The 144,179-nt window shown below is 39.7% G+C and overlaps 3 protein-coding genes across 3 annotated transcripts; 2 read left to right on the top strand and 1 right to left on the bottom strand.

Annotated features, from left to right (window-relative positions):
- Positions 1-22,647: 22,647 nt before the first annotated feature.
- Positions 22,648-55,952, top strand: LOC110957095 (uncharacterized). The gene is made up of 24 exons (XM_022202938.2): positions 22,648-22,984; positions 34,940-35,137; positions 35,847-37,392; positions 38,372-38,575; positions 38,941-39,064; positions 39,916-40,009; positions 40,329-40,415; positions 40,517-40,633; positions 42,477-42,575; positions 42,660-42,808; positions 45,018-45,156; positions 45,359-45,481; positions 45,686-45,883; positions 46,009-46,982; positions 47,211-47,460; positions 48,348-48,437; positions 49,379-49,603; positions 50,327-50,497; positions 51,283-51,460; positions 51,874-51,990; positions 52,080-52,331; positions 53,820-54,091; positions 54,330-54,388; positions 54,506-55,952. Exons 1-23 carry the CDS (start codon positions 22,982-22,984, stop codon positions 54,366-54,368), a joined length of 5,649 nt encoding a protein of 1,882 aa, XP_022058630.2. The 5' UTR covers positions 22,648-22,981; the 3' UTR covers positions 54,369-54,388; positions 54,506-55,952.
- A 4,257-nt stretch (positions 55,953-60,209) lies between these two features.
- tgm2b (transglutaminase 2b) lies at positions 60,210-71,535 on the top strand. Its single transcript, XM_022202939.2, has 13 exons — positions 60,210-60,329; positions 63,199-63,378; positions 64,332-64,550; positions 65,229-65,347; positions 65,686-65,814; positions 66,303-66,480; positions 66,640-66,772; positions 67,511-67,614; positions 67,706-67,945; positions 68,774-69,049; positions 69,133-69,293; positions 70,250-70,386; positions 71,010-71,535. Exons 1-13 carry the CDS (start codon positions 60,320-60,322, stop codon positions 71,158-71,160), a joined length of 2,037 nt encoding a protein of 678 aa, XP_022058631.1. The 5' UTR covers positions 60,210-60,319; the 3' UTR covers positions 71,161-71,535.
- Positions 71,536-73,885: 2,350 nt separating this feature from the next.
- On the bottom strand, positions 73,886-100,629 carry vstm2l (V-set and transmembrane domain containing 2 like). The gene is made up of 4 exons (XM_022202941.2): positions 100,331-100,629; positions 78,481-78,650; positions 75,745-75,789; positions 73,886-75,060 (listed from the first exon to the last, which is right to left on the bottom strand). Exons 1-4 carry the CDS (start codon positions 100,443-100,445, stop codon positions 74,758-74,760), a joined length of 633 nt encoding a protein of 210 aa, XP_022058633.1. The 5' UTR covers positions 100,446-100,629; the 3' UTR covers positions 73,886-74,757.
- Positions 100,630-144,179: the final 43,550 nt, after the last annotated feature.

Below are 144,179 nucleotides of genomic sequence, written 5' to 3'. Positions count from 1 at the left end.
ATAAGCTGAAAACAAGAACGTTCAATGATATCATACGATGCACATTTTACCATAATATTTTCAATGGTAATTCCTGTGCATATGTACATTTTCTCCAGGCTCTGATGGACTGATAACCTGTCCAAGGGGGAACTTGCCTTTTCTCTTGTACTAAATTGTGTAATTACTATTTCAATTTTTTAAAGATTTGATCACTTGTCAAGACATTTTTCATGGCAGACACTCTCAGCTGTTGATATTGCCGGTACTAAAGGTGGAGTCGGATTCTGGAGAAAGGTTGTGGATATTCAGCTAACAAATACAGAAAAATAAACACATGTTCCTCTTGCTATGTGCACAGGCTCGAACCTGCACACGAGAACAGTGTGGATTGGTCAAAATCATTTTGTTTCTCATTTTCAGAACCCAGACTGTTTACACAAACCATTTTTTTCACATTTATTTATTTTATTTTTGAGTTACAGCAGCTACTCATAATGGGAAAATATTAATGACATATTATATTATTTTTTAATTATACACAGTAGTACTGAGTTTTTACAAATAATTTAGAAGAATTAGCACAAATCAAACATTGCTTTAGACTCTTAATGAACACACGCCTTTCACGGTTTTCTGATCACATTAAAACAACTCAACGTCAAGACATTGTCAGGATTAGCGGGGCAGGAACCAAGTGCAGACACAATAAGCAGGTAGATGAAAGTAACAAATAAAGTTTGTTCAAAGAAACACTTACTAGGGTGAACAGAAAGTGGCTGGAAAAGCTTGGAGACAGACTAAACTGAAAGTCCACAAGCATATTTAAAAAAAACAATTGATCCAAAGGCAAAAAACACAAAAGTGAAAGAGCCCAACATCCAAACTGCAAGACACAAACCTGGTTAACACGAGGATTATACATGGAATATATCGCAGATTCAGATATTACACAGGGGTCAAACAGGAGGGCAAAAAGGTCGATATCCTGCAGAGTCACAGAAGGGAGGCAAACAGAACAAAAGAAAATGCAATATATAGTCAATTATACAAACAGGGAACCAATTACGAGACAAGACACAGGTGAAACCACTCACAGTGATCAAAAGGGAGAAAAAAGAGGAACACAGACGAGAGGTAAAAACACAAGAAGAAAGGTATTTTCAAAATAAAACTAGAAGTAACTGAAAAGGTTACATTTTAACCTACACATGGACAAACAGAATCACAGGAAGCACAGAAACGGACAAGGAAAAGAAAAAAAACAGAAAACAACCCCAGGAACAATGACAGACATAGCTACAGCAATGTATGTCTTTTCTATGTTCTCTACTGTGATGTTCAACCCGGAGACATTCATGGACCGGCTCAGTTCAAAGCATAGATTGTGTATAAAGATTTTATAGTCTATGGTACAGAGCGATAACTCATGACTCTGACGGGTGCAGTCAGGGTTTTACTCTGTCACCGAGCGTCAGCCGAAGGACAGGAAATTAATAAGCTCCTAAGCATATCTCTGTGTGACTGTGTGTGGGGGGCCTTCAGTGTGAATCTAAAAACATACCATGTTTGGGGAAGCTTACATAACAAAAAGGTGATATGACCTGTTTGCATAATAGGAAAAAATACATCACACAGCACCTTGAGAAGCAGGTAGGTGGTGCTCTCTGCTCTGTCTGTGAAGACCAGTCCTGACTATTAGCTTCTGATCATGTCTGGTTTTGTTTAATTAACAAGCTCAGATATTGATGACTCGGTGCCTGTATTTAGCCCCCTGCCACCGTGGGATTCAATTATTCATGTCATTCTATCTGTTTTTTCTTCTCATTAGGCCGTCCACAGTTCTTCATTTTAAAATGACACATGATGATTATATCCAAATGAAGGAGAAATTACATACTCTGTCATCAATCAGAGTGATCTGTGATTTGATCATGGGTTATTTATCTAGCTTGATAGCAGGTGTGGTTTTACAAAATTATTTGTCGTTTTTTGTCTTGTTTTAATATAATCAGAGGTCAGGAACTAAGAATTATGTCTCTTTGCTGAAAACCCATCCACTGTATGTTTCTGTGCTTGGGTTTTAAATGACTTTGCTACAGCAGCGGTGCCATCTTGACCTCGTTCAACAATGTCACAACTGTGTGATTAAGCATTAAGCCAAAACTTGCGTTTTCCAATTTTGTACTAGGCACGGTAACAACATTCATCTGTGCAGCATTAGTTTCATCATTGTTTTGTTTGATCCTCAACCCAGTACTGGTGTCAGCATATGGTGAGCTGATAACCTCAATCATATTTTAGACTTTTGCCCATTAAATGATATATACTAGCAACATCGAGAAGGATTTTTCTTAGTTCATTTTGTTGCAGTCCTCAGGAGGTAAATGTGTTAAGGATTTCATCAGCAAGTAAGTCAGTTGGTCCCACAATGAGAAATTATGATTAGTCACCAACTGAATGAATACGTCTGTATGTATTTGTGCATGTCTGCAGGGTCAGGGTGCAGTGATGCATTGTAGAAGGAGAATATTTGTTCTTTTCTTTGCTTAAAGCTGCATTTTCTTGTTAATACTGTCTTCTTCGTGTGTTAATTGTTGCTGCATGAATTCAAATGTTCAGACCAATGGATTTTCCTATATTGAAACATGCCACATATATAAAACTGCCTTGCCGTGCCACACCTCACACCTGCCCATCCTTTTCATCTTCCTCCCTGCCTTCAGGAGAAAGATTAAATAAAAGATGAAAAAGGAAAGCAGACATGTGATGGAGGTAGAATCTCGAGGCATCATTCATCCCTCCACATAGCATCACAGCTGGCTGTCTCTGTAGATGAGATCATTCAGTGCTGAGCGGTCTCTGCTGCAGAGGTGTAGCGATCAAACAGACACGTGATGCAAAGTACATTTACACGTTGGTGGGTATTAACATGTTGAAAAGTACCTCCTACTGAAAGTCCTGACATCTGCACATGTGTAAACTCCACCAGGCCAGCGTCTCTGTGTGACTGCATCGTGCCGCTGCATGCTGCATCATGCAAGAACATCATCCTCTTTTTTGATGACAGCAACTAGAAATCAAACACATTTAAATTTTATTCAGTCACACAGCACGCCAAGCTGAACATCCCCACTTTGAGCCCACACACTCACACTCACACACACACACACACACACACACACACACACACACACACACACACACACACACACACACACACACACACACACACGCACATACAGTGTTTTTTGCTTGCAGCTACATTCTGTGTTTAACAGCTTTCTGAGCTCTGCAGGCACACACCCACACTTTAACAGTCTGTGCAGACTTCACAATATTGATGTCTGCACACCCCCATATTCACTTTTTCTCTCTTTCCCCTCTCTCACTTACACACACACACACACACACACACACACACACACACACACACACACACACACACACACACACACACACACACACACACACACACGCACAGAGTTTTCAACCATCTACCCATCACTGTGTTTCCACCGAGCAGCTACACACCCACCCACACCATGTGATCCACTAGAGGCTGCTGTTGCTCATGTATTATACAGCTTTGCAGTATCCTAAATTTCAGTTGCTTTCACACAGCACCTGCATTTCCTTTTAGCCGACGCAGTTTTAAAAGCCCACCTCCCTCTTTTGCACTGTGTATGAGATGACATCACTGGGAAAATGGTCGACTTTTTTAATCACAGTAGCCTTTTTAAGACCACAACTGACAGCTAGTTTGGGTCATAGTCCTGCAGTGATGCACAGACGGGCAGACAAACAGGCAGACAGACAGGGTCATCAAGGTTTGCATCAGAGTGTGTGTGTGGGAAGAATAATATGCATGTTATGTAAGTGTGTAGATGAGATCGGGCTGGTAGATGTGTGTTTGTTGTTCATGTTTCTGAAGCTGGGAATCAACCGTTTCAATCTGCAGTAAGAGCTCTAATGTGCTACTGAGAATTAAAGTTTGCTCAATTCACACAGCAACGTCCATATCGGCTTTTCGATTCGCAAAGTTGCAAGTTCGGAAAATTGTGCCTGCTGTAATATAATTAGTAGCTCAATAATTACAACAACATGGTCTTCAAAGTTGGCTGCCTTTCAGGCCAGTGGCACTAGAACATGATTGCCATTTCAATTTAACCTTTTCGTTTCTCAAAATCCTCTGCTTCACTACACTCATATTAACTTCTCTTCTTTCATGCATATTTAATTTAGAACATTGTTTGATTCTGAGTGTTGATAGCGGCCTCACCTGAGTCTTACTCATAGCTGGGGGTCTTAAATTAGGTATTAAATTGTAACATTTTAATTTAAGATGATGCCCATATCACGGTGAGCGTGCTGCTCCTGAAAAGCTTGTTTTCACTTGGATAATTTGTATTTGTATGTGTTTGGCATCAAGAGATCAGCTCTGATGGATAACTCAGCTCTCCATATGCAGCACAGCAGGACTGTCTCTATTGATTGGGCCTGTGGGGAGGTTTTTAATAACATCCAAGTCTGAGGTGAAGTCAGCCTCTATGAAAACACTAATATGTCTCATGAGACGCTGTTCGAAGGTCAAACTAAGGCTTTAGAGGCTACTTCTAACACCCTATTGATTTTTATTTTTACTGTCATCAGCTGTTTTATTTTTTTATATTTATAATGCAGTAGATTGTTAGGGTATGTAAAACAATATGCCCCCGATATGGATTTGCTATATCCAGATCAATGACTAATAATTGGTTTTCCTTTGCGAGGTAAAGCCCAGGACTCATTTTTCATTCACACAGCAGATAAAAGTATTCCTGCTTCAAACAACATGCCCGTTTGAACGTATGCCTCAGTGTGACAGGAGGAAATGAGTCATATTTGCCAAAAATACACATCTTTGAAGTCAGAGTGAGCCTAAGGACTTGTAGTATTCCTACAGAGGAGTGCAGTCATGTGTGGGTAAGTAACCATCACATATCCCATTGATAAGATCTGAAAGGCAACACACAAATGCTGCATTCCCAATGTTTCGCTTTGGTCTCAGACCTGCAACTCCTACTGCAGATCAAAACCCGGCTCATTAGTGTTTCTGTTTTTGCTACATGCACTTTTGAAGCAGCATGCTCACTTTCAGCATTGCATATCAAGTGCTTTCATTAGTAGTTTTGCTGCAAATGTGTGGATTGCCTGGAGCAAGTTCTTCCATATCTGGGAGCAAAACTTAACAGGAGTAAATTTAGCTGTGAATCTTGAAATGTCAGCTTAACTGTGATAACAACCAGCTGCTTGCTGCTACATTTTAAACTGTGAAACCTGCTATCGTTAAACTGCAACACAGAAAAACCACCTCAATATTTAGAATTCATTAAAATGTGTGAGCTATTACAAATATCTAAGATCAGCAAGCACATCATTTACAAGTGAAAAAAAAAACATACATATTGTTAGACTGGGTTCATTACTGTTGCATGTCAGTGTGCAAGAGGCATCACTAATCTGTTGCTTTTCCTCATTCACTGTGAAAGATTGAGGGTGTTAAAACCCTTTGGGAAAAATTTGTGATTTAGTGCTACATACAACTTGACTTTCTAATCAGGAAACCTTCTGTCATAACAGTTTTTAGAATATTGGCACAGTATATTACAGTATTTTGATTACTCTGCAACACAACTGCAGGGGTAAGAGTCTCTCACCAGAACACAGAGCTGCTATAAAATGGAAAAAAAATGATACTTAAGATGTATTTGATTTTTCAATCTGTGTGAGTCGCTGTCCTTAGAATCCCATTCTCTTCATGAATGCAAAAAAATCCCAAACAAAGCAGTTTTAATAACTGGGTTTTTTAATCACAGCTCAACAAGCAAACTCTCACTTTGGTAACATAAAAGATGTTTTTACGGAGTGTGCTGGCTCAGTGTGTCTGTATTTGTCCAGTGGCATCATCAAAGCGAAGGTGTGGCCTGCATTGTAAAAAAGACGTCAGGTCTGTGGCCTGTCTCTGAACTACTGTCAATAATTAAAGACTTAAAGAGGGAAGGATTAGCGCTCAGTTAAACTGGCCTACATCTCTGCATGAAGAACGCAGCAGGGAGCAGCAGATAACATCATTTCTATAGGAGGAGGCATCGTCATGCTGAGACAGTCTTGGAAGTGGAGGGCTTCATGTGCAGTGTACAGCATGCTGCAGAGCGTCTGCAGTGTACTGTAGAGTCGAGCACATGAAGCAGCAGCAATAAATCCACATTTCATTGTCTAAAAGCGTGCCATCTGTCTCTGAGGTCGCAGCATTTTCTCTGGATAAAGATTATAAATGTATGGAGGCCTGTTTCTGCCAAAAATAGAAAAACCCACGATAGGGCAAAATTATGACAGGCTTAAACTTGTGAGATACTGAGTCAGAATTCTGGCTTACAAAAGGCAAAATTATGAGATTTTCAACATAGTGGTGTATTAAAGTATTTGGATTATTGAAGTATGAAGCTACTACTTCAAAATTGTGTGTGTGAAGTTTTTACTTTCATGTGAAAATACTGACATTTTACCAAAATGTTCTTACTTTAGACCTAAAAAGCCAAATGTATTGGCTTATTTGTCTCTGTTTGAATCACTTGTGAAATTATGTGGCTGGTGATTTAGAGATCTGAAATCAGCTAAGACTGTTTTGACCTGATCAGACAATAGAAGAACAGAAAATATGGCAAACTAAGAAGATCAGTGGGAAAAAGTCTTTTTCATAACGTTAAGATGTTATTTTTGGAATTAAATAAATGCTTTGTGACTTTTCAAGAAACCACAAAACACCACAATGGATAAGCAAAACATTTAGGATCGTTGTACTTTGTACAAAAATGAGATTGGTGTTTCTTTTCCAGGCATTTTAGGTGCATCTAGAGTGTTCATCACGGCTGAAATGCACTCTGTATATTCATTTTTATGAGTCCATGACTGGTGCGTGTCACGTTTGAATCTTTCAACAGTTCCAGCTCATAAATCCACTGTCATCCACTCTCACTGCACTCTGAATGAATTTCAGTAATTTAATATCAAAGCACAATTGTAAAGGCAAAAACAAAGCTTGTGACTATGATGAATGTTGCAGACACACATACTATAATCCATGCAATGATGCTGAAGTCTGAAGAAGACAGCTTCGTAACTCCTGGGGCTGCTTGACCCAAATTCTGAGCTCCATTTTCTGTGACGGGTGGAAGGCAGGCACACTGGGCGCAGCGAGAACAGGGTCGGCCTGTGCATGAGATAGTACACAGCTATATTTATTCAAAAGAGGTTACCTCCAGCAACCTCTACCACAACTGATCACTTATGAAGGCCAGTGTGTTCTCAGTGGAGTCTGTAACGAGGTCAGAAACACATTGTTTCTGGTGTTACACAGACCCAAGTTTGTGTTTGTATTTTTCACCCAATTAGTCTTTTTATTGTACAGATGCAATCCTAGCTCACAGCAATTCATGAAATTAGTACAAATGTAATTAGCTAAAAGTTCTTCGCACCAATGTGAATTTAAAATCTTTGCATTGTTGGCCACCAATTTGTTGACCAACACAAAACGTGGCTTTCAAATCATATCATGTCACTTTAAAGAGCATTTTGTGTGTCATTATAACACATTTTAAGGGTTTCTTGTGTTACTCTATGCTATTTATAAGAGACAGCCCTGAAGTACCAACACTGATATGATTAACATCTTGGCCGCGTGCCTCATTGGTGATTCCTTACCTGGCCTTGGCATACAGCAGCCACTTTTCAACAACATATGGTCCTGGAAAAGCTATGGTATTTAACTTTTAATCTACATTTAGCTAACAAGTAAGTGAAGTATAATGGCTGGGATTAATAGAACAGTAATTTGGCAGTTTAAGCAGCCAAACAATGCTCTGACAGGAACTGCTCTACCATTTTCTATTTTCTATTTGTGGGGGAAAATTAAACACATGCCATTTCATCACCAGCTAATGATACACTGATTGAAAATTTGTGTTGTTGCAAACAACTTTCTGCTTCATTACATTTACAACAATGCAAAAAATAGATTCCTATTACCAAACTGCTTCACACAATCTGTGACAATCTGCATGACAATGTTGGCTTCCGATTGCAAATCTATGCTTCAAGATGGATTTTTCTTAGACAAACATTAAATGCAGACAACTGTGTTTTCTATTTAGACAGAATGAAAGAGAGGAAACAAAAGGATCAGGAAAAGCGGGCTTGTTGTATCATGACCGCAGTTCCTTTTCTTTTTCATGCACCTCAAATAAACTCCCCCCTCTCAACGGTTTAAGCCCTCCTTCTTACTCTTCCTCCACCCTTCCTCCGAGGATACACCTGTTGCTGGGTCATGGCTCTTGTTCCAGCTTGCTCGTCAAGATTTTAAACCTGCAGTGATTCGCAGCAACACAACGTGAGGATGATTCTCTTTGGGTAGTTTGAGAAGCAACATTTCAAGGTATGTTCAAACAACTTTTGTCTTTCTTCATTTTCGTCTTCTTGTTCTGCGCCTCTTTTAATTTTTGGATCAAATATTATAATCGAGCCTTAATGATGCTCGAATTAGGGAAGAACTGAGAATGAGTGTAATTTGTGTTTCCGCGCACCGGTTTAGATCAACTTGGAGAAGTTTATTTTGGCCTCCAGGTGTGTAAAGCAGCAATGTGTGAGTGTACAAAACATTCTGCCTCAGGGCCTGTCTGCACTGATGAAGCTCACCCTCCCTGTGTTTTAATTCCAGAGGGGAGAGTTAATATTTGATACGTATCTCAGCAGGGAGGTGTTGTTGGGGTCACATTAAATATGCAGTTTTGGAAAATATGAGCAATTTCCACTAGCGCAAACCTTTCAGGGTGGAATTTAAATGCAATAAATAGTAGCATCTTGATGTAAAACAAGTCAGACTTGAAGCTATTTTACCTCGAGGGAACAAGGGAAAAAGACATAAATAAAATCTGGTGCTGCTACATTGCTAACCTTCTGAAAACAAACACGAAAAAAATTAAATTTGCATTATTTTGAGTAAATAAAGTGTCATTGAAAGCATGTGTTGTCCTCACAGAATTCAGTGAATGTGTTTAAGTGCAACAGCAAATTTTCTGATTTTGTTGAAATATCTAAATTTACAAATTATCATCAACTACAGCAATGTAGCGTTCCAGGTTAAAGTCCATGTAACTCCAATGACCAGATCTTAATGTCAGACTTTGATTTTCTATATTAGCTACAGTTAAAACATGTTGTGTGTGAGAAGTTCTCTTGCTTGGGCTTTGCTCTGAAATCTGTTTTCGGCTCAGCTGTCTGTGCAGGTTTCCGATTTTGTCAAAGTTACAGCCGGCAGGTTTTTCTTACTTTTATTTTTGCTCACTCTTGTTTCATCTGTCTGGATCTTTGAAGGTTTCACATGCTCTTCGAAAAATAGAAGTGTTATTTAAAGCTTCAAAATATTGTGTCAGAAATAATGTGGTAGAAAGGTGATACAGGCCCAGCAGTGAGAGTTGACACAGAGCTGTTTCCGTTGCATTTTGTTGTTAGACAAAGGCCAGTTGGACTAAGTAGGTCAATGTATTTTCTATGTCAGAAAAATCCATTCACATGATCCAGGAGGTCACATTTCTCACCTGTAGGCCTGTCAGCCCACACAAAAACACAATAGTTTCACTGACTATAATGTTCAAGAATCTGTCTCCCATCAACAATTCCCACCTGTTGGTCAAAATGTGTGAGTGTTAGTGTGAGTGTGTGTATCTGTTGTTTTCTTTCTCAACTTGTGGGATATGTTGAGTCATGGAGACTAAAGGTCGTGACCTTGCAGCTTCCGGCAGCCTGTTTTAGGGTCAGCTGCCTCTGTTCTTTGTAAAGACGCCGGGATTTTCATTTGAGTGCTTTTGTAACGAACTGAGTTCTCATTAAGCTTTAACAACGTGAGCAGTACAACTTTTAACAGAGGTAGACAGATCCTTGTAATCTCCCTAAAAACATATTTTTAAATTTATTTCTGTACACATACATGAAATATTTTTGTTTTTAAAATGTTTCAAAGCACTTTAAGAAGCGGTAAAATATACTGATCTAAATCCCCTATTTCAACAACTGTAACAAAAGCCAGCAAGTATGAAATCAGACGTTTGCCTGTACTTGGATGAATACTAACAACTGCAGTGTGCAGCTTATTTTTGAGGCAGCAACTACATTAATCCAGTCTTTTCTATTATTATTTGTCTTTTTTAAATTTGCGGCAGATGCACAAGACCTCCTCCTGCTCTGAAAGAAAAGCTTTTAACATTTCCTAGAATGGAAAGCCTTCAAATCCTCTGCAAACACAGACACAGACAGACAGGTGTGTCAGTAAACCCACTGAAAAACACGAACACACAGAAGCAGCTGCTGGAAGGGAGTTGTGTGTGTTCTTTAAAAAAAAAACAGATTCCAGACTTTATTGCAAAGCCATTGTGTATGAACTTTAATTTGAGTCTAACTTCAGCAGTTACACACATTGTTTGCATAAGATTTGTTTAATTTTGCCCATTTTCTTCTCTTTATTTGACCTTCACCGCCCGTCAGCCAGTAGGTTTGTTGTTCTTGGCATTTTGTGAATAGAGTTTAATTCTGTTTTAATAGGTTTACATAAACTATCCTGCATGTCTTGACTGCAGTCTTCAATCTGCTCTGCAAGCACAACATAGATCTTATGCGCCCTGTTAAGCACACAGCCTTTGTGTGTCAGTGTGTGTTTGTGCACTTAGGTGGACATGTGCTCAAAGCTCATTGCTACTAATGTGAATGTCAGGTCGACTGCTTGCACAGCTGCAGATTTGTTTATTCACACGCACAAACACACTCAAAACCTGAGACACACAGAGACAAATGCGCACACTTTTTCTGAACAGTGCTTTTAACACACCTTAAGTTGGACAGCATGTGTGATGTTGGGCTAAAACTCCACGGGGTATTGTATCATTTCACTGGCCTATATTTTTAACTTAACTTCACAATGAGTTTCTTTAGACGTAGGTGATTGAACTTAAAAGTTTCATTTTTGTCCACTCCCACCACTGAAGTTTAGCTAAACCTATACTTAAAGAGAAACTGCTTCTGATCACATCTTTCTGTAGAGACAGATGTGCAAGCTTTGAACTAGTCAGATGTTTTCTGTTTTGCTGGTAATAATACCTTACAAAGAGGTAGGTGAGGAGAAGGTCAGAATGCAGTCAAAGTGGAGTCCATTTGCCATCTGGATCAATTTATCCTGTCAGTGGAAATGACTAGCTTCACCTGAGCACCAAAGGGGAAATGCTTATCATTAGTCCATGTTTGGTTGGTTTCAGTGGATCATCTTGTCCTTTTTAGGAGAAGGTGCTGCTGTGCTCTGAGAGCACAGTCGAGTCTGGCTCATTTCACATGCTTTGAAGTCAACAGGTGATATGTGGAAGCCAAACAGAGTGCCGGGAGCTTACACAGCTTTCTTTATTGTGGTCTTCTCAAGAGGCATGAGACTTTTCATCTGTGCTTCTCAAATTACGATCACAACAGAAATGTGACAGTTGATGAAACATGACACCTAGTGGTGAAACATTTACACTGCAGGACCCAGGTACTCAGGAAAACCCATACAAGGCAGGGACACAGCAAAAACGTAGACAATACATATGCATATTATATGCTCCAAGAAAAGTACTTTTTATTTGGATATGGTATCAAAAATATTTTTGTCTGTCTCAGTAAAGAAACTGTGAAAAAATTTGAAGTGAACATTTGAAATTTTGCAAGAAATTTGATATCTGCATTAGACTTGTTTTCATGAACTGCTTTAGAGCAAATAAACTAGGCTGGTAGTGTTGTCAGAAGGTGGCGCTATACGCAGAGTAGAAGAAATAAAACCAGGGCTGCATTAGAAATGGCACATTTTCAGCTGCCCTTACTGCACTACATGCAGTATGCATACAACTGGGACATACTATTGCCTCAGAATACCTTAAACTTCTCATTAACAAAAACTAATAGTTTTAAATTTGGACAGTTATAATTACTCTTTTATGTCAGCTGGTGTTGGAGACCTTTCATGTTGTCCAGCGGGGCAGACTACAGCTGATCAGTCATGTGAGTTAAATGTTCGCTACATCAGAAATTATTTGAAAAAAAAAAGTGTTTCCAATTCCTAATACGTGCATTGGATTTGAAACGGTGATTCTCAGTCATCCAGGTCATGGTATATCTAAGTGCTACAACAAAAGCAGCTGGACTTGTTTGAACCGCTTCAGTTTTAAGTGACTCCCAGTGATTTAAGCCCCTGTGGGTCATTACCACCTCGAGAGTCGATGAGGTCGCATGAATCACTGACCCACTAAAGCACTGCAGAACCCCAAGCAAGTTGCCTTCCTATTTATACTTCGATATAATGTGTTTATTGAGGAACACCCATATTTAGCCACAGTATTTTAGCGGAAGTTGTACTGTAAGTGAAGAAGTTACACATTGACCCAAACACTGGAAAAATATTGATTTTCGTGCAGTCCCTTGGCTTTTGCCCATTGATTTCTATCGCAGGACAAGTAAATCTTCCTCCTGTTGTGCTTTGGGCTGCTCCTTTAGACTGTCAAACCACCACTGTGTGGCGTGGCTTTATGGTTAGCCAAAACATCTGCTGCACCCACAACCACAACCCAAAGAAAACAGGCCCAACTGAACCGAAACTGAACCCAACTGCTGTAAACACAGTTTTACGTAAGCAGACATGCCTCAATAAAATACAAATGGAATCAAAGAGGACAAAAGAAGGAAACACTTTAAGAATATAATTGTTAATCGAAATTATCTGAGGCATGGACTAAAGTAGAAGTAAGTGTTTTGGGAGTACAGATTGAGCAGGGATGGTAAAAAAGAGAATGGAAAACAGAGAAATGGGTGAGGTAATGATGCACATATTGAAATTCTTCATGCACAGTGGAGGATTATCAACCTTGTCCAGTTCAAGTTCCAATTATTAAGTGATAAATCAAACAGATTAGCTCCACTCAGAGGCAGCTACCACCCAACAGCTGCTTCTAGTAGGGAAAAATGCAAGAGGGGGAAGAACAGGAACAACAGAGCTAAAACAGTGAGTTCAGCTGGGATGAGAAAAAAGCAGAGGGTGAGGGGAGGAGAGTGGCAGGAGGAATTAATGAAAGAGGACACAAGATGTTTAGACAAAAAAAACGACGGAAATAGCTGACAGAGGAGTGCTGAGAGATCAGAGAAGGTAAAGCAGTTAGAGGCGGTCAGTAAGAAATGATCCCAGGAGACAATGAGGAGACAGTTGATGAGACAGATACTGGGAAAGACCGAGGGGAAAAAAGGGGGCGGGGGGAGCTGACAGATCAGATTTACACAGACTTGTGGTGACTCAGTGGTATTTTAATAAAGCTCCCATATTGTGTTATTGTCTCTGTCTTTCCCAACAAAATTAACACTCCTGTTTACATGCATGTCAAGCTCCCACTGTAAATCCTCTGTTGAAGTAGGTCACTGTGCCCTCCACTTCAAATAAAGCTTTTAACTGTCTCACACTACTCCGTTTTCTGTCTTTTTGGATCTAATATATCATATATTCATTCTTGGCTGGTCATGTGTGAGGAGGAAGGTAGGAGAAGCATGAATATATCTCCTCCAAGCTCCTCTTTTCTCTCTCACACACACACCTGTTGTCCTCGGCCTCTTCACCTGAAACAACATTGTCTGTGTGTGTCTGACTCAGCTGCATGTTTGGGTCCTTGAGTTTCCCATGGCCTGGCAGCAGGCACTGTTTTCATATACTGCTTTCCCAAAACACCATTGTGTCAACAGCTTTGCTTACACAAGCAAGTAGAGTTGAAAAATCAGCCATTAAATACTGCCTTGGTATAATCCTCCTGGGCCACCTAATGACTACTTCAGTCCAGTGGCTTCCTCAAGAAACTTTACTGTGTATTAGTATGAAAGACTTGAAAGCTTATAGGACTATAATGGTGGAATGAGCCACGGCTTAGCAGAGGCTGGACTGCAGGTGTTGTGTTCACATGAAATTCATATTGACCACTAATGATCCCAACCTTCACGTTCTTGAAAAATTTGAGGTCATCACAGTTTTACAAGTAACTTGTCTTAAATGTAGTCTCGCTTAGTTGACCACACCTAATTATCAAAAAACACTGAGGCTTCTTTGTATTTCCATACACCACTCAGAATCCTATTGGATGGAGCTAATTGGAGGATGCAACTTTGGTGTTCCCTCAAACTCGTGATGGCTGGAATTGTTTTAGTGGCACAATTGCAAAAGAAAAGAGTGTAGAACCGTGACTATAGCGGCTAATTAACTGGAAAAAAAATAGCAGGGATGCCTTACTGCATCATCCCAAACCACAGTAAAATCTAGCTAGCTTAGAGGTTGTTGTTTCCTGTAGTGGAACACATTTCGAAAACCGTAACATGCAGCAGAGAGTGAGGAGAAAACAGCTTAAAATGTGCGGCCGCTGGCTGGCTTATCCCTGCAGCCTACATCTGGTGAGTCAGACTACCTTGAAAGTGGTACGTTAGTTTGTAAAGAATTAATTTGGTGGTTCCAATGAATGGTTTTAATTTCCAACTGTCCATGAGTGATTAAAAGCAAACTGAAATAGTAAGAAGTCAAGACTCCTGGTATTTATTTATATTGGCTCAATGTTTCCTGGTTTGGCTGTTACAAAGCAAATAATTGGCTTTTTGGGGAAAGAGTAGTCGGACTCAGGGCCGGCTTTGGACATCAGGGGGCCCTAAGCAGGATCACTTTGGGCTTATATATATATATGGGCGTATATATATTTGGGAGTATATATATATATATATGTGTGTGTGTGTGTGTGTGTGTGTGTGTGTGTGTGTGTGTGTGTGTGTGTATATATATTAGGAAGATAAAATAGAAGACTAAAAAGACTAAAAAGACAACATCACATAAAAGCAGTTCTGTAAAAGTATGTTTTTAAAAGTGACTTAAAAGAAGCAGCAGACTCCTTACGCCTTATCTCCCCTGGCAGGTCGCTCCAAAGTCGAGGAGCTCGGATGGCATGTATAGCGCCACTTCTAAAACTGCATTAATCGTCCAAAAACTCATTAGTTTCACCAATATTTCATCATGGTCTCCTGAAGCACTGTTTGGATCAGGAAAGCCTTCTGGGTGAGTATATTGTTCTACTTCATCCTATAAACAATGTGAAAGCTGCAGGAACCGAGCTTAATCTTAATCTATAATACAAGAAAACACATCAATATAGAAGCTGTCTGTACTTAGAAATTGACCGCGCCGCTAGCTAAACAGTGCTAGCATTAGCAACAACGATTTGGTTACCGTCAGCTGAGCTGAATATATCAAGGACAACAAGTGCATTTAAAAATGAGACACACAATCATAGTATCCACAAAACAATCAACTGATGTTTTCAAAAATTACCTTGCTATCTCTCTTTTGTTCGTCCTCCTTCTTCTTTTTCCTTTTTTCCACACCTGAAGGATAAACGTGCGTCATCTTGTTTTTTTTTTCTGTTCTTCTTCTAAACATCCTCCTTGATGCCAGTTTTTGATCAACCAACCAAATATTTTGACACATGTCTGGGGCTGCAGCTGCCGCCCAATCAGCGACACTGAACTTACAACGCGTGTTGGGTGGTTGCCAGGTTAGTCCGAAGCAAGTAAAGTTAGATGGCAGTCTGTGGGTCAGACCTTCAGACACAGTCAATTCGGGGGCCCCCTAGTGGCGGCGGGGCCCTAAGCAGCCGCTTAATTCGCGTATAGGGAGAGCCGGCCCTGGTCGGACTCTCCAGATTCAGATTTCTGGTATAAGTCTTCCACTTCTACTGATTTGCAGGGAGTTTGACTCCCCTTCTGCTATCTGCATATAACCATTTTTAAAATACCCTTCATTAGCAACCCACATGGTGAAAATTTATAGCTTTGCTGAAGATTTGAATGTAGCTTTGCTTAGTTTTTTGGGGGGAATTATCAATATTAACGACCCCACCTGAATGCAGATGTTCTATCAAAATAATTGCCTTGTCGCTATTTTGCAGGGACACCATCCCTACATCCTGAGCTTAATACAAAATCATAGCGATTGGTCAAAAGTACAATACAATACAAACACATCAGGGCATCGTTTTCCTCTTGGTGCAGCCAGAACATTCTCCACTGCAGACACAGCACTGTGGAGATAGTTCTGGCTGTGTGAGACTATGAGGGAAGATGGGATAAATGACATACAGACATCATCTCTGGTGTTTGAGAATTCTCTAATAGATTCCTTTCCTGGCGAGTGACAAGTCTCCTCTCCTTTATAACAGCTCTGATGTTACCAGAGGTTCAAGTCAAAAGCACTCAGGTAAAAATGCTACTCTAGAGTAACAAGTACTTACTCAAAGGTAAGCAGGGGTTCAAACAATTACTTAAATGCAATCACATGAGTGAAAAACAAAGTTGGCATGGTAACATAACACAAACTTTTCACGCTAATTGTAGCATGTTAATATGCAGTTTGCATACATTTTCCATGGTAACAACAGCCACATGAAAATACTTAGAGTATCTTGGTTTTCAACACCTGTTATCATGTTAACTAAATGTGGGTTAGCGCGGTTCGGTATATCAGCTCAAAGAAAAGATAAAAACACCTGAGGCTCACAAAATACAGTATTCTGTCTTTTATCCTATTATTCAAACTGTAATTATGAGCAGCTGAGTCTGAAAGGGCTGACTCAGCAGCTTCTTAATTACAGTCCAAGTCTGAGATATTGGAACTTTGAATTTGGTTCACTTTTCTATGCACACACAAAACAACATCGCAAATGTGCTGTTTGTCAGCAAGGAAATACAATCTGAGAACAGGCTTTCTGTTCTCCCCTTGTGCCAACATTGTGTAGGCTAAAGCACAATGGCGTACAATAATTTTCTGTCTCTAAAGTTTGTTTTCTGCTGTGCAATGAGCATTATATCCTCATGGGGTCACTAGCATGACTGCTGGCATGATTTTATTCTGAATAGGAGAAGAGGAAAAAAAGCGTTTTGAGCCAAACTCTCAAGCTTCCCACATTCTTGTCCCTCAGCTTGCCGTCATTTTTTTTTTTTTTCCCTCTGGGTGCTGTTGTGAATTTAACACCTGCTTCCTACACTGGAATAGCACCCAGCAGTGGCCAGCTGAGGTTAAAGCCTCTCAGCACTGTGGCTCTCAGAAAAATACACCAGGACAGAAAGGGACCAACCAAAACATGTGGAACTGCTCAGTGGGTCCACCATAAGACTCCCACATATGACAATAATCAATATTGCCTCTAAAGCTTTACTTCTGTCTGTGAACAAAACGCTCGCACATATTCCACAGACATGGAAAGTTATTAATTTGAATTTGCAAAGGCATCTCTGGAGAAACAATTACTGTAAAGACGCTCACTGTACGATCATCAATTACTGTGCTAGAAATTGATGTGATATCACAAAACCACAAACATTTCACATAAAATTACCCACTTGATTGTCTGGTTAAAGCCTACAGAAAGAGTATGGAGCAAATGTTCCTTCATTTTCAAGATGTTTCTAGTTTGAGAGGCCTTTAATGCATTACTCATCTCCTGCTGAGCATGCCTGCTCCATTATTCTCAGTATTTGTTCTCCTAAGCTCTCACACAGATAGATTCAGGCTATATCCTCGATTGCAGCTGTGTGGTATTCATTGGCAAAGCGCATTGTTTTCCCAAAGGGTTTGAAGTTCATATTGTGGATTTGGTATGAACAGGATTTTGTGATATAACAACATGACGACAATCTGGGTTGCAGAGAGCATGACCAAGAGGATATCGGAAATGCTGCACTATAAAGGGCATCTATAGACGATTATAATGAGTCTTACTGAAGTAGTGTCAATTTGCTGTATTGTTTGAGTAATGTTTAAAATTTCACCAGGCAGTACTTCTGTATAATAAATGATAAGCTGTTTTTAAAAGGTTTTTTTTTTCATTACACACTATTAAGTCTTTTGTCTTAACGGTACTGCCATTACATAGTGTTTCTGTAAGAAGCACAGCATCATTATAGAATTACAATTAGCTTCAAGAAGGATGTATTTGTATCCCAGTGAGGCCTCCTCACAGTATTAAAATGTGATGTCTCATTGTAAAATCTCTGTGGGAACAAATCTATTAAAGTGGGACAGATGGAAAGCAATTTAGAGTGTTGGAGGCGCCTCTGTCCTGTCTTTTATTAGCCATAAAAAATGGAGCGTTTTATGTAGAACTCGATAGACTGATGGATTTACAATTAGACGGGAAAATGAACATTTGGGAATGTCAAGGTGTATCATTCAACAGCACCTGAATGAACAATGAAAGACAAACACAAGCATGCATAAAGTCCCATCCACTGACACCTGGAATGTCCTTGAATGAACATCTTTTCTTCACAAGACGCTTATTTCGTCTTTAGTGCCACACAGACTGACACACTACTCAAAACATGCCCTAAATCCACTCTTAGAAGACCCCGAAATACCTCACACAAAAACACATCTGTGGTGAAGACAGATACTGATGAACAAGAAGCAACGACTTCTATTTCTTCTGCTCCTTGAATGAGCACAAATGTCTAAATCGCAAGCCGTTGGGCCCCCACTAATCTTGACAGGCTGGGGTCGGGCAGGAAATTGTGTCACAGTCACAGCAGCAGATCTCCAGACGCTGATAAGGTTGCTCACTCTGGGAAAGTGAAACAAGGGAGAGACAGATCACCCCTTTGTCTTCTCCTTCCTGCTTTCATCTCGTCCCATCAGGATGGGAGTGATTACAACAGAGAGCTATTCAGACATTCGTCACTGAGACGGAACACTTCATATTTTTGTCGGTGAGATGCTGTAAAAATTTGGGCCTGTTCCAAAAGCAAAACACATTCTGTGAATTATCAGTGCTGAGATAGCTTTTTCCACTGTGTTAAAATGAAAACAACCTGCGACACTTAAAGTTAATGAATATGGGCTTGGAGAGTAAATGGAGTCAGGTAATTGATCCAAGCAGTGATGCGTGGGGTAGATGGCTCAGAGGAGAGTTGGTGCTTTCCCATTCTTTAACAGCGATATTTGTGTGCACACTCACTGTGAGTCATGCTTTATAGACTATCAAGGCTGTATGCTGCTGTGTCTGCAATGGAGGTTATGCGGGCATTTGCTGGTCTGAAGTAAATCACTGAAGGGGTCCTGCTTGGTTGCTTCAGGGGTCTCCAGCTTACTGGGAAGCAATTAGACACAGAGGGAGGAAGGGAACATGGAGCACCCAGGGGCTCATCCTGTTGTGTTTGTGTTTGTAAGTGTGTGCAAATGTGTTTATGTCTGTATTTAAGAAATCGCAATACATGTGCATGTTTATGTAGTTGCCTAATGACATGGGTGTGTGCTCCAGACTTCCCGGCCGAGGCATTATCTCCGGAACTCTCCATCTCTGTGTATCTCTGTGTACATTTCTCTGTCTAGTTTTGTCTGGTACGCTGTGTGTATACCTACGTGTGTTATGTATATCAAATGTCAGCCTTTACTGACTCACGAAACGGCACAGAACAGCCCCTCCTCACCTCAAACCCCACCACCACCACCACCGGTTTAGATGGACAGCCCATCTGGTTTTCATGAAGCAGGGCTTGTGTTAGTGTGGCCTGCTTTCATCCTGCCCGCTCCCAGCTCCAGTCACGTTTCTGCTGGGAAGACAGCCAGGATTGGTCTGGACCTTGACAATGAGGCCAGTTTTTGCTCATCACAGATGTATTGTATTGTCTACTATATTTAGTTAAAAATAAATCAAACAAATGTGTCTGAGGTCATTTGGAAACAGTGATGCCAACAATATTTATATATATTTTTTAATTTAAACTGCAATAACCAGTATTTTTTTGTCAATAATAGATCCTATTGACTAAAATGTGAAATGTGTTGCTCATAGGGACAATATACAGCAATACATTCACTGCTAGATTAACTTTCAATGATGCTCATTTCCGTCATTTTAGAGTAAGATAGAAGGCAGAAAGAGAAAAACCTCTAATAAACCACTTCTACTCCACCGGCCTTGCACTAAACAATTTACAAAGTTGTAAAGTTAGCAGATAAACAAATGAGTGTTAATGTTGATACACATCTCCTCAGTGTATCAATACACAACTTTTGGTAATCTCACAATAAAATAACACTGATTCTTAGCAAGCACACAAACACACAACGAAGCAAACCAAAAAACAAAAAGATAGCAAAATAATGTAATGTATATGTCATCTTTCAAGTCATAGCATTTATTTGAAAGAGATACATACTGCCTCTTCCCATGATGATGAAGATGTTCATGGATTTTTGTGTAATTTCTAGTATTTGATTGAACAAACATGGTAAGGGGCACTTGTCTAAACCACCACTATCACACCTGCTTAGCGCCAAACAATATACAAAGTTAGAAAGATACAAGATGAACAAATTAACGTTCATGTCATCTCCTGCGCGTGTGAACATACAACTTTTGCTAATGTCACAATAAAATACTGCTCATTCTTAACACCAAATTGGAAAAAGCTAGCAAATTAATTTATTTCAACATTATTTAACATAGCTTTTTTATAGCTCGAGCACACAAGTGCAAAGTTTATACATCCAGCTCACATTGTGTTCACCTAAAAAAAGTAGTTCTGGTCTTAGTGAATGTTGTGTATGCAACATTCTATACTGTTGTGCTGCAGATGTGGCTTTTACTATTCACAAACCAACAATTTTAGATTCAGAATCTGACCTCTGGGCTGCACAGTGAAGTAGTGGTTAGCACTTTCGCCTTGCAGCAAGAAGATCCCCGGTTCAACTCCCGGCCTGGGCCTGGGATCTTTCTGCACTCTGAATTATTTCTGTGTGTCCTTAAAGTGTTCCGATAAATATAAGGGTAATTCACCAATTCAAAAATATATCTGGTCACAACTCTTGGAGTGTTTTTTTCCACAACTTCAATTTCGTACTAAAGTATCAGATTTTGTGACATCCCCGTCGTAAACACATTTGCAATATCAGCTTTATAAAATGGAACATGTCAGTGTTGTGTTCACACCTGTCCACTCAAAATCTGTCAGATTTAGGATTCAAAATCAGTCTTGGCATTAAAAATATGGTTTCATGCTCCTCTAATTACAAATATCAACACTAGGTATACTGAACCTACTTGAATTAGTATTAACCAGCATATTTGGATATCCTTCCTCATGTTCAGTCTCTTGTTTGAGTCTTGTATTTTTACATACCCAAAAAGGGAAAGAGATATGCAGATTTGTAGAAAGTGTTTCGGATGCACATCACAATAAACAGGCAAGAAAAATTCAGGAACTCTAAGCTGCAGCTATTTCTTTGTTTTTCATAAAACAAATGTCCACATGAAAAACACAAGTTGTGGTGCATAAAGCAAGTCATAAAGAGGAGAGAATGAAGCAGCAAGGAAAGCCGGAGTGTGGAATTATGTACCACATTTGAAGAACGTCACCTACATAGTTTTGTGGTTAGGGTGAAAGACAAATTAGCATTGCTTTCTTTCTGTGAAAGAAAAACATGCAAGGAATGTTCAAGAGACTGCAGTTTCTGCAGTGGGAGACCGCAGATATTGAGAAAGTTGGAGCGAGGGTTTCTTTTTATATTTCTACACCGCAGCTTCACCTGAACGTTTAATTAAAAGAAATATATACTGCCTCTTCTCATTATGATGAGATATTCATGTCCTTTCATGCAATTTCTGGAATTCGAATGAACAAACAGACAGAGGTTGAGGCCAGCTGTGAGGTGCTTGTCTAAACCACCCCTCTCACATTCACTCTCTGGCCTTCAGCCCATAGAAATAAACGGTGGCCTGTCAATCTTTTTCCTCAAAGAATGTCTCGGTGATGAATCACTTCTAGAAGTAGCAGGTCCAGGGGCTTCGTACTCGATACATCTTCCATTTCCAGACATAAAATGTAGTCCAAAGGGCGTAGCCTTACATTCCTCAGACTGAAAGTGGAGGTACAGCAGACCTCCTCACATGCCTGCTGCTGCTGCTTGGCTGGGACTCTGCAGGGAAGCCCCTCTGCTGTCTCTCTCTTTGATATGAGTTAAACACTGGGCAGTCTGCCGGAAGACAATTGCCGAAGAGAGGAAATGAGAAAGCCTGGAACAGACAGTGGAAGCCTATGAGGTGCAGGAGAGAGAAGAAAGGCCGACTTAGCCCTCTAAAAGCTCCCAGTGATTAAAATAGAAAGAAAGGGGCCACAAACGAGGGTCTGGAGTGCTGCAACTCTCTGATTCTGGGCCAAGGGAGTATGCTTACATCTGCGTGTACTCATGCATGTGTATGTTTACATGCATGACAGAGTGGGATGGACTGAGAAGTTTAAATTCTTACACTGCAGACAGTAACAGACACTGTACACTCAGTTGAGTGTTTCTGTGAAGCCTTTGTGTTTCCATTTGTGACATATTGTGTCTGTGGGTGTGCTTGGGTGTGTGATAAAGCCTGTGTGTTTGAGAGAGTGCAAAGAAACTCTGAAAAGCCTCGAGGGGGATTTCCTCTGAAAGGGAACGCTTTTCTCCTCCCCCTCTCAGACACTCTCCTCTTCCCTCCTTCCTTCCCTCCCTCCCTCTCTCTCTCTCCCTCTCTCTCTCCCTCAAACACTCTGGAGTAGCCGGAGAAGCGAAAGAGAAGTGAAAGAAGAGCTAAAGGATCAACAGGCAGCTTGACAGTCTTTCTGTGCAACACATTCAGACTTGTGGAAAGTCTGTGAAGAATGGAATTGACTTTAATTACTTTTCAATCAAGACAACTGACTGTCATGTGGATGCACTTTAGCCAACTCCTGTTGTGGATGTACTGAACATGACAAGTCTCTTAGCTCATAGACAAGAGAGGCTGTCTGGAGAGGATTCAGGAGCAAAAAATGAAAAAACTTTCTAACTGACAGAGGAGAAACTCCTGCAAACATGGTAAAGTAACATCTGAGTTTCCTTTCTGAGTTTCCTTCTTGTCCGTTGTTACTTTCTGGTTTCAGAGTTAAAGTGGTCCACTGACCCACTAACTCAGAACGTGAGTTGCAGGTCTGCACAAGTGACTTTGTTTCCCCCTCTAAGTTTGCTGATCATGTGTGAGTGAAGTTCTGGAGCCAGATGATGTTGTAAGCCCAGTTTACACATTTACTTTTTTTCAGTTGCGCAATACTGTGCACAGTCCTGATCCCTACTCACTGTTCTCTTTTTTTTAATGAAACCTTATCTTTATGACACACAAAGGCAGCACAAAGCTAATGTAACTGCACTCTCCAAAGCTTTTTTGTGATCCCGAGCACAGTTGGTGGGACTGTTTCACATCGACAGCCCACAGCATCTCAAGCTTTCTGAGTGAATGCACACTGACAAAGACAGAGTGACAAAGACAAGCACATTGTCTTTTGCTTTGCATTTTTAAGTCCTTTGATTGGGACTTAATTGATGCCGATGGCCCATACTTCAGCGAGCGGAGAGTGTTTTGGCATATAAATTATCCGACTGCTTTGCATGTGCACATAATGGAATTCTGCAGCTCAGTGTTGGGCTCTTTAAAAAGTTCAAACCACTGAGCTTTTTACGACTGGAGAGGACCAGTCTAATCCCAGTCACAACAGAATCTAATTAATGAGGATGAGTGAGCCACAAGATGGGAACATGTTCGACTCTCGATGGGTTTGTAGGAGGATGTGGTTTCTTTGAACTTTTATTTACTTGTTGCCTGGACTGCGAAATTTGTTAAATGAGTGCAAGATCATAATAATGTATACTGATAGTTCGAGAGTGACAGTTTTTTGGGAAAATTAAGTGTATTGATTCAGTCTCCATTGGTTTCAGCTCTCTATATCCTGAATTTATCTTTCTTCTTTATATGGGGATCAGCCAGACCCTCAACATCTGTTCGAGCATGCCAGATAAGTGATAGTTTTACAGAGAGCAGGAATGAAGGATGTTTAAAGAAGTCCAGACTTGGCTGCTCATCGTGGCCACTGCTGTACTTTGCTCCCTCCATCACATCCACTGCAGAACTTGTTTGAGCAGTTTTTACAGCCCAAGCTGTTTGTTTTACTTATTGCATGAGTGATGATTTCCTCAGTGACCACCCCAACTTACAGCCATGAGTCTGCAGAGTCTAAATTATTAGATTACTGCAGTGTGCATGACCAGGAGTTTCTATCTTAAATAAACATTCAACAATAATACAAAACCCAGATCCTTGGCTTGCTGGTGTGTATTGTATTTGCATTTAGTTACTGTTTTACAAGGACAACCAGGAGTCACTCATTCACTAGCAAGGTCAAGTATTTTCTTCTAAAGACCTTCCAGCGGCGTGTGCTTTTTGTCCTTTCCGTCTACAGTAAACATGATGATCTAGTGCAGCACAGATAGTATTTCTTAGTGTCTGTTGCAGTATGCAAAGTTTATTCAAAGTCAATGCAAATCATTAAAGCATGCAGGAGAGCTGCTCTTGGGTTTTGGATTTGCTCTTGTTTTGCCACAACATGCAGTTCATCTGAAATGCTAGCAACACCAACTGTTATTGTTTAATTGACAAGTGAATGATTGCAGATTTAGTGTTTACAGGACCCTCTTGTCTTTCTCTGTAAAGCGCAATATCCAACACCAGCTCTTTGTTAGACTGTTTACCAGCTCAAGGAGGGGGAAAAAAAACAAAAAGCTGCTAAATAATCACAAGCAAGTAGCTTTAGCCGTTTGGTGCTGTGCAGGGATTGTACAGTTGGTTTAGTGGAGATTGTGGATCAAAAACTACCTAATGCTCACGACAGTAGTGAGACTGAACAAGTTGAAAGCCACAAAAATGTTCCATAGAGCAGAGGGAAACTGCAGAATCAGGTGATCATTTCTGTGGGTTTGTTATGGGTTAATTTGATCAAGTGTTAATTAAAAAAAAGTATTGATTAAAGCAGCTTTAAGTCACAGCAACAGCCACATACTTTCACACACTAACTCTATATGACCATTCAGCTTTTCCAAGTCACTTAGATATGCTGGTCAGTCACAGTGTGCAGTTTATATGAATGCATCTTAATGTGTTAAATGTTTGAAACACTGTGTGAGACAGTATCCACATTTTGATTGGCTTACAGTATACACACTGACCAGGCTTCACTGGGTCAAAGCTGTGTCTCTCCTCCTGACAGCCATGAGACAGTCATCAGCAGCCGCCTCCTCAGCCTCTAACAACACATCACATATGCCCACTGCACCACTGAGGCAGGCAGGGAAAATTTAAATCAGAAACTCTTTTTGATTCATCTCGAAAATGTGAGTAATTATAGACATCTGCTTTTTGGAGCTGCGTGATCCAAATGAGCTTCATTTTTGCTTCAGTCAGCAAGTCAAGACTCTGAGAGCCGTCATGGAGCTGTGAGCTGTATTCTCGACGTGTTTATTATCTCTGTATCGCAAAAGTGGGTCAAACTCAACAGAGACTTTGCAGTGTATTTTCAAAACAGAGCTATAGCCAAGTGTTTGGGTGGAAAATGTCTGTGCATAGGCTGTCTGCAAGTCACTTTTCAGCATGCATTGTCTTGAAAAGCTTAGGAGTTACGACAACGTTGCCATTTCCTTCCCAGACTGTGTGTCTGTCCAGTTTCATGTTTTTAAGCTCAGTTTATTAATGCTCAAGGGGAAAACCCCACCAGTATAGATCTTTCAGAATAATCCTTTTAATACATATATAGCCCACTGTCGCTCTGTTTGGAGTTGTGCGTTTATTTGGACTTCCAGAAAACTTGGCATTAATGAAGAGATGCAGATGTCTGTATTTAGAATACTCTCTATAAATGTGTACATGCTGACAAATGAAGTTAACAAATCCTTTGTGTCACGGCTTAATGGATTTCATTAAGCTTAAGGCTTACATTGTTCTGTTTGTAGTTTGTTGGTTATTTAAACAGTATGAGCTGAACAGTGAGAGATATAGTGTGCTGCAGCTTCTAGCAACAAAGCATTTTGAATTTTACTCCTGATATTTTGCCAAAATGCAAAGTTTGGAAAACAAGTTTAGATCCAGGAGGTTTTGTTTAGTCATGTTAAGATGGGAGTGGTGCATGAATGAATCAGCTGTGGTGACATTCCAGTTACCGTGCGAACTTTTTAAAACTTACATGGATGCTTTGGTTTCAATGTGCGTCAGAACATTTCTTTATCGGAGTGTGTCGCAGCATGACTGAGAAACACTGCTCTAAGTCTTTTCCAATCACCTCATCAGGTGTTGGGCAACATCTTCTATTCACCTGTGTGATTCTGTGGTTTCATGAGAGAGAAGAAGGAAAGGAGTGTTTGAAAGCATCCAAACAGACAGATCCTCAGATAAGATAAAGATGTAGACACTATTTCAGAGCCCTGTTATTTAAATATTACTATTTCTATGAAGAGCAGCCGTGAGTCAGAGTTTGTGATTTCACCCAGATGACAGAAGAGATCTACGTTAGATTGAGAAACACTTGGCTCATTGTCCTACGAGATTATATGAGATATATTCAGCATGACTGTCGACAAAAGTGTTGTTTTGAGACTTCCAAGTTATAAGCTACAGGTTCATTAAATGACTCATTTGTGAAATTCAACCTAAGCTCATCCGCATACTGCAGAAACTGGCCTCTTTTAAATTCTTGGATGTCATAAAATACAAAGAAAAAGACGTAATCCTGAAATCTGACACACTATTTATGTGCCCTCTTCCCTTTACAAACACATCCGGAGTTCCTCTCAACGAAATGAATGAAAGAATGAATAAAACCATGTTTACTCCTGGCAGAAGGGTCTTGAACAAATTCTGTAGTAGTTTTGTTCTGTATGAGCCTTTTTATTGGTTAAAAGCATTAAAGATGGGTTTTCTGAATGAGCACTTCTGGAGACTTTAACAGGACAGAAGCACTCACAAAGACAGTATTGTCTCATTACCAGACAAGAGATAGTGAATGTTTGAGGAGAAAATAGAGAAGGAGAGGGACTTGACACCTCTTTTGGGTCTGGACAGGTCTTAGTCGCTAACCACAGCAGGCATGCTATTCATATGATCAGTTCTCAGTAGCCTGCTGCTATAATCTCTCAGGTCCACAAAGGACTCTGTTTTTAGCCCCGTCCTTGTTTAGCTTGATGACCCAACCAAGAGCAGGCCGGTCCAGGGTAAACACAAGTGCAACAGCTTCAAAGACCTCACACTGGTTAACACTGGGACCATTTGGCAGATGTGGATGCTTTAGAGCACCTTAGCCATGAAGCTTTGGGAACAAGTGTCATAAAATCTCAGCTGTTGTTCTTATTTTTTCTGTAAATCTTTCCACTAGGCTTAGCCTTTGCATTGTATTGCATTTAGATAAATGGAGATTTTGGCCAAGATGTCTGAAAATATCTAGGAAATGAGTCAAAACTGGTCAACAGCAGACAGTGCAGGATGTTGGATGTAAATCAATATCAAAATCTGACCACTAACAGTCTTTGTACCCCTTGTAGCCGCTGCATGTCCTCAGTAGAAAAGAATGCTTCCTTTTTCTGATTGAGCACATCTGTCACAATAGATCATAAAATGGAGAACAGAATACCTTTGAGGCAGGCTCTTGAATGATAATGCATCACAGCTGTTATAGACTGACTGCAGCCATTCAGCTCAATCTTCTACTGTAATTCTCAAAATTAACAGCAAATCTGAGGTCATATCTAATAAAATACAGCTCAGTGAAGTTTATATACAGAGCTGAGTAAGTTGGTTTTATTTGAATCAGTGTAGTTTGGCAGTTATTAGAGTGTGACCACCATCCTGTACTGTGACTTTAAATCAGTTCCTCACTGCAATTCCAAGCCAGATTGAAATTTTTAGAAATGGTTGCCACAACATTAATCCAAACTCATTTACAGAGTCAAGTTGAGATACAAACATATTGTTTTTATTAACACTTGCTACAATGGTGATGTTTCTCCCTGGTTGGGAGTCATCCTTGTGGGTGGTTTATACCAGCGAGACTCTCTTGAGTTTTACTAACCAAAGCTGGACCTAGTTCAGACAGGCTGGCCAGCCTAATGAACTGAGGGAGCGAGAATGCTGGTGTTGCGAGTCCTTGCGTATCTCAATATGTCAGACACTGCCAGACAACATGACACACAGGCCTGAACTGTGCAAATTTCAGCATTAATTCTTCTGAAAGAAAGCAGAATGTGTGCTGAATAGATGCAGTTAGTCTGGTACCTGAAAACATTATCTTAAGTCAGAGTCAAAATCATAGTAGTAGTCAAAATAAGAGTCATAAATGCAATCAGTGTTGATCATTAGAGCAGTTGCTTTGGCCTATGACCATAAGCACTTAAGTACAATTCAGTAAGCAATCTGGTTTGGATCTGTATGGGCAATTGAACACAACCTCAGACAGATCATGCATGTAACACCCTGGCAACAGTATATAATAACTACCATCATACTAAAATTACAGCTGCTACAAAAAAAACAAAAAACAAACAAACAAACAAAAAAAAACGACAGAGAATCCAAAGCAAATGTCTGGTAACTTCTGAAAAGAACATCATCACTTACGGGTCTTTGCAAGACCATTAATTTGTTGCCATCTCAACTCAAAAGTGCTTCTAAATGGCATACTTTTGCATGTGATTGTAGAAATGTCACTTAACGTTATAAGAAACTAGGTTTTCTACTGTTTTTAATTTGCATTCTACAGTATTTTCTGCTGTTTTGTCTGCCATGCACTGTGCCAGTTTCCTCCCTCTACAATAAATTCCAAGCTATTTATTCAGTCCCATATAAACGCCCAGACACAATCACTTCCTCACTTAATCATGATAATGCTATTTTTTAACTGTACTGCATATCAGTGCCCAGTAACAAGCTTATATTAAAGGAAAGAGTTACAGCTATTTTTCCAAGGTATTTTACTCCCTTAATCAGCCAGTGAGGAGCATTCAGTCAAGCTTAAATCCTGAACCTTTATCTTGGTCTGTAGAGAGTGTTGCTTTTGATCCATGTCCAGCTGACCACATTCCACCACTGCCTCCTCTACGCATTCAAGACAAGGGGATTCCCTCTCTTCCCTCTATTGTCCAGTGCAGCCTGCGATTTAACTCTCGAAAGAGCCTCAGTCTCCAACAAAGATCATTGTTTGACCTGAATTCGCATGCAAGCATGGACAAGAGGCATTTGTTATCAAGGTTCACCCTCTTTCTTTGTCTCGTCCACCATTTAGGCCCCCTGGGAGTTTTTGCAAGGTTTGCTATTGAGCAGATAATTACAGGTTGCACTATGTTGCCTCAGGCTGTGGCTAAAGAAAGTCTTGCTCCAGATGTGAGCCACAGTATAAACAAACTGTCAGTGTGTGCATTGCACAATGTGTGTCTGTGTCATCAACCACTGCGGGTCAAAAGATTAGTGAAGGTAAGCTGGTCACTATGTCATTTTAAAGGGGATTAACCTTAACTAAATGGACAACTATTGATGTGACACACTGAGAGGATTTGCTGATGCTCCTTTCCTGACTGGTCATCACATTTTCTTGAAATCCTCGCAAGAAATGGACTGTCACTCTGCCTCCAGGCTAAAACCAAAGTATAAACGGAAGTGACAGTTAAGTGAGGGCCTGTCAGTAAATCCTCAAGACTGCCTGGGTTTTGCATGCATGAACTTGTAGATATATCCAAGCGCCTCAGATGACACAGCACCAACTCAGCCATAGCGGAATTCAGTTCACTTCAGCTTTATTTATACAGCACCAAATTCACAACATATGTTATTTCAAAGCGCTTCACGTAGTAAGGTGAAGGCCTAACAAAATTACAGACAAAAACCCAACAAATCCAAAGATTGCTATAAAGCAAATTCTTTGTCAACAGCGGGAAGTAAAAATTCCCCTTTAACAAGAAGAATCCTTCTCCAGAACCGGACTCAGGAAGGACATACATTTGCCTTGACCAACTCAGGTGAAGTTAAGGGGAAAGAGAAGAGAATAGCAGATTGAAAACAGACAACCAGCACACAAGAAAGCAATAAACAATGGGAAGATTAAGTAGTAGTTCTGCTTACAGAAATATCTGCAGAGAACAAAATAAAAAACTACAGGAGAGAGAAAACACACATTTGGTGACATGCAATGGTTTCAAAAAAATCTATAGATAGAGAAAGAGAGGATCATTGTGGAGAGGTGCTCAGTGTATTATGGGAGGTCCCTCAGCAGTCCAGGCATAAAGCAGCATAACTACAGGTGGTTAAGGGTCACCTGAGCAAAGACTAACAATAAAGCTTTCTCATAAAGGAAAATTTTAAGTCAAATCTTAAATGCAGTGAGGATGTCTGTTTCTTACTTTCCACCGGGAACTAATTTGCCAGGAGAGGAGCCTCATCACCAAAGGCTCTTTCTCCCATTCTGCTTTTCGAAACCCTAGCAACCACAAGTAAGTCTGCAGTCTGAGAGTGACGTTTTCTATTGGGATAATATGGTGCAATAAGGTCTTTGACATACGATGGAGCTTGGTCATTAAGGGCTTTATATGTTGGGAGAAGGATTTAAAACTATATTCTGGATTTTACAGGGAGTTGATGAAGAGAAGCTAATAAGGGAGAAACCTGATCTCTCTTGCTGGTTACTGTCAGAAGTCTGACTGCAGCATTTTAGATCAAGTGAAGTTTCTCAGGAAGTTATCAGGACATCCTGAAAATAATAAGTTTCAGTAGTACAGCATAGAAGTAAGAATAGCATGGACTACTTTCTCAGCATCACTCTGAGACAGACCATTCTTAATTTTGACAATAGTGGGCAGATGAAAGAAGGCCTTCCTCAAGACTTCTTTTATGTGTAAGGTAGCTGACATATATTGGTTAGAAATAACTGCTAAGTTTCTCAGTCATGCTTGAGGCCAAGACAAGGCCATGCAGAGCAACTATCAGGTTAGGCAGTGTGTTTCTAAAGTGTTTCACTCCAAATGCAATACCTTCAGTTTTGTCTCAATATAGAAAAAGAAAATAACAGGGCTTTCTTTACTTAAGACATGCTTGAGGTTTGAAAAATCATTTGTTTCATCTGGCTACAAAGATAAATATAGCTGGGTGTAATAATGTTGCGAGAGGAGAGCATGTGCAAGGTGAAAAGCACCATTCCTAGTAAAGAATCCAGTGGGACTCCACAACCAAAGTGCATGAAAAATCAGTGCTGAATGATCTGGAATCCATCCGATAAATATTACTTAAACCTAATAACATGTTCCAGCTTCTGTGACAAAATGCTGTGTGTGTTTTAATCTTACTGGCTTCACACAAAATCCAAAATTGGAAAGATGTTGTGTCTTGAAGCAATCATAATCTTAATCAAAATGAGAGTATTAGTCATCGTCTTAGTCATATTATGATCAAAAACATATGACTAGTGTGCTTTCTTTTTATTTAAATGACACCTTTTTTTGATTATAATCTATGTGAATAAAAGAGTAACTGTACAATTCTAATACTCTCTATTGGTGGCCACTTAAAAAAATTACAGTAAAGCATAAGATAGGTCGCAGCCTGATTCAGCAGATGGCAATGACAGTGAGTTTGACAGATACCTTGAGGCTGATGGGGGTTTTTTTGTAAACTGTTTATGTGTTATTGAATTTATCTATGGTGATCAGTACAAGGTTCTTTGAGATTTCAGTGACCTAATGAAATTTCTTTTTACTCTACACTGAGGTTCACAGTTTTGGTTTACAGTAAAATGCCGAAATAACTGGCATGAATGTGTCCAACTCAGACTAAGCTGAAACAACTTTAAGAATCCCTTAACTTTTCATCTAGTGCCACTAAAATTTCAGTTTTTTCAGTAATCTTGTTTATGACCAAATAGATGTAATAATTATGTAAGTTGCTGCATATTTGATACTAATTAATAAAAATGTTAGCTTGTTGAGATGGCAAAACCGAGTAACATTATACTTGCTAAACATTATCACTGTGTTTATATAAGCATGCTAACCATATTAACATTTAACACACAAAGCCAAGTTGATGCGGCATTTTTCATGTTTGTATTTCACAAACTACATAGACACTTAGCACAGACCATCTGCTCAGCAGTAACGCATGCTCTGCTACATGTGCTGCAGACATCGCCCAGAGTACTGGAAACAGCAGAATCGGTGCATATTGCGCTGGACAAACTACATGAAAACACCATTTCTAAATTATCCCAAGCACCTCTTTCTGCATTATGCATTGCAAAAAAGTTTTCATATTGATGCATATCATTTATATGCCAATATCAATATAATGTATCTGTGACAAGGAAATATCTGAAGCATGACTTCTGCTTGCTACCTAACAGCATGCTTTTCTACATATAAATTTAAGCTTTGTGATTTCCATGACATCTTAAAACCATCTGACAGGCAAATCCCCAGATTCACTTAGACTTTAGCTCCTATATTTCCACAATCAAATCACAAGTACAGTATCTGCAGTTCTCAGCATTGTGGTAAAATGCTGGGCTGTTCTACTAATGTAAGCTGACAATCCTCACATCTCAAGACATCACTACCTCAAAACCATGCATAGAGTTGGGCTGGTTCACACACACACAAAAAAATGCTTTAAAGATGCTCTTGTTTCATCTGAATAGTTTCCATGTGTTTAGCTGGACTTCACCCATTGCACAGCTGGTGCTAGTAGCTTATTCATGCAGGCATTCAGAAGATTACCGAAAGCAGACCCGTGCATACAGTAAACACCAGCACCAACTGTGACTCTCGACAGAAAGTGGTGTCATACAGAGTTGTGTCTTTATGGGCAAATGTAGTGAAACCATATGCTTCTTTGTCATTGTAAATTAGATAAGATGCTGACCGTGGTCTGCTGCATGCGTACTGGCTCAAATGAAGTGTATCCTGGCAAGACATGAAAGGAATTGCACATACTTATGCTGGACAGACAAAATTATCTCCATAATGAAGTTGACAGAAAGGCTTGTTAATTTTTTTTTTTTTTAATTTTACCAACAGTGCCCTTTAGTGACACAGGTAGGTACAGTAAGAGTTCACAAATCCAACATGAAGAAAGATATATATATATATATATATATATATATATATATATATACCGGGCTTTGCAAAAGTTCTGTTACACTTGTTGAGACATTCACGAAAATGAACACAAAGATTTTTTGGTGCAATAAGATAAAATTTTTGGGTGGTCACATTTCTGATTAATGTTATCATTAACACATATATTGAAATATTTGGAAAATATAAAATTATCTTATTGCACCAGAAAAGCTTTGTGTTCATTTTGCAAGTGTAACAGGACTTTTGCAAAGCCCGGTATATACAGTATATGTATGTATGTATGTATGTATGTGATAAACTTTTTTTTTTATGTTGCTTACTCCAAAATAAAAAAAAATGGGGGATTGTAAACAAGCAACGCAAAAAGTAGAAGGTTGCAAAAAAATCTGACTTGCATTTGCAGAATGTTTATTTCTTACATTTTCTATTTTCAGTCATTGTCAGACATAGTCATAACAAATCATCTGCAAATAGGCCTTTACGCTTGTAATTTATGGTTCCCTTTAAACAGTAACCGAGTATCCATTTTCACACATATGCAACTGGAAATAGCAGCACAATCCATGTAAAGCCATAGATGAAGATAATTGAAACCCAAGCTCAGACCCATTTGTATGTTTATCTAAAACATACAAAACAAAAGGTGACAAGAAGTGGGCTGAGAGAGAACCTCTTTAAGGGTACAAACCTCTTCTTTAAACTACTTCTTTCAACATTAGGTTGATCTAGTGTTACATGTGCAATACGCATTTCTAGTCAAAGCAAGACAAATTTGCCAGGTATGTGCCCTTTCTTTGTTCATATGGTTGTGTTTTTGCAAATATTTGTTGTAACATGTTTTTAAAACTGCAGCAGATATATGAAAAAAGCCACAGGCAAACAAACACCAGAAGCACGCACTTGCCATTTGCAGAGACAGTCAAGCTAAAAGTTCTCCTTGGTGAAAGTCCTCCATCTAAACTATGACACCACCACATCTTACATCCACCATTGACTTAAAAAACAGCTTCTTTCCGAGCGCCATCAGCACCCTGAACTCTCACGTTACAACCCAGCCAACAATATAATATAAAATGTGCAATATACATCACTGTCTCTGCTGCTGCTCTATACCACCTCAACATTCACTCTTCGTTTGCGACATCTATATTGTATATTTGCAAACAGAGACTGTCTGCACTACGTTTAAGATTTTTAGGACATTTATCTTGCACTTTCTGCTATGTTCGCACTGAAAAGAAGCAGCTCTCCAATCTCGTTGTACACTGTATAATGACAATAAAGCACATTCTATTGTATTCTATTCTACTCTGTTGCTGTTTATATGATGTCACCTGCTCTGGGGGAAAAGACTTGTGATTGGCTGAACTCTCCCATCATGTGATAGATTTACAACAGCCCGAAAATTAAACCCTGAGCAGAAGCAAAAGTCTAGTTTCCTCTCAGACCTTATAAATTATAATATGCTCAATGACTAGCATGGAATTTTGACCCAGTTATACCATATTAAATTATACCATATAAATCCTACTGTGTACCACCACTTTGAATTCAATCTCTGCACTTTTAGGAAAATCACAAAAACAATTCTGCAAAAAAAACAAAAAAAACAAAACAAAACAAAACATTTTCATTCCAAGACAGTAACACCTTGTAATTAGGTGTAGCATTAACATCTACATGTGTACTTTCTTTAGTACACACGTGGATGTTTGGTTGCTGCTGGTGTTCTTCAGATGGGTTCTGCACAGTAACCTTACCCAGAGTCTGAGAGGATGAGTAATGTCCACTAAGCTAGCATAATCTTCATCTCACTGACCTTCTTCTCTTGTTGTCCTCCAGAACCCAGAATCTCTGGACTTGTCCATCCAGAGTGCTCTGTCGGCTCTCTTCCCACCTTTTGAGGCCACGGCACCCATCGTCCTCAGCCAGCTGTTTCGCACGATTGATGAACGTTACCATGGCGATGCTCTGCAGTGCCTGTTGGACTTCCTGATTCCCTCCAAACACCTGCTAGAGAGCGTCCAACAAGCAGCATGTGTGAGTATGAAGTCATTTAAAAACATACTTCTGCACTTATGCATTTGCTATTCCTCTGCTTTACTGTGAACTGCACATGTAGACATCATCTAACATTCTGTAAGAAGTACTGCCATAAATAGAAGCTCATCCACAGGCACTTAAAGCATGTCACAAAATTTATTGCAGTTACTCAGATTTGGCTCCGTTCATCGAGAGAGCTCTCAAAGATTATGAGCAGCAACACGAATTAGCTTTGGCAAGCTGTCTTCACACTTTAAACACATCCATTATAGAGTACAGAATCTAAAGACAGATTTAATTGAATATACATGAACATTAGGTTTTTGCACGTTAAGAATGATAAAAGTTTCCATATGTGTGAAGAAGAAGCTGACCGACGTAAAAATCCTCAGCTTAATTAAGGCAACTCTGCACATTTGTAAGAATGTGATTTCAACACAGCAAATAAATCTATCCTTTGCTTTGTATGGTAATTTATTTTAAAATTAAACCAGAAATAATTAAATTCTGCAGTACATTCTGACAGAAAGTATTTTCTGTAATTGTCTAAAATTAAACAGAAAAAACAGAGACATAGAACCACAGAAACTGGCAAAAAAAAACACAACTGCGAAATCAAATGAAACTGTGAAGAAACTGACTTAAGTAGAGGGTCAATTTAGACAAAATTACACAGTGACAGTGTTCATTGTATTTTTTCCCACAGGCTGAATACTCTGATGTGGTTTTCCGCTGTGAGGGCTGGCCTCTGTGTCTCCATGACAAAACTGTCATCCAGTTAGCGCCTGTGAATCCTCTGCTGCTGCGTCCTGGAGACTTCTATCTGCAGGTGGAACCTTTTGGGGACCAAGCGTCACGCATTGTCCTCAAAAGTCTTCTGGAGGAAGGATGTCGAGAAGTAGAGGAGACCCCCATCCCTGAAACTTCTTATCCTTGCATGTTCACTGAAGAGTGGCTGCAGGACATCAATGAAGGACGTCACGGGACTCCTCTGTCACGTTGTTTGCTTTGCACAGACCAAGGAATAATCAAGCTACCTTGGGCTAAAATCGCCATCCCAGAGTTTTTAGACAAGCCCAAGGTCATGGCTACCTGTCGGGAGGCTCCTCCTGAGCCCAAGCAGATCTCACTTCCCTTCCATTTCAACTCCTCCACACTTCCAGTAGAAGCTATGATTTTTCCAGCAAAGGACAGGATGTCTGCTTCTTTAAGACCCGCAGACTGTTCATCCAAACTTATCAAAATGGAACATGGAAGACGAACGCCCAAATCTTGCTCCAAGCCATTGATCAAACCTGTTGGTTGGGTTTCACCTAATACATGTGACAGTCATAACTATCAAGAGATTGAAGGGGATTATGTAGACTTGGTGGATATCACCAAAGGGAAGGAGATTGTGGGCAAAGAGAGGAACAGCCATCCAAGTCCACCTAATTCACTTTTATTCAAACCTGTCAGACCGCCTCCACCAGTTCCACTTGGGAATAGCGTTCCCTGTGGGCGCACCCTTCAGTACAGAGACGAGCCATGTACACCGTGCAGCCAGAGAAAGCTGGGCCAGGAGCTCAGTGATCAAGACTTGAAATGTAGATACAGAGATTCCTACCTGGCAGCACTGAGGAACCCAGTGGCATTTGAGAGGGGGAGCGTCGAACTCCTGGCTGCCTTGGAGGAGGTTGGCCTGAGTGAGGAGGGAGAATTAAAATCTAAGGGTAAATCTGAAGCACAAAGAGACCAACTTGGCAACTTTTGTCACCACTGTAAAGAACCTATGATAAGCAATGAACCATCCCAATACAAACATTGCTGTGAACTGACACCAGAAAACCTTGTGTCTCACCTTCCTACAAGTTCTGAAGAAAACCTCATGAAGGAATCGCCCGTGATTTTGAAATCAACCCCTGGTTTGAGCCATAGTCACAGAGTTCAGACGAAACTTTTCTCCCAAAAATTAGGACATACTGCTTGCGTGCATCCGGTGACAGATGTGTCCTTGGCAACTTGTGGTGGTGACAAAAAATCACAACAGAAGGGGGAGGATTTGAAGCCATCAGGCAAACACAAAGTTAAAGTGAGGTCACTGTCCACTGTGTCTGAGACTCCTACAGGGAGTCCACTCCTCTATAAACTTAACAACAGGAGCCACAGCGATATTTGTCCTGAAACAGTTGCAAGTTTAATCCAGTGTAAGAAAGGTGAACTATTCAATCAGGAGACTCTCAAGCTGGAAACAGAGAAGTGTCCTAAAAAAGGTAAGCAGAGTCTGCAAGTTCAGGCTAAACTTTCAAGCTCAACACTCAAGTTTTTCATTCTGTTTCCCTGCCCACACACACAAATCTCTACATTGTTATTATTGTGTGCACAAAACCATTTATAATAATGTGTTACTCAGTGCCTAGAAGGGGCTCTGAACATTTAAACTAAACAGAGTGAGTGAAACTCGACCATGACCTCGCGTGTTTGAGGGAATGTATTCCATCAAGGGTCGCAGTCAATAAAGGCTCTTTAGAAGGAGGGTTCAGAGGTCAAAGATGAGGCTGGAGTATGATCTTCCTCCAGGGATTCTCCCACTGCTGTCTGAGTTCTCCAGCAGAGCGGCCACATTCACGTCATTCCCATTATCAAGGGAGTGAACGGAAATAGCATGCTGCACCCCAGAGAAAAACAGGGCCTGAACCCACTGGGTAAAAAGAAAAAGCAGTGCATTCCTCTAATGTAGAGAGACAGCATGAGATGCAAGAGGAGGCTCCTCCGTCCTCTGCACCCACTGCTTTTCTCCCACATGCCCTCAGAGGGGCAAGTTGAGATCTTGACTGGAGACATGCTTGTCATGGACTATTAAAGTGGCAAAGGGAGAGAGGACAGAAGAGGCCTTGTTGGCTTTGAGGGAGGCCAATTAGGATGGTTGAAATCAAAGCCAGGCTTAGTAGCCATGCCGCTGTGTTTAGCTACACAGACCATGTCCAGTGTTTGGAGGCTGTCTGTACACAGCTGTGCAGGGTAGGCCCATGTTAATGGAGAGCTGTTCAAAGTTGTGCCTAAAGAAATGAATAACTGCTGTTAGAGCAGAGGTCACTGGAGATAATATAAAGCTGGTGGTTTACCAAAATGAACACAGTGTGATGGATTAAAAAATGTAATAAACATCCTGATCTTGCTTCCTGCGTAAAGCTACATTTTAATTTATTGACGTTTTGTTTTTGGTGATAAAACCTTTGTACTTATTGACAGATTTCCTGTCAAGCAGAGGTGAAACTTCGTCCACCACAGACTGCTCAGGCTCCAAACTCCACCACTTAAAGACAGAAAAGCCATCTGCTCTACAAGTTCAACTTCCTTCAGCATGTTGTGACACTCAGCTGCCTCGGCAAACTGAAGAATCTAGTTTCAGAAGGATCAGTGGTCTTCTTGAGCTGGGTATTATTTGTTTACCAGGTAATTTGCTTCAAATGGGCCTGGTGGTTATCATGAGACTATTGCCAATATAATTCTGTACTGTAAAAAAAAACCCTGTGTATTCATTAAAGTCGTTTATCTGTATTTCAAAATTCTACACTGAACAAAAGACATTCTAATGATAAAGCATTTTGCATGAAAAATTACTTTGATGCAAATGAGTCACAATATGTGAATAACCAGATGTTACTGATGACTTGAAGCCCCAAAAAGTCTGGAAGTAATGAAATCTGTCTTGTCAGCATCAGAGACTAAATTAGAAATATTCTGCTTTCAGCAAAAACTTTCACTGTGCCATTCTGAAAACAAATACATGTTAGTAATTTTTTCTGTGCTAACTCCAGGCAGCAGGGACAGGACTGGCAGGGCAGTGGTGGAAGTCCATGGTGACAGGAAGGAGTGGATGTCCCCTCTTGTGTCAGCTCAGAATCTTTGTGAATTACTCCTCTACCTACACTCCATACCAAGGTAGAGCAAACAATTATTTAAATACTTGTGGTAAAGAAAAAAAGAGATCTGGAACAGAGTGTCATTTTAATATTGGAGGAGAGTTTGATCTTTGCAGAAAATGAGATTGTGATGCCCTCTGTGGTCCAGCAGAGGAAATCAGTTGTTGGCTTATGTAGCAGGTCCCATGTGCACTAGTGTGCAATGAGAGATCAAACCACAAGGGGGCAGCAGAACATCATTTTAAAATGTCCACTGACCAGACCATGCTTTGAATAATATGATGCATGGTATTAAATCTATATTAAGTGTTCCTTTAGGGGTTGTTATTTGTACTGATACTGTTTGACACCTAATAAAACAATAATTCTTTCGCCCCGCAAAGTGCCTTAGCGTTGATCTTTACTGACCCTCTACCAAAGAACTTACCCTTAAAGGTCTACTAATAAGCACTTTAACTGTGTTGTTTGTTTACAGTGAGTTTAATGGAGACTTTGAAGTTTAAAAGATATGCAACCAGATAGCTTTAAGTTCCTCCTGTCATCAGTAAAGAGCCATACCACAACAGTGTGCAGCCAGGCTGGCTGCCAACTGTCTGGTATGCAGCCCCTTGCCAGAATTAGCAGCCACGTCTGATGGAGGCTCACACAAAGTTAACTCAGAAAGAGACTATTAGGAGAGGCATGTGAAGGCACCAAAGACGTACAATAAGATGTGTGAAAAAGAGAGTGTGTGGATGACAGATAGAGATAAAAAGAGAGATACTGGTTTGAGAGGTGGAATAGGTGATGTGTAAAAGCTCTTGAATCTGGAGAATTGTGATAAAGTCATCATGTTCAAATGTGCCCTGACATGTTGCTATGTTTTGGTAGGAAAGATGTACAAGAGCTTGGAATGACTTTGGTTATCAACGCCAGGAAAAAGCCTCCTCCAATTCACCTCTACAAAGCTCTGCTGATGGTTCAGGTTAAAACAACAAACCTGCATGCTCACGCCAGAAAAATTCTTTGATTTATAGATAAGGGAAACAAGTAGATGCCATGATGAGTGAAATGTCTGATGTGCTACTAAGTAAAGGCAATAGGGCTGTAATTCTTGTTTTGTCAGGAGTAAACAATGGCTTCAACCACTGTAAGTCTATTATGGATAGGGTTTCTTCATATCTGAGAGAGAAGGCCGGATTACATAAAAGTGTATATAATGACATAATACATCATTTAAGTTCAGAAGATTCTCTGAATAATTAATTCCAATATTAATAATATACTATGACTGCCTGGTACAGGAGCAAGCTCTCCATGCTGTCCACAGTATCGTCATGCTGACGGATAAGGACACTTGTCCTCGGCCTGAAAAGCAGCCTGGTCTGCAGGTCAGAAAACAAATTTCCTGTCCTTGTTGAGTCTATTTTCACAAGATTTAGCACTGGAGATGAGTGTACTTTTCCTTCCTTACTGAGTCTTTGCCCTGCAGATGGACATGGTGACTTCCACAAAGGCCCTAAACAAGACAATGGAAGCTTCTCAGCTGACATCTGACCTGGGAGGGACCTTCACATACAGCCACACCGACTGGCTGCAGTTCCATCAGGTACTGAATATTCACTCTTAATCTGCACAACTACTTGTGGTTGTATTATTATATCCCACAGTTCCTCAAATAAACTGGAGTTTCCCCTGTGAAGTTCAACTACTGTATGTTGAACCATAGTTCACCACAGTGGAGATGGCCCGTTACCCACACACCCACACAAACATGCATGGTCTCAGTTTTTCTTCGGCTCTGCAGCTTTGATCTTTGAGTGGAGGGTGGATGTGATCAAAAGAGGAAAGGCTTATCTGGGGAAAAGTGCAAAGTCTTATCTGACTGATGAATTAGCTTATTTATTTAAATTACTGATTGTTAGGTGGGAGCAAATATTTCACGCTGGTCATGCAACACCTATCAGTACTGACTCACTGGCCAAGTTCCTCCACCAGGGGCTCCACCTCATTTATATACTGTACACTATGAAGAGTGACAAGCTGTTAATGTTTTATGTACAGTATACAGCAGACAATACTAAATGTTTAATACATTTAAAGTACTGTATGTATGGGAATGAGTGTGGTGAGTAGTTACCAAGACTGAGAGAAGAAAATAAAACAGCAAAGTGTTTGAAAGCCAAATTCCTGTTCATGTTTTTCTAAAATTATCTGGCTATTATAGACAGACTGTAGACAGATTTTCAGCTGAGGTGTAAAACAAATATTTAAACTGTTCATGTTGTCCATCCATCCATATCTAAACACCACTTAATCCTCATTAGGGTTGCGGGGGTGCTGGAGCCTATCCCAGCTGACTTGGGGTGACAGGGACACCCTGGACAGGTCGCCAGTCTGTCGCAGGGCTACATATACAGACAAACAATCACACTCACATTCACACCTACGGGCAATTTAGAATAATCAAATAGCCTAAGCATACTTTTGGACTGCGGGAGGAAGCCAGAGCACCCGGAGAAACTCACGCATGTACAGGGAGAACATGCAACCTCCATGCAGAAAGAACTGGGGATCTTCTAGCTGCAAGGTGAAAGTGTTAGCCATTATGTTTCTGTCCATCCATCCATTCTCTATACACTCCTTTATCCTCACTAGGGTCATGGGGGGTGCTGGAGCCTATCCCAGCTGACTCGGGCGAAAGCAGGGGACACCCTGGACAGGTCGCCAGTCTGTCGTAGGGCTACATATACAGACAAACAATCACACTCACATTCACATCTATGGGCAATTTACAATAATCAATTAACCTCAGCATATTTTTGGACTGTGGGAGGAAGCCGGAGAGCCCGGAAAAAACCCATGCATGCACAGGGAGAACATGCAAACTCCATACAGAAAGATCCCACGCCCAGGCTGGGATTTAAACTGGGGATCTTCTAGCTGCAAGGTGAAAGTGTTAGCCACTACTCCACTGTGCAGCCCCTACTTTATGCTACTACTCGAATATTACTAAACCAAATTCTATTAGCAAATGGGTCTTACGTTAGTATTTTAGGTGACTCCAGCATCAAACCATAACTAAGCCACATCTGAAAATCAAGTTTGAACATACAATGCTAGGTATGTCTTTAGAGCAATAAAAGACAGAAAGCAGTTGTAAATTTGTATGACTGTAAGTTACATTTGGGATACTATTTCTTTGTTTTAATAGGCTACCACTGACATATTCGCAACTTGAGAAAAGAGTAAGTTTAGTAATATGTAAAAGATGGAAGTCTAAAGGAGCATTGGGAAAGTATGCATCCTATAGAAATGTTGTTTGTTTCTGCGTTTGTTAGCTACGAAACACAATTCAGTATGTCATGTTTTACCTCAGGACTCTGCACTCCACACAGCTTCTGGTTTATTACAGAGTTTCATGTTTCTGTCTTGAATTTACTTCTTTTCAGAAACTGGTTTCTTTCATGACTGACCTGCAAGAGGCAGACAGTTTGCTGCAAAAGGCCATCAAGAAAGTCGATAGCAGGAAACATCTGGACACTGCTGAGGTAACACATCCTCACATTGTGACGTTATGTTTTTGCACCATTTTTGGTGAAGGTCTCACATGTTGCCTTTGCTTGCCATTACAGGACGTGCAGCAATGTATTCAGGAACAGAGGGTTTCAATGAAAGAGTTGCTGGAAGATACCAGACTGGTAACTCTGCAAAGGGAAGGAGGAGCTCTACTGGCCAGAATGAAGAGAGAGGAGTTCAGATTTCCACAGTCTGAGGACTACAGGTATCAGATATGATAAACTGAGCATGAGTTTTGGCGTCAGAGTCTGGTATTATGTCAGGAATGTGAATTCAGTGATTAAGATAAGTAAAACCAGTTTAAATTCAAATCCACACAGTCTCGGGGATTGAGTTTCCTTGCCAAAAGCAAATGAGGCTTCATCAGAGAGACTCCAACTTGTATCACCTGGACCTACTGCCAGACTTCAATAATAAATGTTCAGAAAGTTCAAATCATGTTTCATGTACATTGTTTGGCATCCAAACTTGACTTGACTCTGGTGTCTAGAGTAAAATCTTTAACCTAAATGTCCAGTGTGTAAGATTTAGGGCGATCTATTAACAGAAATTATATTTAATATTCATATTTAGGGACCTGGAAAGATGTGTTTTTGTTACCGTAAAATGAGTCCTTTAAATCTACAGAGGGAACATTCAATCGATTGAAAACTGCAACTTTACCACTAGGTGCCACTAAATCCAACACACTGCACATTCAAGAAAAAATTACATTACTTCCACTCCCCTAAATCTGATAGGTAATCCTGTAAATTCATTGAAAGCTGTGGTTAGTAGTTACCTTGCAGATGAAAACATCTGAGCACCCTCACGCTGTTCTCACCCTGGATAACAGACCTCAAGCCAGGTGTAAGCTGGGTGTAACTGGAAATCACCAAATGTTACTAAACCTTATGTGCGGTACGACAAACAATGAATGCAAGAATTCACATAGCAAACAGACAGCTGAGGGTGATGTAAATTGAACCCATTTTGCACACACCTACACAGCCCTGAGAAGATTTACTGTAATCATTCCGCCTAAATGAAAACATCTGTGTGGGTGCACTATGGGAACACAAAGTACGATATAGTATTTCTTTGGTATGTGTAGTTTTCATGATTTAAATACCAAACCTTGCAACAGATTGATGCAATTTAATCTGCCTCAATCCAAACTATTAAAATGCTCCTTCGGTAGTAACAGATCACTATTTTAGAAACATATAACACTCTCAGGTCACAGGTGCTGTTACATTCTGGATAGTGTGTACTTTTATTTTTTCTATTAATTGTTGAACGGACTTTAGCTTTAATCATATTCACAATGTAGAATTTCTACTATGTATGCACACATATTTTTGCTCTAGGGTATTGCAACACATCGTCCACACCAGCAATAGCCCAAATAAAGATCATTCTCTATTTAATCAAAATTGGGCAGCGAATAAATGATTTAATCTTGACTTAATGATTAAAAAATACATCCAACTGATACTCTAACTACATTGTTGGGTGGGTGGGGGGCAAAAAAAGAGTGAATTATTTATATCTTAAAAATATTTTCTAATTTCATTATTCATGTATACAACAATATACATAGGTCATTGATACTACACCTTTTTGTAATCATAACAATATGATATCAACTTTTATCAAGGCATTAGGCAGTTAAAGATGATGTGTAGAGAAATTTGATAATCTATACTTCCTGAATCTATTAACTATATCGGCTCCAATGAAACTAAGGCCACGTATCATACAGCTGTCTTATTTTCCCCTTCAGCCAGCACCGTTAAAACACTGCAAAATAGAGAATATACAATAAACAGCTCAAATTAACCTGAAGTTTCCCCCAGAAGTGTCTCTAATTAGACTGACTCAAACAATACGTCTTTCAAGATAGTTTCAGGCGATAGACGGGTCCAAATCACGATAGCTTGCAACTGCAATGCATTCAACCGTCCACACAGCGGCACTTTGACTAATATTGCAAACAAATGTGAAAGAAATTAAAGTTAAAGGTCACAATTTACTGTATGAGATTCTCAGGCCGGGCAGAATAGTAATCTTGAGCTGTTTAGTTTTCCTCTGAGGCCACCTGATCCACAATCCCACAGGTGTGCCCATCTGTGTGCACATCTCAAAATAACCATCAGATAGATAGATAGATAGATAGACTGCTCTATGCTGCGTAAAAGCATGTGGTAGCAGGCTCCCTCAGTAAACTAGGTTTGTAGTAGGGCTGAAAAAGGCCCCCTTAATGTCTGCATACAGCAGATCAAGGTCTCACAAAACATGAAATCATAATGTCATGTCATGGTTATAATTTTCCAATGAGATCGTACATTTACTCAAATTATACTACATTCTAAGCACTTCTAGGTGAGAGGTAATGGCTTCATTGTTTCTTAATGTCTCTCTTTTCTTTCCAGAGATTCACTGGAGTCAGTTACAAGTCTGTATAACCAAGTTGAGGAGAAGCTTCACACGTTGGTGATGAGATCAAACGAGTCTCTGCAGCATCTGGAGTTCCTCTTCAGGCTCAGAGAGATGGAGGCCAAAATCACCTCGGTACTTCCAGTTCTTTTAGTCTGATAGTGTGCTGTCACAGCTTAAAATATGTGCTGAAACATCTACAGTCCGTTCAAGTGGGTTTGTAGGTATAAAGCATCGATCGGCTTTTGACCATATGTCTACCATTATGTAATACTATGCTCACAGTTTGCCAAGTTATACGGCCACAATTGCATGATTACTACATTGCATCTTGCAGGCTGGAATGTGGTTCAGTTCAGAGGGTGAGCAGAAACTGAAGGACTCTTACACAACAGATGATACCCTGGTGTGCACTGAGAAGACCCTGCAGCACTTTCATCTGTTTCTCACTCAGTCTAAGGTATTACCTCAATATAACAAAAATAATCATTTAAAAATGAGAACTCATATCCTTATTTAGCTGTTTCTGTTTTTCCTAGCATACTAACCTTTTTCTCTTATTTTCTAATTATTGAAAATATTTAAATTACTGCAGTGATAACATTTAATTGCAGGGGAAAGGGAAGTAAATATGTTCTGCTTGACACCTTATCATTTTTCGCAGGAGAAACAACAGTCCGCCATGATGCTAGTGGTGGAGGCAGAGGGGATTATCAGCTCCAGTGACTCCAGTCCAGCAACAAATGTTTTTCAGACTCTTGTCAGCACTTTCAAGTCCAATGTAGAAGACTTCAGGCTGCGGGTAGAACAGAGATACAAAGAATTGAACACACTGGTGCATGTGTACAGCTTCTGTGAGCAGGTTTGTGTTTTGCTATGTGTGGCTCCATGTCGGTTTTCACCCCTCTGACTTAATTTATGACTGATTTGGGCTATCTTTTCAACCACTAAAGTGAAATTCATTTTTCTTTCACCCACTCCGTCTAGGTGTCTGCCCTGGCCAAAGAATGGAGTCATTTTTTGGAGCAGGTAGAGCTGGGGTGTTACTCGGCTCAGACCCTAAGCACACTTCAACTGTATGAGGAGAGATTAGGTGGAGAATTCTCCACCCCGCACTTCCAGGCCATGAAAGCCAGAGCCTGCGCCGTGGGATCAGGGGCCTCGGGAGTGATGAGAGTGTGGAATGCAGCCTGGGTCCAATGCCAAGAAATCAGGCAGCATCTTGAGGATATGCAGAAGGGGAATAAAGGCGTCGATAAGAACCAGATCCAGCAGTCCACATCTGCAAAACCTCAAGGGGAGCATGGGCGAGTGGAGATGGAAGAGAACAAGAGTGAGGTGGGGGAGGCCGAGAGCTCCGTGACCCCTCAGCCAACTTCTGATAATGAGGTAGACAAAATAGCAGAAAGTGCTGGAGAAAGCCCCACTGATGCATGCCTTAACCACAATTTGAAATCTGAGTTCAAAGGAAGCAAAAGCAAAGAAGTGCTGCAGTTAGCTGGAAATGGGAAAATGACTAATTTTTTCCCACAAAACGGTAACTGCCAGTCAGACAGCAAATGGAGCCCGAGGGAGCACCACAGCGAAGCAGACCTGAGAAGTGTAATTTCTGCAAAACAAGGCCGGGATTTGCCATTACACCAACCTCTGGGTCGGTCCCTAAGCGAGGGCTCATATGCAAGCTCCCATCTGACAATCATCTCTGGCTTTTTACCTTTAAACTTAAGTCATAAACACTGTCACAGCAGAACACAGTCACTGGAACAGAATCTGTTGCCCATCCAAAGTCTGCCCATTTCCCATAACGAGAGACTATGGCGGGGAAACCTGAGCTGCAAGTCAACAAGAAACTGTAATGAAGGGGAGGCTGATGGATGCACAGTCTCCACCCAGAACCCTACAGATGTAAGGACTCCAGAGACATTACTCACAGCAACAGAAAACAATGGCAGCAATGTGTTGTAAGTACTTTCGCCTTCTCCTACTGTAATCTAGCTCAGTGAAATGTTGTCCTGTGCACTGTAAGCAAATATGTCAATAAAAGTCCACCAGATACATAATAATCCCAAATCAAGATATGCTACCCACAGATAATTAACTGATCTTGACTTTGAGCTCCCCTGGGTTTAGTTATTAGTGTTAAAGGAATCAATGATTTGACTTTTTCTCATTTCAAACATGTGGAACAGGAAACTAAAAAAGATAATGGAAGAGCTTCTGTCCACGGAGAGGGAGTACGTGAAGGCTCTGGGTTACGTTCGACAGCACTACTTCCCTGAGCTAGAGAGGAACGACGTCCCCCAGGACCTCAGGGGCCAGAGGGGGAGCATCTTCGGAAACTTAGAAAAGCTCCACGACTTCCACCGACATCATTTCCTGAACGAGTTGGAGAGCTGCATGAACGAGCCCTTCAGAGTGGGACGCTGCTTTCTACGTCATGTGGGTGCCAAGTGTGTTTTTGGATTGAAAGTATTGGTGATGATTAGTTTGTCCCTAGTGTGTGGGATTGGAAAATGAATATTTTAATTATTTTTCTAAATCTTCAGGAACATTTTAGAAATGCCAACACTGTTCCTCCCACTGAGACACATTACACAGCCAAGTTCTGATGGATTGTTAAGTAACAATAATATAGCTTCACATAGCAAGCAAAGATCACACAAACCATAAAATTAAAAACACAGAAAAAAGAAATAAATGCACTAAATGGTGATATTTTAAATGATCAATGACAAGAGCCATGGACAGATTAATCACCAGAATCAGACAAAATCAGCAGGTCATGCAAAAAAGTATGTGTTAAGCTTAGATTTTAAACAAATCACTGACTCAGCCTTGTATATATCTAAAGCTTTGTCCCCCTTCGTCTTCAGCTCAGGGTCTGGAACTAACAGAATGCCCCTGCATGAGGATCTCTAAGTGCAAACATGGTTGTGGGGAGAAAAGATCTGTGATATACTGTATAGTCTGACCATGCCGTGCCTTGTAAAGCACTCAAACCTATTTTCTCTGGTTGAGGTCCTTTTAGCTGAGCTGTAGCTTGGGGGCTTTCTGTTTGGAGCCAAAACTGAGACAATTCCGCGTTATCAGTTTCTAATGAAAGACCTTCCAGATGTGTTCAGATTAGCACTGATGCTATGTCCTCATTTCCCAGGCAATCTTTTCTTTCTACAGTGCTGATATCATTAAACAGATATGCTGGAAATAAACATGTTCATACGGTTAAACTCTGATGTCTGCATAGTCAGCATTTTACAGTGTGACATTTGTATCTTTCTTGGCAGTTATAATGAAGTTAACAAATGGTCTTTATTTCTTAATTTTAGAGGGAGAGCTTTGCTTTGTATGCCCTTTACAGCAAGAACAAACCACAGTCTGACAGTCTCCTCATCAATCATGGACAGGCTTTTTTCAAGGTGGGAATCACTGCTGGCCTCCCTTTTCTCTTCTTTCACTTCTGTACATGCTCTTTAAAAAAGGAGAAAAATTTTTTTAATTTCAAAACAACGTAGAGTCTACAACCCTGTTAGAACTTTTAGGGGTGTCAGGTAGGGTGATGCTTTGAACCAAATTGAATTCAATTCATTAATTTAGTGCAGATTCACAACCTGTGTCATCTCACAGTGCTTAGTGTAGTAAGGTACAGACCTTACAAATTATAAACAGAGAACAGAAAACCCAACAATCTAAAGTTGCCTTTGCATTCCCTATGAGCAATGGTGGGAAGGAATGGAAAAAAAACAGAATAGGGAGGGGGGCAGGGGGTGGGGTACTCTAACAGAACCAGGCACAGAGAAGGTGGCCATCTGCCTCACTGTTTGGGTGATACTGGGGCTGAGGTGGGTGGGCATAGCAGGAGGTGTGGGGGTGGAAATAGCAGGATAGCAATGCAAACAACAACATGGCAACATGCTCACAGCGATGATGCCAACATGCTGATGCCGAACAGATCTAATGTTTGCCATCTTAATTTAGTGTATTGCCAACATTCGCCAATCAGCAGTTGACACAAAGTCCCCTGGAGCTAAATGGGAATGTCAGTCATTTAGGAGTTGTTTAGTCATGAAAAAACATTTTTGGACAGATGAAAATGGCAATGTATGAAAGGTTTGGAGATCATTGGTGTTATTAAATTTCATTGTAATATATCCGACACTTATCACCTGTTATCACACCAACAGATATTGCCTTTATTTAAAAAAAAAACAATATAGATTTAGTTAAGTCGCTTTCTCAAAACCTCACCCCTTCAAAACATTTGCAGCACATTCCACTGCTTCATTCACCATCTGACTGCTGACGGATACGTGTCCGTCTTCTTATCTTTACTGTTTGGTCTCTTCTTTTTTCAAACCAGCAAAAGCAGCTGAAGCTGGGGGATAAAATGGACTTGTGGTCGTACCTGCTGAAGCCGGTGCAGCGAATCAGTAAGTACAGCTTGCTGCTACAGGACATGATGAGGGAGTGTGGTCCGGGACAAATCAGAGAGATCGCTGAGGTCAAGGCAGCCCTGGAGGTCGTCCACTTCCAGCTCCGCCATGGCAACAACCTGCTGGCCATGGACGCCATCCACCACTGTGATGTAAGGAAGGCCTTAATATATGTTTAAGTTTTGTGCCATTTTGTAAAACCAGCATTTTAGGGAAGACTAGCAGAAAGGAAGATTTCATGCTCTTTACACAGGATATTCTTTACATACACTGTTTATCTATTACACGTGCAGATACACACTGTATATAAGTAACAGATAAACAGTAACTCTCATCTAGTGCTGAGTAACTTTGGAATCTCACCAGAAGCAGGTACAGGCAGGATTACAACAGCCTTCAACACGGAATAACATGTATTGAGTAATGCTTCTAGAAAGATCTGTCATTTCTGCCTTTGTGTGATACTATTGGTTAATCATGATTAATACAGGGTGGGATGGGATTAGAAGGAATAATATATTAACATCTTTTCCCTGGAATGTACGGGAGGCGCTGTAAGGGAGTTGGATTTATTTGAATTTTGTTGGTTAGTTTGTAAACTCTGTTATACTGTCAAAAATAATAAGAAAGCTCAGATTTTTGTTGTGATCTTCTTAACGTCTGCTTGATGTTTAGTACCTTTTTAGGAGAATTTTGGAACTAATTATTTCATGAGAAAATGCTGCTATTGCTAAAGAAATGTACAATTTCAGTTGGTAAATTCTTTCTTTCTTTCTTTCTTTCTTTCTTTCTTTCTTTCTTTCTTTCTTTCTTTCTTTCTTTCTTTGCTGCATCATTTCATTAGCATTAATAAAAGTTTCTTTTGTGTTCCACAGGTTAACCTGAAGGAACAGGGGCAGCTGATTCGCCAGGACGAGTTCCTGGTGACGTTGAGGAAGAAAAAGTGTTTCCGTCACATTTTCCTCTTTCAAGAACTCATCCTGTTTAGCAAGACTAAAAAGACTGATGTAGGAAATGACACGTATATCTACAAGCAGTCATTCAAGGTACAGATGCTGTACGGTATTTACACATATGCACACAAAATGCTTCAAATGAGCCAAATGTGCCTGTAAATGCAGCAATCACAGCAGTGAAAGGCCTCACTTCCTCTGTCTGAGCTACTACAAGATTACATAATACAAACTTGCAACTGACATTTCCAGAGAAAAATCTGCATCACAATTCTGGTGAATTTCCACATCATTCACACGCAAGAGAGGACAGGATATAACAGTGTGGCCTTGGAATTTTCATCCCATTGGACAGATAATATAAAAATATTTAAATAATATATTAATTTGTAAGAAAAAAACTGCTTTTGATTATAACACAAGTAATACAATTCCATACCGGTAAGTTTTTCTACATAATTTAATACATTTCAAGTACTTCTACTGAATTTTGTATTAAAAACAATGTATGGTTATAATAAACTACCACCTACCTGAGCTTAAAATGTATTAATGACATTATTTTTTATTTTAAATGTAACTCACTCAAAACAGGGAAGGTAATGCATCAGAAAGCCAGTAGCACTGTTTCATCAGTCTGATCTGTGAAAATGCACAATTCACTTCCTCCAGATGCTCCCTACTTGTAAAATTTAGTATTTTAACACAACTAAGACATTTCTTATTCTGCCCCCCACTAGATTAGTTCATACTTACACACTTCAAAACCCCATTTACAGCAATTTTGGATTGTTATTTGTGTTCTCACTTCACTTCATCTGTTTGCTGTTTTTGAAACTACCATCGTATGTGATCACATTATCCTTCATTGTGTTTAGACATCTGATGTAGGTCTGACCCAAAACACTGGCGACAGTGGCTTATGTTTTGAGATCTGGTTCAGAAAGAGGAAAAGCCAAGACACATACACACTGCAAGCAGTGAGCCGGGAGGTGAAGGAGGCCTGGACCAAAGACCTCGAGCGAATCCTGTGGGAGCAGGCGATACACAACAGAGGTGCAGCACCAAACACAAAGCAGTTACTCTCTGAATAAAGACACACTGGTTACAAGTTGCACACATTTGATCATTTTGAGGAAATCACATGGCAATAAAGACTACATGTCTGGTTCATTTAATAGAGGCTCTTTGGTGGATGCAGATGTGGCCTCATTAATTCCCCTGCACTTCTTTGTGTGCAGATGTGAATATATTTGGCTGAATCTTGGTGTTGGTTAATAGGTCACAGACACAGACAGAAATCCAAAAGTTCAGATCTAATTTCAGAATAAAGACAACAATGTGTTCAACAGTATTTTTTAATGGAATTTCAGAGTCAATGACTGGACCATTTCAGTTGCCAATACATATTGAACCTATATGTGCGTTAATGTCAGGGTCAATATTTTAAAACTACATGTGTTTTTCAGAGGTCCGTATGCAGGAGAGAGTGTTCCTAGGAATTGGAAATAAGCCATTCATGGACATCCAGCCCAGTGAGGCAGCTATCAATGACAGAGCCATCAACTATGTACTGATAGGGAGAGGTAAGGTTTTTACTCGTTAACAATATTATAATTACTTTGAATCCCTCTTTCCTTACACCTCCTCTTATAAAACTTATTCTCACCTGCAGAAAACAAGGTGCTATCCTCTGGATCATGTGGGTCACATGCTGAGCTTCTAGGTGGGCGACCGAAATCTGTTGGCTCAGGGAGCACCTCATCTTCCTCCTCCTCCTCTGGAAGGGGTTCCCTGTCCCCAGTGGGATACCTGTGTGGGCCAAAAAGAAGGGGGTCTGCAGGGGTTCTTGGAGGATACGTATCACCCTCTGGAGCTCTGGAGGAGGACGACCTGGACCACGAGAGTGGAAGTCAGAACTTACTCTGTAAGTGAAAATTTGGACAACATATAACTGTGCAGTAAAGTTTTATAGTCATGGATGAGATGATAAGAGAGAAGAGAAAGTATAATTTTCTACACACTGACAATCTAGTTTTTTCACAGTAATGCAAAATGTGAGGGAGTTAAAAGCAAATGGGTGCGACTGAACTAAAATAAATGACATAACCAAAAGAGAATTTCACTCTGAAGTTGATGTTACAAAACCAGAAAGAAAATAAAAGATAATCAAGACAAAGAACAACCCTTACCACTCATCCCTCAAAACCAAAATACAATCACAGCAGCACCCCTAAACTGACAAATTTTCAGTTTAACAGTTCAAAGGCCCCTTGTTAATCTTTGAACCCCTCACATACAACATTAGCTTAATGCTATACACTCTATATGTAATACATCAGATGTGGTCTGTGTTAATTGCATGTTTTCTGATCAAATAAATGAATAAAACGATAATAAAAATAAATAAGTAAATAAAAGAGTGCAGCGGCCCAGGGCTGTAACATTCACACATTACATTCAAGCTAGATAAGGAAAAACAACATAGAAAAGAACGTGCAGTGGAAGTGCAAATTGTACTGGTCGAAGAAATAGAAATAAGGTGCCGAAATTAGTGCAAAAATTGTTCTTACTAACAATAAGGTGCAAAATTGCACAATAAAATAGATATTTGAAAAGCACACTGCCATTCAAAAGTTGGGGGTCACCCAGACAATTTCATGTTTTCCATGAAAATTCCCTTTTGTTCATTTGCAAAAATAATTGTGCAATGCTTTTCGAATCATCAATTAGCCTTTCAACACCATTAGCTAACACAATGTAGCATCAGAACACAGGAGTGATGGTTGCTGGAAATGTTCCTCTGTACCCCTGTGTAGATATTCCATTAAAAATCAGACGTTTCCTGCTTGAATAGTCATTTACCACATTAACAATGTCTAGACCGCATTTCAAATTAGTTTAATGTTATCTTCATTAAAAAAAAACGCTTTTCTTTTAAAATGAGGAGATTTCTAAGTGACCCCAAACCTTTGAACAGTAGTTTACATACATACTCATATCTACGTGCAGTGAAATGCAAAGCGATTGTTAATCAAGGTTGTACAATAACATTAAGACATTATATAAAAAAACATTTTTTAGCAAAAACTGAAAAATAGAAAAAAGTTACATGATAAATATTAGTTTGGTACTTCTTTTTCAACCCCTGAGAAGCTTCACTGGTGTTTGGGTGTCGTGTGTCCAGCAACTTCTTCTACAAGGTCAGGGCCAAAGGTCAGAGGTCAGAGGAGTGAATTCTGTGAAGGGAGTCAAAGGAATTTTAATAGCAAGGCTGCCTGATGACATAGTATTTGGGCTTCAGCTGTCACGTTAAAAGAAGATTTCTCTCACCACTAAGTGATCTGGGCTGGTTGGTTGATAGATTCAGATCAGTTTTCCATTCATTTATAGTATTTTCATTTCTTTGATCTAGTGGACAGCTCGGAGTCGTCAGGCGAGAGTGTAAGCGGATTCAGCACTTCCAGCCACAGCTGCCAGTCTGCTGTTGGAGGAGAGGTGGAGGACTCCTCCTCTGTCTGCGCCTCCGTTATCACCGTTAAGGAGGCAGCAGTTGCTCATCCAACTGAAGCTTCTGCAGTCTTACAGAAACCAAAAGTACTAACAGGACCCACAGAAAAAACGCAGCCACCTGTTGCACCGAAGCCCAAACCACAATACCAGGCCAAGGATCAGCCCTGCAGCAAGGTGCAGTGCAGAACTTTTTCAATAACTGGTCATATGGCTGGAAACTGAAGAAATCCACAGTTCAACATGCAATATTATAAATGAATTAAGTACTCACTAAGCAAGCTGGATCTGTCCTCTGCATACTAAATGTCCCTCCATTCTTTGCTTGTAATGTGTCTTTTCTCATGTAAGTGATTGATCTTGTGATGTTGTGTTGATTAATATTAACTTATTAATTTTTTCCTGAATCTCTCAGGTTCAGAGCACTAATGTTGGAAAGTCCACTGAGGTTTGACCTGTATGATATCTTATAAGGTAAACATATTGCAAAAATTTAGATATAATGCAACAAGACTTGAACAATTGCATGAATAAAACTGTTCCGTTGCAAAAAAGGGAAAATTAATTTAAATACTTCTTATTTTTCTGCAGATCTGGAGGCAAGAGAAGCAGCAAGAAGTCCGTTTGTGTCAGCGCTGAAAATGAAACTATTTAAACAGATCAGCCTTTATTCCAGCTGTTACTGTAATCTGTTACCATTCTGTAAATAAAGCTTCTTTTTTATATCACCACTAAAGCAATAGGTCAGAAAATTGTGAACGATGTTGTGTTAGTGTTAAGTCAGTTAATTGACAATGCATCCCATGATGTTGCCGAGTTGCTCAAAAGTAAAGTAACCGTGGTTGCAGCTTGTGATATTTTTCTGTTGTTGATTGTTTGTTGGTTTAGAAAGTTGTTTGGAGGATAAAATGTCAGAAAACGGTGAGAGATGCTGATCAGCATTTCTCAAAGCCTAAAATGGCATCCTCAAATGTACTGTTTTGTCCAAGGAGGAAAAAAAAGAAAGTATCTTGTATAAATAGCAAAAGTGAATGGCCCCAACATTGTCTATGACACAGAAAAGTATAAATGCACAAGTAACATTTGCTAGTACATTTTTAAACACTTTTTTCTTTGTTTTTTTAGACCCATGTCTGTACAACTTTTTGAACCCAACAGTAAGACCTGCATGCCAGTCACTTGTTTTTGTTGTGCAACGAGACTAGAGCTGCAATGTTTTACTGCTTAAACGATTGATTGTCAACGTTTGAATTAATGACAAACTATAACGATAATCAAGTAATAGGTTTGAGTAATTTTTTAACTCAGAAAAAGTCCTCTGATTCCAACTCCTTATGAAATCTGGCTTGTTTCCTCAGAATATTTTTGGGTTTTAGGCAAAACACAACATTCAATTACATAATTTATCTTTGTGAGATGCAGAATTTTTTTCATCATTTTTTTTTGTCATTTTATTGACCAAACAACAAGTTGATTAGTTGAGAAAATAATCAAGAATTAAAATAATCACTTGTTTCAGCCCTTATTAAATCTATACTACCATACTCACAAATGTTCCTTATTAAAACCAAACAGCTTCTGTATGCAGAAATGACGGCACTACATGCTTTCGCCACACTCTTTAGGTTCAGCTGCACAGCAGATGCTTCTTATTCCTCGGTAATGTACACAGGCATATCTGAGTGACGGTGTGTAATGAATCACTGGGGGATGTACAGAAGCTGCAGCACTGTGTGTGTCCACGGTAATGAGAGTATTCCAGCTCGACCACCAATAAGAACATTATCTATAATTGTTGTGTATTCTGAAGAAAAGCAGTGATAAATTTGATTCTGAAATGCAAACCTGACATGGCTTCACTTACTGCACTGTAAATCAGCATAGTTCTAGAGCTCAACAAAGTGGTGATGGAGTTGCTACAATCTTTGTGTTGGTGCTTATTTGTTTTTCATAGCACAACACTAAGTTATATTGTAGTTTGAAAACGTGGCTAAATCACTGTGGTGAAATAATTATTAAAGTGTAATTCCATCTATTATGCCCTGACTTTGTTGCCTGTTTGTACAAATCTGCCAGATGTATGCGTTTTACTTCTTTTCTCTGTCTTTTCTTTAATGAACAGTTTTGTGTAGACTGTGTTACTGGTATACATTTTTGACTTATATGACAGTTGAATGGCTTTCTATTTGAAATACAAAATATAATGGTGATGATGTATGTTTAGTTTGATGCATTTGGATTTGCACCTCAACACTTTTTTTTTTTTTTTGGAAAGAAACCTACAGTTTCCAGTTTGGCTCACATGAAACTATCATATAATCAAATGTATTTCTGTGATTGAATGAAAGTAAATAATGAGAACATCATGAGTATTTCATTTAAGAAATTGCAACGCAGTGACCATCAAGTTACAATGTTCCTTTTCATGTGAATAACAGGTTTTTAAAAGGAAGTCTTATTCTGACACACAAAATCACACTTCCCTAAAAAGGCTTTCTTTTTTACCTTACTCTGGAATGACTTGGCCATGCTCTGCTTGTCATTCAGTGACTAGTTGCTCACCAAAGTGAACTGGAAACTGGAATTTAGAGCCATTAATTCAGGTTGTAATTGCCTCAGAAGTTACCTGTTGTTCCATATAGAATATACTCTTATATTACTCAGAGATAACAGTGCTGTCCTTTGTTTCCTGATTCAACATAAATACTCTTACATTTCCATGTTTCATTCCTCACCACTTCTGTTTACACGCATGCATCTATTATTCAGTCTGCTGGTAGATGCTGCAGTCTCTCTGAAGTACTCACATCTGGTTTGGCAAAAGGCATTCAGTCACCAGCGCTGAGTGGATTTCAACTGAACTCTGGCTTTGGTTTTAATCACCGCGTCCACATTCCTGGCTTAATTCCTAACTCTGGAGCCAAGACTCATGCCCAGAGAGCACAAAAGAAGCAGGCATTTTAACCTCATATGCCAAAGAAGAAACCGCAAATGTTTAGCAGTGACGCTTTGTACAAAGAGTCCTTTCGTGCACTTCATTACCTCATCATAATGGAAATTTTTTCTTTGTGATGGCAAGACGTTTCGTCGACATTGCATGTAGTTACAGAACACACTAGATGATGGTAACACACTCTGGTGCACCTGTTATTGTCAGATTTGACTTCTTAAAAGGTAAGGCTCACTCTAAATGGACACATATTAGGTTTTATTTTTAACAAGCCTCAGTAATTCCCTGTGACAACTGAGCATTATAGGTTACAGTGGAATTATGCAATACTAAACAGTGTCTTTGTGGGGGGCTATTTTCAGCGGTGGATTAATAAATCCTAGGGAGTGCAGCAGGATGGTGTATGTGGAACTGATTCAGAATAACCTACAGTGAACATAACAGTCAAAGAACAGAGGACCCAATGCAACAAAATCCCTTTTTAGATAACAGTGCAGCTCTGAGGTCAGAATTGGGGCAATGCATTGCTGTAATCACTCATTACATTTCTATGAAACACAATAATGTAATGCATTATATTACTCAGCAATGACATCACAATTACAATAAGGTACACATCCTAATTTTTAGAACTGCCACTAACGTCAGGCTTCTGTCAAATAATGTATTATTCTACTGACTATTGCATCGATTTTATGATTAATTTAAACAGCTTTTTCTCTCTTAAACAGCAATAAAACCAAGTTCATTTTATTATGACATGATGTATCATTATATATATATATATATATATATATATATATATATATATATATACAATGGTTTACATATTCAAGTGGGAAACTTTATGTTTAAACTGTCAACTCAATATTTTAAGATAAATAAAAAATAGGGCTTGTATTTAAATTAGTCCAAAGAGTATAAAACAACATAAAATCATAATTCAATGGAAAGCATGTGAAGGAATGGAGATGGACATGAGAAGTGTGAGCAAAGGATCTACACAACAGACAAATAAAATCACTCTCACTCCAGTCTTACCCAATAACTACGTTCCAGCCATAGATGATTCGTCAATAAAAACAAACTAAAATCTATACTTTGTCGCAGGTTTTTACTGTTGTTTTGTTGTTGTTGTTACAGCGGGCAGACAGAAACTGCACTACCCATGAGCCTCCTCTTCTGTGTCTAAAAGACATCCAAGTTTCTATCAAACCACTGAACAAAGAGAAATAAATACAATCTGTTCTGTATGGATATGGTAATAAAGTAACTTCTCTTGTACTTATTACGAAGTATTTCTCTGAACTTGGCAGCAAACACTTTGATGAACATGACAACAGACACATAAAGATATGTAAATGAGAACAGCATTATTGGTGTTAAATACAAATTATATGTGAGCACAGAGAGCAGGAGAGAAGCAAACATGTGAAGTTCCTCCACTGTGTGCAAACCACTTTTCTGTTCTGAAACCATTTGAAGTGCTCCCATACTTTTGAAGCCTTGGGTCTTGTCTTGTGCTGAGTGCAGCTGGTCAATGAATGGAGCCAAAAATGACTAATGTCATTTTGCAGCAGTTATGTAGAGATATGGAGGAACAACAACTGTGATCATGATTTGAATTTAAAAAAACATCCTTCAATTTAAAATATTGACATTAATGAAGTTCAGCATAAATTCTATTGCTTACGTTGACTAATGGCACTAATCCTAATACTTTTACTTTGAGGTTGTATGGCTTATTGCCAGTTTCACCTTAAGTCTCTTTGACATGCAATAGCTCTTACTTTTATATTTGACTGTGAAGGTCTATTTCACCTGATTTGCACCAATTGTGGGCCATTATTAATCGCTCAAACTCTCTCTCCCTCTCCTATCAGACCTGCTCCGACTATAACCAGTTGATTGTGGGGATTGGAGACAGCTGCAGGGATCAGCTCACCTGCCTGTAATCACCTCAGTCAATAAAAGCCGAGTTCAGTCATCCACTCCCCAGCAGACTGAAGACGGAGCTGTCACCAGTCTGCTGTCCCCGAGTGGACCTGAATCTGCAAAACACTTGCCATTCCGACGCTGCCCTGCTGCTGTTGGTCCTGCTCCAGCTTTTCTCCGGCCCTGGTTCGGCGATACGCTCACCGGCCAGAACCTGCCTTGCCGGCTCTCACCGGATCACAGATTCCCCGAGCCTGTCTGCCCCTTTTAGTTCAATTTTCCTCTTTCATGAGTACGCCATTTTGTTTGTTTAGTTATTCATCTCTGGTTAAATTAGATATCCCTCAAGGTCTTAATTTTGAGTTTATGTATGGTTCTGTAGTTTTGTAAGGGTTTTTTTTGGTAGTTGCTAGAGGTACGGACCCGTACTTTCCATTTAGAGCAGGGGTGTAGAACATACGGCCCACAGGCCAAAAGTGGCCCGTCAGAGGGTCCAATCTGACCCGCTGAAGGACTAAAGTGCAAAAATTACAGAGAAGACATTAGCTGCAAATTGTTAATCTATAAAGCAAAATTCTACAAAAATTCTATATTTTAACAAGTTTGGATCATAAAGTAAAATAGTATGTCGTTTCACTCCAGATTCCCAAGACAAAATGTTTAGTGCCTTTTGTAGGTACACTGTGCTCTGTAATGTGTAAATGTTAAACTGAGGCATAATATTAGTGAAATTGCATTCATTTTTCCAAAGAAATTTCAGTTTGTACATAATGTTTTGAAAAAAAAAAATCATTAAATGTGAACGTTTTCAGAATGTACTTTTTTTTGCACTAAATCTTTACTGGTCCGGTCCACTTGACTTGGACTGCATGTGGCCGCTGAACTAAAATGAGTTTGACACCCCTGCTTTCGAGCTTTATTTCCCTCTATAATAGTATTCTGTGAAAATAAATCCTTTTTTGAATCCTCAGTCTATATCTGCCTGATCCCTGTGTCTGCACCTGGGTTCTCTGACCCTTCTGTGACACAATGAACATTTTTCATCATTTTCTGATTAAAAAATACTGGATTACATGAAAAGGATCAACAATGAAAGTTAGTGCGGCCCTGCACACTTACAAATGCTATTTGTTCTTTGTAATTTAAACAATACAGTTTCTGTACACAGAACTGAACGTTCTACAAACTTTTGCAATGATCTTACGTCTGAAATGCTACAAATCATTTCCAAGAGTGGAATTCTTCTTCTTTGGTAACCTACACATAAACCCTTACGGCATCTGAGTGAGTGAGTAATGAATCACTGGAGGATGTGTGAGGCTGCAGCGCTGCATATGTGTGCATGTGCGTACTCGTGCCAAGACTTTTTTTCTGTCCAGGGGAGGGTCTCGTCACACCCACCAGACTGACTAACACCAGCAGGACTACAAATAAGACCCAGATACCAGCAGAGACGCATACTTTCCCCCTCTCATCTGGAGACTCAAAACACGCTTTGGTTAAAGATCACAGCAGGAATCATGGCTCAAGGTGAGTTTAATTCTGCTTTAACTTCTGTCATATTTATATATTAGCACATCTGTCATGAAATTGTCTTTTCATCCACTCTCATAGTTTATACAAATGTTGATTGTAACATAATCACACTTGGTTTGATGAAGTCAATTGATCCTTTTTCTGCAGTTTATTTACAATGAAGAGGAGTTTGCTCATTTTGAATGCTACTCTCTGTGCATTTTGATGTCACTATCTGGAACTGTGCATGTCCAGGAAGGTCAAACTTTGTCTTTATTCTATTGCTGTCACCAAGCATGCAGCATGCATGGTGTCTAAAGTTATCACAGCCTTCAGGTATCATCACCATTCAATCCAGCCACACAGAGCTGCAGGATTTCAGTGAGGCATTCATCAGACATCAGAAGACCTAAAACTGTTTCAGCCTCATGTTTGAAGGGATGATTGCAATCCTGGGACCTTAGCAATTATGACAGCTGCTGTAACTTCCACTAGTTAACTGCTGCTATCTTTATAGGCACACATAGCACCCTGCAAATAGTTTGCCTGTGAAGACATTCAGAACTCTGCAAACAGCATGACAAACACTTTATTAGCTTTGCTCCGGATCGCAGCAAATGGTTGAAACTGTTGTTCACTTGTGTGTGAAGTCAAAAAGTGTAAAATACCAAAAATTAGTGAGAGAGGCTGGTGGACACTCCAGTAGTGTGTGTATAAAACAGAGAACCTTTGAAACTCAAATTACACAATCTGAGTAAATGTCTAGGTTCTTCTGACTATATATATTCTCCACATTTCCTGGATTTAAAAGTCAGCCGCAGGAACAACTAAATATAAACTTAAATGAATCATTGTTGGACATCCTCACACCACCACCATGCAGAAACCATAACATTCTGATAAACCCATGACACCTGTTTTCCATCCGGTAGACCTGCACAGAGCATTCATTTCAACCTGGAAGTGCTTATGATGGAGACCTGAAGTCAGCACGGGTGTTACCTCCAGCACTGAAAAGTTCTTTTAATTCAGACTATTTGCATATTTATTTTTCCAGGATTTAAATAGTATTTACTGTAACAGCTACTACCCGGTTGTGACTCACTGGATTTTGTTTAAATTTCCTTATAAGGTTCATAGTGTCCTCAGCGCTGCTAGCTGTCCGTCTGCGGTGTGGGTCAGTGCTGGTGGAGTGGGAGTGAAGTGTGGGCGTGCATAGTATGTAAGGGTTAGAGAAGGAATCACGGTCAAGGCTCAGGAATTTCTGCCCGTGCATTTTGTGTTCGAGCACTGTGTTGGCTGCACATAGCCCTACAGATTGAATATCAACCCAGTAACATGTATTCGGTGTTCGGGCTTCACTCCACACACGCAAACCATCTGGCACACAACTGCTTCACTTTACATGATACACTCTATTGCACTGTAGTTTGAGAGCAATTCAAATTCATTTTCTTTTATATCAGTTATGGCTTTAAATCACAACATAAGAGATGATGTCAGTTTCTCGTTGCACCATTAGCCTGTTTCTGATGGTTTTGGGTCGTAGACTTTCATGTGTTATTAATCTATATAATTGTTTTCACATTCTATCAGCTGGGGATCTGTTTTATTGGATTTTCTTGCGTTTACAGTAAAACATTTTTTTTTCTCCAGATGGCTGCTCAACTCCCTGTTAAATAATAACTGTGCTCTAACTTATATTTTGTCACACTTCAAATGTGAGTGAAATGGCTTTAGAGTATGCACAGACTCCTCTGACTTCAGTCTCCAGCTGTTCCAGAATGAGTTCCCACTACGCTACACTAACACGTCTTCAGCTGAGACGTGGGCCGAGGTCAAGCTCAGTAAAACATCAGAGCCTCCACAAAACACGGAGGAATGATTCCCCGTGAACTTCAAGTAAAACAGTGTGACGTCTTTCCAGCTTGTTTACTCAAGTCTAGCCCAGCCTTGACACCTCCTGACACCCCCTTGTTGCTTGTTTCCAATGTGTAACATATGGGAGGAGGCTAACCTTAGATGCCACAGAGCAGCCCAACCAGCGGTTAGACAGCAGCAGGAGGACCGTAGAGACATTGTATAGGAGGACCCTAAGTTTTCCTAAAAACAGGAAATCCGAGGGTGGGATTCTTTTAGTCACAACAGGCCCTGGAGAGAAGGAGAGACTGTGCAGGGAGTGACCGTCTGTCTGTGTTTACCTTCTGCTAAATCAATGCAGAAAGACCTGTCAAACAAAATTATCTTGCTGCATAGTACACAATTGAGAACCCACAGTTTTACTCCCAAGTCCGGTGTATCTGTAGTGGCTTTGAGCATCACAAATTTCTCTTTTATAAAAAATAAAAAAGGGGGTCATTATGAAGTGGAAGTAGCAAAGAAAACTGTTACATTTCAGAAAAAATATAAGCAACACTCACAACTGCAACATGAACAAATCCAGATGCCAGTAAACCACAAGTTTCTGTTTAATCCCCCATAAAAAAATATATATGTGGTTGTTGGACCTCGTAAATTTTGTTTTTTATTCCTTGTCTTAGACACAGTATCCAAGTTTTACAACTTATACTTTCCTGTGGCTTTTTAAATGCTCAATAAATATGCATATATGTTCCTATGTAAACAAGAATATGATTGATGGGGTACATAAATTGGATTTTCATGACTCTGCTAAAAAAAAAAACTCTTTTATTGCTACAGCATGTAGTATTTTATACAACAGATGGTGACAACTGAAAAATTCTGACATTGATTAATTAACTGAATTTTCTGTTGTATTCTTCCATTTTTTGCAGAAGAGTAATTCCCTTTAAGAGGATTGTTAACCTTAATCTTTTTTGTATATCTTTCATTAAGTTTTGTGTCTGTTTTGTCATCCTTTCAGCTCTGGACATTGATCGCTGGAACCTGGAGTGTGAGTTTAACAACACGGACCATCGTACTGATCTGAATGGTGTAGATCGTCTCATCGTGAGGAGAGGTCAATCGTTTACCATCAGCCTGTACCTTCGCTCTGGACTTTACCAACCAGGAGTCACCTCCCTTGACTGTGTTGCAGAAACAGGTACTGCTTCTTTCACTCACATTTCTGATGGTGTAATGATCATGTGCATTGCATGAAAAGATTTGGAAAGTAAATAAAGAAAAATTTCATGAAAAAACATGATTATTGTGTGTCAGTATAATGAATGAAAAGCATTGTGGCCATGGCCTTTCATTCAGGAAGTTAGAGGCACAATGGATGGACCTGCTGCTGTGTGTTTCTGTTGACTTTATTCTCATTGTTACCTATGTGAAGGGAAAAGGAGCAGCAATGTTGATGGAAAGGGAAGGGAGGTTTCCCTTGTTCTATCATCAGGAACGCTGCACTGTTGCTGACTTTTATGTTGAACACAGCAACAGTAGCAGTAAGATGTGATGCTGTTGTTTACATCGTTAACCTCATGTCCTTCCTCATAGTTCTGCGGGTGTTAATAGACTTTGCTTTTAGTTTTGGAGCCCCAGAAACTAAATCCTCATAAATTTGTCTTCATAATGCAAACACTGAACAGTATGATAAGACAACTGCTGCAGCCCATGAAATATAACGCTTTAAACAGGAAGTGTTGCTTGCCAAGAGGAAACCATGTGTATAATCACAGATAACATTATCAACCTTAAAAAGTCAAGCATTTTTTAAATGGATTTCAGCGGAACCCTTCATCCCACCCAGTGAAATGGAAGTGATCAAAAAGAAAGCTTACTGTAGTTGGCTGCATTCAGTGGAAAATGTCAAGGAATTCACAGGCACAAATGATTTATGTGACTTACCAGAAGTCTGTGACAAATAGTCTTAGTAAATACTTTGCAATTACACAGTTATGCTGACCGTGCATGAGGAGAGATTCCAGAGATGTCTGAAGCAAAATTAGCAAGTTTTGGGAAAACAGTAACTTTCCATTCCCAAAGAATCCACTAAGACCTCTTGTCCTTTTCGTTCAGACTCAGGCCTCTAACTAATCTTTCTGTTACATGCAGGTCCTCAGCCCTCTGAGCAGTATGGCACCAGGGCCTCCTTTGGTCTGTCTGCCAACATCGACACTTCCCGCTGGAGCGCCGCTGTCACCAGTCCCCCTGGCGACATGGTGGCCTTGTCCATCTGTTCTGCCCCTGACGCCCCCATCGGCCGCTACACCCTGACCCTGGGGCAGTCAGCCAGGATTGAGTTTATTCTGCTCTTTAACCCTTGGTGCCCAGGTGAGTAAGCAGACCATATGTCAAGCTTTCGTGCAGAGGGTCTTGTGTAAATAGAAACTGCTGTGATGATCATGTTTCACACCAGACTGGGCTTCAGGAGAGGAGTTAATAAGATGATAAAGACATCATACAGGAAGACAGTTGATGTTTAGCTCAGTAATTGTTGTGTGATTTTTAATAATAACATTTTGAGATAAATTATTTGAGATTTTTGCAAAAAGAAGCAGACAGTGAGCTTAGATTGTCATAAAAATGGAATCGGGGTGGAAAAATAAGCCTAGCTTTGTTTCAAGGTAACAATAGGTCCACCTATTAGGATCTCTAAAAGCCATTAATTAAATATTGTAAGGGCTTGTTTAATAAGCAGCAAAACCATAAGTGTAAAACAACACATAATCTTGCCCGTGTTATTTCTTTCCTATTCTTTTTTCTCTTTATGCTAAACTATGCTAACAGGTTTGTGACTGTCTCCTCATTCCCTCTGCAAAAAAACAAAAACAAAAAACAACTAAGCATGAAACTTAAGAGAAAGTTTTTCGATTTTATTCAGAAAAACTTCATCTGGCAAATTTGTGTTTTTAATTTCCAGTCAATGAAGACCAGACCAAAATCAGTCATGCTCCAGTTAGGACATGTATTAGGACTAATTGTGTTGTTTGTGATGTCTCTTGGCAACAGGGGATGCAGTGTATATGGACAATGAGCAGAGTCTGGCAGAGTATGTCTTGTCTCAGGATGGAATCATCTTTCGGGGCAGCTACAAACATCCCATACCTACTCCCTGGAACTTTGGCCAGGTACCAACACCAACACCGACAATCACTTCATCATAAGCGCAAGTCAGTCTGATGGGTCTGTATTATGCCAGAAAGTTGAGGGAGTTCATGTCATGCTTCTTTCGATAACAGGAAAACATCCGCTTATCGAGGAATTTATGACGTGTTACATAATTGAAAAAACAAAGTAATTTCTGAACATTAAGGGAGATATTACTGTATATCTGACAATGGAAAATGCGGGTCTGATAAGGAGAGAGGTGCTCTATATTTCTGCCTGTTTTATTGTTGGTTTTTTAAGATATGCTTTCAGTGTGTATATTTTTATCAGCAGCAATATGTCTTTTTATGTGGTGCAGTTTGAAAGTGGAATCTTGGATATCTGTCTGAGGATTCTGGATGTGAATCCTAAATGTCTGAAAAATCCTGGCAAAGACTACTCAGGGAGAAGAAATCCCATTTACGTGTCCCGAGTGCTGAGTGCCATGGTACGTACTGTATAGCTCATTTCTCATGTTTTTCTCTGTTTAGATACTCTTGTTTCTATTTCTTTGTTGTCATAGATAGAAAAGAAAAAGCTTGTATCTGTTAAGGAAAAATTGTAGGTAATAGGTCATTTCGAACCAACATACAGAAGGTCATCCCTTGACTCCAATTGGAGACACACAGAAGCACACCAACTGCTCAGACAGACAACTATTTGCTGAAATAGCAACAACAACAAGGTTAGATCCTGCCTCTTTTCCGTTTCAGACAGTATAAACCCTGCAAGGACAGAGAGACTCCTCAGAGTTGATACTGACAATGCACTTGTTATGTCAATTCTCCTGAATTCAGTAAAGCATTTTTCTCTACATCAGTCATCTGAGTGTTCCTGAGTTCGCCTCCGGTGTTTCCTCACCTGACATCGCAGAAATTCCCTAACAGTATCTGACATGCAGAAATATGTTTTACATTTCCTTCCTTTGCCTGGCAGGTGAACTGTAATGATGACAAAGGAGTGTTGCTGGGGAGATGGACGAATGACTATGCTGGAGGTGTGAGCCCCATGTTCTGGAGGGGCAGTGTTGAGATTCTGTACAACTGGGAAACACAAGCCTGTCAGCCTGTTCGCTATGGACAGTGCTGGGTGTTTGCTGCAGTGGCCTGCTCGGGTAAGATAGGGAAGAGCCCAGCTTGGAAGCATATCTCTAGAAAACACACTCTTGCGGACACAACATAACTCCATATATGTAAACCCACAGTTGTGATATACATTTAGCTCCTCCTTTGAGCATCCTGAGACTTACCAAATTGTCTTTATACCCCGTCAGTTTCCAGAGCCCTGGGCATCCCCTGCCGAGTCGTCACCAACTACCTGTCAGCCCATGACACCAACAGCAACCTGACGATTGAACGCTACATTGATGAAAACGGAGACCCGATTCAGTCCAGAGAAATGATCTGGTTAGAACTGATTTAAGTTGTTTGGACACTGATGAGGAAAACATCATGACTTCACAGATAAGGCCAATAGTGTTGACTATCTGAGCATATGCCTGAGGTGAAGGAGACATTAAATGAATGATCAGTTCTCATAGCAGGGGTAGGTGCATATGTGAAGACCAGAGTGACTTTGACAAGAGCCACACAGTTGGTTTACAGTTTTGGGTACCAAGACTGATCTACGTACATCTACTCCAACTAGCAACATACAAGACCTAAAGGATCAAATTGTCAAACACCACAGTAAATGTTTAGGAGTCTTGTAGAGTCCATTTCTCTGCTTGTTGGAGCTGTTTTGGCAGCACACATGGTGTCTGAACATCCCCTGGATTATAGAAATTTACTCACAGATTGTAGAGATTTACTCTGATGAAGACACAGTAATGTGGAAACGGTTGTGTGTTTGCACAATAAAAGGGTATAAAGCCTCATGCTTTAGCCTGCTTTTGTAGTCTTTTGTAAATATGCTGTTGAGTTGAGAAACACCTGTCTCGGCTGCATTTACTGGAAACTGCACTGAGAACCCTCTTTCTAGTAGAGATTTATTCAGCAGTCTAGTCTAGCTGTGACATCCATTGTGTTCAGTCAACTAATTAACTGTGTTTTGGTGTAATAGTGACACAGGAACATCAGAAGTGTAGTTATTAGTGGTCTTTATTAAATAGCAATCCAACTGATGGTTTGCATTGTATCTTGCAGGAACTATCACTGCTGGATAGAGAGCTGGATGACCAGGCCTGACCTGAAACCTGACTTTAACGGATGGCAGGCCAGTGACCCCACGCCTCAGGAGAAAAGTGAAGGTAACAAACACAGTGTATTAGTGAACCTATGAAAGATACCAAGGTGGATCTACCAGTTTTTGTTTCTACAATCTGTTTCCTCGTCCCTCAGGAGTGTACTGCTGTGGCCCCATCCCTCTCAGGGCCATCAAGGAGGGTGAGCTTACGTTCAAGTATGACGCCCCCTTTGTCTTTGCTGAAGTCAATGCCGATGTCATCACGTTCATGAAGAAAAAAGATGGCAACACATCAAATGTCACTAACAACACAGTAGTGGGCCAGAAGATCAGTACCAAGAGTGTTGGCAGTGATGCCAGAGAAGACATCACTCATCTGTACAAGTTCCCTGAAGGTAACAAGTGCTGCTGGATACACATGTAGTCAAACCTGTGTAATAATTTAGTATTAAAAATTATTCCATATTTGAATATTAAGGTGCCCCCCCCAAAAAAAATGTTTTCTACAATTTTTCTAAATTTTTTTCTACATACCAAAAGGTCGAACCATGTTCACTTGCTTTGTGAATTCCTTCATTCCATATCAACATTTTTGTTCATCCTAATGTTCATTAAGTCAACTTTTAGCCCATTCATTAACACAAAGATTCCATAGAAGTCAAATTCTGCATTGCAAACAGGCGTGAACTAACCATGACGTCACCCGTTGGTTTCAACGCTGAGAAAATGAAACCCGGATTTTGCTACTTCCTGGTCGCCGTTTTGGATTTTTTGGAGCCAGTGACTTAAAAAGCGTCATCAAACAGGCTGGACCGGAGAGCAACTCGGGGCAGGATTGGCTGAAGACTCTCTTATCCCGCCCACATTTTACCGCAGAGGCTTCTGTTGCTGTCTATCAAGTATAGCCACGCCCCCTGGCTCCGCCAACTTTAACGATTTATTTAAAAGTCAGTATTGATTTATTTTAAGATCAGCCACCTGATCTGTCATTTTGACCATGAAAACTAATGGAAAAAAATCCTGAGCTGTAGAAAATCAGTCTATCAAATTTTATTTTTTCCAAAAATGAATTTTTGGAGCCAACCCTAGCGGACGGCGTGGTATTGCAAGTTTTTGACACTTCCGGGTGGGCTTCAATTTTGGAGCCAAATGCTACGTCCACTTTATATACAGTCTGTGATTGCAAAGTTTTTAATGTGGTGATTTTGCTTCCGTATTTCTAGGATCTGATGAAGAGCGGGAGGCCTTCAAGAGGGCCAACCACCAAAACAAGCTGCTCAAGCAGCAGCAGAATCAAGGCCTACACCTCGCTATCAAGGTGACAGCAGACATGAGGAAAGGCTGCGACTTCGACGTGTTTGCTGTGGTTACCAACAACACGCAAAGCGAGAAAAAGTGTCGCCTGGTGTTTGGATCCTGTGCTTTGTCCTACAATGGGTCTATGGGAGCGAACTGCGGCTTTAAAGATCTACTCAATGTTGAGCTCCCACCCGGAGGAGGTGAGTGAGGTCCCCATGTGGAAGTTACGTGTTAATGCTGTTTATATGCTTGAGTCTAAAATATGTTGCATATGTTCTTCTAGAGAGACGAGTCCCACTAAGGTTAAACTATTCCAAATACGGTGACAATCTTACTGAGGACAACTTGATCCGTCTGGCAGCTCTGCTGTTGGACTACAGCACTGGAGAGGCAATGTTGGCAGTAAGAAACATAGTGCTGGAAAATCCCGAAATTAAAATCCGAGTGAGTACCACCATATACAACAGAAAATAAACTTAAAAAATGAGGCAACAGTATTTATACTGTCATGTCCTTTAAGTGTTTACACCTGTCATTTGTTCTGCATATAACTGTCTGTTCACTCATTGTTTCATGTCCCAGACCTTGTCATGGACCGTTGTTGTAAAATAATCAGCATTATTTAATGGAGTCCAACTGCAGCACCCCAGTCCTTCTGCTCATACAGACATTACTGCCACCTGCTGGTTGGACCATATATATTAGTTATTAAAATGATTCTTGATAAAATTGATACTCCTGTATTTCTATCATTAACTGTCCAACATCCAAAACTGAAGGCAGCTTGGAAAGGCAAAAAGCACAAATAATCTCATAAATTACACCATTTATCAGAGCCAAAAACTATAAAAACAGAAAGGATCATCAGATTTTTAACTTTCAGACAGTCTTTGAACGTATCAGAAGTGACGTCTGCTTCCATCAGAAAAATTAAGAAATGCCCCAAATTAGTTCAGAGACAGATCTTGGTGGATTACTAAGGCAACAAGTGAAAGTTGGCCTACATTATACAACAGAAGACAACTCATCAAGATCAAAACCTATTGACTCCCACAGATGGGGCCATGTGAGGCAGGTCTGGAATCATCATATGAGTTGTCCTAATTTTGGGAAATATTGGTGTAAAATCATACATTATATCAAGCATTTACAATTCAATGCAAATTCCAAAACCATAGCAAATCATCTGAGAAAGGTTCAAATATAAAAGACTTCAATGAAGCTAGTGAGTCACTAAAACCATGATATTGTCCAGGTTTTCTTGAAGTCTGAGTGTGTCAGCACAGGTTTATTGAAATACCACACTCTGTGTTTCTAAAGAGTTTGGCCGAAGCAAAACTCTGCTGTTCTTAATGTAAGACTTTGATGAACTAACACCCAGACGTGGCTGTGTTCTACAGATTCTGGGTGAACCGAAGGAGAATCGGAAGCTGGCTGCAGAACTCACCCTCAAAAACCCTCTACCAGAGCCGCTGGAGAACTGCTGCTTCAGCATCGAGGGGGCCAATCTGACCGGGGGACACGTCATCTCCGAGAGGTTGTATGAGTTCCCTGTTATCCAACTAGAAGCCATTAAAATCATTCAAACATTTTTCTTCAGGACAAAGAAAACATGCAAAATGAATAAAAAAACATATAGACATTTTAATTTCCTCCCAATTTGACTTCTGAGATATGTGTTATTCTGTTCTATGACTTGTCTTGGACTGGGTCATGATTCAGTGTCCAGATGTCTGACTCCATGTGCTGCTGTTTAGTCAGGACAGCAGCCCACTAGTGAAGACATGTACAGTGCAGGAGGCTACTGGAGGAGACAAAAGAAACCCCAGTGGGGTTATTGTTTAGCAGTATTCTCTCCATGAATCTGATTGCATGCTTTAAACCTTTTTCAGTGAGTAAAGTAAGAAGCATCCAGTCAAATACCGCAGCTTTGGGTTTCTGACTGCACGACAAATGCATGATATGTCTGCATGATCCATTTTCCTGGTCGCTGCTACAGTTTGGCCAAACTCTTGTCCTGAGCAGCTCCATCTGCATTATTTCCATAAATAGACAGAAGCATGAATAGTTTTAGTTGTAACATATCGAGTAAACATTTATGCTATCAGAGGACTGTGATAAAGTCAGAAAAGTTTGTTAATTTAAATATTTACCTTACAGGCTGGGCTCCTCAGTGGGACCTGGGGAAGATGCCAAAGTGAAAGTCTACTTCACTCCCACCCACTCTGGACTGAGAAAACTGGTGGTCGACTTTGACAGCACCAAGTTGTGCCACGTCAAAGGCTACAGAAATGTCATTATTGGAAAATAAGACATTTCAACCTGTACAGTGCATTAGGCGTAATGTTCTTACTGTTTGTCAGAGCTGTTCAGCCATGCAAAGATTAGCAAAGGCACCCTCTTTTGCAGAATTTAATACATGCTATGCTTTCCTGCTCAAATACCTTCTCATTCTCTCTTCTTGTTTAGTGATGATTGCTACATTTACACCTGTTTGACTCAGAGCCATAAATATTTCAATGTGACTTGAGAATGCTGTGTATTCATTAAGACTAATCAAATATGTGCATGCAAAACATTAAAAGTGAATATGTACTGTTTCCTCTCACATTCTGAAGCGATTTGTGTGTTAAGTACTATGTACTATTTTATACAAATTCAACAATTAAAAGTGATATTCCCATTATTTTGTGATTGTGTTACAACCAGTCAGAAACGCTGTCTTTGTGTTTCCACAAATAAGAGCATAAATGCCATGGGTAGATTAGTGTCTTGCACTTACTCTTACAATCTATATGTTTGCACATTCTGCCCGCAGCAAAGGCACCGTAGCACCTGCCGTCGTGTTCATGAAGCTGTTTCACTTGTTGATGCTGTACAGCAGTGCTTGGCAACTGGCGGCCCGCGGGCCAAAACTGGCCCGTCAGGAATAATATCTGGCCCACCAGATGATTTTGAAAATTTGATTTGGCACGGAGCCAAGCCAGTCCGTCACCGCAACACGAAACTCTCGTGGTCGGCTGCTGCTGGGCATTTCCGCGTTCGCGCTACTGGTCGGACACGATTGTACCAGCCAGATTTCACTGAGCAACAGTGTGTGCAAAACGTGTGTCTCGGGAGTCATTATTGAGACTTGTGTCCCAAGCAGCAGCGATCAGCTGTAGAAGCTCTGCTGCTCGCGGTATAAACCCCCCCCGCGCGGAATCGGAGCGCACCCCCCCGCAGGTTGGCCCGCCGTTCGATTGTTTACAAGCATTTTGGCCCGAAGCCACATCTACTTGCCGACCCCTGCTGTACAGTAAATAATACTGGCTGATTGTGAATAATTATTTATATTTTATTTCCTGATGGGGTCATACGAGACAGCACTAATAGCTGTAAGTCTGCAAATATTCCTTCAGCAGCAAAATGTGGACCACCCACAATAAATATGCTGGTCTTAGTGCTTCCACACATTCCACCATGCACGTGGATAGAATTGAGACATACTATATTCATTTCCATCATATTTACACCTCATAAACCACTCTTTCTCTTCCAGCACCTGAGATACACACTGCATCTTTTAATAAGTCTGCGAAGCCTCTACAGTGCCCTGTGCGCTTGTTTAAAAAGAGCTTAATAAACTCCTAACTTATAAATCCTTCGCTGATTATACACACACAAAAATCGATCCAACTTATGAGACATTCTGTTTATATTTAATTTTCTTCCAAGTAACCCAAAAAAACCTCTCACTGATGTTATTTTTTCTTTTCTAAAAAACAGTTCTTGTCCAAAGGGTCGAAAAATTTTGCTGCTTCCCAATGAACCCTTTTTTCCGAATTTCTTTTTATAAGAAATCACTTCTCTGGTGACCCTTATTATCCCACTACCTGTGTTCTGAATCCTCCCCATGACCAGAGAAGCACTGTTGACTGGCAGTGACAAACTTGTAATAAAATCCAAGCGGTATTGTATTAAGTAACCACACAAATCATATAATAAAGATTGAATTTTTTTTAAAAGCATCAGAAAATGCAGATTGAGTGCCTGATGCTGCCACTCTCCTCTGTTGCACATAACCAACATTATCTACAGTTGGGATGAACCCACAATACTGCAGCAGACATTGGCCAATGGCAGGAAAACTGCTGGTACTGTGATGTTAGGTATCCTATATTGCACTTGTTATATAACAGTCATTTTAGTGTGTGCTATTTCTAAGGCCTCAACAAATCTTTCCATAAAAATATGTTTTCCATTACTAGAGGTATGTACACTGTGTCAGTGCGTGGAAGCATTTGTGCATATATTTTATAAGTTTTGAGGAAGTGCTGCTCTCTGCTGGTCAGAAAGATGCCTGAGAGGTTTTTGCAGGTTGCACTTTTGCACAGCAGCTGGCAGCAACAACCAGCCTATAAAAGGGGCTTTTTTTTTTTCAAACATTGAGTTTGTGGCAGAACGAAATGTTCATAAATGTGCACATTTGTGAAGTTGTGTTGAGAAGATCAAAATTGAATTACCTACCCTTATCATAAAGTACAGAAAAAAACAGTTTTAACCACTTTTGGCAGATATGCAGAAACTATGTATGGAAGTGCATCCGCTCCAGCACTGTAAAATGTTATCACATGGTTTGAAACAAGGACACACACAGATCTACAAACCAAGTAATCTGTTCTGCCAAACCACAGTTTTCCTCAGTTAAATGCTTCACGAATCAATGCTCTCACTAAGAGGTTAAGTATTCTACTTCCAATATTTAGTTAAGATAAAGAAGAAATTAAAGAACCACAGAGAACAAACTAAGAGTCTGTCATGTTAGATTAAAACTTTGTTTCCCTGAGATACACTTTTAACATGTTCATGTGATAAAAGTTTAAGTGTTTGCTTACAGTTGAAATTATGTACAGCGAAGGTGTTTGTCGTTGACCCAACACAGCTGGAATCACATGAGGTTTCATTAAAAGGCTGGTTGCACACCTTTAAATGTATGCAACTTCAATGAAACCTTATTTCAATTCAGCAGAAAGACAGAAAAAAGACCAAAAACGTCATTTCGAATGAATGTATTTAACAGAACAAATACTGAACAGCAGCACTAAGAACAAATACAGTCAATAAATGAGAATGTTTAGACCGAAAGTGAAACTGTGGGTGACAAAATGAATATATCAATGAAAAGTCTGGAGTGACCAACATACTACTGGTGGTTGTATCATTTGGTTGAGTAGCACTGACAACCTTTATTTTAGTTTGTAAAAGTCTGCAGTGCAACAGTGAATATACAGAAGAATTCATATATTATCTGGATGTGATGAAGGCATACATTATGACAGACATTCTGGTCGTGGATTAGAAAGATAAATACAGACTGTTTAAATTTTAAATGAAGATTACAGGACTGAAATCGATTTTCTTCAAAGGTTTTCAGATAATAACTTAAAAACTTAACTAAGTCTTTATTTCTTTGAAATTTACACTGAAATACTGCAGCTTTTGACTTAGATGTTGGCAAAAGACAAAACAACTCACACATTGCAAAAAAATTGTCTGTCTTGTATGCGAACCTCAACTTTGCTCTGATTACTATTTATAATATACATGATAAAATAACAAATTAAAAGGTCTTATTTGTTGTTACAGCCTTACTGTCACATTAACATAAACCTAAAGCATTAGGAAAACGCACAAAGAACAAAGCAACAAAAAGAACACAATCAGATATATTGTCAGTAAAACCGTCCCCTCCGTTGGCATTCAACAGTAATGGCATCCAAACAAGAATATTAAAGATAGACAAACAAACCATGGCACACAAAAGGCTCCGGTTAGGATCCAACTGTGTGGTGATTAATGCGCCGATGACCGTCCCTCTCTACAGAGATAAGTCATGAACATGCAGACTTAGGGCAGATCGCCCGCTCTAAAGCACACAGCTCTCATTACAGTCAGTGGTGCTGCCGGCTGACCTCTTCTTCAGTTCCCTGCCCTCTGTCTGGTGGGGGGAGTGTGGCGGACTCCCCACTGACCGCTGGCCTGGTTCCTGCAGCTCATCCGACCCCTGACTCCTCTCAGGCTCCACCTGCAGGTAGGCCCAAACACGGTGGCGCTGCGCCACAGCACCGCTGTAGTCGATGACACGACACTCGTACGTGCCCTCGTCTGACGGTTTGACGCTGGAGAGACGGAGTTTATGTGAGATGTTGCTGCCGGCCACTTTTACCACCTAATGATTAGAAACGACAATATGTTCTTATTGAAAGCAAATTACATATCAGTCAATCAATCCGACTACGTATACTGCACTTTTTGTACAAACCGAAATGCAACACAAAGTGTTTTACACAAAACAAATAAAAATGCAATAAAAGAAAACTAACAACCCCTACATTCACCTTATCAATGAAGGGCTCTAAAACACTGGGATAGAAGGATTGAGGAAACGTTACCCTATATAACACATGGAATGAGGAAACACCAGATGGGATAATACTAAATAAAACAAGCTTGACAAATAAAAAATAAAACATCTATTATTAAAATAGAGATAGGTGGAGATAAAGTAATAAACTTTACCTTAAACAGACTAAAATATGTGAATAGGTGAATAAACAGAGAAGTCATTAAATTAAATTAATTGTAGGAAGCAAAATAAATACATAAACTATATCAAATCAATCAAAAACCTGACGAAGAAGGTGGGTAACATACATTAAAACATATCCAGTATCATCACAAGCTTCATTGTAGTTTAGCATCCATCCAGAAATGCAAGTAAATGTTACAAAAGCTTGTATTTCTTCAGCATTCATGACAACAAGAAACAACACAATCAAATCAAAGTCAGCTACTTTCATTGATCACGACTCTGCTTTGTGCTAGACAGCAGCTGACGCCACGTCAAACTCACACTAATTTTGGTGGCATCTTTGGACGTCTCCTCCTGGGCTACAACCTGCATAGAAAGACGGATGAAGCATTAGCAGCAGAAACCCGATTGAGGCGGCCTTTTTCACAAAAACGTTTTCTAGCAGCATCTCTGTGCATCCATAAAAAGCTTTTTCTTTTTAACAAAGGATGCCTTATTTGGATTTTTCATCTCTCACAGTTACCACTTTCTCTTGAAGCTGTGTGTGAGTATACATGCTTACATCTGCATGTTTAACTGTGTGTGTACAAACACCAAGCATGTAAGCTGCAGAAATAGTGAGTGTGCGTGTGATTGGGTATGCATAGGCACAGAGGTATTCTTTTGGGCATAGGTATGAATTATGCATGGAGCAGAGAGAGATTTTGAAAATCTATTTCTTTCTCAGTGCCAATTATAGTGTCTGGAAGCACAACAGGGGAGTCTGAGCCCCCCCCCCCCCCCCATCATGGGAGAGAGTCAGCCTGCTCCCCCAGTGCTGGCAAATGCTAATCAGTAATTATACCTTCGTTTCAGTGCCAGAGGGTTTCTGCCATGGCTAATATTGAATATTTGCCTTTGATTGAATTACAGTAATTTTTAGGTTCAGTCTTCCTAAACAACTGTAAAAACTGAAAAAGTGTAAGTTAAAATGCACTTTGTAATTCTTGTTGTCTATGTTCCGCATCAAGTACAATAAAAGTTGATACAGATATCACTTGTGAGCAAAAACATTTGTCATATATTTTGCTATGGTCGGCTGGTTTCAGGAACTAACCACATATTTCTCGATGATATATTAAATTCAATTTACTTTACAGTGTCCTTTTGGAACTTGTAAGTCCGACAGTTACTTGGAAAAAAACCTGTGAGATGTTTTTGCTTCTGCGAAGTGAGCAGAACATCTAAGATTTTTGATTTTCAAAGCTTCAGACTCCTGCTCACTGTCTTACTCGCAATTAGTCCTGCATGTATTTACAACATTTCGGTGCCAGATCTACATCAGGCAAATGGTGTGTGAAGAAGTGTGACTTTAATTTTTCAAATTAAGCATGTAGTGTTTGTGAAGATGTTTTTGCATTTATTATGAAGGATTGTATTTATTCATTGATGCTAATTTTCACTTGTCATGTAAACGTGTCCCTGCAGGTTCATCTACAAATGCAACCTGCAAAACTTTAAATATTTTTAGCCCTTGGGTGCTTTAAGTCTTCTTTTTGTAGTAATTTAGCCCGTAAATGTAAACAATTTTGAGGTACACCAGTGACAGTTCTAATGTAGTGTTAAAACTTTTAGAGTTTCTGTGCATTACTGTAAACTGTCATGCAGTAAAATGAATGTGAGACGTCATTTGGGTGCAGAGTTACAGCAACTCCTTATCTAAGATGGCTTCTCATTGTCACAAACCAATTGCCTGATGAAGGCTTAGCCCTAAAATGTTGTTAAGTATTTTCATTTTGCTCGAAAGCGTATGGGTGTCTGTTTGAAATCCACACAGAGTCTCATGAGAATCGTTTCTTTGTCAAGATTTTGTACATTAACATAAGTTATCAGAAATCCTGTAACTTCTAGTATAGATGATTTTATCTGCTTGCTTTTGTCTGTATTGTTTTGTATGTGTTCCTATGTCTGCTTATATTTCTTATGCCTGACAGACTGTCATGTCCTGTACTCTCAGAAGAATGCTCCAAATATCTGACGGAAAATCCAGTCAATGGTAGGCATCATAATGCATCAATCATCATGAAGTAGTCTACACAAATGTAGTAGTTCCCAGACTGCTTTCCATCAGACAACCCCTAGAATCCTCAGATGAGCAAAAGTACTCCTCCAACAGCATCACCTAAATATGCTCTTATGAATAGATTCTAAACTGGCTGTTTATTCTATTGATTGTGTAAAAGCTGATTCTGCTACAATGTTTTTAATGCAGTTTCTATAGTGGCACACAGTGCTGCAGATGTCCCGTCTGTGCAGCCAAGCTCAACAGAAAACTGTGCACATCACCAAAAAGCAATAAACACGAGCATAGGACTGTAATTAGTTACTATTGTGCTGAATAATTTGGATTTCATAGCTGTCATTTCAGGAGAAATTACTGCAGGCTGTGAGCAAAATAACACAGTATTAACAAAAAATCTCACTCTCCACTGGGACAAAATAATCAATCCTAGAAAAAAAAAACACGATTGCAAAAATGTTATTAATGACAAAGCATATTTTTGTGCATTTTTTTAAATTAAAAAATACACTCTGAGAAGCTTACAAGATGATTTTAAGACAGGCAACAATTAGTTTATATATGGCCGGTTATGCAACAGTGTTTGACAAACAGTGAATGCCTGTAAGGGTCAAAATGCCAACGCTCAAGTTGATTTGGTTGAGTTTATGCTCATATTACATGACTTTAAGTGGTAAAAGCTGGATATTTCAACCATTGCTGTCAGATAACCATTTCAAATTTTTCACTATAGCAACAGATTATTAATTTCCTCTTTGCAAACTATGTGAACTATTTGTTACTTTTAGCCATTTCAACTCTTTAGTCATCACTTCCACCTAACTAGCAATAGAAGCATCTGTTTGTAATATTTCAGTTGAGTTTAGCTTAGTTCAGTCATTATAGGTAGGCTTTCGTCACATCATGGAAACTGCAAAGGCTTTCCATTGGAACACACTGCACAATCACCGCACTAATAAAGTTAAGACGAAAAGAAGCCGCTTTGCCTTTCAGCTTACATTATTGGTAATGTGGCCGGGCTTCTCTTGCCAGTCTCGGTGGTCCTTGATGTACCACCACTGGATCTCCAGGGAGTAGGAGGGAGAACCGGCGCCACGGAAGGAACAGGCCATCTCTACATCCTCACCGCTGTGTGTCCTGATGTCGTGTGGGACCTCTGTAAAGAGAGCTGCAAGAGACAGAGAGAGAAATGACAAAAAAGTTGAATGACAAGTCAAGGGCTTAAGACATCCAAAATGTCAGGAGCAAAAATCCACAAGATTTCTGTCTCTCAGATTGCTCGGTAACAACATTTCATCAACGGCAATGCTGCATCACACTTGAGCAGGAGGAACACTGAGGCACGTGAGAAAAAGGTGCTCGAACCAAAGTAGATATATGAATGAGGAAATCAGTGAAAAGGTTTGGAGTCGCGTTACTAGTCGGTGTTTTTCTTTGTTTACTTGAAAGAGTGCCTTAGTTCAAATGTTCATGTACTATATGTTGCCTTTGTTTCAAGAGAACTTTAAAGTAATCAGATTATGAACAGGGGAAAGTCTCAACAGTGTACAATCCTTGTTTTAAGGTACAGCACACTGAGCTGAACATTGTACGGACACGATAATTTCTAAGTGTCATCGCATTTCAGTCCCACACACTTCAGATGAACCACCTACGTAAAGAACATCATGTCTGGAACATGACAAATTAAACCTGACTACTGCGGTGAAGAATATTTCATGAGCTCAGACTTCATTATCGATGAGTGATAGCTTCAAATTACATGAAAATAATGACATTAACTTCTTAGTTATTATAAATCACGACCATACATTAATTACTACAACACCATAGATACTGTTTGAGAAGACACAAATATACTGAACCCAGAAAAGAAATAACATGAAGCTGACACTGATGGCAGCTTCACATATGAGACCAGCACCATGCTGAGGTTTCATAGGATGGAAGGAAGTCTCATTACAGTCAGCTTAATGTTGCTATGGCAGCATTCATACAGTGCTGGCCATTTTAATTACAATATAATTAATATACAGAAGAATGAAGTATAAGGCACATAAACCATCAGAGATGATGGGTATTGATTAAATATGAATTCACAATTTAACACACATAATACAACCTCATCAGCTCTCTGAGTCTTGCTGATTAGATTGATTTTGTGCCAGTAGTTTTCAAGAAATATTACGGGAATAAGAGTGCTGACCAAAAATCTTTTATGTCTGTACTGTGGTGGTAGTTTTCACTTGTATAAAAAACTGATCTTTGTTGATTGTGTCAGTTTAGTTTAGATTTTTTTTAACTTCAAATTTCTACATTTTTAAACATGTACTCCAAATTGTGCATCTCTTTCTACCTTTGTCTTAATAAATACATTTAGCCACACAAAATTTACGCTAAAACTTACTTGCCAAAAGCAACCGGACATTTCCGGCCAGCTGTAACAGTTGACAGCAATAAACCTGCAACTCACTATGTTACAGCATCTGTGATTAAATTATAACATTATGATTAAAATGAATGGGTTTCTGGTCATTTGACAAATGCAAATCCAATGTTCACCATCCTTATAGCGGTGTTTTGGTCTTCACCAACACCTGAGGAAACAATCTGACTCTTCAGCTGCTAAACGCTTCACTATAATTGCAGCTAATTGCTAACTTTATCTCTGTGCTATTTGATGCTGAACAGGTCATGTTTCATGCGTTTATCAGACACTCTGCTGCTGCTGCTGCCAGAAACAGGTTTGATGAGAGCAAAGAGACTGGAAAAGTGAATTGTGACACATACTCTAAAACTGGAAAGTCCCAGAAATCTCATTGTCATACTAGGAGTGTGAGAAGAACAGAATAACCTGTCTGTTCTGTCAGCTAATATTTTATATCTCATCAACAGAATAATCCTCTTTCAGAAAAAGCCCTGCAGAAGACAGAATAGTTGAGCAAAGAGAGATGTCAGTCACTGTATTTGAAATTGACATTCACTCCGTCTTGTTCGAGGATGATCCCAGGATGAACAGGAAGCTGGAAGGAAAAAGTCAGAGAAGTGAGAAACGGCGGAGGGCTTTGGTGTCGTCGGACTGACTGGGCCCTCAGGAGTCGTGCCCTTGATGCACCGCTGCTTGCGACAAGGCAGTGGCCTCATTTGTCAGGAGGAGACGTACTGTAGGAAAGAAGCCTTTCAGGGGACAAGAGGGTTAGAGGAAGGAGGAAGAGAGGAAAAGAAAGAAAAGACATATTAGGGCAAAGGTGAACTGAGGCAAGAGTGCTGAGAAGAAAGAGCTGAGAATGATAGATGGAAACGTGAGGAAACTGATAGGAAAGGCAGAGAGAAGAGCTCAGCACACACACAGTAATAGGAAGTATATAAGACCTTTAGAAATACTTTTAATAGACCAATGATATATGGAAAGGTACATAGAACTGGCAGGCAGCAGTCCACTGTAGCCTGGCAACTTGTGCGGCACTCTTTAGTTATATATGTAATATGCAATCAAGAATGTCAAAAACTTAATTTTTGTTTCTTAAAGTATGTTTAAACTTGTACGTTACCATCTTCAAAATCCACTTAGCTCTATGTCCAATGTCTTGATCTGCTTTACTTAACACAGGACTCTGTGATATTGGTTGAACACATTACTGCAAGAGCCACATACCGCTTGTAAATTTTCTACGATTTAAATGCGTCCAGTGAGCTCCTCCAGAGATAAAGCATAGGCAAGCTCAACCTTTAGAACACTGTTTTTTAAATGAATTTAGCTGTTGTAATGACAGTTATTGCCTTCACAAGCACTTCCCAAACACTGCTTTTGTAGGGACACCATCACTGTAACACAGGCTTAGTACTGCCCAGGACAGTTGTGATGGTTTATAGAAATACCAAAAAAACCAAAGTGTTTTTCCCTATATAGGAGAAAGATAATGGGTGCAGTCAGACCATTCTCTTGTGTTAACACAGTACTTGGAAGATACTGTAGGTCTGGATATGGAAGAAAGCCTAGAATGCAGAACATTTTGGTACAACAGTGACACATGTGAAGGGGGGACACAATATTTTAAACAAATTTCAATGTAATGCACTGACTATGGTGTCATGAATCATTAATGATATAATTTCAGCTGCTACACACACTACCAGCTACAATACTAAGAGTCTACTTTCATGCAAGCAGCTTTGTGAGGTTGTGCTGAGGCACAGTGGAGCCACCTTTGCTGCTGAGTTTTGCTCAATAACATCATTATATTTCTCAAGAGAGAGATGAACGTCTGAACCAAATTTTATGGCAAACCAGTATTTTGAGACATTTCATTCTGGAGTCTGGACTGAAGAGGTAAACCAAACTACAGACATTTCCATCTCCCTTGAGTGGCTAAAAATATGAGCATTGCAAGCTTTACAGAGATAGGCTCTCTCATAGGACTCACGTATTAAGAGTGTGCAGGTGCACCTCATAGCCTCATATATCGTGTCTGAACATATTGCAAAAATAAATGACAATAATATGGTTTTACGTCTCACACAGCTGCAGACAAAATGATATTGCCGGGCCCCTGGCGGATCCCTCTTTATTGTATTCTCCTTCAAGCACAGCAGTGAATATGACACACTGAAAACTCTTCCACACAGTGTTAATGTCGCTTCAGTATTTGCTCGGATGAAAACTGCAATAACACTGACAAACCAAAAACCTACATTTGAACACATTCATGTCAAATCCCTGACAAGCTTCTGAGGCATCTATTGTGCATATGATATAGATGTGTTTAATTCTTCAAGCTGAGAGACAAACAGGTTGGTTAAATTCTAGACCCTAACAAAATTCCTTTATATTTTAGATTTTAAGGCTGAGAATGCTTTCTGATTAACCTGGTATGAGCAGGCAGCACTTAACGGTGGGAAAAAAAACAGCTCGTTCTTTCAGTTTTTCTGTCTTGCTCTATTTTGTTATGCAAATTCTCCTCAGACTAAAAAACAGGTGAGATGAGGATACATCTCTGTCAAACTCAAGGCTACCTCTCCACTTTTGTTCCAGCTCCATCTTGCAATATGAATCCTTATTAAGATGCTGACAGATGAAAGGGGAGAAAGTGTACCGCTCTTCTGATTTCTCACATTATGAAGTAGCTCAGGCGTAACAGAAAAGTACGAAATTCTCACACACCTGAAAGTAACAACACAAAACACGGTGCTGTGAGGAAAGTAAAATCTATGAACAAAAAACACAATGGCGTAGTTGCAGTTGAAATGTCATTTTTGGCATTGGTGACCCCAGTTTTATTGCAGGAGGCACAGAACAACAGCAAACTGGCTGCTGATGAAGACCGAGATGAGGCTGAAAGCTCAATTATTGCATTCAGTCAAACTGAATAACCTGCATGTGTGAAACAGTAAAGACATTTTGAAGCACCTCTCACTGCTTTACGGCAGCGTGAGATAAACTGAAACAGAGGATTTTATAGAAATGACTGATTTTTCATTTTAAATTTTCAGACTTTCTAGGACATTTTTTTTAGGATACACAATATTGTGAGACAGAAATAAAGGAAGAAAACCAGGACAAGCAGACAGAAAGACAACAAAGCAGACAAAGCTGTTTTTCTCATCTCTCTGCAGCTCAGTGTAAAGCAGCAGACAGAAACTATAAATGCATCTGCGCTGACTTCTTCTGTTTTTGCTGCACAGTGTGATGCATCTTCTGTGACAATTTCCTGTAGTGTTAACTATCCCTTCGATGCCACTGTAGGCTGTAATCACAGCTGCTATAATGATTCACTTTCATCTGATGATGCACATCCTTTTTAATGGCATGACAATCTCTCAGGATAACAAAGCAGTATAATTTGAACGCAGCAAGTTTAAAAGATACCGAAATAGCATCTGAGGCAAATGATGATTATTATAAAGTGAAAAGACCCCAAAAAACTGTGACGTTATCTGACCTGTAATCTTTGTAGGAACACACCAGAGCAGCTCCCAGTAGCAGCTATTTTAGAATTGCCTACACAGTGTAAGTCTGCAGCAGTCAATTACTTCTTGAAAATTACAATAAGACTAAATTAATACCAAATGACAGAAAAGATACAGTTTCTCAGTCTATTGATTGCTACGAGTTCCTTTCACTGAAAGCACAAAGAATTAAAATTGAGAAACCTCTCCTGGAAGGAGAAAAATGAAGTAAAATGGGGATTTTGATGCTATTGCATCTCACAACGTATTTCAGAGAAAAGACATTTTCTTTATGGTTTCACGCTGAGGATTCCTCTTTCTATAACAGCATTAACGTTATGTTATGAAGAGCACTCTGTAAGACGTCTCATTATTCAAAAATGGCACTTTTCCTCGCAGATGACTGATGAATAGCACAGAGGGTCTGACTAAACTTACAACAAAGTCTCATAAAAATGTGCTTTAAACACACGGTGCCAGAGTTGATGCCTGGAAAGACAGAAAACTTCACTGTGCATAAAATATAGGAACAAAACAAGAAAGGGTGGTATTTCAATCTTCGGAGTTTTGTTAGTACTCAGTGCAGGTTCTCACACCCTTTTTTTTTTTGTCCTCAAGACACAGTATCAACAGCTCGAGGCAGAGCACTGCAGCATCTGTCACCTTAACAGGCTGCAACCCTGCAGACAAAGAAGATGTTTGTGTGACACACAAAGAAAAAGACAAAACAGGAGTGCACATAAAAGCTTAATATGGAAAATTTAAAGCAAAAATCAATAGCTTATTACTAATTTAGCAGATCAATACAAAAATCATAGGTAGTTCATCAAATCTTCAGATTCCTCTACATGCAAATAGTGTGCACTGGGTTGTGCTAAAACCCTGTGAAACTCATGTGACTTACATTGGACATGTCTGTGTTTTACTTGAATTCACTGACATTACTTGTGAATCTGGTATTAAGAACCATTGAGCCACTTAAAACACAGCAACATGTTCCTAATTGCATGTTATCCATCTAAACCTCCTTTAATATTTTGTTCTTCTGAAGGATTTGAGCTTTCTCTGAATAGGCTTCCACACTTTGTAGCTACAAGAGCTCATGGTGCAAAGAAAGCACACACACACACACACACACACACACACACACACACACACACACACACACACACACACACACACACACACACACACACACACACACACACACACACACAAAGGAAAGATTAATGGTACTTTCCAAATTACAGACATGGTGGCAAAAGATTATGATTACACAAGGTCTCCAAAATTATTGCCAATTACTTGAGGTCCACAGGTACCATTAGATAAATCAGGCTTAGGAGTGACACTCTGTTCATAAAGGGCATATTTAGAACCACTTTTGCAATATTGTAGAAGATTGTAGCATGAGTCAGTCATTAAAAAAGTCAGCTAGAGTCAGCTTTCAGCCAACATCATTGAGCTGATGTTAGTTTAAATACCTAGTTAGCTACAACTGATAATATCTGATAGCTGCACTCATAAATTCAGCTGGCAACATAGAAGGTTGACAGGTGGAAACGAGCAGCGTGCCTATTGTGTACCTCTGCGTGAAATCAAAAACCCACTGTTTGAAATAATTACCATATTCTAAATGGCATCGTTGCCACTGTCATAACTGTAAACTGCAGACAGTATGTGCCGTGTAACAAGAGAAAACTTACACTTAGGCTTAGTTAATATGGGGATCAGGACTCAATGAATATTTAAGTGTCTGTTATAGCAAATTTAAATATTCATACATTTGTGCATTACAATTTTATAGTGAAGATCAGCGTAGACTGATTATCGGCCTTTACAATTAACCGATTCAAGCAATTTTCTAATTATCAGTATCAATTTTTCTTTAATATTTTCCCACTAAAATAAATTCATTTCAAAATATGCCACTTTGGCTCTGCTGCAGTTGTCTTTCTCTAGCTATAATCTCTGCTCTACGTCTCTATTAATATCCCACCCACAGCACTATCTGAGGGTTTATCAGTTTCCTTGATTACTAATAATCAGTATTGCCATCTGCCCTGAAATAATCCTATCAGTTGATCTCTAATAAAGCGGGTGCTTGTCTTTGATCTGTATCATTAATGGAATATATCTTTAGCTGCTGCTTCCAATATGAGAAAAATAGTTTGGATTTCACACATAGCCTTCACCGAAAAATCAACCCTTAATGACTCTGTAAATATATAAACAATTCTTTCACTAAACTATGATCAAATATAGAGAATGAAGGCTAACTGGTGGGGAATTAATGATGCTCGCTGAGTCTCCACAGCCATTTGAAACCACAGCGTGTGAAGTCAAAGTCAAGTCAAGGAGAGAGCTGCTCAGGGAGTCCTCACATACACTCAGGAGTCCAGAGCTACAGTAGGACAGGCTTATAGCTGCAAGGTAATTCCTGCACTTTCCCGTCTCCCCAGCCAGCCAATAAGACCCTGATTCTGCAAACGCAAGATTTTTCTCAATTTTCCACCCCTTTCTTTCGCTTGTTTAAATCCCTTTTTAGCTCTTTCTCTCTCCTGCTGTCTCTCTCGCAGCTCACTAACATCTCCCACAAATCTCTCCCTATTGTTGTTGAAAACACTGTGTTTTTACTCGACTCGCCCACTTTTCTATGGCGCTTTCATTCTTACTTTCTGCCTATTAGAGGATCCTTCTACCTTTTTCCACTCAAGTCTCCTCTATGCTCTCACTTTAATTCAGTTTCCTCCCCTACTTTCCCTCTCTCAGCCTCTCTCTCTCTCTCCCTCTCGCTGAGTGGGCAGTATGTGTCTGTTGGCTCTCTGGAGTCTGGCATAAAGAGATGCTTCCAACGCTCTCAGAGTAGCTCACTACATCTCCTGGAGTCTTGCCCACTGGCTCTGGCAGGTGTTCAGCATCCTGGGCGAATTACCCTCAGTGTGTCTCACTGTGTGTGGTGCCCTGTGGCTTGAATTCAGCACTCTGTGTGTGTCTGCAAGTGTAGCTATGCAGTATTTGAAATGTTAAAAGGATTTAACACATTATTTTCCTGTTGCAAATGGACCATAATGGTGCTGCGGCATGTCTCTGTCGCATGTTGTACGTCCATATAATGCCCAAGCTGTTCCATTACAAGCAAATAATGTACAAGGTGGAGGCGGAAAATAGCAGGCAGGAGGCAGCTCTCTGCAAATATCATTGTGCAAAAGTTAAAACTCATATGTTTTTTTTCCTCTATAACAAACACGCATAGAATTGCACACACAAATTGGCTCAGGAATCACAGCAATTCAAAAAAGATCAAAGGACAAAGAACGAACATCTCTATTAGATGGAGGAGGAGGAAAGAAAAATGACAAATGATAATAAATTGTGACTCCCCACCTTATGTGCTGGAAGCCTCTGGAAAAATATGCAGCTTTGCAAATTGTGCCTGCTACCTTCCTTCCTTCATGTCTCAGATGAAATATAACTTTTATTATGCGCTTTGAATCCGTCTTTTTCAGAAGTTTGGTCACTGATTTGTTATTTTGCCCCGAAAGGCAAACCATCTCATTACCAGTGTTAGAAATAAAAGGTAAAATCTACAAGGAGAGACACATGCCAGAGATACATACAATGCAAGAAAAGCTGCAGATGTATGCAAATAATTGTCCAGCTCCAGTAAAGCCCACTTTTGTAGAACAATGCTGAAAATGATTAGTGCTGCTCCACAGCAAATATGCAGCTTTTACTATTCAAACATGCTGTTTCCAGAAATCATATTAACATATGTAAAAGATCCTCAGAGATACAGTTGAGCAGATATATTCATCTATACTCGCTGTGATTTTACACAACTGATTTCACTTTCATTCATTTGATGATGCTTGTGGTGACAGAATCTAGAAAACAAAAATATGTAAGATAGCTAAAGAAAAAAAAACTTCTGAGCTTCCTTGTACAACAGTTGCACTTTAATTGCAATATTTTAATCTAATTGGTTAAGCCAAAGGTCCACATAAGGAAAATTAGATGTATAATTGAAATCATAGGCCATGATGTACTCAGGAGGGTAAACATCTTTACTTAAAGTTCAATGTGGAACATCACACTGACTGTAAATTTACATGATGTCTAAAACATGTGAGAGAAAGTGCAATCAAACCCCATAACATCCACTGTGCTGTATTACACTCTACATTTACTATGCCTGTGCTTGTGCATTATAATTATGCTTCCTCCAATTCCTCCTCTTACTAATGGATATTGCTTCTTCACTTATCTGTCAAAGAGCTCCATTAAAGCTTTTTTATGGAACTTTGACACACGGAAACTTTCCGTCAGAATTTGTCCCTGTAATGTGCGGCGGACCTTTTCAAGACAGAAGAACTTTTCACAGCCTCACTCACTCTGCAGGCCCTGAGATATAGGCAATAAAAATAACTTTATTTTATAGAGCTCACACCAAAAGCAAGGAAATGTACTTTTACTGATTTCATTTTAAACTCTTCTTCACGAATCAGTGTAGATTATGTTTTAACAGACAATCTCTTACTTTATTCCTATTTTACTACTAATCTCTGTGTAATTCTGTATATTCCATTAACCTTTGTTTATTGTTTATTGTACTCTGGGAAATATAATTTCCTCTGGGATGAATAAAGTAGATCTGATCTTATCTTATCACTTCATCCATCCATCCATTCTCTATACACCGCTTTAACATCACTCGGGTCGCGGGGGGTGCTGGAGCCTATCCCAGCTGACTCAGGTGAAGGCAGGGGACACCCTGGACAGGTCACCAGTCTGTCGCAGGGCTACATATACAGACGAACAATCACTCTCACACTCACACCTATGGGCAATTTAAGAAAAGCCAATTAACCTCAGCATATTTTTGGACTGTAGGAGGAAGCTGGAGTGCCCAGAGAAAACCCACGCATGCACAGGGAGAACATGCAAACTCCATGCAGAAAGATCCCAGGCCCACCCTGGGATTTGAACCAGGATCTTCTTGCTGCAAGGCAAAAGTGCTAACCACTACGGCACTGTGCAGCCCCTATCTTATCACTTGTTATTCTTAAATAAATACTGCAAGTGTGGGGTGAAATTCAGGAATTTAACTTTCTTGATTTTATGGTAACTAGTTCAATGGAAAAATCAAAGGAAAGGAAATAGAATGTGGGTGAAAATCAACATTTGGTTGCTAGTTTAACTGTATGCTTTATATTATTAAATTACTCTTCTTTTTTTTTTTTTACCAAAATGATGAGCCTTATCCCAAAAATTCCTCCAAACTGATGGACACACCAGAACTCCACTGGAGGCATGAGTCTTTCAAAACATATTTCCTCATTTGGTGTTTTGATGATCGACATTGCTGTCTAACACACAAAAAAGAGGTTTTTAGCTTGGTTGAAATCTGGTGACTGTGAAAGCCATTTTCATACTCATCAAACCATTCAGTTACCCCTCGTGTCCTGGGGATGGGGGCATTGTCATCCTGAAGGAGACCACTCCTATCAGAATGGAAATGTTTCATCACAGGATAAAGGTGATCACTGAGAACTTCAGAGGGATTTGCAGGGGCACTTTAAGGAGTCAATTTGAGTCAAACCACGCCACTAAATTGTCCGCCACAGTATAACGGAGTAACCGGATCCCCTTACTGTAGGAGTAAAGCATTCGGGGCTGTACCATTCTCTTGGTCTATGACACATACATTCACCCATTTGTTGAGAATGATATCACTTTCTACATCACTTTCTTCCACATCTCTTTAGATCAGTGGCGGTATTTTTTCACCACTGACACAGTGTGTTCGTGTCCTGCATTGACATTCTCAGCCACCTGAGGAAGAGCTGCTATTCTGTGTTCCATGTCAGACTAATGCACAAGTATAAAAGTCATCATCTTTTCCACATATTTAACTGCAGAAGTCATTTCAGTCACTGTTTCAAGTCTGAATGAAGCTCATGCCATCCGTGCCCCAAAAATGAACCATTTTTCAAAGTCACTGAAGTCTGTTCTGTCGACCTAAGTGACTTTGAAGGAAGGTTTTTCTCAGAACCAACCTTGCTCAGCATTTTTGTAGATGCCAAGAGCATGATCTATACGTGTGTAATTTTCTCTCCCCTCTAAATAGGGTGTGTTGGTGTGTGTCCTTTCTTAACCTCAGCCCCCTCTACAAGCCCCCTTGATTATCCATCTGACAGTTGTCAAATTGCCTTTCAGTTTGCTATGCAGGTGCCCTCCTTAAGCTGCCTGTGGAAAAACAACTTGTCTGTCTGCTGCTGTGTGTGCCGATGTCAGGCCCTAACAAGCCTCCTCAGCAGACACCCAACTGTTTCCTGACTTTAATCACAGTAGCATCACCAAAAATCAATTCTATTACCTCGGTAGAATGCTAAATCAACACACAAGCTGATTCCATCGGTGAATTTTCAGGGCCCCAAACTGGCTGAGAAAAGAACAAAATCATGTACCTCTGAAGTGAGTATTGACTTCCAGGGAAATCTTAAGCACACTGGGCTGTCTCATTTATAATGCTATACACAGTAGCTGGCAAAGAATGAGTTTGCTTGGCTTGGCCTCATCCAAGTATAGATTTTCATAAAAGCAGCACTGTCAGAACCATCCTCAAGCAGAGGCAGGGGGCCCTTATTTGAAGATGCAAGTACAGTACATGCATTTTTAAAACGGTCCTCCCTGGCATTTTTCATTATATTGCTCAAAGAGCAATGATAGAAGTGAGACCATGAGAACACAGCGGCGGGTGCTCGCTATCCACCAAAGACTCATTAAAAATGAAAAGGGGAGAAAATAATGAAAGAAAACAATGCGGTGGAGAACAAAAAAAATATATAAACAAATGCAAATACGTTGCTTAAACCCAAAAGAGACCACTCTTTTCTGTTCATAGTAAATATTGTTTTTACTTCAGGTCCCAGGCAAAATGAGATGGATAAATCCAGCCCGAGTGCCAGCGTGAGGTCAATCCATCGATCCTCTCTCTCTCTTTTCCATCTCTGCTGTGGGGGGAGCTTGAGCTGTTTGAGGATGACTAAATTACAGAGGGCTCATTAGCATGGATGAGAAGCAAGTGTGACACCCGTATCTTTCCTTGTCCGTGCGTCTGTGCTTGTGTAAGCAAGAGGGAGAGAAGCTGGCAGAGTAAGTCTGTCACCACCTCTGGAGTCTTCAGCTTTCTGTGTCAAACTACTAAAGGACGAGGCTTATGTTACTCTATATTCATCTTACTGAAATCATAACACATGAAAACACCAAAACCAGCAGTGTTACTCCATCTCTCGACACTTTCCAAGGAGAAATGACACATTGCAAACAAACCAAAAATTTACGCAGCAGTTTCAGTCAAAACAAGGCTAAATAATTACCTAAAACAGGTGGGCAGTTATCAGCAAATGTTGCTCAAAAACAACAACACGGAGCCTTTATATCTTAACTCACATATTTACACACATTAATTGTGCCTAAGTCATTCAGTATACAACACCAGAGTGCCTGGAAAAACAAACTTATCTAGTACTGCCTGTGCTGCCATGTTGTTCATCATATTGAACTGGGTGTGCACAACAGCAAATGTGCAACATTTTAACATATGTACAAACTGTCAAGTCAAACTATTCAGTGATTATAAATACTGTAAGCTGAGCAGTGAAAGTCAGAAAGTATTTTAAAAAAGGACATTTTGCAATCCAGAACATGGTGAGGGGAAAAAACGGTGGTCAGGAGAGACTTTGTGGAAAAAAAAAAAGCTGTTGAAAGTACTACAGAGTTGATTGATGGCAGTCACGCCAGCAGCAGAAGAGGGGATCAGAGGATTATTACTCTAAGTATGGAAAGCAATAGCTAGGCTGGTATGAAATTCAAGTTCAGGAGACTAGAGTTATAGGTTTCCATGCACTGGCTGGTGAAGAGGGAAACTGTACAAACTAGAAATTAATCGAGTAATATTATCTTCAGACTAAATGTACTATATGGAAATATAGTTATGGTCTTACTGGAACTTAAAGTAAATCCTGTGTTTTAACAGTTTCATCCATTGTGCTGTATTATTTGTTTATTCAGGAGAGACAGAGAGCCTACTGTGTTGCCCATAGTTGGAAAAAAAAATAAAGGGATAAAAATGGGAAGTCATGTAACTAGCTTGGCTTTCCTTGGATTCTGTGTTCAGGTTGCTCCATTTATCACTCTCCATTCTTATGAAATTCTAAACTTAACAAATTTGGTTATATATAGACGCCCTGCAGGCTATGTCTGCGTATCGGGACAACTCGACTCAGCTGCTTTGAGTCAAATTCCAGGCCTGCTTTTATATCGAAGCCTGTTCCTGCAGAGGGGCATTTGAAATGATGCCCTGGTAGCTGGATGAATTGTAGAAATCCTCCTCTAAGTTAAGTGCAAACATTTTTCACTTGAAAAGGTGCTGCCTATCGGGGACAGCTAGTAAAATCGGGTTCATTAAGTCAATGCCTCCATTTGAGTCACATCCGTAGGGCACAGAGGAGAAGAAATGATTCATTGAGAAGAAAAAAACTGTAAATACCAAGACATAAAAATCCAGCTTAACATCATAACTTCCACCAAGGTGAATGTAAATAGCCTGTGAACAGAATCCTTCTGAGAGAAGGTATTTCACTAATTTGATGAATGGGTTTAATAATCAGGGAAGCCCCAAGGGAACGGTGAAAGAAACAACAAGAAGTCGGTGCAATAAAGAGACTTGCATGCTGCAGATATTTATCTTGATCTTAAAAACCTTTAATCTTGGATGCAAAGAATCTAACTAGTGAGAGTTCTATTGTGGAAAAACCATTATGGATGACAACATTTTGGTTTAGAAACATGATTTAAGTACTTAAGGGCTGTTGTTTTATCCAATGCCAATAAAAAAAGAATATATTATTTAGCAGGCAGATTAAGTCACAGTTTAATCAAACACTCTGATACTACTATCAGCTTGAATTACCGTGTCAAAAGATTTCTGTACAGATCGGTTGCTGTACAGGTGGCAGCTAGTAACCAAACGCAGAAAAAATGCTGATAAACAAAAATAAGCAGTCTGGGAGTTTGCCAGAAAGTCAATAATACTGCATTTGGTTCAGAATCAGCGGTGGGGCAAACAGACGGGAGTCTCCTTGGGGAAATAATCGTTTGCAGTGAGACCTTCAGCCTGAATTCAAGGTGGAAGGTAAAAATAATGAAATAAGAATGGAGCCGGTAATCAAGCAAGCAGCTGTCTGCCTGTTGCCACCGAGACTTTGGGCCCGCAGAGTGAATTTTTCATAGCCCTTGGGACACAAGACTCAGAGGCTATTTCTGTGTTTTCTCCCAGTATGTGGCGACATGAAGTCGCACGTGTTGTTGACAACACATACCAGGCCTTGAGGCACTTACGAGATTGCACACTGTACTCCATCTGGACTCCCCAGTGATGAAAGACAACATTATGTTCTGTTCGACTATGCTGCCCTTGAGAACATTTAAGTGATGGTGTTTGTGTTTTCCTTGAAATGGAACAGATGAGTGCAGGAACTCTCTGTTTGGTGCGATGTGTCCAGTCTTGGTTTCAAAGAACTAAGCTACAAACTGAATTTAAAATTATACATTTTCATTTCAGCTGAAGTGACATTCAAGGATGATACACGACATGCAATGTTTATATAGAGTATTTCAATTCAGCCTATAAAATTACCACAAATGTACATGTTGCCAATCCTCTCAATTAAAAAATGGTGTTTTGTTTTCCGCACCTTAAATGTCGAAGATCTCTTAGTCCACAGTGTGCCATATTAGCATAAGTAGAAGCGTTTTCTCCCAAGCAGCAACCTTAGGAGTTGAAATATGAAGCCAAAACAGAAATGTCTAAAACTGCAGTTCCTAAACTGGCCACTAGAGGCTGCTTTCAAAAGCAAGTGAATCCCATTAGATTCCCATGTTAAAACGCTCAACTTTACACCGGAAATATGCACATTTACAACCTAGTAGAGAAAGCGTTTTTGTCTCTGTAGCTAATTTACCCGTTTAGGATTTACGTGACAATCGGCGTACGTGAATCCATCTGTCCGTCCACAACATTACTCAAAAACGGACTAACGGATTTGGATGAAATTTTCAGGGAAGGTCAGAAATGACATAAGCGCCACCGCATTAGACTTTGGCAGTGGTGCGGCTTATAATCTGGATGAATGAATTTGTTAAGGATTTCCCATTGCGAGATAGCGGCATGGCATCACTGTACACACGTGGACAAAATTGTTGGTACCCCTCAGTTAAAGAAGGAAAAACCCACAATTCTCACTAAAATCACTTGAAACTCACAAAAGTAACAATAAATAAAAATTTATTGAAAATTAAATAATCAAAATCAGCCATTACTTTTGAATTGTTGATTAACATAATTATTTAAAAAAACAAACTAATGAAACAGGCCTGGACAAAAATGATGGTACCTCTATAAAAGATTGAAAACTATTTGACCAGAGTGACATGATTAACTCAGGTGTGTCATTTAATTGACATCACAGGTGTTTCCAAACTCATAATCAGTCAGTCTGCCTATTTAAAGGGAGACAAGTAGTCACCCTGCTGTTTGGTGAAAAGGTGTGTACCACACTGAACATGGACAACAGAAAGCGAAGGAGAGAATTGTCCCAGGACATCCGAAAAAAAATGATAGACAAACATCTTAAAGGTAAAGGCTGTAAGACCATCTCTAAACAGCTTGAAGTTCCTGTGACAACAGTGGCTCATATTATTCAGAAGTTCAAGACCCACGGGACAGTAGCCAACCTCCCTGGACGTGGCCGCAAGAGGAAAATTGATGACAAATTGAAGAGACGGATCGTTCGAATTGTATCCAAAGAGCCCAGAGCAACCTCCAAAGAAATTAAAGGTGAACTCCAAGGCCAAGGTACATCAGTGTCAGATCGCACCATTCGTCGTTGTTTGAGCCAAAGTGGACTTCATGGGAGACGACCAAGGAGGACACCACTGCTGAAAAAAACTCATAAAAAAGCGAGACTGGAATTTGCAAAAATGCATGTTGACAAGCCACAAAGCTTCTGGGAGAATGTCCTTTGGACAGATGAGACCAAACTGGAGCTTTTTGGTAAGGCACATCAACTCTATGTTCATAGACTCAAAAACCAAGCATACGAAGAAAAGAACACTGTCCCTACGGTGAAACATGGAGGAGGCTCAGTAATGTTTTGGGGCTGCTTTGCTGCATCTGGCACAGGGTGTCTTGAAAGTGTGCAAGGTACGATGAAATCTGAAGACTATCAAGGCATTCTGGAGAGAAATGTGCTGCCTAGTGTCAGAAAGCTTGGTCTCAGTCGCAGGTCATGGGTCTTCCAACAGGACAACGATCCAAAACACACAGCCAAAAACACCCAAGAATGGCTGAGAGAAAAGCGTTGGACTATTCTAAAGTGGCCTTCTATGAGCCCAGATCTGAATCCCATTGAACATATGTGGAAGGAGCTGAAACATGCCATTTGGAGAAGACACCCATCAAACCTGAGACAACTGGAGCTGTTTGCTCATGAGGAGTGGGCCAAAATACCTGTTGACAGCTGCAGAACGCTCATTGACAAATACAGAAATCGTTTAATTGCAGTGATTGCCTCAAAAGGTTGTGCAACAAAATATTAAGTTATGGGTACCATCATTTTTGTCCAGCCCTATTTCATTAGTTTGTTTTTTTAAATAATTATGTTAATCAACAATTCAAAAGTGATGGCTGATTTTGATTATTTAATTTTCAATAAATTTTTATTTATTGTTACTTTTGTGAGTTTCAAGTGATTTCAGTGAGAATTGTGGGTTTTTCCTTCTTTAACTGAGGGGTACCAACAATTTTGTCCACGTGTGTAACTACGACATGTGAATGCTGCATCAGCAGCTGATTGTTCTGCTGATTGGAGGTGAGTACTACCTACTACAAATCCACCAGGACTTCATCCATCCATTCTCTATACACCGGGGGGGAGCTATCCCAGCTGACTCGGGCGAAGGCAGGGGACACCCTGGACAGGTCGCCAGTCTGTTACAGGGCTACATATACAGACAAACAATCACATTCTCATTCACTCCTACGGGCAATTTAGAGTAATCAATTAACCTCAGTATATTTTTGGAGTGTGGGAGGAAGCTGGAGTACCCGGAGAAAACCCACGCATTCACAGGGAGAACATGCAAACTCCGTGCAGAAAGATCCCAGGCCCACCCTGGGATTTGAACCAGGATCTTCTAGCTGCAAAACAAAAGTGCTAACCACTACTCCACCAGGACTTGTCCATCGGAAATCATACAAGGAACAATTGATTAAATTGTGGGGGTGTTTCAGAGTCCCATCAATTCCTGCTACATATTTAGGCCACGCGATTTGGTATCTGTGTGTAATATACACATGCATAACACATGCCTGTGCTCATCACAAGGTAATTTTTATTAAAGATTTCATCTGTCGGAAATTGTACAAAGACTGAGCAGCTGTGGCGGAGCACTGCGCTCTCTGAGTGCTTTTCTTGTAGTATCTATATCATTTATTTAAACGTATTAAGGCTTTAAGTTATGCATAACTAAGGAAGTGGCCAATTTAAATGATGCCTTTAAAGGCCAGTCTATGGCCTTCATATTCCATCTCTTATCTCATTTTTGGAATTAGAAAGAGTCAGGAACTGGCAAGAAGATGCCAGCCCAACCCACCACACTGAGCTTTAAAATCGTTGTTCAGGAAAACTATGGATAATGTCATCTTTCTGTCCGCTTGTCCATCTTCATGTAAAGTTGATGTTTCCTCCTCAGCTTTCCAAGCGCTGGTGACTTTAGTTTTCAAAAACATTCTCCTTTAACAAAAACATGCCTTTTTTTCCTTCTCTCTAGTGATTCAGAACAAATTTCAAGCGCTCATCCTGTTGTAAACAAATCAGCAACAATTTTACCAATCAATTCATCTTTTCATTTTTTAGCCAAAAAAACAACCAAAAAAATCATCAGCTTGTAATGCGTGGGTATTGGACAATCGGGTACTGGATGTTGGTCAGATAAAAACAAAATGAATCCAGTGATGGCCATTCTTCCTTTGTTGAGACACTTTATTGACTAGGTGATCATCAGTTATTGGAGAAAATAATCAGTGGATTAATCAACAGTGAAAAATTCACTATACCTGCAGTAGTTGTGGTCATGCTGCTTTCTAAAGAGTCAAACAAGATGAAATTCTTTTTGTAGAACAAACTTTTTGTAGAACACTACAGAATCTCTGGAGATTTCTGCATTAATGGAGGAAGTTGTGGTCCCTTCAAGTTATGACATGATAACCTAAGTCATGTATTGTGCATCCTCTCAAGGAATGCTTTGTTTTAACCGTTCTTTCACTGTTCTGCTCTCTCTTACTGAGCTTCCGCCAGCACCCTCTGCTGTGACAGCATGACTGTACAATCTGTTGCCCCCCTCCACACTTTTACACTGTCAGAGCTTCATTAAATTGAAAGCCAATGCAAACTGCCTGGGCTGGCCGTCCTCATTAAGAGGACACCAAACAGAGGACTGGCAGAGGATCCCAGACACTTTGGAAGCCTAATGAATTGGTACACGCCCCCACACTGTGAAAGTGCTACGCTCGCAATGGATAACAGGATGAACGCTGCCAAAGAGCACTAACATTGCAAGGTCTTACGCTGGAATTGTAGGGTTCCCCACAGATGATGAAACCATCATCATCACTTTGTGTTTTCTGTTCCTCCAAGGACAAAAGCTCACACGTGCAAAAACAACACTTAGTCTTAGCGTCATTTTCTGTCTTCAATGCTGAGACTTGACCTCCATGCACTTGTGGCAGGTAAGAGTCATACTGTGATGCAAGTGGCAAACAATGAGGTGAAGCTGCTGATCCATCTACCAGGGTCGTCTGTCTTCATATAATTTTCACATGTCACAGGTGATTCGATCTACACTTCAGCTCAAGTGGAAACTGGGGTGAAGGGGCCAGATGCACTTATCTGAAACAAATGAGTCAGGGCTGAATCTAACAAGCACTCTCCAGAACAGTGCATCCAGCCTCTCTGCTCTGCATGAAGGCTCAGCTCCCCTCTGCTTGGGCAATTTATCAAAGAGCATGATTAAAAAAAAATCTCCTGAGAATTGCTTAACCACAAAGGATGCCACAATTCTGTTTTCTGGTGCTGAAGTGAAAATACAAAGCTTTTAGTTTGCTTTCTGAGTCTAGTTTTTCATTCTTGTTAAGCACCCTAAGGCATTTCTTCTTTACGGCCGTCCTGACACACAGAGCGGGAAAGAAAACACAACAATTACAGACAATTTTAATTAACTCCCTGTGGGAGAAATGTTACTAATTGATTTTCTAACCTGTCCAAGACAGTCAATCCATTCGGAGCCACTGCACACCGCACTCATTTAGAATGATCGAACTAAAGCTAACTTGCTAAGCAGAGCCGGCTCAAGGGACAGCTGGTGAGACAATGCAGTGGTTATCACACAGTTTAATTAGATGACATTAAATCTATGTTTGGAGCTGCAGGAGAAAAAACGGCAAAATTGCTGGTGGGCAAAAATGCCAATTATGTTTAGAAATCTGATACTGATAGAAATAACAGAATTTCAAAAAGAGGAATTCCACATTCAAATAATTGAACAGCATATGAAGTTAATCCTAGATTAATATAAAAGCTGTTTAGGAAGACAAATCTAGTTATTATAAAGTTTCTAAATGTATTTATCAAATGACGGAATCACCCAGAAACATGAAAGTCTTCTCTCAATCTCTGTGTATGTAAGATTTATACTGCACAATTCTCTGCAGTCCAGAAAAGAGATTTTGTACATTTGAATTCAAAGCAGGCTTTACTATTGTGTAACTGGATCTGAATCATTCTGGTGTTAGTCATTCATTTTTAAAGCTATTACTACTGCCTATCATTATTCTATATGTGGGAGTCAATTAATTAAAAGAAAACGCAATTTTACTGCAGGTTTCACACACTATTTTTATGATCAAGGATAATTCTTCTTCGGAGGGAGGTAAATCAGTGGTGAATGACACTGAGCAACCCATATAATACAAGGCAATTTAGCATCAGCTACTAATAAATCTACCTAATAATAGCAAACACAATTGGATCTCTAGAAAATTCAGCAGAAGTGGTGTAGTCTTAAGCACCAACCCCTGAGGAACACTGAACTCTTGCAAACTCAAGCTCTGCTTTTCTATTTTGTTTCAACAGGAGGCACCCAGCTGTAAATATGAAATATGGAGAAGGTGCTTCAGTGCAGTAACACCGCATCTCGAGCTTCTACCCACCTCCATTAAAAAACACATAGAACAGCACAAGTCCCCCTTTCTCCTTTGGGTGTCTACAGGAGCAATAATTTGTCTCCAGAACATGCCTGTCCTTGTGCATTTTTTGTTCTTATGGTTCACACCTGCTCACAATAATGCAGCAGTTTCCCTTCTGTTATATATCAGACTAAATAACAATGAATTGCTAATTTGATAGTTGAAATACTGCACTGTTGGGCTTGTGCACGTTTGGTTAAACCTTCACATAACTGAACGGAACTCATGTTCAGTGTCAAACCCACTATTTTACCGAGATGCCATACTAAGTAGAGTTTAATTTCAAGCAGAGTTCTCAGAGACTAGATTTCTGCTTCCCTAATTCTGTAGAACATGTCTTAAAATGAAACACATTTTGCATATTTCTACATTCCTGTAGTGAGTCTCAGGCACATACCCATCTACTGTCATTGTTCCAGTCTGATTTTAACCTGGGGCGTACTGAATATTATGCCCTTTCCTCTTCCCTCAGGTTTGTGTTTATCAGTCTCTGCCATCAACATCCAAATTAATGTAGAATTAAACAAACGAAACGGTTGGAGTTTAAATCAATGGCGTGATGAGGAGATTTCTGTGAGTAATGCATTAAACTAAAAAAAAAATGCATAAAACCAGCATTTTAATGCCTGAAAATAATGGTTTTCATGGTGATTTATTTCTTTTTGTTGTACTGTATGCAAAGCTAAGCCTTGGGGAAAGACTTGTCAGTTTTGTGTAAAGCAACTTCAGACAAAAGATTTGTGTGTAAGCTGCTGATTGGATTCAATGTTATGATTCTTAAGGTTGCATATAACACAATTATATTCAAATTCCTCATCCCATATTAGGTGCATCCACTACTATTTTTTTTATTTAAAAAAAGACCATGCAGATTATTGGGTGGCCCTTAATAATAATAACAATAATAAACTCTTATGTTTAGTTGATGTTATTATAGGTAAGACTAGTCTCACTTCTTCCAATATTTCCAAGGAAACCTGCATGTTTTATACTGTCATTAAAATCAGGTAGTCCAGAGGTATCTTTCATGCAGAAATAATTACACACACAACAATTTTTTGGACACTTTGGTCTGCAGGTTATGAAATAGCTCAATATGCACAAAAGCCTTTTATGCTGCACCTGCTTTTGTCAACCCAAATAGGTTGTGATGAATCTGAATGCAGGCTTTGAAAGTGGGATGTGGAGCCTCTTAATGAGTTATTAAAAGTGGTCTTTAGTATTCAGGGAATTGATGATGTTTCACCCTATTCAACCAGTTTGGCGCAGATACAGTAAAACATTAATAAAGTGTGATAATTAGGTTGGATTTAACAACCAAATGTGTTTCAACTCGTCAGTAAAAACAAATAGGGCTGCAAAATTAGTCAACATGTCCATGCTTAGAACAAAAAAATCCAGAAAAAATTAAATCAGGAACAATCCATGTTCACTGAACCCCACCCAGACACTTCATCCTAACACTCAGTGCAATAATATTAAGCTCTCCATCTTCCAGTCGAGCTTCCTCCGACAGACATAAAACAACTTACCATTTCCAGAGATGTGATTATCCACCTCTCCGTGCCCGTCGTTGAGAGCTGCGTTAAGTTGAATGTAAAGTCCCGCGTACTGTAAAATCCCCATTATCACTCCAAACGGCCCCATGGCTTCGGCAGGTATTTCAAGCAACTGTATGAAAATTTGTCACGTTAGGTGGAGGGCATCGATAATCGATATGTTTCCCCACCGGCGCTGAGCAGCCCTCGCAGACATGCAGCTGCAGCTGGAGGGGGAGAAGCGCTGACGCTCCGCGCGGCGGTGCGTGAGGAGGTGATGCGGCGCAGGCGGAGGGAGAAGCAGGTGCAGCGGCTAACACCGGGAGTCAATTAGGCGGAGGGATCTCACAAGGTTGGTGTGATTTTGTTTTCTGGCTTCTCATTTGAAACCTGTTTAAATATTCCAACAGCACCATGTATCCTCAACCATTTTACATTGTGGAGCTTCAGTTGTAGGTTTGGGAACATGTTTTTATGTTTCATGTATCTGTTAAATGTGCAACATTTCACATATTGTAGGCCTGTTGTGTTTGTATGTGTAATAGCTGACAGATGAATTTCCCCTGGCAAATAAAGTTAAAGGAGTAGGACCACAACTGCATTTTGTGAAACAGCTCAAGCGTATTTGAGTTCAGTCCCACTAAATGGTGTGACGACAGACGCTTTCCTTCGGTTTTGTATGGGTGTCGGACCAACTTTTTCTGTTATTACCAAAACATGTGTCTCTCAAAACATATGAGATGATAAATAAGCCATGTAGCTGCTGAATGTGTCCATTGCAGTTTCACAACAAGTAGTTTGGTGGTTTTCTGAAAGTTTTGCAAATTGTCCGCTTGGTAAAGTAGATGAAGCCTCAAATTTCTGCAAATGATCTGCAGGCAGCAAGCGGCCAATGTGATGTTCCTTGGCTTGTAATGCAGAGCAACACTACCAGAATGCATTGAGGGGCATTTCACATAGACAGTCAATGAAAAGCATTAAAGGCATTATGGAGGATGTTTTTTTTGTTTAATTTGTCTGATTCACATAAAATGAATATACTGACCTTTAGTGGACTTGTATGTATGGTTTCTAAAAAAATAAAAAATAAAAAAAAATAACTGTGGACATGGCAGGACCTGAAAAACATCAGCCAATCATTGCGCTCGGACCGAGGCGTTTGGTTTGCTCCCTTTCCTGTCAATCAAAAATCTTCCGGCTCAGGCCTAGTTACGTAGATTACGTATGCCTTGGACTTACGTGTTTTGTGTATGTGTTGCTTTGGTATAGCTTCGTAGTTAGCTGGCGACTTGTTTTGCATAATGGCAAAACAAATCTTTTTTTACATAATGGCAGATAAAGATCCAGGGGGACCCAGCCGTAAAAGAAAGGCATTTTTTGATGTCAGAGAAAATAAAAGACAACTGGATCGCGAGAATGCAAAAACAAAAGTGATTATTGGCGAGTCATTTGGGCGATGGCGTCAGCTCAAGCAACAAATGGACATAAAGACAGATGCCTTGGTTGCTAAATTCCTTCTGGACAGGTAAAATATATTATTGTATTATACTGTGGCTGTAGGCAACTTCACAAGTCCCACTCAAGTTTCTGGAGGGGGGCGTTTCTTCGTAAATGTTAAGAGGGGGGATGTTAGAGGGGGCTGAGGGAGAGGTTGTATGTGCGCATGCGCATGCTACGTTCAAAGTCGTAGGAAATTAAATCTCCTCTAATGCCTTTCAAGTGGTGGATCCTGTGGACACATACTGTAACATTTGTTAAACTAAGATAAAAACAGATTCAGCAACTAAAAGCTTTCTTGCCCCAAATATTTCTGGAAACACATTTTGCGGAAAGATAAAGTTCGCCAGTGAGCCACCATGTTTACCTGAATGGTTTCTGGTGAAAGTAAGCACCTCACACCACCTAGTGACACACCTATCAAGTATGTGATATTGGAAAAATATGTAGAAGTGTCCCTCTGGACAAGTACCATGGCTCAAAATATTCTGTGATGCTGAGCCTGTGCTGTGCAGAATGGTCTGACTACACCTCCTTATTATTCTGCTATGTAGGGAGAAAATGTTCTGGCTTGTTTGTATTTCTCAAAACCGATAGTACTGATAGTGAAATTGTTTTGGTGGGACATTTTTGTGCAGTGACACAGGCATTGTGGTTAAAAATAAATTATCCACTGAAAAAAAGCTAGGTTATCTTACAGAGCTGTAGCTTTTAGTCATTGTTTTATTTCCTGTTTTATTTTGGCATTTCCTGTTGTGCTTTTGTACGTACCCTCTGTCTCAGATGTCTTTACATTTCCTTGTCATTTTCTGATTTTCTGTCTGTGTGATTACCTGTCACATTTTAATGTACTCCACCTGTGTGTGATTGTCTTTCCTGACCTACTGTGTATACATACAAACCCATTCCCTCATGTTCTTTGGGAGTTTGCCTTGTGTCGTCTTGCCAGTGCTCTGGCCCTTTCCTTCATGCAATTTTTCCCTGCATTACCTGTGTCCCTTGTGAGTCTTTTGTGTTTCATTATTTCTTGCTTTTTTTCATTTTAGATCTTTGGATTGTGCTTGATTGCACCCTGTGCTTTTGTTTAATCTGGGCTGTTGTATTTTATCAGCTAAAGATTAAAGCTTGTTTTTTGTTTTTGTTTACATCACTTGTCCGTATCTGCATTTTGGGTTCTTCACTCTTTGTTTTTCCATGATACTGAACAAGCCAAGTCTTGACACTTTTCATAATAGTAGATTACAAACATGGAGGTTGTTGTTGTTTCCTGTAGTTTAGGAAATGGTAGTACGCAGACAGTGGAAGGAAAGGACAAAGCCACCAGAAATGAGTGGCCAATGGCAGGTTTATACCCACATCCTACAAGAGTTGAGTTAAAATGCCATTTCTTTATCCAACCACAATGATCTAAAGTGGTGCTGAGCCAAGGATGCATTAATGGTACCCCCTCAAAATAGTGCTATAGGAATTGTGGTTTGGTGGTTAGCACTTTGGCCGTGCAGCTGGAGGATCCGCGGTTCGCATCCTGGCCTTCTGGGGATCTTTCTGCATTGAGCTGAAATGTTCTCCCTGAATTCCAGCTTCCTCCCACAGTCCAAAAATACAGGGTGTCCCAAAAAATGTATACACCTTTTAGCAGCTGATAACTAACTAACCTCACACCACTAGACTTCTTTTTATGGGGATACCTAAAAGACAAAGTCTACGCAATGAGACCTGCAACAGTCACTGAATTGAGATCAACCATCGAACGTGAATGGACGCAAATACCAAGGGAATTGTTTTGTGATGTGTGCTATTCCATCGCTTCGCGTTGTCGGCTGTGTCTGGACCAGAACGGACATCAGTTTGAGAACAGGCGGTGACAAAACAATAGAATGATGTTTGTAAATTCTTTTACATGTTGAAAATTAAACTAATTATAATAAACACCTAGTTTACAATTATTTAAAGTGTGTATACATTTTTTTTTGGGACACCCTGTATGTTGAGGTTAATTGGTGACTCTAAATTGTCTGTAGGTGTGAATGATTGTCTCTCCATCTAGCTCTGCGATAGACTAGTGACCTGTCCAGGTTGTCCCCTGGCTTCACCCTAAATCAGCTGGGATAGACTCCTGTCCCCCCACTCGCGGTGTATAGATAATGGATGGATGGATGGAATTGTTCTGCTGGAGGTGAGTACTGTGATTGAAAGGGCCAATTTCTGTGGAGAAAAAGTAGCAAGGCTGCTTTATACCATGAGCCAAACTTTTTGTAAAGGTTGAAATTTACAGTGTGGCAGGTTATTGTTTGGTTGTTGTGAAGTTGTAGTAAAGGGGAGCTTGTTGGTTCACGTAAAATGAGTTCCCACTGGTGGGCCAGCATGGGAATATTACCACAGAAAGTCAATTTAAAACTTCTCCATACTATGAGATACAATTACCTGGCACTGACAGTCTTAATCAGTATTGTGTGAACCTGTTTAGTCCGAACTTGAATATTAAAGCTGTTTATTTATATGTATAAGTCCATCACTCCAGCTTTAACCGAAATAAGAAAGACAATGCTACACTCAGAATTGTATGCTGAAATTGAAACTGAACAGCACAAAATCCCCACTATCACTATGTGATGCTCAGAGGAAATCGCTGGGTTTATCTTTGTAGTAAAATCTTGACCTCACTGTGTGAAGTTCCCTGAGATGGCTTTCACTGTGATTTGGTGCTGGACAGGGTTAGATTAAAACAGATTAGATAAAACTGAAGAAAGGGTTACGAGTTTCCTTTTTGCAATGTTTTTCCACATTTGTTTCATTTTTATTTCCCATTATGTTGCTTTCACTGTCTTTGTGTTTTGCCTATAGGGGCCAGCATAAAAATAGGGGAAAAAACTGTGAATGTCTTTTTTGCACTCCACTTTTTCACTGACTGGAAAAAGGAGACGTGTTAATTACAAACGCTTTGGAAGTGTTCATATGGAGATTTTGCAACTGGGTGATTTCAGCTACAGGTTAGCATCCACTCAGTTTCTCATGAAATTGAGCAAATAAAATAAATTATTTTCGACAATGATAGATGGACGGATAGATAGATAGGGGTGAGTGTGTGCATATATACACACAAACATACAGCAGTTGTCTTGAAATTACAGTTTAACCTTCCTTTATAGTTCTAGACTTAACTGTGAATGCTATACCATACACACACACACACACACACACACACACACACATATATATCTTACTTAGATATGGCCATATTATTACTGTCTGAATTGTTTATTCATGGGGTCTAATGGTCATCGTGACAGAAATATTTTTGCATTTTAATATTCATAGTTTTTGCACTGCAACAAAGCATGATTTTTGCAGTTGTCATAACTGAGAGGAAAGCTAAAGTGATCAAAATTTAAACTCAGTCTTATCAGTGTTTCTGAACATGTATGTATTTTTAGATTCACCTTCACATGATACAGAGGTGGCATGTGAGTCTGTTGAGCTGTCCCGAGCTGACAGTACAAACACGGTCTGGGCTCAGTAAAAAGACAAGTGGCCTTTTGCCAGTGTTCTTTCTTTCCCACTTTGGCAGCCAGGTGATTCACATTATAGCTGAAGGACAATGGTCTCATAATAGAGACAAGGAGGATATTCTCTGCTGTTTCCTTGTCTCTCCAAATAAATGTATACATTTTCAACAAATACACAATGAGCACATGTAACATGTCCTTCTTTATATAATTCACGTTGAGTTTTTCTCTTTAAGATAGGCTAAGACTTTACATCCAATCTTTAAAGACGTTTCTTTGTTCTTTTTACAGTAACGAGCAAACAGTGTTAAGAAAATAATGATAGGATGTTAAAAGTGCACTGTATATCTCTGGGTGTTAGTGGGAGAGATACAATCCCTTCACATTTAGTCTGGCACCTGCATATGTGTTTGTTTTTGCTTGAGTGTGTAATTAATTATTATCAAAGGCAAAGGGAGCCGTTTATCCTGCTAACTTTGATCCATCTGTGCAACAGCCTGACATGTGGAGCTCACAGCATGCATTTTAAATTTTCTGTGGGGACAAAAAAGATGAATATTTTTTCAAATTAAAGTCTGAGCACATTTAAACAGTTATTTTGATCATTTGGGCTTATAAGAGTTCTATTGGAGTCATTTAGGGACATAAAATCAATTTGTTTGCTTTGAATTTAATGAGGTGTTTAATACCAGGGCACCTTCTGTCTTCTGTTGTCAGCAGAAATGGAAAATAAATTGAGGTTCAGACATTTGGGACATTTATAGCTAAAAGCTCTCTCCGACCACATATGAGCATCAACAGACCGTACCATTTGAGGAGCTCAGAGATCACTTCACTTCAGCAAAAGAAAACCAGTTAACCTCTGAGGTTTTAGAGAAACCCTACAATTTTCATTGTTCACTTGGTCCAAGAGAGGTTCATACAGCTGTTTATTTTTCCTTTTGGCTGATGCTGTTTTCTACTCTCTTACTGTGTGTGTCAAGCAGGCTCTCAAGCCCCAAGAACTGAGGGTGAAATTGAAGCTGATGTATGCAGACAGGAGCCCCTAAGATGGACACAACACCTGCCTGGTAGCTTTGAGCTCAGCACCTCCCCAGCACTAACTGCCTCAGACAGCCCCAGCCAGAGATGAGGTATATATATGTGTGTGTGTGTGTGTTTGAGATGATGGTTATACAGCACAGGGCCCGTTAAATGTAAAATGAAGGGAGCGAACTGGGAGTGTGACTCAACCAGGGAGTGGATTTCAAAGCCGACAGCTTCCATAGAAGCTTCATGACATCCATTATTTATTAAGTTCTCTTTGACACATTCAGCTGCTCCTTTTACCTGCTGCTTTTAGATAGCAGAGGAGTGTGTTTCCCTCTCTGAGCAAATTGATGCAATCAGCAGAAAATGTAGTGCACAATAGATGCTCTCAATATGACAAATTATATGATTGTATCATTTTATTACATTTAAATGCATGTTTTTAAATGCAGTTATTCTATGCATCTCGCTCTAGTGGTATGTAAAGACAAAACTGAAGCACTTTTAACAAAGCGTTTAAATTTTAATCACTAATCAATATTCTGAGGTACAAAGGAAGTGGCAATTTTTTTTTTTTTTTTTAAAGTCTGGTTTCCTAAAACTGTGTTTACTTAAGTTGATTTGTCAAGTCTCATGTTTTAATAGTACCTATTCAATTAAACTCCCTCAGCAATGCCAAACTATATACATTAAATAAATAATTGCAACTTGCATATTGTATGGCAACTGATTGCTGACCCTCTAAGCTAAGCTACCAATCAATTCCGCTTGTCTTCAGTTGTTAGAGTGTAACTGGTGAAGTGCTAAGAACTGTGCCAACATGTAAAATATATATCAGCTGGCCAAAATATTAAAACCGCCTGCCTAATTCTGTGTAGGTCCACCTCTTAGTGCCACAACCTGTCTGACCCATTCAAGCATCGACTCCGCAGACCTTTAAAGATATTCTGTGGTATCAGGCACCACAATGTTTGAAGCAGATCCTTTAAGTCCTTTAAGTTGGGAGGTGAATTTTCTACAGATCAAACTTATTTTTCAAGTACTTGTCACAGATGCTCGATCAGATTGAGGTCTGATAAATTTGAAGGCCAAGTCAAGACTTGTTCATGCTCCTCAAATCATTCCTGAACAGTGTTTACAGTGAGGCAGGGTGCATGATCCTGCTGAAAGAGGCCACGAGGATCAGAGAATGAAGTATACATGGTATGCAACATTTTTTAGGTAGGTGGTGTGTGTCAAAATAACATCTGTAAGAATGCCAGGGCCCAAGATTTCCCAACAGAACATTGCCCAAACCATCATGTTGCTACTATTGAGTTGCCTTCTTCCTATGGTGCATTCTGTTGCTGTCTTCTCCCCAAGTAAGATTTCCTACGTTGTGAAGGTCTAGTCCATTTAGTCTATTGATAGTATTCTCATTGGTAGACAGAGGCCAGTAGAGACACTCTGACTGGTCTGCAGCTGTACAACCCTATACACAGCAAGTGGCGATGCACTGGGTATTCTGACATCTTTCTATGATAGCCAGCATTAAGGGATTCATCAGTTTGTGCAACAGTAAGTCTACTGTGGGATGAGGCTACACAGGCTAGCCTTCGCTCTCCCACTGAGACCTCTGTGACTATGACCCTGTCGCTGCTTCACCAGATCACTTTTGCAAGATTGTAACTACTGCATAGTAGGATCATCCCACAAGACCTGCCCTTTTAGAGATATTATCACAATTGGCCTATCTCAGAGTTTCTCAGATCCTTCCACTTGATTGGTTTTTCCTGCTTTCTACACATCAACATTTAGAACGGACCATTGACTTCCTGTCTACTACTACACCCCACTGCCTGACAGCTGCCATTGTCACAAGATAATAAATTCCAATTATCTTTAGTAGTTTTAACAATATGGTTGATCCTGTATCTTCAACCCTTCACCCACTGTGGGAACGTATTTTACACATCAAAATCACTATTTGTTTCTTAGCACCCTTTGTGGTCACCTCCTCTGCTCTGTTGCTTCTTGAACTAAATATATTCTAACTTGTGTTGCTGTTCTAGAGGAGTTGAGAGAATGACAGCCTGTGTGTAACAAGGGGTGTGTTTTGTCAGTGCTCTGTTTACCAGGCCTAATAACTGTTTCAGCTCTTGAGAGTGCAGGAATCGGTTCAGCAGTTCATGCACATTAAACCAAGCTCCAAGCTTTGGGAGCTATACAATAGGAGCATTAATGCACCAGGTGAGGGTTCAAACAGTAGGTGCATCCGCTAACATGCTCAATCGTTTTTGTTTGCTCATGCAGTTTTTCGATCCTTTACACAATCCCTTAACTCCAAGGCTCTGCAAGTTCGAAGACGTCTCCTCCTCCTTCACTCTCTTAGCAATGGGCAGGCTTTTTAGCATGTGCTGTAGATGGTTTTGCTTTCAAAAGCAAAGCAATTTTGTGAGTCACATGTTGCCATACGCTGATGAAGACTGCTGGGCTTACAATCAGAGAAACTGTCCCTCTTGGGAGACAAATGGAGAAGAAAACTGCAGAATGTTCAGCAGCGAAAAAAATTCTACAACTTTTTTTTTTAATTAAATGAAACACAGAGGTTGTTATGTAGTTAAAGCATCCCACAGCACAGCTACCAAACCACCAGATCAGAAAGTGTCAAACCCAGCTTTTGTAGCACCTAACCTATGCAATGTCATTTGCCCAGACAAGACCCTTCACAAACATTACACCATGACACTAGTTCTCAAAAGAAGGAAAGTGTTTTCACACTCCACAGAATTCATCACCAGTCAGGCAGATTGTTGGCCAGCCTCTCTCCTCTGTCTCTACCTGTCATCTCGCTGACCGTTCAGGAAAAATTACATGATGCAAGAACCTCGCCACCATTTCCTGGTTCACTGGATACGTCTCCGCGCTTCAGTAAATCTTTGCTGTTCATTTTTGGTACAATTTTAACTGGCTGCTGCTGAGAGGCGAAGATGTCAACTAGCATCCCGGCAGCAGCTGCAGGTGCGGCACATTAACCACCTTTCCGTTTGCGGCCTGCCGCCTGAGGCTAATGTGGCTTGACAGAAACATGCAACACATAAAGATAAATCAGGGCACAGTGGTGATGGATGTTTTCAGCATGATATGTAAATGCGATGATGCAGAATATTCACAAATTCTAATTTGTAAAGTAGAATTGCAGTGAAATATTTTTGCTACAGAGAGTAATCACAATTAGTAAAAACTCCATTGTGTGATTACATAAAAATAATGTACATTATCATAAGGTTCCTTCTAGATAGTATCTGGACTTAGTAAGCAAATCACTCAGCAGCTAATAGCTTTGTGATCACTTATTATAAATGCCATCACTGTGGACTCACAATGCCTGCTCGTCTATTGGGAGCTGGACAAGCAAGATCTATTCTGTCTATTAAACTGTGCAGTGTTAATACACCCTCATTAGAGCAAGCTTTTTGCACAGGAGGTGATGCAATCGTCTGTGCTCCCACTCTCAGCAGCCCTTGGCATTTCAGCACAGTGGGCACAGATTGCAGTCAACTGCTTTTTAATCTTCTACCAATTTTCATCAGTACTACAGGGTCTGGTTTTCTAGAGTTCACTCCAGCTTGCTACCAGCCAGCTAAGTGACCGGCGTTTTGATCAGCCAAGGGAAAAGAAACAGTCAAGAGACATGCCACCCCATTTGTGAAACATTTTAGGGCCTCTACATTATCCTGTCTTATGCAGTATCAAATTCTGTGACAAAACAAGCTCTCCTATGAAAAACGTATAATGTACATAGGAGAATTTATTGTATGTTGCCCATTTAAATTAAATAAAAAGTCTGCCTTTAGTGTAAACATCATAAAGCCAGGTGTCCAGAGATTTTTTTATGAGAGATTTGTTTTGACTATAGTGGCCTGCAAGTTACTGGACTGTCCGTCTTTGTACGTTTTTGATGGAGCATGTCCCTATTTGAAACAATTATGGGAGCTCTCTTGTCACTTTTACTTATTTTGTCCTTTCATATGTCAAGAAAAATGAAACGATAGATTTCTAAAACCAAGCCTGTACTAGAAGATTTCCCCAGGGAAAGATGTTTCTTGTCCTACACAGCTGGTAACCATAAAGCAAACCCTTCTGCAGCACTGATATGCGAGAACTTCGATAACATTTTACCACACTGACATGCTGAACTGCCTCACTGTCTCCATGTATTTGCTGTATATGGAGGTCATTACAGCCCACTCCACATCTCACAGTCACTTGGTGTAAATCTTGTGAATATATGCTGCTGCAGATCACCCATATCCAATACTCACCTTGCATCCATCCCCAACAGGCGTCACTGTCAGAATATTTAGTGAAAATCAGTCCAGGTAGTGTGGAAACAACTTTTGTTAGTATCACATGTTATCACAGGATTAGTAAATGTATTCAATCTAAAAGTGTACTGTGTGATATAGAGTGTATAATAAGAAAGATAGAGCTCCACCTGCCCTGAGCCAGCTAAAGAAAAAATTCAATTTTTAATTTGTCAAACAATGGGTTTTTCAGAGTGTGTAGGATCCTGCAGTATGTTGTTCTCTGATGAGACTCATCCCATGTTCATCAGCATTCCCAAAGACAGGGCACAGCATCAGGGTGCATTATGCAGAGTCAATCAATTTTGCATTTGCTTGTGTGTGCAGCTTCTTCGTTCCATCACTATACCCTGTTGTCATGACAACATTATTATACATTGCCGTCCCCCTCAAAAGGAAATGAGAGGTTCATCGTTGAGCTTTCACACTTGCTAAAATGTCGTAGGTGTGTATCTTGACACAATGTCAGTGCAACATGGACCATGTCCGTGTGTTCGGTGTGTTGTATGTTTTGTCCTGCATGGAGTGCTCATCAGAACATTATCTTGTATTTTCATCACCAGCATTGGTATCATTAGCATTGGCATCTTAACACAAGCACAAGCTCTAATCCGGAGGACAAGCTTCAGCTCCAGTGCACTGGCTTAGCGTCAGTCTTGTAACAGATGGGTTTTTATTACTGTTTCATGTGCCGAGATGCCAAGCTCACCCAATAAACTGGCATGTGCTCCAAACTGTCCCTCTGGTGAATTCATGTGTCTTATGAACAACAAGGGCTCTGCTGCAATGTGCCAAGTTGTAAAAAAATCCGCTTAATAGCAGGACAGAGAGGCGATCGGGATGGTTCCAACTTTATAGTGATGATAAAAGGCTGTACAGACAGAGGCTGTTTTGTTCCAAGCCTAAAAGTTGATGATTTAGAATTTTCTCTGAGAAACTTTAGTATCTGAGATGCAAAACTACATATTTTTACTATCTCATGGCCAGAAAGAGATGTGTCCTATCCACATTTTGTTCAAATTCGTGATACTGTTGGGGACAGTACTATCATAAATTCATAGCTCTCAGAAGTTTATTGGCAAATACTGGGGCTATGGGCAGAGAGGGAAGTTGAACAGAGATAAGAACAGATTAGCTCACTGAGTTTTCACTGCTGTCCATAATCACTCCATAATCGCAACCCCAGACAACAGACAAATACTCCTTTATCTGCTGACTGTTCTTCCCCATTTGTGCAAATATAAGTTTAAAGCAATTTAAATTAAGTGGAACGGAGACTCTCTTTAAGATGGTGTATAGTAGTGAGAGGGCTGGCAATTTTTATTTGGTTCTCTAAATTCGTAGTCTTTTTTTTGTTGTTTGGAAACTAAAAACTTGCAAAGTATTGTGATATTCTTTTAAAGGAACTTACTATAGATTTCAATCGAAAAATACATGAAAGTAGCTTATCAGAAAAAAAATTATTCGCAGCTTGTCCTGTGGACAGGTTGTGTAGACTTGTAGATAATTTTATAGTTGATAGTTTTTTTAGACTCTGCACATATTCGTACCAACTCAGTACCCCCAGGTAACAACACTCTTCTGCTGTGACTAATGCAGCCTGACTTGCAGATATGGTAACACCACTTTACTGAAGGAGTGTTTGTGTAGCACCACAGTAATGCCAGACTTGGTCATGTGACATGACATCACCTCTGCAAGCTTTGCTAACTAAAATCTACTGTGGAGAAGCTTTACAGGTGTTTTGTGCTTGGTGGGATTTGCTTAACTATGACAGGATAATCACTGATTGTGTTTACAAGCGCACCAGTGTACTGGTTTTGAGACTTATCTGGGTTTTGGGACATGGCATGTACAAGGGGCACAGAGAAATGAGATTCTTGATATCACCATACACATGATAAATACTAATATCCTGGTTACTGAATGTTGCATGCTGTTTGATAGTTGCCTGTTATGACTACAGGTGCCAGTATCTTGTTGCAGATTTGCCTTATCTATCTTATTGCCAGCTGAGGGAGAAAACAATGACAGGAAATGTGAAACATCTCCTCTTTGTCAGGCTGTCACTCTCACCACGTGCAACAAGGGAACAGTGGATGAAGATACGCAGCTGTGACTGTTGCATAGTGTCATCATGATGGAGTTCAGTGACCCTGAGTGAAAAAAAAGCTTCCATATGAGTAGAGTATCGTTTTACTACCGCAGACAGTTAAATTGTTCATAAGATTTTAAGAAACAGCACTGCAAGTACCAGTTCTGTTACCATTAAGAGTGGTCATAGAGTTAACAAACTGGGCAATTGTGGGAAATGTTACTTTGTGTGTATTTATGTTCCCTGTCTCGATTGAAACTGCAATTGTGCAGGTAGTTGGAAGCAGCCATAAATCGGCATAAGATGTACGAAGAACAGTATCCTGGTTTCTGTCAGAGTGCTCTAGCAAGCATTACTGAGTTTCTCAAGTCAGGTACACAGGCTTTTCCACATTTCTATAGATTTGTTTACATGGGCAAACACAAAAATGAAATCTGTCGAAAACCCAATCATAGCCTGATTACTCAAATCCATGTAAACACAGTCACTGTTTATGGGAGAGGTTTACAGAAGAGTCCATCCTTACTTGAGATTCTACTGTGCATAGTAACACCACAGCAAGACCACATTGAGGATGTTATTTATTGTTTGTGTTGATCTTCTTGTGTTTGTGCGAGTGATTGTATGCTGTCGTTCTTGAATCCCAGTTCATAGTTGTTGGCTGTCGGCAGGTTGGCACAAACAAGGGACACTTGGTCCACATCTGGCAACCGTCCCCAATACAAAGCCTGACAGTTGGCATTTCAGTGGTCTTCTAACTACTCAATTTCTCTGGATTTGGCTCTGCTCTTCAGGATGAAAGCAGAAGACTGCTCAGTGCATTTATGGAAAAGCTTAATCTTCATTCAAACTGTGCATGTAGTCATTCGCATGCAGGATTACATGTACGCCTCGGGGAGATATGAATTATTTATTGTGAGATGCAAGATTTGTTGGTCGTTCAGCTCGTTTCATGCATGCACTGATCATAAAAGACCAAATGTATAAACTTTCACTAATATTTGGCTGAACAACAATTCAAGGACAAAGACTGTCTTGTTCATTGTTTACCTCTGCTCCAAGCAACGGCAAAAGTAATAAAGCTTTCTGCAATTAAGGATTTGACAGTTTTTGTTCCTTTGACATTCAAAAGGTGCTGTTTCTTAGATAACTTCAACATCAAATAAAATAAGATGCTGTAAAGCTTAAAATAAAAACTTCAGAAAGAAAATGTTTTGGTACCATAAATAAGTGGAGAATGGAATAAAATTACCAATGTATTGTGGGCCTTAGAGGGCAAAAAGAAGATATGATGAGATGCTGGTTTTAGGCGGTAGTCTCAGTGTCCAAATATAATGAAAATAAATGGTGCAATATGTGCTAGACAGCTACACGCTGGGACCGGATAGCAGGAGAACAGTGAGGAAGAATCCAGGCAGTAAAACCTATTTTTAATACGCAGTTAAAATGTGTTGTTGTGAACTCGGGGGACTCGCTTAACACTAAAGTGGGGAAACATACATCAAGCTTCACTGTGCATACTGTAGGATCTCTTTGATTTCTTTTGGAACTATGGAATTTGCCACCATGGAGTGACCACAAAATATAAATAATGTATCAGAATTTTAAAGAATTGTTAATTAAGAGAAATTTGAAAAGAGTCTATCTAGATGTCAAGTAAACTTTGCTCAGGGGAACTTATTAGGCTTACAGTGAAAGTATTTGTGATCTCATTTCTTTTTCTTCATCCTCTATCATATTAATAGATTCCAACCAAAATCTTGTTAATTTTGTCCCAAATAAGCTATTCGTACCACTGTATAAAAGTAACAATAATAGTAAAAGTGTACTTGTGGATTTATTGAAAGCATACGTCTCATTAGTGAGCTTGTTTTAAAAGTGAAAAGGAATTTAGGGATTGATGCGTGCCAAACCAGCAGCAGCAGAATCTGAAAAGGTGTAGATTTACAACTTTGTTTTATGTTTGAATGAGATTTTATTGTTTGCATTCAATGTAGACGAATTAAAATGCTACAAAAATGTTCCAATCAGGATGTTACCAGGATGCTGTGTTTGCAGTTGTATCTCTCCTCTACATGCAGACTGGACACACTTCGACAGGATGCCAAGAAACATTAAATTCTGTGCATTTTAATCCCATCATAATGCTACGTTGTTCAGCAATATACCCCTCAGGTTTCTTGCTGAAGCAAAATCCCTATTACTTAAAAGATACGCTCCTGCTTTTCCTTTAGTTGTGTGCTTAATTCTGCCCTTTTCGTGCACGAATCTTGCAAGTCTCGAGTTGTTTATGCCTTCTTGTAGTGTTTGCATTGGAAATATGCTATAGGTAGCTGTAAAAATGCCAGCACTGTGACAACACCATTAGTACAGATGAGGAGCGTTGAATGGTAAAACAGAGGCGATCATTTCAGAAGGCCTGCTGCTCTGCTGACAGTCTGATTAGCCTTCACTTCCAGGTATGTAATGGCCTGCCACTGCTACTAATTCATTGCACAGTAGAAGCAGGGCAAAGCCTCCTAACTCCTTCTTCACCCTTACAAGACATGTTTGGATTAAACATGGTCTTTTGAAGTAAGGAATGATTTGACGTATAGGTGCAGTATGTATAGTCACTTGCATAGATTTATTTATGCGCAGCGTTTATTGTCAGGATTGAGACTAATACCTTTATGTTAAAGCTGGTTTGAGGGTTTTATTATTGGGAATGTGCAAACAGGCAGTTGAATATGTTTTCTGGATTCAGATGTCTTTGAATTTAGTATTCCTCTTCAGTGTTACATTTATCTTGTTTAACTTCTTGTAAGACTTCATGCTATCTATAAGTAATGTAATAATAACTTTGTCAGTTTACTAGTTATGTGACATACAATCCTGATAATTGCTCTATTTAAACTACCCAAAAATATTAATTGACTGTGTATTATTAGAAACTTCGGTTGGTCCTATTTGCAATCACAATGGATGGACCCCCTCACCCTCCTAAACTTCCCTTTATGTGACTGTGCATTATTTTGCAGCTTTGGCCAAAGATATTATGTTTTGGTTTTTTTGTCCCTGCAACTCGTTGTTGTCAATGTTCAATATCTCTTGAACACCTTGAAGGAATTATTCTTTGCAAATTTAGTACAAACATTTACTTAAACTCACTGATGAGCTTGATGACATTTTGGTGCTCAAAGGATCGCTACAACTTGACACAGTAAGATTTCGCACACCAAGACAAAATTTGACAAAAATATCTAGTAGTAATAATAATGATAAAGTAAATATATATTTCATATGCTAAAGGTCAAAGGTCCTTTTCACTGTGTTATCTTAATGTTATGCTAAAACCACGTTTTTGTTCAATGCCATAACTCGGGAACAGAATGTCCGATTTTCACCATATTCTGCTTGTCAGGTACTGAATTGGTGACGCTAATCTTTCTACATGTTAAATTCTTCAGTCTGAACCATATGCAGTTTACTTTTAGTCTGACCAGGCATGAATGTCAACGGTAATGTGACTGATTACCACGTGTAGTTATTTAATGAATTTACATTGAATGAATTCAATGAATTCATTATTCAATGAATTTACCGGCAGCATGGATCAGTGGGTAGAGTGGCCGTCTTGTAACTGGAAGGTTGCCAGTTCGATCCTCAGCCCGTCGAGCTCATGTCGAGGTGTCCCTGAGCAAGACACCAAAACCCCAATTGCTCCTGATAGGTCGTGGTTAGCACCTTGCATGGCAGCTTCCGCCGTGAATGGGTGAATGTGACGTATCATGTAAAGCGCTTTGGATAAAAGCACTATATCTATATAAATATTTACATTCATTAAAATAGTTATGTTGAATTGTACTGTATTGCAGCCTGTGGACACATTTTAGACTTGCTTTTGTCTTGTACGAATACAAATGCATAGTTTAACCTCCTCAAGCAACCAAAAAGTATGCATAAGTTATTCACAATCTGTGAAAATAATTCTTAAATTGAGCTGCTTATTCTCTTATACATAGACATTATGTAAGGAAATGCCATGTATAAATTGTTTTGAATGAAGAGATCACAAACAGAAATGATGGAACTCTAAATGGCAACCATCAATGGAATGTTTTATAATGTGAGTATCAGGAAGGTTTTGAATCTGTCATACTGCCAGCTGTGATCCTCTCAGCCCTTGAGGCTGTTTTCAATCACTGTTGAGTCTAAAGAGGAAAAATGCAAACAGCAAAGCAACAGACTTTGCTTTACAAACAGATATTTGTTTCAGTATGTTGCAATACAAGTCTAATTTTAAGCAACTGTAAAGAATTGTCATATGGATGGTAAGATAAAGGCACACCAGCGTAAAGCGAATGTATTTTGGAAAGAGGGTGTCAAATAGATGTGTGAGCTGCTGGTCTGTTTGAAAGCTGTGATAAAACATCATGTTTAGTGGTTTCCTCTGGAGCAACACTAGAGAACTGTGGTAAGGGGGAGGAAAGGGGTGAGAAAAAGAGATGCAGAGCGCATTAAAAGATTTTGAGATGATCCTTGAAAATGGAGGTTAATGAGATGATGGAGAAGCATAAAGGGGAAAAAGTTGAGAGAAAGCAGCTGTGAAGAGAATAGTAGCAAATAGGTCAGGAGTGGAAAAAGGAAATTGATCCAGTGGTGGGCTCATGGGAGTGAACATCACAACTATCTAAAGTTATTCTTTTGCATTGTCTGTAAGCCACAGAGCAATTGGTATATGTTGAGATACTACCATTTATTTGTACATTAGATGTGTTTACCAAACAGATAAACACTCTTGCCCAAGCTGAAGTTTTGAGAGGGAACCGTAATTTGCATATAACATCGTCACTGAGCACCTTAGATATTCTGCTAATTAGGCCTCTGAGGATGAGTTTGATATTAGAAAATTTAATCAAAAACTCTTCATATCCAAATGGAAAAGCAAACAGATTTGGACAGATTTTTGATTCAGCACAAGGATCTGTTGCTTTGCTTTAAAGCTTTGAAATCTCTGATCAAACATCCTGGAAATAAAGTTGAATTAAAGCTCATTTCGCCTCATAACCTCCCTCACTGCTGCTGTAGTTTGTGTTTGAGAGAACGCATTATATAGGCCTTTCTGTTTCTGATTTGGAGCAATAAAATTCTAGTGTCCTTCATATTCATCTAGTCTATGTGGACATACGTATTTTGTTTTTAAACTGCTGCAAGTCGAATCGCATAGATGTGAATGGTGGGTGGAAAAGCAGCTCGTAACAATAATAGTCGCTCATCTTGTTTATAACTCACACGATTTGCTTTGAAAAACATCCTGTTTTCATTCCGTTGTTGAGAGAGAGCACAAGCAGCCATGGCACAACACACAGCATGAGGTAAAGCCCAGATCCGCCCTGAGCACATGAACAGAGTATAACGTTTCTTAAACCCCAGAGGGCGACTGCAGTGAGGTCAGGGAGGGTTGAGCTTCACCAGCCTTCAGCCACTGTGACAATTCACAGGTTTAACAGTGTAAAGTGTGTGTATGTCCCTGCACAGCTGAGCTTACTTTCCCTTTCTGCCTCACAGTGGTGCTTTTACAACTTTCTAAATAACACTCGGATTATGCATCCAGCAGAAACATCTCAGTCATGATAGAAGAAAGGAGGGAAAATTTACTGACAGATCATAAACCAGGACTCACTTTCTGTTTTCAAGTCTCACCTGCTGATTGAACCCTTCATGTACAGAACCAACGGCATGTCATTTAGTTTTACGTCTAGAAATGACAATAGCTCCTTTGCAGTGTCATTTATAATGTTTTGTAGTTGAGTTGATCCGATTATGCCAACCCCAGGAGCTCAAATGTAACAGACGAGACAGCACAGTCACAGAATAGGCTGAGGGCTTACAGGGAGGGACACGATGTCCCATAGGAGGACGCTGAGCATCTGTTTGTGATGCCATTACAAAATGGTTTGCAAAATCTTTACCTTTTCTGTTGTCAAAGAAACAATAAAAGTAGCTCGATAAGAAATGAATTAAATGGACCTGCACAGTGATGTTTTTAGGTGGAAAAAATGGCAGGACAGCAATGAACAAATGCAAAACAAGAAAATGATTCAATGTGACAGTGTGCTTTTTCAACATTTTCCATGCAGCATATTTCCGATAATAAACACATTCTCTAGATTATTCCAGCTGCTGTCAGGTTCAGTATTTCTCTCAGATGTGCCACATACCATCCCCTCCAGATAACACACACAGGAATAACAAAAGCAGCTTTGTTGACAAGAATTTAGTCATTTTTTCAGGAAAAGGACTCAATGTGAAATTCACAATTATTTTTTTACAAGCTCGGTTTGGTGTTTGGTGTAAAATAGTTGTTGGGCACCAAACTGTTTTATGTTATGCATTGACCCACATTTTTCCACTGCCAGCAGGTGGGGCTGTACTTCACCCGCCCCAGCTGACCTGTTTCCTTCTGATATACAATCACAACTGAGGTAGCAGTGAAACAGAGCAACACCATTCCAGAAATTCACAAGTGATAAAAACTGGAATGAGTCAGACTGTGATTAAAATGGAGAGTTTGCCTGTCCGTGACACAGAATACAATTCTGAGATGTTTCAAAACCCCTAATCATGTGGTTGCTATGAGAATCACATTCCTGCACAGTCGTGACCATGAACAACACGGATTAGGGGCTGAGGATCACTGTGTGATGCCTCAGTTGGAATACAGTCTGTCTGTCTGCATACCAAACAGCTAATTCTGTGGCCTGCGCTCCAGTGAATTCTCTCACATAAAGACTTCGTCACAGTTTGACCTGTAGTCATTGTAGCAGCTGCTAATGTCAGAGTGTGACTGTTAACAGGAGAAACCAACTGGATATTATGATGCCTTTCAGGGACTTAACTGTAAGCAGTAGAGAGAGGAAAGTCTGTTTTCATAAGAAGCGCTGTTATATTGTGTATTAATAAGGCTCATCAAAATGTTGCCTTCAGTGTTTCCTTTGACTTTCAATTACATAGCACAGCTATCTACGCTGTAATCAGTTTCAGCTAACTGGATTTTGTTTGTTGTCTTGATATTTCAATGTTGGTTCTCCTTTTCTGCTGCAGTGCTTCACAAAATGCTGTTTGTCCTGCAGAGAGTCGTGCTGATCTCCTGAACATTGACCAATGTCGTGTCAATTAATAAAATAATACAGGAGAGATCTGTACAAATAAGGGCAATAGAAAGAGACATATGACTCCAGACTGGTGTTTGGCAAATGTAATCAGCGCAAGAGCTCTATGTGATGGGTCCACCTCACTGGATTCAGACTTTTACATTGAGATATTCCAGCCCACTTAATGCTCTTAAAACATTTCCCTCAGAGCATATTTGTGGCCCAGCCTTCAAACATTTAAGCGCACAGCCTATACATAAAAGTCACCCACGTTTATATGCCTGTGTGCATGCACAAACATAAGTTACCAAGCCTACATCCAGCAGAGCTGAAAATCTCTCACACACAGTCAGCAATCCATCAGCAGGCTTCTGATCTGCTCATTTGAGATAAAAGAAGTCAGGCCAGCTCTCCAGGGCATTAAAGAGTGCTAACACCTTCCACCTCTCAATTCCCCAGCATGTAATTCCTGTTAGTGCATCTCAGAAAATACAGCAGGAGAGTCTCCGATGTATTAAAGCAGCAGCGTATGAGCATAACTTGTGTGACTCTTTTTGAATAATGTAAAACTTGAATTTGAAAATGGCCTTTAAAAATGGAATGCCATAAAAAGACAGTGAGAGCGAAGCAGTAATCAAAGGCTCCTTTACTGCGGAAATAATAATTTCAGCAAGTAGTTTATAGTTATCATTACAAAGCACTGTTCTTTTTATATGAAATTTTTTTTTTTCCAGGCTGCACAGTGGTGTAGTGGTTAGCACTTTTGCCTTGCAGCAAGAACATCCCGGTTCAAATCCCGGGGTGTGCCTGGGATCTTTCTGCATGGAGTTTGCATGTTCTCCCTGTGCATGGGTTTTCTCCACGTACTCCAGCTTCCTCCCACAGTCCAAACATATGCTGAGGTTAATTGATCACTTTAAATTGTCCGTAGGTGTGAATGTGATTGTTTGTCTTTATATGTAGCCCTGCGACAGACTGGCGACCTGTCCAGGGTGTCCCCTGTCTTCGCCCGAGTCAGCTGGGATAGGCTCCAGCACCCCCTGCGACCCTAGTGAGGATAAAGCGGTGTATACAGAATGGATGGATGGATTTTTATTTTCTCTTAGGTGAAAGCTTAAGAGTAAGCATGAACTGTCTTAATCTGTTTTCTATGCAGTAATAATTTACATTATTTTGTACATATCATTAGTCACACAGTGCATGCAAACCTTTATTTTGATATCAGCGCAGCATCATTAGAAAGAACAATAAGGCACACATAATTACTACCAAGTTACATAGCACAAACTTAAATTTTCAAACATTTCAACCAGCATATTGATTCACTTTAGACCAGAAAAATATAATTTCACAGTTGTGCATTTCAGTCTCTGACATGCACATGTGAGTCCACTACATGCCCTCTTGGATTTCTGCTTCTCCAAATAAAATTTTGAATATATTTGCTGGTGCTGCTTGCTCTACCATTTCTTTTCTACATAAACTGCGCCATGCTGCCCAAAGCTGAAATTTTCAGTTACAAACATTGACAATCAGTAAACATCAACCTAATCTTGAGACTTGAAGAAGTCTCGTACCAGAGGGAAGTCAGTCACTGGCCGCTACCTGCTCTGTTATATGAACTTATCAGGATGGTGACAGGGTCTCTTCAATTGTAGGTGTAGGCAACAAGCGCTGTCAGACAGACATATTGTCGCTTTTCTCAAGCATGTCTAATGGTTATGAGTCTGGGCCGACGGTACCTGCTGTGAGCCTGAGATTTCTGGTGCACTTAACCTTGAACGGAAACAAAGAAACAATGAGGGAAAGGAGGAGGACGAATCTTAGGATTGAAGAAAAGAGTTGCAGGTGTCAAAGCAACTTTACACTTGCTAACTGTGACTCTAAAAACTAAAGTGATGTGTGAAAATGAAGCTGTTTCAGTGTGACAGTTCATTGCACATTCGGCAGGTGCCAGGTGCACTTTAAGCACGTCAAACTTTAATAGTGTTTTGCAACATGCTAGGTTATTTTACTGATAATTTTAGCTCAGCAAGCAACTCACGTTACTGCATGGCTTGTGCGCTGTTTTTGTCCCACTGATAATATCATTTGAATCATGCAGTTATTCCACCTGCAAGTTCTGGCAAATTTCCACAGAACTGTGTAATAAGTAGACCTCAACTAATTAATCAATGATCATCTCCACAGCTCCCTAACCTTTGCATAAATCAATAGCTGATGTCATTTCCTTCTGCTAATTTGTCCATGTCCTTATTTCTCCTCATTTGTGCTAATCATTACATCTGTTATCCGAACCTCTTCCACACACTGCAAAGTTGAAAAGAGATCATTATTTTCACATATTTAATACTTGCAATCTATCTTTGAAGGCTGCTGCTGCTGTTATCTTTTACCTGTTGGTATGCTGTTTTTAATTTATCCTGATACCCTTCACTAATCCCCCTTGTCTCTCAAATGTCACGATTCAGGAAACTGCAAATCAACACTTCTGGAAGTAAACAGAAGGACAATTGAAGCAAACCTTTGTGTAACCCTGCTTCTCTGTTCTTCTCATTTCTTATCAAAATAAATCTTCCTACATAACCTTATGTATGCCCTTGGAATGTGTCCCAGTCATTCAGGGTAGACTTTCATCAGTTAGTTGTGGTATTTCTTTGATTTTAAATAGTTGTATTGTAAACAAACCTAATTCCAAATTCTAGGCAGGACAAGTCTATATGCAGTACATCCTGTGACATCATAGATATGTAGCTCCTACATACACAGTATATCACACACAGCGTCTTCAGTTCCTTCATTTTAGAATCTTTTTTGAAATTAAAGATAATTAAAAGACAGTAAAGAAGAATTTGATCCTAGCCTGATATTTCCCCTGCGTGCACTGATACACTCAAATACCTTAAAGTGTAATGCACTGATGGCCACGAGATGGTGTTTATGAAATATCCCATTCTCAAATTAACACTTATTAAAAACAACATTGTCTCCCTAAAAAATAGAAGCCAGTATATGTAAGTGTGCTGGTGGTCATTTTAGAAATAATTGCTTTGTTGATTGACCCCCATGATTGACAGTTAACCCCCCCCAAAAAAAAAAAAAAAAAAAAAAAAAAAGATGTTAGTCCACATACCGGCTGGTCAGTGTTTCTTCTCATCTAGCATTCATTTTCGAGGTAGTCTGTTGGTTTCCAAAGTATGAACATGATGTGCCCAAAACTGCAGTACCCCAAATGGCCACTTGAGGCAGTCTCTAAAAACGCGTCAATCCCCATCGACCCCCATGTAAAAATGCTCAACTTTACAACAAAAATCCTTTACAACCTTGTACAGAAATCTGTGATTCATTTCTCCACTCAAGACTATAGTATGGGAGATGAAGTTTTATATCAATCACCTGTTTAAAGCTTCAAATTATGCAGAATTAGTCAGTCCACTAGCCAGAGATGTTTGCATGGCCTGACTCAGCTCCATACAGATAGTGATGGCAGAAGTCATCACGCTGAGTTTCCACACAGCTCCTCAGGAATCCAGTATTTAACATTACAGAGGATTTGTCCATTTTTCTGAGTGCGAATGGAATTTACTCCAGAAAAAAGACGTTAATGACAAACCTTGTTGTTTAATAAATTGTAATGAATCTTTTCACAGATTCTATTCTATCTCGTCTGTGCTAAGCTAAGTTAGCCAGGTTTAGATTTCCACTATCCTGGTTCTTGTGGTCATAGGTGAAATGCTGCTGGAGCGCACCACAATGATGCTGTCACTTTTTTTTCAAAGTGAAGTAATAGAGTAGTCATAATTTGCATAATCCAATTAAAAAATAAGATGTATTATTTATTCACAGTTTCACTTTATGCATTAGAGCATTCTACTTTAAACCTTGCAGTCGGCTCCTAGTAGCCTTTGAGCAGCACAGTGAATTAATTTTTGTTGTACCTAGCTTTAACTAGTACAGATGAAAAGGCAGCACAGCATCCTTTGATCCATCATTCACTCTTCTGTTTTTCTTATTTGTGATGTATTTACAAAGACACATTATGAAACCAGCCTGCTAACCTGGACAGCTTGTACTGCAGTCACAATGTCTGCAGGGAATGAAAGCTCGTCTCGCTAAGTTTTCACTTGACCTCTGTCTGCACTTGAGTTTTTCCTCAGAATGGATGTTTTGAATGCAGCTTCATTTGCACGGCACAAGTAAGCAAATTTAATCATTCAAAATGGGAAGTGCTTGTGTTCATTGGCCTGTACTGTTTAGTGCCACACTAATTACAACCTAATACATCAATCATCTGATACTCTTTAGGTAGATTTTGGCTAGTAACATTCTCAACATGATTGAACTGTTCACAAAGTCAGTATAGCATTTGACTGTGTGGTTTGATAAAGTTGGCTATTATATGCAAAGTCTACACTACAGCCCCCTTTAGCGCTTCAAAAGCACATAGGTACTCTGGTATGATGTACATGTATGAGGTGATAGTATACGATGAATGTCCTCTCAGTGAAATCCATGATCTGATTCCATTTCCCCTCAGCACAAAGTATCTACTTTGTGTTTTTAGATGAACTTGAGCCTCCTTTCAGCTGCAGAGGGAACAAATTAGCGGCGCACCATTCAAATTATATCTAATTGGCAGCCCGGTCAACTCCTGTGTGAAAATCCAATACCAGATCTAATTCAGCCGCATTCTTGTACATCTCCGTTTCATCCCGCAAATGAAGTGGCCTCGAATAAGACGTGATAAAACTCATACATTTTAACAAGTCCACTCAGGCTGCCTTTCTCCTCAACAGACCTGTTTTCAGATCCATCGCCTGTCCTGCCCCATCAAGCGATGCACAACCAGACATCGCAGGGTTAATCAGTGTCACTAATGGAGGGCTGAGCTGCCTGGAGACATGGCCATTACAAGTGGAAGAAGGGATCATGGGGTATAGGATTGTAGAGTCAGGAGGAATTTAAATCAGGCATCCTTCATGGTCAGAGGAAAGGGGAAAGTAACTGAAATCACAATGAACAACTTTCACTGGAGAGGCTGATCTGAGAAAGGTGATTGCAAATTTAACTTATGTTGATTTGAAAATAACTTGCTGTACGGTATATCTGCCATCAAGCACTATAATGTAAATTTCCATTTCTTTAGTTAGGAAAAGATGGAAAAAAAATTGACCACTGAATACATGAATCAGTTTTTCATATCGAAAATCTTTTGTTGACTTGGCTGCATTAGTAAATCCAAGGTAATAATCGCAACCAGAATCACCTTTATTGCCAAGGTAAGCTGAAACACACAAGGAATCAGCCTTGATGCTGTTGTGCATTACCATCAATGTGTAGCGACACACAGAGGCTTCTGCTCTGTTATTCTGTGGTTGGTTTCTTTGAAAGTGATATATCTAGCAAATACACAAGCCCTGCAATTCTAAAATACAATCAGCAACACTTCAGATTCTCACCTGAGTTGTTTTTAATTTATTTGTTTCATATGTAAAGTAGGAGAAAAGGAAAAAGGAGGCTGATGTCAACCTTCTCATCCAACTCCCAGTAGGATAGGGAATATTTGTATTTTCCAAAATGCCAAATTATAATTTAAAACCAAAGATGCACTTTTTATTCACCCGTTTAGTTTTTCAACAAATCCAATAACATTTTCTTCTGATACAACTGTGGTTGGAGTGCAAAAGGTTAAGAATCACAGTAGCAAGCCAATGATGGTGTGAAGCACAAAATTACATTTGCATTCCAGAGCAAGCCTGTCAGCAAGGACAGCCATCCTCTAGCAATTAAAATGATGTCTTTCTCAGTTAAAGGTTATTTATAAGACATACTGTATGCTTTGTGTGCTCTGTGTTGCCCCTTTTAATAAGCCAAGGAGATGAACCTCCTATGACAGGGCTGTTTGTTGAGTATTGAGGGGGCTCTCTGGCTGTCACTATACAATGCAAAGTGGCAGCAAAGAACCAGTAAAGCAGTAAGTCCACTGCGTGCAGCTGGTGTGCAAGGAGAGCAGCATTAATCTAAATCAGTCAGACCAAATTACCTTTACCCAGGCTTGCTGTGATAATCAGGTTAGACAGGAGGCAGTGATTTAGAGCAAAAGCCTTACCTACATTGGCTTTTTTGGCCTATCATAGAGCTCAAAGCCCACACTGGGAAGACATATCCTTTAATATCACCTTCTCTAAAAGGTGTTTAATTTTTGTCAGTGTGCATAGTTCATATTCACTCAGCTCCAACATGATGTGAGTCTCTTGTGTTCGACTTGAGCGGCTGTGAGTGAGAGGTCAATAAAGATTCCTTCAACCTGTCAGATGCACCTCCTCTGGACTCTGATATTGGCATGACGGCTAATTAAAATGACTTGACCCATGAAAAGGACATGTCCCGCATCAATCAGTGAGAAGAAAGATTGTGTAGAGACTAGTCTACTGACAGGGTGGATCAAATGATTTTTCTCTATAAATCAGGAGGATAGTGACTGATGAATATGTGTTACTATCCTGTGTGTGTGCATGGAGATGTGCATGGTTTGAATGTTGAAATGATAAATGCATTAAGAAGACCAAACCAAACACTCCACGTGTCCTGCTAATAAGCATTATACACTCTGAAATACCGAAACTAACATCCATACTGCTCGTTTCAGTGTAGCAGAGGTTTGCAATTGCATTTTTCATTTGATCTCTGGAGAGAAGGCCTTTGCTGAAAAAGCTTGTTCTAAGTGGAAAAGCTGCACAGGTTTGTGTTCATTAGAAACGAAAATATGTCGCCTAAATGCAGCAGTGATTTAGTTCTTTTCAGCAAAGAGTGGAGTGCTATGGAAACAAACAAAACATTTCATAATGAGACAAATTTTTATCGATTTTTTTTTCTTTATAGGAACTGGTGATGAGATTAAATTGTTTAAATCCAGAGTAGACTGGTTGGTGACTCGTATAACATCTATGTCTTAGCTGGTTATGCAGTTTTGTCCTGTAATACACAATGTCACATATCTTACCAAAAGGTTTCCAGACATTTCAATGATCGGAGGGCACTTGTTGATGCTGGAAAAATCTGCTGAGCGTTTCTTGCTCCTGCTGTTGTTTCCCCTGTGCTGCTGATGCCCACAACATGTCTCTTCAACATGAATCTTGAAATACTCCAGAACTTATCAGGCATCACTGACAATATTTTCCATGATATCAAACTGTGCCACTCTTCCTTCCTCCCACTTTGCATTTTTATTTTACATTCTGCATAGCTATTGGCTGTATGAGGTGAGATAAATGGTACTTTATTTCTATGACATATCACTGTGGTATGATTGAATTGGTAACTCTAGTGAATCTTGTTGAAGTAGGGGGAATGTTGGGGCCACCAAGGTGCAGGATTCCACCTCACCTGTCACAGCTGTGTATGCTGGAGTCAAATACAACTTATTTTTATTCTGTCCTTTTTCTTTCTCTCTTTTTTTTTTTTTTTTTTTTGCTGGTCAGATATCCCCTGGTAGGTTGTCTTCTGTCAGACAACGGGGGCAGACGGTGGGGTCCTCAGTGGTGGTGGCTGGAGTGGCTTTGCATGTGCTCACCTCTTCTGTCTAAATACATGCCAACTGAGATTTTTGTGCTCACTGGAAGGATTACAAACCTGCTGAGATTGTTCCATAGACACTTGTACTACAGGCTAATTGTAATTGTTGGTTTATTGCTCATAATGTTGTATTTGGGGGATAACTCACTGTCCCAGGAAGAAGGGTCCAGACTCTCTACAGTTATGGGTAAAGAAGAGAGCTGGCAAAGTGAAGACAGAATTAAGTTTGATGAGAAACTTGCCAATTTGGTGAAGGATTTGATCTGTAAAGAAAACATTATGTACAGTTACCTGTACTCACTGTAAAGGAACACCGTGCAAGCTTCAGGATGTTGTAAATAGGAAAATGTTGACATTGTATAACTTGAACAAACCCAGACAAACACATGCTGTCAGCTAGAAATGATTCCAATACGCTCCCTCGGTAATCAAAAGTCCATTGGCACACATCTGTGAAAGTTCATTATTTTTGCTGTCAAGAGACCCCGTCACTGTCACCACGGTTCAAGTACCTTGTTTGTCAAAATGCTGCTGAGTGATGATTCACTAATTAAGGTGCTAAAAGATCAAATGAATGTCCTTTCCAATTTATGACTCTGAATGAAGTAAAGAAAGTTTGTGTTATAAGATGGAACCTGCCTCGGTGTTCATAAATTAAACACTAACTATCCACTGCTCCTTTAGTGTTGGAATGTCAATTTTTGACCATGGGATGCCCTTTACTTGAGTAATGATGGCAGCAACAACTGAGATATACAACCAGCAGAATATAGCACAGCATCTAAATGTTGGCAGAACTGTCTTTTGCTGAATTATCATATTTAAAATAACTACATTTGTATAGCACTAAGTGAAAAAGGATAAAAAATAAACTGATATTCACAGGTATATAAATGCACCAGCCTCTACCATAATCTGTACAGAAAAGGATGGTGTCTGGAGTAAGAGCTACAGTTAATATCAGCATTATGTCCAAAGATTCAAATAGCACAGAACAACTTCTTCCCAACCCTCCCTTCCTCCTCAGTCTGCTTGATTTTGCTCCAATGAGGCTGATTGAAACCACCACATCCATGTCAAGACTGTCATGTGCGCCTCCATGACAATACCGATCCCAGGACATAACTAGACAAGCCCTCAGTAGAGGGCAGAACCACGCCCTCTACTGGCGAAAACCCTGTCCTCCCTATACAACTGGTGGAATATGTATCAATTTTGATCATCGTACGTATCTTCCTTCCTACTTGATCTGCTGACCTGTAACTCCACAACTGAGCAGGGGACCTTAGACTGATCTTCAGTGCCAAATTTGATTATCCTGACTTCAGCACTTGCAGAGATATCGGAACGGACATAGCCACATACATACATACATACATACATACATACATACATACATACATACATACATACATACATACTTACCCAGCCAGCCAGACACCGCACCGAATGCAGTAACCCCGCTGACGTTCGTCAGGCGTGGTTAATAAACTAATGAAAATAAATTCAACTGATGTGTCAGTCAACTGAATAGACCCTTTATTTGTTTACAAACATTGTGGCGTTTTTTGTGGGCGGGGCTTATGCTGGAGGCAAAAGCGGAGCGAGAAGTCAAGCGGGACTGGGAGTATATAGTTTGCGCTGGGAGTTTGCAGTGCAAACTCGAGCATTTTTAACCCGTAAAACTTAAGTGTACCGCCGGCGGTACACTTACTAATTTGCATAGGAATTTAAAGAATGTCCGAAGGCTGCAAACGCGATTATATAAACACTATACGCCGATGGAAAGCTTAGATTCTCATGAATCCGCCGGTATAAACCACTTTCAGATGTGATTACCACAGCGGGTGAGAAAAACACATTTGTCCGACAAACAACGAATATCCATCCATCCTTTCTCTGTACACGGCTTCAACGTACACAGCGCGACTCACATTTCCGGGTTCATTATTACACACAGATGAAAATATTCCACAAAAAACGGCCATAATCCAACCTTGGACATCCAGACGACACAAGCCAGTAAACTATTTTGTCCAAAACATGTCTTGAAATCGGTATAAAATCCACGAATCGGTCGTTTTCAAGGAAATGCACCTCGCGAAGCGCGTCCAATATTCCCTGTGTTTCTCGTCATATTTAACGGGTTATTGTTTTTGATTGTATTTTTTTCTGTGTCTTGTTGTGTCCTTGTTCTTATGGTGTGTGTATTTGGACCTAGTGTCTTGGAATAAAGCTGAATTGAATTGAATTGAATATTTTTTATTTACAAATAGAATATCAGCGATTTTTTGTACTGAAAATGGCTGGAATTGACTGCAGCTGATCGTCTCTGTCCAGTCTTTTCGCCTCAGTGCATTTAACCACAACTGTCTTCGTTCCCTCTGAGCACGAGTGTTAGGTGGAATCCTATAAAACTTTAATTTGCGTTCGCCAATGTCATTCCTCCTATTCTGGCATCCGAAAACACAGCAGGACGACATTTTAGAAAAGTTGATAGAGCCTAGTCCCTCAGTCTTTCGCCTTTCGGTCACGGCCGCAGGCTGCCTCTTTTGCCTCCAGCTAAAGCTGTGACGTCATTCGTGACATGGGTCATTAAAGGGTCTATAGGATTCAGCAGATCAGCACACGAAAAACAAACGTTAAATAGAGTACTCAGCTCGATTACCTCAATTAGTGTCTGACTGCATGTGAGTTTTTTCCATCTTAAATCATCAGGAGCTTTCTGCTCGACCATCTCTAATTTCCATGAAAGTTTTTAATCATAATCTATGAATATTTTTTCAATTCTGTAAAACTTTGGATTGATGCAATAAATTATTTCTGAGATGCTTTTCAAAGAATTCCTTGTCAAACCACTTTTAGCATGTTTCTTTGCACTGTAAAATTTAAGGCTATTTTAAGACAAAAATATCTCAGGAACTGTTAGAAAGCTCACATTTTAGACAGTTTTTTGTTATTGTTCCATCAATTCAAAGTCTCTAATACTTGACAAGTACAGATCAAATAATTTGTCTATGAGTTTAAATATGAGAAATATTTGAAGCTGTAATGAAAAGTCCCATCCGTGCGCACATTTTACAAAAAAAGATAATGCAGATGTCGACTAGGAATTTTATCTCGCATAGAAATGTTGATTTCATCTGGAAAAACTCAAGTCAATGCTAGTATTTAATCAAATTAAACTTGAAACAACAACAGGTGTTGTGTTTCAACAACAAACCGCTACTGTCTGTGTAATGTGTCACGTAAACAGAGATTTCATAAAAACAACAGTTAGGTTACATCTGTGAGCCTCTCTCTCGCTGTATTGCACTGGGAAGGCCACAGTTCACCCAGCTGCTACCTTTCAGGTGAGATTAATTTTGTTGGTGAACATCTATTTCTGTTTATGATTTTCTGAAACAACTCACAGCAAAAGTCAAGTGTACTCACACACCTGCCAACACACACACATCTACACACATCACAGAGCAAGTGGGGAGAAAGGGCAATTATTTTTACACCTTTTATGGAGTAGAGACCTCTGTGAAAGTTGGCCAGAGGCTGGTGAACTCCTGGTGGACTGGGACTGTCTGTATGACTGATGTTCTGTGGTTGGAGGAGAACAAATGGATTTTCTATATTTGTAGCTGATCACAAAGCAGCATTCTGTTCTCTGAGACACAGCAGTTCACTGCAGCTCAGTGGATCTGATCGGTTTTGGAGAACAGCGAGCTGACACTGAAGCTGTAGCTGCTTTTTCTTATCGTCTGTGCTTTTTTATACCATGAGCACCCAACAATGAGCTTTTAATGAGAGTATTTGTGGCTGCTTGTGCTGAGGGCTTGTTACAGAGCAAGCATCAGTTTCACTTTCACAGCTTGAATTGTGCCCTTATTGCTTAAACATTACATTACATTATCTGTGTCTCCAGAGCGGTTAAAAACCACTGATGGATGATTCAGCTGTGCAGCCATCATAAGTTACTGATGTCGCTTTAAAGGATAAGAGAAATGTGTCCACCTGCTTCTTAGCTCTTTCAATCTCCTCTCTGTGTTTAAAAGTCGAGGACCAAGGGTGTGATAAAATGATGAAGTGAATGAAAGGACATCTTTGGAAAGTGAGAAGTGACCTCTTATTTTCTAAATTCCATATAATTCTGATCATGTTTTGACTGCTTAAAATATTCTATATGCAGAGACAATGGAGTAGTTAAACAACTTCAATGCTTGATAAGTTGAATCAGCCTAAATTTTAACTTATCCCGCTGCCACATTTATAAATATATTTTGGTTCAATCATTTTGAGGCTCTGTAGTCTCTCAGTTTTGAAAATGTGAAATTAATGCTGTTAATATTGAATATAGGATGTGAAAATATAGCCTTCAACAGATGCTTTCTCAAGAGATATCTCTTGACGCATTTATATATATATATATATATTTTTTTTTTTTTTATTTTTTTTTTTTTTTTTTTTGCTTTCCATTTGTGGCTAAAAATCAAACTTTTACCACATAAACAGCAATTCCTGCTTAAACCTATGACCAGACTCTGATGGTTCGGACCGGAGGTTCCCTCTAAAAAGTCTTTTAAGAGCAACCCAGTCATCAAAAAATGAAGTTTTTATAGAGCTCAACAGCATTCTTTCTTATTTATGTTTTGAAAGAGATGTATTTATCCCTTAAAGGTAAAAGCATGAATTAGCAAGGAATGTGTCCACTTGCAACAAAGAGTTGTAAAGTCCATGTTTGTATGTTTGACAGGAGGTACCATTTGAGATCAGTAATTTTCAGTTTTATTTTCACTTTGTGTTTGGTTGGGTTTAGGAAAATGTCATGATATATACACACACACACACACACACACACACACACACACACACACACACACACACACACACACACACACACAAAACCTTTGAAGACGTGAAGCTTCCCCTCAGTTTTCTGGGTATCAAGGATGACGAGGCCCACATCATCTATTATATGACATCCATCCATCCATTATCTATACACTGCTTAATCCTCATTAGGGTTGCAGGAGGTGCTGGAGTGTATCCCACTTGACTTAGGGTAGGGGACACAGGGCAGGTTGCCAGTCTACCTCAGGGCTACATATGCAGACAAACAATCACACTCACATTCACAGCTACAGATATTTTAGAGTTACCAATAAACCTCAGCATGTTTTTGGACTGTGGAAGGTAGCTGGAGTACCCGGAGAAAACCCACGCATGCACAGGGAAAAATGCAAACTCCATGCAGAAAGATCCTGGGAAGGCCGGGATGCAACCAGGGATCTTCTAGCTGCAAGGCAAAAGTGCTAACCACCACTCACTGTGCAGCCCTGGCAATGACAAATATATTTGTGATACGAGACAAACATAATTTGAAAGAATGCACATTTACCTCAAAACATTATTGAGAAGACAGTTTAGTCACATTTTTGTTTAATTTACCACACCTGCCCACTAGGTGTCAGTGGTGACTTTTCTGATTCTGTAGATCACCTGGCTGTACTTGTGATCCTGCCTTAGAGTTTAAACTCTGTCTTTCTGCCTACATGTTAATGTATTCACTCTTTCAGTGATATTCCTCTCTCCTGGTGTTTTTGTTCCTTCTTCATACTGGCAACCATTTGGACCAATAACCACTAAATAACAGTCAAAGCCTTTTGGGTGAGAGGTGAAACGCCTTTAAGAACGTACAAGAGAAGTGCAGCTGAGTTCTACTGAAGCTCCTATGACTACCGTGACCTGGATAAATAACCTTTTCACCCATCTGCAGTGTTTGTTTTGTTGTTTTAACTCTCTATTGTGATTCATCCTCTTATTGTGTCATGGGACTATTGTGTAAAAGTTGCCGGACTTAATTTTAACCTTTGAAACTATTCATGTACTTTTCAAAAAGTACATCAACACGAGTCATCGAGTTTAAACCTGTGTGTGTCCCCTCCCCTCTTTTCTGTTCTCTCCTTACCGAGGTAATCATTTCTTCCTGATGGGTGCCAACACGTCGGCCTGTCACTGCCTCTTTACGGTCCCCTCCACTTCCCTGCCTGTGACACACTATCATTTTCCCCTCCAGCAGTTTTCAATTTAGATTTTTAAAACCAGCATGTTCTTTATAGACAGCAGGGAAGTAAATCTTGAAAGCTGCTGTGAAAGCATAGTGACAGTGTTTTCTGTAAAGCTTTTCGGCTTGACCCTGGGTCATGAACAAGGCTGATCTGATAGAGGCTGACATCCCATTAGTCTTGCATAACCCCACTAACACCATACAGTGTGATCTGGTTTTCTGGTTTTCTCTTGCTGGATTTGTCCCCGCTTTTTGAAAGAGGACAGTGTGATGTTGGTCCCAAAGAGTTTTTGTGGCTGTATTTTTTTCTGTGCAGTTAAACGGTTCATATATGTGATGCCATCCACCCATCGACAAGGCGGTAGTCAGGTTTTCTGACATTTTCCAAAGTAACTGTATGGTTGGCAATGAGCATACTGCTTACTTGTTTTGGAAGGCTTCATCCATTCTAAGATCTTCAAAACACTTCAGAATCGGAAAATGTGACGGAGCAGAGTTGGTTGCTTAGTTGTAGAAAATACTGCAGAGAAGAACAACAATGACATAAAGTAAGACCAGAGATTTCAAGTTAAAGAGGCCTTTATTGTCAATGTCTCTCAATACGTGTGGTACATACAAAGTGAAATGCCATTTCTCAGAGTACCAAAGTGTACAAAAAAGAATATATAAGGAAAACAAATATAAACGCAGAGTAACAACTGTTAGCACTGACAACAACATAGTTTGTGATATTTGAATTCACATTGGGCAGATGCCATTCAAAATACAACAGCAGAATTTTTATTCAGTCAGTATTTCGGTAGATAACTGTTTAAGCAGTGTTGGTGGGAAGCTGCTGAGGGATTCTGTCTTGATATGAACTGATATAGTCATTTTGGGCCAAAAAAATATACTTTAAAGCTACTTTAAAGTACAATTACTTTGTTTACTTGATAGTGTGTTTGTAAAACTATAAACAGACTTGAGGCTTTAATATTGGTCCAAAAAATAGACTTTTGGTACAGATGACTCATCAGTACTGTCACACATACCATCTATAACACAGAAATGTGTCTTCTTCACATGAAATACAAGTGAAATTTCCTCCCCCTTGTTTTCTGATGATGTGAGTGTGTATGAAGTGATGACCAGGGGAGTCTTTCCTCTCTGCTGCCATATGTATATAAATAAATAAAAGAAGAAGCTCTCCGGGAAGGAGGGAAAAATGAAAACCCGGAATAATTACCTAACTTCCATTATGGGATATCTATTACCTGATAAGGTCAGTGCTCATTTGTCTCCCTTAAACACCCCGTCAGCTGTTGGCGAACAGGGAGGTTGTGCTGTGATGATCCGACATGGGGAGTGCGATCACCGTGGTTCCTTAATGAACAGTGGGACTGTTTTTTATCCACACACGCCAGAGAAATCCTCCATCACCACGACAGACTGGACTCACCTGGGGCTCGGCTGTGAAACGGTTTCTTCCAATTTAGCCGGCAAGTGCACCAAGCAGATCGTGTTTTGTTGTTCAGTGGTGGTCGTGGTTCAGTATACCCAGAAGGAGGATTTATTATTTGAATTTAGGTCAGGACAGATCTTTACTGACAGATCTGTGGGTCGTATAAAGAAATCTATCAGGACATGACTGCAAAATGTACGTATCTGTCTGTATTTGATCTATTTTCAGATTTTAGAAATTGTACAATCAAATCTAGAATTATTGTCATGTTTTTTTACACTGTTCATTGTAAAACTAAAGTAAGGTTCTATTAAAATTTAACAATGCAGAGTTTCCTGAACTATTGCTTTTACTTGGCTCAGATTCTTATGCACAGTCTGTTAGCACTATTGCTTTAGGTCCTTGTAGAGATTTTCATGCAATAGATTGCAGAGCCAGAGACCAATCAACATCAGCAAGCACATTGATTGGTCTGATAATGACTCCATATAGCTACTTTCCAGAAGGCCCTAAGGCCCATCGCATCAATACTGCATTTAAAAACTTTTTGTTACACAAACTTGTATCAGGGAAATCCTTGATAAGAGTCAGATCTAATGGTGATAACAATACACACAGCTTAATAGCTCAGACTTCCATAGTCTCTAACATTCTAAGTGAAAGTGTAGAATCTGCTGTAGATGTACGTCCTTAAAAGATTTCTGATAGTTTCAGTACTTTTACACTGTTATTATTTTATCATTGTTGTCTTTAATGAAAGCTTTGCTGATGCTGCTCAGATGACCATCTGAGTGGTTTACTGTTGCTATGACATCTCATGATCAAGACAAATGATGTTTCTTTCAGATATGCTGTGAGATAATGAACCTAGTTATGATCAAATGAATGCACCATTGTTTGACAGAGCTGGAAGAATCAAGCTGAGTAACATCACACTTTGAAGGGAGAGTGAGAGAAAAAAAAAGCATATTTATTAAAGGTATTTATTTTCACAATTTAAAGTTCTACTCAGCTGTTGGGCCATGATACTCTGCAGCATCATTGATAAAATGTGTTGCGATCCATAGACAATTTCAGTGTCAGTACTGCAAAATGCTTTTGGCTGATGTCTACTACAATGGCAGCACCACTGGAGGGAGGCTGTTTGAGTCCCTCCAAACACCTTTGTTTGTGCGTAATCTAATTAAATGAATTTGTCACTGTAGCAGATCATTGCGCACAAAAGACTGTTACAGCGCAGAGATTTGACACGAGAGGGTCCCTAAAAACCTGGTGCCAAAATCGAGTTTAAAGAGGTTTGCTATTTTATTTTAAATGATAATAAAATTGTGCTTAATCAAACTACCTCAAACAAACACATATCAAAGGTACTGTATATTTTAAGATGTGAAAAATTTGCATGTATTAATTGATTTTTTTTTTTTTTTTGCCAGTATGTGGAAAGATTGTAATTTAACTTAAATTTCTCGATTGCCTTTAGCAGTGTTTAGACATATTTATATGTAAAGGACAAATTCTAAAAAAAGAAGACAAAAACAAGGGTGTGACAGCAATGTTTCTATTCTGTTCCCCTATAGCACCAATAATGTGCAACACTAACATTAGCTTAGAAATGGAGTTACCTCATACCAATAAACAACTGGCAACAGAACACAGACTCCAACATGAACTCCACATAAGCCCCAAAAAAATTCCCATTCCCATCTGCCTCTCCAGCCAGATGGGAATGTGAATGACATTGGGGGGAAACTGGGGTTCCCATCACAGTCACCTGTCTAAACAGGTAAGGCATGAATTGGGATTTAATGTCCCCATCACAGTGGCAATGGATCAATTGTGAGCCCTGGGAAGATTTGCTGCATGTCATTCTCCCCAACCTTTCCTCTCACTCTTCAACAACTCCATACTAAAGGTTCAAAATACTCAAAAACCTAAATCATGGTCTAAGTTAGTCTTTCTCAAACTGTTTTAGCAGGACAGTCATGTGTAGTCTATAGTCCCAAATATAGTAGTTTATAGTGAAATTATAATAAAAGTTCAACCTCACCTGACAGCATGATCATATATTACTCTAATGTCTTGAGGCTCACTGGTGTAAGCAATTGTTGCTTGTGTCATTGAGGACAATGAAGAGAAAATAAAGGCTCACTCCAACTTATCAAGAAGTACAAAGCTGTCTATTGTGCAACTGCTTACATGTTCAAACCTGGAAGGGGACATGCTCCAGTGCATGTGATCTTCAGGTAAACAGACTTAAATGAGGGTGCTACTGAATTCTATTCAAGTTATGACATTTTCATGCTTTTTCCTGTAACCTGGGAAACAATACCACCGGATTTCATTCTTAATGAATGAGAGAGCAGCATTAAAAGTGTTTAAGATTCAGGGAACAACCGTTAATCTGGTCGAAACTCTGGGCTTCAAGCAAATCTGAGTACAATTTTTCTTTGTTATGGAGAAGAGAGAAGCCAAGAGTAGTCGTTCTGAGTGTTATTTGACTTCAACCTACTTAAGGCAAAATTTAGGATTACTTCTACTCTCAACAGACAGTAAACATTACTTAAGAAGGTGATGGAGTTGGAGACTCACAAGATTTATCCTCAGGGCCCAGTATTTCAAACATAATCCACCAGGATTAATCCTGGTGGATTGGATTAAACCCAGATCTGATCCAAAATTGGGTATTTCAAACAGCATTTAATCTTGATAATTTAAATCCAGATTTGGAAATCCAATCCTGCCTTTAATCCAGATTTGAGCCTGTGTTGGGTATTTCAAAACTTCAGTCCCAAATCTGGATCAGTTTTATCCTGAAAAACAGCATTAAATTAATCCCACCTCAGGGTAGGATCAGAGTGTGATCCCATGTATTAGTTCCACATATACTCATCGATAGATAGCTTTTACTTGCATTTCTCGCAATCATTAGTATAAAAACATATTTTTAATAAATTAAACCTCTTCATGTACAGTTTTTTTTACTACTGAACAGAAAAAAATCCAAATTTCACAATTGTCAGAAAAGTAATAGTTCAAACAACAATAAACATTTCCTCAACCCAAAATTGTAACACCTAAACTTAAAGTTTTCACACTACTTTTCGATTTGCTTTTCCAGTAATTGCATTTTTAACTTGATGTGTTCTTGCTGAAGCATGGTAAGTTTTATTTGTTCCTTAGCAAGTAGAATTTGCTGGTGTGCTCGCTCAGTTTCCATCTTGAGGAGTTTTTGGTAGGCATGATCCTCATCATGATGCCTCTTCCGGTGATGTAGATCTTCCACCACCTTTACCACATCTGCCTGATGAACCAGCAGGAAGAGCGGTCAGAAGTGCTTTGGCTGATTTGTATTTTTCCTAAAAGTTCTAGGAATACTTTTGTTTTCCCTTTGTTTATGTTCAGTAAAGCTACTGGATATCTCACATTTGTCTTATGTTTTTATTTTATTGCACTAGTCTGTGATGTCCTTTTATAAAATGCATCTCTGAATATGAAAGGTCAGTGACAAGGCAATTGTTTAAACAGAGAATTGAAGTAAATATTGACTCCATGCAGCAGAAAATATTTTGAATGACTATATAATACGTTTACTTTTGGTATATTAATTTATCAAAGATCTCTGTAGCCTTAAGATCTACACAACACACATTCTGTCCCCTGTCTGTGACCCTGAGGGTGGGTTGATCCTAGGGGCAGGATGGATTTGAAAATCTCAATCCGAGAGGATCAGGATTATTCTGATCCAATCCAGCAAAGTTTTGAAATACCGGGATAGAAGATTCTGATCCATGGATCAGGAAAGTGGGATTTGGAAATCTAGATCAATTTGATCTGGATTTAATTTTTTGAAATACTGGGACCTGGTGATCAAGTGTCTGTATAAAATTTCCATGCAGTCCATTCCATAGTTCATTGGACATTTCATTCAACCAACACTGAAATCCTTAGATCCTGCTTTTACGATGGCTAAACAAGTTCCAGTGTCTAGAAAAAGTGGACACCTTTTCAGCCCCTTTTGTTTTCTCTGGGTCTTTTTAGCAGAAGCAACACAGTTAGATTGTTAAATAAATCTGTGAAGTCGCCATAAAAGCTTTCTTGCATCATGTGAAGTTGCTCAGTGTTGCTTTTACTTAGTATTACTTGTTCTACTCATTTTGAACATGACACCTGGACAATCTCAGTGACATGTGGTGCACCACCCAACATCACACGCACCTGTCCCCGAAAATCTGCACATAGTTCAATCCGTCATTAACACCCCATCGTTATTAAACATTCAGGCGGTTGAAAGGGCGCCGAAGCCGTGGAGCCACAGGTGAGTGCACGTCTTATCTTGACCCTCCAGCTGTGTCCCAGTTACCCATCACTGCCTCTGGTAACAGGAATTTAGTTCACAGAGTTTAAAATTAGTCCGGGCATCTATCATTTCCCACAGGCTGAATAGGTTGGTGTAGGCGCCCTGGCACAGGCAATCTGTCTCCACACATCAGTCTGTCCCGCCTCACAGCACCATCACTCAAACACACCGCCTTTTCACCGAGGACAGAGGCAGTGCCTGCGGAGAAGAGAAATATTGCTGTAGGACACACAAGCAAACACTCAGGGAGATACTTTAATACATGCTCTGTGCTGAGCATCAATAATGGAAAGAGGATGTATCACTCTGCATGCAAACAGAAACGGGAGAGTAAGTTAATTGTCACAGTTTAAGATATCTACAGACTCAAAAATATCTGTAGACTCACTTTCATGGCTTAAAAGGCAAATGTGAAAATTCACATTCCACTGAACATTGAAACGGGGACAGGAACACTTACAAAAATGAATTCCTTCTTTTTACTCAGGCCAAAGCTGCAAGAGCACAGCTGACATTACTATAAATCTACCCCTATTTAAGAGCTGCAGTGTCTGAACACTGGACAAGAGCTACAACACATCAGCTGGAGGGCACGAAGCAGCAGAGCTAACACAAGGCAGCATATCTCAGCTGCTGTCGACTATGCAGGTTAATATACTGTGACATTACACACGAACCTCATTTTGTTGTACCAATGGACAATGGAATAACACACCTGAGGCTCAAAATTTGTAAAAGCAGCCCAAAAGCAATTTCCCTTGAAATCACATCTTTGTTAAAGTGGCATTTGTTATGTTGGAGCTTTACTGCATTTGCATATTTGAAACTACTTTACAGCCTGTTTCCTTTGGTGGCTGTGAAACATTTTAATATTTGTTTAGTTCCTTTGATTAACTCGCTTCTTAACATATATGCTTCAGCATGTATAATATTGCACTAATCATGTCTATTTTGACTGACTGTATACACCCTCAAATATGTTCTATTTATTTTATGTGTTGATGGTGTTGGGACAAATATTAGATCTTTAGCTATCTTTACTGAAAAGCACTACACAGTGTAATGCAAAACTATCTCATTACATAATTTATTAGTGATTAGATGCAGGGACTGAGGAATGACAGACAAGCAAATTTCAGATTTACATCTCCATCATTATTTGCATTGCAAAGGTCATTGTGGATGCTGTGGAGGATGCGCACTGAAGCCTTCTGTACTTGCACACATGAACACACACAACCAGCGCAACATGAACAGCTATTGTTATGAAACAAAATGTTTTTATATGATTTTGATGTCCCAATAAGGTTATAAGAAACATAAAAATGGGAAATGAACAGTGAAATATGACAAAAAGAATAAATCGGTGTGCCATTCTTTAAATTGTGTAAAAAAAAAAAAAAACAACCACTTGTACATCCATAACTACATTTTCATTTATTGTGGATGATTGGACCTGCTCATATTGAAGTTGAGCAGAGCAGTGAAAAGGATTACCATATTTTACTACTGCAGTAAGAATGTGAGAGCAGCATGGCCGTGGAAATTACAAACACAAAATACTCCGCTGAATTTCATTTATTTCAGAGGAATTAGTGCAACTTTGCTGAATTTTCACAAATGAAAGAGAACACATGAATCCCGAGTAGTGGAAGCCATCATAGACGACATTCACGCTGCAATCCTTAATGCTGAGTTTTGTGTTCTGTTGGCTGTTGTGATTTTTTTGTTTTTGTTTAATGCAGTAGACGTCAGGTTCCAGTCTTAAACTCACCTACATGCGTAAACGGTTCAACACACGCCCTACTGTTGGACAGAAGGTAGACATGAAGCAGTTGAAGGCAGCGTTTGACAGTTTCATTCATAAGTTGATGTGCGGTGGAAGCCAGTGAATTTGTAAGCAGATGGTAATGAGGACAGACAGGAGAATAAAGAAAGACGCAATGGCACGATAGCTGCTGCTTCCATACAGAGGTTGCTTAAAAGATTTTGCAGATATAACAACTTCTGTTGGCAGGATTTATCAACACGCAGCAGATTAAAATGATAAGTAAATGTCTTGTGGGGAATTTGTGGATCATATTTTAAAGTGTTTGCACTTAAGGCCACAGTAGCTGCATTTGCAGTTTGTTTATTTTTAATCAGAAAATAAACTTAGACAAACTAAGAATGTCTCATCTTTGCATGAATTTGAAGAAAGAAACTGGAAAATAAGAAATTAAAATTAGTTTGTAAATTGCAAGACATCCCGAGCAGTAATTTTCTGTTTGGATTATTTATTTTCTTTTCAGACACAAACCAGCCTAAGAATTCCAAGAAATTCCTAATAGTAGCTGATGCTGCATGGTAATATAATAGCTGTTGAAGCAATAAAACTGTCACCAGTAGAATGTGTAAGAGAAATCAGATTTTAAAATTAAATCAAACCCAAGTAGTCACACAAAAACGTAATAAATTATAATGTCTGGACTAACTTTTTGTTCCAAAAGGGAGGCTGGTACCAACAAAGGGACTGTACAGACAGTCCCCACAACATGAGTAAAAGCAGTGTGTGCGCGCGCACACACACACACACACACACACACACTCATTACCACCTGACAAAGACACTAAGTGATTTGACCTGTACTCACTCCGCATGCAGCACACTGCTCATCAGTGTTTTTCCATGGTGGCTGCTTATATTAACCAGTATTGATTGAGGTGTTGGGGTTTGTGGAAGGTGTAATGTTTATTGATTGTGGTGCTGGGCTCAGGTTAAGGGTAAGGTCAATCTTCTCAATCACTCCTGAGATTTTCTACCAGTGCTGTGGAAGAGGCCCCCTCCCCTCCACCTCAATCAATAGCTCATTAATGTGCGGCCTCGCAATGCAGCGAGGGCAAAGAAAACAAAGGTCGTTTCCTGCTGGAGGAGCTGCCTCCCAATGAACTTTGCTCCTCAGTGACAGAGATCACATGCTCACACGTGTGCTGTCAGAAAATCTGATTCACAAGAATATGTAGTAGAAACTCACAAAGTGTTTGAATAATTAGTATTTACATGAAAAGGTATAAACTTCAAGCAAGTCATCTTCGTTTTTCAGTACATTATATGCACATCTTTTAATAGGTTTGCATAGATAGAAACAATACAATGAAAGAATTATTGTGAATATTTATTCCTTTTTTACATTTATCTGAAACTAACCGCATTCTTCTGAGTATGTCGCGTTGTTTTTCAAACCGAAAATCACCATCGTCTAATCATTCAGATGATATAATTATTCAACTGCCTCTGCTTGTGTGTTTTATGTGTTTAGTGACAGCGTGAGAACAGAAAGGAGATGACTTTTGTCCTCAGGCAAAGTGATTTTGACTAATTTGTAGATAATCATAAGTACATGATTAGATATAATAAGACAAATGACACATAATTGTCCTGTGTTTTCGCAATACTGTCAGTTGTATTATGTACAGATGGGTGACAAATGACAGGAAAAACTAACATAAAGTGTTTTAGGAGGTGTTGGGCCAACATGTGCCAAACCAGCTCCAAACTATTACGGCATGGATTCTACAAGTTTTCAAACTCGACCAGATCTATAAATCAGTCAGACTGCTATTCCTCTCTTTACGGTTTAATTATTTTGTGCTTGGCACTTATCACTTATCTAAACCTTGTTTATTAGGGGTCATATAATTTGATATAATCTGTGTCTATGGCATTGTTGGCACATTTCCTTCACCATTGTGTCTTTCATAATATCCTCTCAATACCATCCTGAGCTTGTAAAATGTCACCAAATATGCATGTAGGCAGCTTTTTCTTCTGTCTTTTTTTGAGACCAGTCTTCTTGAACATTTGCACAAGAATGCATGGACAGCAGAAAGAAGCAGATGAATCTAATTTTTTAGCATGATTGCAAACTCAGGCTTCAGCTGTACATTTTATTCATTTATACTCTCCTGTAGGATTGTGGTTGCATTCAAAGGCAACAAGTTACCTGTTTCATGTCAAGTGCTGCTGACACACAGAAATCGTTAGAATAATAAGATCAGTGATCCTCTTCAATGCCAAACAGATCATAGACTAACCTATTTCTCTGGGGGATATAATGACTCGTGCTATTCCAATCTTTGTGCCCCTGTTGTGCTGTCAAGATAAACATTACAGATGTAATCACATTCAGGTACATGCTCATTGCTTCCTTTTTTTCTTAATCAGAGGGCTCTTAATTGTCCAGATTGACATTTACTGATAGTTACATCACTGCACAGCTGGAAGTATTGTGTCTCCTTAGAGAAATGATCACTGAACAAACAGATATGCCACCTGTATGAATGATAAAAGGTTTGATTTATAACAGGAGGGATTTCTTCAAGGTGAAAAGCTGCATCACCTCTAATTGTTTTAGCAGTGCTGTAACTGATCCGGTAGAAACATGAATGGTTACAGCCTCAGGATTTGGCATGCACCTGGCATCGTTATGGTGGTTTAACTGTAATTCATGTGGGACCGGTGTCAACTCTTAAATGCAGCATCCCTGCCAGCTTTATGAGCCCCAGGTGAAGTTCAACAAAAGAATTTTGTTGTTAGTCTGCCAATACAGAATTTAACTGCAGGATGCACTTTTAAAAATACAGCTTTGTGTGTGTGCAGACAATAGTGCAGTGCAATGAATTCAGCATATTTTTTACCCAATAGTCTCAGAAATAACAGAGGTCAAAGCACAAACCTTGCAAGTAATTTTGGTGCAACGTGAAAGTATGTCGGCACAGTGTTCAGTCTAAATTGTGAACAGGGGGTACATTGGGGCTGTATGT

Source organism: Acanthochromis polyacanthus, chromosome 5 (genome assembly GCF_021347895.1).
Source record: "Acanthochromis polyacanthus isolate Apoly-LR-REF ecotype Palm Island chromosome 5, KAUST_Apoly_ChrSc, whole genome shotgun sequence".
Classification (NCBI taxonomy): Eukaryota; Metazoa; Chordata; class Actinopteri; family Pomacentridae; genus Acanthochromis; species Acanthochromis polyacanthus.
This window is presented reverse-complemented; position numbering and strand designations above follow the sequence as displayed.

Excerpts from the sequence above, each read along its gene's own strand:
- LOC110957095 (XM_022202938.2), top strand. Across the intron at positions 38,576-38,940 it reads GGGTATTATTTGTTTACCAG|GCAGCAGGGACAGGACTGGC; the intron begins GTAATTTGCTTC and ends TGCTAACTCCAG. Across the intron at positions 48,438-49,378 it reads ATGGACAGGCTTTTTTCAAG|CAAAAGCAGCTGAAGCTGGG; the intron begins GTGGGAATCACT and ends TTTTCAAACCAG.
- tgm2b (XM_022202939.2), top strand. Across the intron at positions 66,773-67,510 it reads CAGTCCAGAGAAATGATCTG|GAACTATCACTGCTGGATAG; the intron begins GTTAGAACTGAT and ends TGTATCTTGCAG. Across the intron at positions 70,387-71,009 it reads GGACACGTCATCTCCGAGAG|GCTGGGCTCCTCAGTGGGAC; the intron begins GTTGTATGAGTT and ends TTTACCTTACAG.
- vstm2l (XM_022202941.2), bottom strand. The coding sequence starts at position 100,445 with ATGGGGCCGTTTGGAGTGATAATGGGGATTTTACAGTACGCGGGACTT. Across the intron at positions 78,651-100,330 it reads TAATCACATCTCTGGAAATG|CTCTCTTTACAGAGGTCCCA; the intron begins GTAAGTTGTTTT and ends TGTCTCTTGCAG. Across the intron at positions 75,061-75,744 it reads AAGATGCCACCAAAATTAGT|GTGGTAAAAGTGGCCGGCAG; the intron begins GTGAGTTTGACG and ends TCTAATCATTAG.